Source organism: Onychostruthus taczanowskii, unplaced genomic scaffold (genome assembly GCF_017590055.1).
Source record: "Onychostruthus taczanowskii isolate IOZ18803 unplaced genomic scaffold, ASM1759005v1 scaffold6, whole genome shotgun sequence".
Classification (NCBI taxonomy): Eukaryota; Metazoa; Chordata; class Aves; order Passeriformes; family Passeridae; genus Onychostruthus; species Onychostruthus taczanowskii.
In genome coordinates this window covers 1-120,763 of record NW_024503679.1, presented here as the reverse complement: position 1 = coordinate 120,763, position 120,763 = coordinate 1, and the positions used below count along the sequence as shown (strand labels likewise).

General features: G+C 54.6%; 11 protein-coding genes across 21 annotated transcripts in view; 6 read left to right on the top strand and 5 right to left on the bottom strand.

The window, feature by feature from the left end:
- Nucleotides 1–10,896, top strand: part of CSK (C-terminal Src kinase) — a 12,306-nt gene extending 1,410 nt beyond the window's left edge. Inside the window, exons 1-13 of one of the 2 annotated variants that reach the window (XM_041418948.1) lie at nt 1–86; nt 4,534–4,610; nt 4,810–4,923; nt 5,383–5,495; nt 6,117–6,336; nt 6,603–6,696; nt 6,771–6,836; nt 6,974–7,073; nt 7,203–7,293; nt 8,580–8,653; nt 8,748–8,943; nt 9,783–9,869; nt 9,966–10,896. In XM_041418948.1, coding sequence (XP_041274882.1) covers nt 4,596–4,610; nt 4,810–4,923; nt 5,383–5,495; nt 6,117–6,336; nt 6,603–6,696; nt 6,771–6,836; nt 6,974–7,073; nt 7,203–7,293; nt 8,580–8,653; nt 8,748–8,943; nt 9,783–9,869; nt 9,966–10,148 — 1,353 coding nt within the window. In that variant the 5' untranslated portion in view covers nt 1–86; nt 4,534–4,595 and the 3' untranslated portion in view covers nt 10,149–10,896. The remainder of the gene's footprint in view (nt 87–4,533; nt 4,611–4,809; nt 4,924–5,382; nt 5,496–6,116; nt 6,337–6,602; nt 6,697–6,770; nt 6,837–6,973; nt 7,074–7,202; nt 7,294–8,579; nt 8,654–8,747; nt 8,944–9,782; nt 9,870–9,965) is intronic. The other variant, XM_041418949.1, reaches the window with a different exon arrangement.
- A 7,962-nt stretch (nt 10,897–18,858) lies between these two features.
- On the top strand, nt 18,859–21,142 carry CPLX3 (complexin 3). The gene is made up of 3 exons (XM_041418838.1): nt 18,859–19,019; nt 19,364–19,451; nt 20,671–21,142. Exons 1-3 carry the CDS (start codon nt 18,859–18,861, stop codon nt 20,893–20,895), a joined length of 474 nt encoding a protein of 157 aa, XP_041274772.1. The 3' UTR covers nt 20,896–21,142.
- Nucleotides 21,143–25,788: 4,646 nt separating this feature from the next.
- Nucleotides 25,789–29,856, bottom strand: ULK3 (unc-51 like kinase 3). Of its 3 annotated transcripts, XM_041418959.1 has the most exons (15): nt 29,632–29,855; nt 29,215–29,355; nt 28,916–29,036; nt 28,708–28,812; nt 28,314–28,630; nt 28,089–28,244; nt 27,910–28,015; nt 27,756–27,796; nt 27,565–27,667; nt 27,385–27,449; nt 27,189–27,267; nt 27,065–27,105; nt 26,936–26,983; nt 26,807–26,861; nt 25,789–26,666 (listed from the first exon to the last, which is right to left on the bottom strand). In XM_041418959.1, the coding sequence occupies exons 1-15, from the start codon at nt 29,848–29,850 to the stop codon at nt 26,650–26,652; spliced, it is 1,614 nt and encodes a 537-aa protein (XP_041274893.1). In that variant the 5' UTR covers nt 29,851–29,855; the 3' UTR covers nt 25,789–26,649. The 3 variants fall into 3 exon arrangements, 2 of the variants coding, with proteins under 2 accessions (XP_041274893.1, XP_041274894.1); XR_005953731.1 differs by having other exon boundaries at nt 26,583–26,666; nt 27,065–27,267; nt 28,089–28,396; nt 28,487–28,630; nt 29,632–29,856; XM_041418960.1 differs by lacking the exon at nt 25,789–26,666 and having other exon boundaries at nt 26,724–26,861; nt 27,065–27,267; nt 28,089–28,396; nt 28,487–28,630; nt 29,632–29,856.
- Nucleotides 29,857–29,996: 140 nt separating this feature from the next.
- On the bottom strand, nt 29,997–42,865 carry SCAMP2 (secretory carrier membrane protein 2). Its single transcript, XM_041418624.1, has 9 exons — nt 42,711–42,865; nt 37,822–37,902; nt 37,232–37,321; nt 36,391–36,508; nt 35,610–35,738; nt 35,027–35,186; nt 34,416–34,517; nt 32,386–32,503; nt 29,997–31,368 (listed from the first exon to the last, which is right to left on the bottom strand). Exons 1-9 carry the CDS (start codon nt 42,765–42,767, stop codon nt 31,222–31,224), a joined length of 1,002 nt encoding a protein of 333 aa, XP_041274558.1. The 5' UTR covers nt 42,768–42,865; the 3' UTR covers nt 29,997–31,221.
- Nucleotides 42,627–46,192, top strand: MPI (mannose phosphate isomerase). 2 transcript variants are annotated; one of them, XM_041418623.1, is made up of 8 exons: nt 42,627–42,746; nt 43,257–43,384; nt 43,669–43,869; nt 43,949–44,090; nt 44,539–44,721; nt 44,813–44,986; nt 45,089–45,297; nt 45,659–46,192. In XM_041418623.1, exons 3-8 carry the CDS (start codon nt 43,675–43,677, stop codon nt 45,875–45,877), a joined length of 1,122 nt encoding a protein of 373 aa, XP_041274557.1. In that variant the 5' UTR covers nt 42,627–42,746; nt 43,257–43,384; nt 43,669–43,674; the 3' UTR covers nt 45,878–46,192. The 2 variants fall into 2 exon arrangements, with proteins under 2 accessions (XP_041274557.1, XP_041274556.1); XM_041418622.1 differs by lacking the exon at nt 42,627–42,746 and adding an exon at nt 42,911–42,954.
- A 138-nt stretch (nt 46,193–46,330) lies between these two features.
- FAM219B (family with sequence similarity 219 member B) lies at nt 46,331–50,135 on the bottom strand. Its single transcript, XM_041418625.1, has 6 exons — nt 50,039–50,135; nt 48,341–48,443; nt 48,000–48,084; nt 47,614–47,691; nt 47,295–47,343; nt 46,331–47,142 (listed from the first exon to the last, which is right to left on the bottom strand). Exons 1-6 carry the CDS (start codon nt 50,126–50,128, stop codon nt 46,984–46,986), a joined length of 564 nt encoding a protein of 187 aa, XP_041274559.1. The 5' UTR covers nt 50,129–50,135; the 3' UTR covers nt 46,331–46,983.
- Nucleotides 50,136–50,880: 745 nt separating this feature from the next.
- Nucleotides 50,881–55,872, bottom strand: LOC121343606 (cytochrome c oxidase subunit 5A, mitochondrial). 2 transcript variants are annotated; one of them, XM_041418914.1, is made up of 5 exons: nt 55,599–55,872; nt 52,881–52,997; nt 52,020–52,141; nt 51,536–51,658; nt 50,881–51,036 (listed from the first exon to the last, which is right to left on the bottom strand). In XM_041418914.1, exons 1-4 carry the CDS (start codon nt 55,681–55,683, stop codon nt 51,545–51,547), a joined length of 438 nt encoding a protein of 145 aa, XP_041274848.1. In that variant the 5' UTR covers nt 55,684–55,872; the 3' UTR covers nt 50,881–51,036; nt 51,536–51,544. The 2 variants fall into 2 exon arrangements, with proteins under 2 accessions (XP_041274848.1, XP_041274849.1); XM_041418915.1 differs by lacking the exon at nt 55,599–55,872 and adding an exon at nt 54,452–54,584.
- Nucleotides 55,873–57,647: 1,775 nt separating this feature from the next.
- On the bottom strand, nt 57,648–59,153 carry RPP25 (ribonuclease P and MRP subunit p25). The gene has a single exon (XM_041418815.1). It carries the CDS (start codon nt 58,846–58,848, stop codon nt 58,225–58,227), a length of 624 nt encoding a protein of 207 aa, XP_041274749.1. The 5' UTR covers nt 58,849–59,153; the 3' UTR covers nt 57,648–58,224.
- A 5,701-nt stretch (nt 59,154–64,854) lies between these two features.
- Nucleotides 64,855–72,173, top strand: SCAMP5 (secretory carrier membrane protein 5). The gene is made up of 7 exons (XM_041418605.1): nt 64,855–64,973; nt 66,523–66,597; nt 66,891–67,019; nt 68,690–68,846; nt 69,497–69,598; nt 69,759–69,876; nt 69,985–72,173. Exons 2-7 carry the CDS (start codon nt 66,591–66,593, stop codon nt 70,177–70,179), a joined length of 708 nt encoding a protein of 235 aa, XP_041274539.1. The 5' UTR covers nt 64,855–64,973; nt 66,523–66,590; the 3' UTR covers nt 70,180–72,173.
- A 1,305-nt stretch (nt 72,174–73,478) lies between these two features.
- On the top strand, nt 73,479–87,597 carry PPCDC (phosphopantothenoylcysteine decarboxylase). 6 transcript variants are annotated; one of them, XM_041419034.1, is made up of 7 exons: nt 73,479–73,777; nt 74,097–74,165; nt 75,500–75,664; nt 79,721–79,816; nt 82,065–82,193; nt 83,915–84,083; nt 86,995–87,597. In XM_041419034.1, exons 3-7 carry the CDS (start codon nt 75,512–75,514, stop codon nt 87,078–87,080), a joined length of 633 nt encoding a protein of 210 aa, XP_041274968.1. In that variant the 5' UTR covers nt 73,479–73,777; nt 74,097–74,165; nt 75,500–75,511; the 3' UTR covers nt 87,081–87,597. The 6 variants fall into 6 exon arrangements, with proteins under 6 accessions (XP_041274968.1, XP_041274964.1, XP_041274967.1 ...); XM_041419030.1 differs by having other exon boundaries at nt 74,097–74,169; XM_041419033.1 differs by having other exon boundaries at nt 73,479–73,787.
- Nucleotides 87,598–110,845: 23,248 nt separating this feature from the next.
- Nucleotides 110,846–119,699, top strand: CUNH15orf39 (chromosome unknown C15orf39 homolog; the record flags this gene model as incomplete). Its single annotated transcript, XM_041418954.1, has 2 exons — nt 110,846–110,960; nt 118,252–119,699. A coding segment is annotated over exon 2 (1,401 nt), but the record flags the coding sequence as incomplete, so codon positions are not given.
- Between the last annotated feature and the right edge of the window lie 1,064 nt (nt 119,700–120,763).

The following is a 120,763-nucleotide window of genomic DNA, read 5'->3' as shown; positions in this document are numbered from 1 at the left end:
CCCCCCGCCGGCCCAGCCGAGCCCGGAGGTCCCGGCGGCGCCGCATGGAGCAGCCGGCGGCGGGCTGAGCCCCTGCCCGGAGGGAGGTGAGTGACGGCGGCGCCGGGCGCGGGCAGCCCGCGGGGCGCGGACAATGGGCGGGGGGCGCGGGTCCGGCCCCGCCTGACCCCCGGTGACCCCGGCACGGCCGCTCCCGCCCCGCCGCAGCCCCCGGGGACCGCGCTCCCCCTTCCCGTCCCGCGGGGAGGCGGAGAGCGACCCCCGGCGCAGCGAGGGGATGCTGCGGGGGTCCCGAGCCCGCGGGGGTACCACCTCCCCGTGCCGTGCATCCCCATCCCGTACAAAGGCCCGCGGGAACGGGAGCCGCGGGGACAGCCCGGGCACCCGGCTGCTCGGAGGGGCATTGTTGGGCTGAGTGTTTTAAAATTTGGGGCTTTTTTTTTTGTTGTTGTTTTTTGTTAGGGGTTTGGTTTTTTGGGTTTTTTTGGGTTTTTTTTTTTTGGGCAATAAGGCGGCGGCGGGTTATTTATAGCCGCGGCTGTTGCTCGTTGGTTCAGCGAGAGCGAAAGGGGTTGTGCCGTCGGGCGGAAAAAAAAAATCCCCCCGAAAAATCAAAAAGTTTAAAAAAAAAAAAAAATAGAGGCAAATCGGAGGTGCGAGGGCTGGGGAGCGGGAGGAGGATGAGGATGGCAGCCTTCCTCCCGGGACAGGGGTTTGTTCCACGAAGGAGCACGGCCCCATCCTGGCAAGGCAGGGAGTGTCCGGAGAGGTCCCCGGAGGGATGCGGGAGGTTTTGGGAGCATCCCCGTCCTCCCTCGTGGGAGTGATGGAGCCGTGGGGTAACCCCTGCAAAGGCAGGGAGTTTTGGGGTGCCTCTTTGCCCTTTGACCTCTGCCTGCCTCCAGCTTTTCAGTTTGGAGTGGGCGTTTGCCAATAAAACCCTTCCGTGCCCCACTCCACATCCTGTCCCCGTCCCCAGGTGACAGCAGCTGGGAATGGCACACTGGGGTGGTTTCTGGTGGAAGGTCGCCCTGCTCCTTTTTTGTAGGGTTTTTGTAGGGTGAAGAAGGACCAGGAAACCCTCCTTGCAATGTGGGGCCGGGAGCAGCTTCTCTCCAGGCCTCCACCTGTCCCCCAGGTGCCTCCAGCTCTCTGACCAGCAGCATCTTCTCTTTCTCTTCTAAAAGAATTTTAAAACCCCTGAAAAAGAAGCTCCTTCCCCCCTTTTTTGCAGCAGGGCACCCGGCCGGGGCTGGTTTGGGGGAGCAGCTCCGAAACGCTGCGAGCAGGCGGGCGAGATGAAGGAAGAACATTTTTCTTTCGATTAGCGTAATCGTAGGTGTTCGTTGTAATAACAGCAGATAACATCTTTCAGAGCAGGGAGGATGTTGTCTGCTTTGGGGTAGGTTTGGGATTTTTTTTTTCTTTGGTTGTTTTTTGAAGTTTAAAGGACTTCATTGGGAGGTGGATGCGCGAAAGAGGGTGGGTGTGGGTGGTGCCCACACACCTGTACCCGCTGGGAATGAAGCTTCTGTGCCATCAACAACCAAACTTCATTTCAACAGGGTCATCCTGGAGCTGGGCAGGTGCTGCTCTCCCCTGCTTGGTTTTGAAATTGAGATGCAGCATCCTTCACCCTGCCCACCCCGTGGTGGTGGTGCTCCTGTGGAGGTCCCAAACTCCTCTCCCAGCCCTCCCGTGGGTCTGGCACGACTGGATTTTATTTTGATTCATGAGAGGAACACTGTCTCCAGCTCACTTCCCAGTGCCCTTTGGATTCTCAGAGGTGTTGGCTGTACCTGCCCTGCCCAGCTCCTGGCTGCCAGGCCGGCCTTCCCACAGGGAAATGCAGGAGCAGGGCCGTGGGGATGGAGCTGGAGGGTGAGATCCATCCCTGGAGCTCCTGCACCCAGGATGCTCCGCCGGGCAAAAAGAGGAGCTGGGATTTGGTTCACCTGAGCACATCCTGAGCCCCAATTCGGGAGTGAGAAGCTTGCAGAAGGAACAAACCCTGGCCTGGCAGGGCTGGGAACAGCCAAACCCAGCACCGGGCTCTGCCCAATCAGCCCGGCTGCTCCCTGGCTAATTTTTAAAATGATTATTAATTTCTTTCATGTGCTGCCGCACATCCTCCTGGAGGAGAGAAGGGGCGATGCCCGTGTTTTCCCGGCAGGCACAGGATGCTGCTTTGAAGCTGTGGATCCACTCGGGCAGCATCTCCAGGTCCTTCTCCCAGCCCAGCATCCCCAGGGATGTGCGGGGCGGGCGGAAGCGGCCACGGGGCCGGGGCTGGCCCGGGTGACGCGCGGCAGGAACCGCTGGCTGTCACATGAGGCCTTCGGGGGGCTGCTTTGGCAGCTGCCCCGTGTGGTTTCCTCCTCCTCCTCTTCCTCGGAAAGTCTCGGCTTTGAGGCAGAAATTAGGTACCGATTAAAAAGAAAATGAGGCTCAGAGGAGGAAGGCCTGTGTCGGGCTGAGGGGCAGCTCCTGCTGTTGGAACCACCTCCCTCTTTAAAAGTGAAAGGCAGATTTATTGTGTGTATTTATAACAATGCCACAGTCCTGTGCCATGAATATCCACGATCCGGGAAGATAAAAAAGCCTGGGCTGGCTGCAGCGTGTTCTTGGTGGGGTTTGCTCAGGCAGTTTCCTCTTTAGCAGGGGAAAAAAAATTCTCTTTATGAAGGCAGGCTATGAATTTTGTATCCTCGCTGCATTTATCAAATATAAATGCTGGTGACATCCGTGAGCTGAAAGCCCAAACAAGCGGCCTTCGGGACTGGCAGGATTCAGCTCCTGCACGGGGTGGGAAACGTGGGGTGAACCTTTGGGCATCCCTTCACTGGCTCCAGGGTTTTCCAGCTGGTCATACCTCGGGTGAAACCTCCATCCTGCTGATTTTTGGCTGTTTGGAAATAAGGCCTGGCCGGTGGGAAGCGCTGACTCAGGGCTTTGGGCTCTCCTTGAGCAACAGCCTGTGCTCGGCGTCCCCACGGGACGCTGGATGGGGAACAGGGCTGAGAGCCCCAGCCATGGGAAATCCCCCTTAAACCTCCTTCCAGGCTTCAGCTAAATCCCTCTGTGGCCTAGAGAGTGGAGTTCATTCCCTGGTTTTTGGGTGCTGCGTTTCTGACCGGTGGGATCCAGACCCCTGGCTGAAATTTGGTGTAAATCCAAAATTTAAGCAAAAATCAGCTTGGAACAGCAGGGGGTTGGAGCTGGGAATGTTCTGGGGGGCTGTGTTCCCAGCTGTGGATCCCAGCTGGTGCTCCCCAGCCAGAACTGCTGGGCTGTGCCCTCCCCAGATCCTGGCACTCCTGGCAGTGTCCCCAAGGTGCCACCAGGCTGGGTTTGGGTGCCATCTCCAGCTTTCCCTGGGCTGGCTGGCAAAGAAACCCACCCAACACCATGGTGATGGAAACCCCTCAGGTGGCCAGGCTCTGTTTTTGGGGTGAACACCCCAGCCTGGATTTCTGCCAAAAGCAGAGGGCCGTGTGCCGTGTCCCCGCGCTGGGGGAAGGTGACAGAGGTGCTGGGGGCAGCGTGACGCCTTTTCCGGAAGGCTGCGGGCACGTGGTGGAAACAGGGCCACGTTCTCACCCTGCTCTTCCTCCCGCAGCTCTGCCCCTTATCTCCTTCCTCCTCCCGTCCTCGGCCTTGCCCCTGGTTTCACTTCCTCCTTCCCAAAATACCCCCAGCCCTGGCTGACACCACGGCAGGGCTGCTGGCGGTGACCCCGAGGAGGGGCTGAGTTCAGCCATGTCTGGGTGGGTTGTGGGGCTTGCTCTGCCTGTGTCCCCCTCTGTGCCCCCCAGCCCGGCACGACCCCTGTGCCCCAGCCCAAGAAAGCCTGGTTTGATTGTGGGGCCGGTGACTTCATCCCGTGCCGGGGGCTGGAGCGGCGGGAATAAAGCCGGGTTTGTTCCCCTGCCTCCCACACACCCATCCCAGAGCACAGCACCCCCGGGCAGCACATCCCCCTGGGCTTCAGGAGCTGCACGTTCCAGAGTCCCAGTGGTTTTCATGCTGCAGGGAGCCGTTTTGGTTTATTTCTTTTGGATCCCAGGCCTGGGAAGCTCTCAAGGCTGGATGTTTCCGCGTGTGGGTCACCAGGGAGAGCAGGGCTCTGGCTGTGTAGCCTGGGAGAGGAGTGGGATGGACCTTCTGGAGGTCATCTCTGTTCCCTTCCTTCTCTGGGCATCTCCACGCTGTGCTGGACTTTTCCTTGGTGCAGATGCTGCACTCAAAACTCAGTTCTTAAGCAGCTGTATCCGTGCAAATGCCTCCTGATCCGGGTGAGCAGCTGCTCCCACCCTGACTGCAGGGACTGAGCAGGCCTGGAGCTCCCAGTTCCACCTCGATTTGGGGTTATTTTGGATGCAGGACCTGTTTTTGGAGGGAGGAGAGATGCTCACCTGTCCTGAGAGCATCCTTTGGGGGCTGCTGCATCCTCCTCGTTCCTGCCGTGGCCCGTTCTCAGCCGTGCCTCGTTCCCACCGTGCCCTGTTCTCAGCCATCCTTTCCCCCTTGCAGGTCTCATGGTACCAAGTGACGTGTCCCCCCTGTGAGAGTCGCTGCCCCAACCTCCTGAGAAGATGTCAGGGATGCAGGTATGCTCTGGGTGAGGAGAGGCGGGCATGGAGCCATCCACAGGTGGCCCCAGCGCTCGGGAGGGACGTGGGGACACGTGGTTTAAACAGACCCCCTTTGGGTTCCCATCTGCAAGGGGGGGTCCCCGAGGGTCAGGGGGTGGCGGGGGTGGGTGACACGCTCAGGCAGGGCTCTGATGGCACCCCCTGCTCCTGCCAGGCCGTGTGGCCGTCCGGTACAGAATGTATCGCCAAGTACAACTTCCACGGTACCGCCGAGCAGGACCTGCCCTTCAGCAAAGGAGACGTGCTCACCATCGTCGCTGTCACCAAGGTAAGGTGTCCCCTTCCCGTGTCCCTGCACCCTGTGACACGTGCCAGTGGCAGCCCCCGGTCCTGCCAGTCCCGCTGGGCGTGAATCGGGCCGGGAGCTCGGTTAATTAATTCATGGCCTCGTTAGTTAAGGTTTCTCCAAAAGGCGAGCGCCTCTCGGGAGATGGAGGAGGGATGGGAGAGGCAGCGGTGCTGGACTCCTCTCCAGGGAAGGAAAAGAGGGGCTCTGGATTTGGGGGTCTCTGGGATGCCTGACAGGTTGGGAGGGGATCACAGTGAGCCCTGTGGGGCCACCAGCACTGGGGGTTTGGTGGTCCCGGCACTGACCCTGATGCCCGGCTCATCCCATCCTTCCTGCAGCCAGCAAGGGGGAACCGGGGTGCTTGGGGAACCCCCAAAGGGCTCCTCGGGAGGGATGCAGGGGCCAGGGGCTCATTGTGACATCCTGCTGTCCCCACAGGATCCCAACTGGTACAAGGCGAAGAACAAGGTGGGCAGGGAGGGCATCATTCCTGCTAACTACGTCCAGAAGCGGGAAGGGGTCAAAGCTGGCATCAAGCTCAGCCTCATGCCGTGAGTATCCAGCCAGGGCTCTGGGACCAGGGCAGGCAGCTGGGGCTGGAGCATCCCCATGGCCACAGCTGTGTCCCAGCAGAAGGGACATTCCACAGAGGGCACAAGGGGCAGCAGTGTGGATTTGGGATTGGGATTTGCTGCTGGGGAGAGCTCTGGGTGTTTTGGGAGCTGCCTGCATGGCTGGAAAGGTGATTAGATGGTTGGGTTGTGATTTAAATTGATTTTTTTTACCCAAGGCTGGGGTTAGGGTTAAGCTAACCTAGGGTTAGGTAAAGGCTGCTGGGAGGAAGAGGGAAGGCTGGAATGGGCCCTGTACAGGAGGGATGGGAGACAGAGGGTTTTGGTGTTCCTGCTGTGTCCCAGAGCTGCCAGTGACTCCCAGGCTGGGGGAGGAACCTCCTGGGAGCGTGCAGAGGGGCAGAACCCCAGCTGGGGCCAGGAGGAGGGGAGCAGGACTCCGTGGAAGGAGCTGTGTCAGGGGTGGGTGTGGACAGCCAGGAGCAGCACCGGGACAGCAGGAACACCGTCCCCACGCAGGCAGGGCCAAAAGGTGCTGCACATCAAACACAGCCCCGCAGGGGCGAGGGCAGCCTGAGCTCACCCTCCGTGGTCCTGCAGGTGGTTCCACGGGAAGATCACGCGGGAGCAGGCGGAGCGGCTGCTGTACCCCCCCGAGACGGGGCTGTTCCTGGTGCGGGAGAGCACCAACTACCCCGGCGACTACACGCTGTGCGTCAGCTGCGAGGGCAAGGTGGAGCACTACCGCATCATCTACTCCTCCAGCAAGCTCAGCATCGACGAGGAGGTCTACTTCGAGAACCTCATGCAGCTGGTGGAGGTGAGGCCGCCGCTGGCATCCCCTGTGGGGACGTACGGGGACATCAGAGCTTCTGGGACCTGGAGCCTGGGGGCGGTGGGTGCTCCTCCTTCTCTGCTGGTGCCCTGGGGTGGGGATGCTGGGGACAGAGGGAGGAGGAGGAGGAGGGACAAGGCCTGTCCGTGGCCTCGTGCTGCCACCTGGTGGGACCTGAGAGCCTGGCACCGCCGGGGTGTCACCCCCGCCCCGTGCCAAGGTGTCACCCTCCCCACGCCGTGTCCCCCCAGCATTACACCACGGACGCAGACGGGCTCTGCACCCGCCTCATCAAACCCAAGCTGATGGAGGGCACGGTGGCAGCGCAGGACGAGTTCTCCCGCAGTGAGTGGCCGTGCCCCCTCCCCTGCCCCTGGCACCCCCCAGCACCCCCTCACTGCCCCTTGTCCCCCGTGCAGGCGGCTGGGCCCTCAACATGAAGGACCTCAAGTTGCTACAGATCATTGGCAAAGGGGAATTCGGAGGTGAGCTCGCTGTCCCCAGCGCGTGGTGGCCCTGAATGGTGGGGGGCTCCTCTGTAGCCCCCCCCGGGGTGCTGTGGGGCTGCAGGAGGCTGGGATGCTTCCCAGTGCCTCCTGTGCCCGTCTCTCCTGGCCTGCAGACGTGATGCTGGGGGATTACCGGGGGAACAAAGTCGCCGTGAAGTGCATTAAAAACGACGCCACAGCGCAGGCCTTCCTGGCAGAGGCGTCCGTCATGACGTGAGTGTCACCTCACTGGGGGGACAGCGTGAGGGAGGGGGCACTTCTGTCCCTGTCAGCAGGGGTGGGTGGTCCCTGATACCCCTCTTGTCCCCAAACCCCTGCCCTGAGCCCTCCTGTGGCACGCAGGCAGCTCCGACACAGCAACCTGGTGCAGCTGCTGGGGGTGATTGTGGAGGAGAAGAGTGGCCTTTACATCGTCACCGAGTACATGGCCAAGGTGAGACCCCCCCCACCCGGCCACCTGCCCTCCCCCTCTGTCCCCTTGTCCCCCCCACGCTCCTGGGGCTTCACCCTGGCACGGCTGGGTCATGCCAGCTTGGACTGCATCTTGCTGGGGCCACAGAGGTGGCTGCAGGTGGCAGTGTCCCGTGTCCCATCGCTGGCTCCCAGGGGGTTGGCATCCCCAGATCTGCCCCTTGCGGGAGGGACATCATCCTTGTGTTCTGTCCTTCGTTTAAAAGACATCTCCCCTGGGTCCTTCCCCATCCTAAAGGGGACATCATCCCTGGTCCTGCCCCATCTTAAAGAGACATTCTCCTTGGGTCCTGTCCCATAAGGGAGGGACGGGACATCATCCTTGTGTTCTGTCCTTCGTTTAAAGGACATCTCCCCTGGGTCCTGCCCCATCCTAAAAGGGACATCATCCGTGGTCCTGCCCCATCTTAAAGGGACATTCTCCTTGGGTCCTGAACCATAAGGGAGGGAAATCTTCCCTGGTCCTGCTCCATGAGGGATATGATCCTTGTGTCCTGCCCCATGAGGGAGGGAAATCTTCCCTGGGTCTTGCCCCATCCTAAAGGGACATCTTCCCTGGATTCTGCCCCTTAAGGGAGGGACATTCTGCCTGGGTCCTACACCATCTTAAAGAGACATCCTCCTTGGGTCCTGTTCCATAAGGGAGGGAAATCTTCCCTGGGTCTTGCCCCATCCTAAAGGGACATCTTCCCTGGATTGTGCCCCATAAGGGAGGGACATTCTGCCTGGGTCCTACACCATCTTAAAGGGACATCCTCTTTGGGTCCTGTTTCGTAAGGGAGGGAAATCTTCCCTGGTCCTGCCCCATGAGGGAGGGACATCATTCTTGGGTCCTGCCCCATCCTAAAGGGACATCATCCCTGGGTCCTGCCCCATGAGGGAGGGACATCATCACCAGGTCCTTCCCCACAAGAGAGGGACATCCTCCTTGAGTCCTGTCCCATGAGGGAGGGACATCATCCCTGGGTCCTGCCCCATGTTAAAGGGACATCATCCTCAGATCCTGCTCCATGAGGGAGGGACATCATCACCAGGTCCTTCCCCACAAGAGAGGGACATCCTCCTTGAGTCCTGTCCCATGAGGGAGGGACATCATCCCTGGGTCCTGCCCCATCTTAAAGGGACATCTCCCCTGGTCCTGCCCCACAAGGGAGGGGTATCATCCCCTGGTCCTGCGCCACAAGGGAGGGGCAGCAGGTGGGCTGCTGGCCCTGCTGACCCCACCTCTCTGTCCATCCCTGCCTCCAGGGCAGCCTAGTAGACTACCTGCGGTCGCGCGGGCGGTCGGTGCTCGGGGCAGACTGTCTGCTCAAGTTCTCCTTGTAAGTACCAGGCAAGGCCATGCCCACCCCCTGACCCGCCCCACCCGTGCTTTGGGACTGCCCTGCCAAGCCCCTTGTGCCTCCCCCTTCCCAGAGATGTCTGTGAAGCCATGGAGTACCTGGAAGCCAACAACTTCGTGCACCGGGACCTGGCGGCGAGGAACGTGCTGGTCTCGGAGGACAACATCGCCAAGGTCAGCGATTTCGGGCTCACCAAGGAAGCCTCCTCCACACAGGACACAGGCAAGCTGCCTGTCAAGTGGACAGCACCAGAAGCACTTAGAGAAAAGGTGGGTGAGCAGAGCAGAGGGGGGCCTTGGGTATGGTGGAAGCTGTGGGAAGGGGGAACATCCCGGGCTGTCCCAGGGATGGTGTTTGAGTGCCACTGTCTGACCCCAAAAGCGCCTGCCCTGAGGGTGGGGAAGATCCCTTGCCACCCTTGGTCCTGTGATGTGTGCTGGGATAGCAGGCCAAAGCCTGTCTCCACAAATGAAAAACATTCCACCAGGTAATTGGAAGGAAGCAGTAAATGCAGATTGAATTAAAGAAGTATAGTTGCACCGTGAGGTCTGAGTTTTAAATATGCTGTGAAAGGGAGTAACATCTTTTATTATATAATTAAATTTGACACAATAGGTCATGTACATAAAGCCAAGGATCTCTAATTTTTGAGGCTCAGAAGATGCCTTGGGAAGGTGAGGAGCCCACTGTTCCCATGCATCCACCAGAATCCAGAGATTATTTGGGGATGATCCCACGAATGTGCCTGATCGAGCTTTTTGAGTATCTTTTGGGATTAGCCAAGCATCCACTGGCACACCAACCAAATAGGTGCAAAATGGTTTTTTGGGGGCCGTGTTGGACAAACATACAGTATCTAAACCTGAAGCATTAGCTAAAGTCACCCAAATATTTGTTTTAGGTTGGCAAATCTGCATGGCTAAAAGCAAGCAAAGCAAGAAAGCATAAGCATAATTTCTGATTGAGCTCTGTGTTTTTCTTAAACTATTATCTAACAAAAGAATTGTCCAACACTACTGATTCCCACACCCAAAGTCCACAATCTTCTGTGGAGCTGTAGATCCCACACCCCTGCCTGAGCCTGCTCACAGGGCTTCTCTCCTTGCAGAAATTCTCCACCAAGTCGGACGTGTGGAGCTTCGGGATCCTCCTCTGGGAAATCTACTCCTTCGGGCGAGTGCCTTATCCGAGAATTGTGAGTGATGAGCACCCCCAGGGGCTGGATTTTGGGGGGGAGCTGAGCCCAGATTTTTGGGGAGAGCCCCTCGCTGACGTGCCCAATGTCCCGCAGCCCCTGAAGGACGTGGTGCCCCGCGTGGAGAAGGGCTATAAGATGGATGCTCCGGACGGTTGTCCGGCCGTCGTCTACGAGGTGATGAAGAAGTGCTGGACGCTGGACCCCGGCCACCGGCCTTCCTTCCACCAGCTCCGGGAACAGCTAGTGCATATCAAAGAGAAGGAGCTCTACCTGTGAGGGGGGGCTCTGCCACCCCATGGCCGCAGGGGACCCACTCTGGGGGGGAGCGGGGTGTGCTCAGCCCCCTGCCCCACCACGGCACCAGGAGGGAGCCCCGGGGGTGTGGTGCCCCCCCAATTCCCCCGGTTGCTTCCAAACTTCCAAATGTGTCAGTTTTGTTTTTTTATTTTCCAGGTTTGGGGTTGTTTTTTTGTTTCGTTTTTGTCTCCCACGCTCTTTTTTTTTTATTTTTGTGGGGTTTTTTGTTGTTTTCTCAGTTTTAGGGGGGGGCGTTTATTGTTTTGGGTTTGTTTTTTTGTTTTTTTTCTTTGTCGTTGTTTTTTTATTATTTCGAGCAAGGCCCAGCTGAGAGCATTGGGCGTTTTACTAAAGTACGAATCTTATTTTTTAATGTAATTAAAAGAAGAAAAAAAAAAAGGAAAAAAAAAAAGAGAGAAGAAGGTTGTTAAAAGGAGAATAATAATAAATAAACCAATGAAACGGACACATGAAAAGGAAACCCCCAGCGACAGAAGTGATGGTTGACGGGGAGACGCTGGACTCGCCGCCCGGTCGGGAGAGCGCGGCCGCGTCCCCGCCAGACGCTTTTTTTTTTGGGTTGTTTTGCTTTAAACTCGTTGCAATGTTTGCATGCTGTCTCCAGAGGCCTTTTTTTCCAGTCCTGTCCAGTGCTTTATTCTCATGTAATGCTACCGACTGTGAGATTAAAAACTGTAATAAAAAACCATTCCATACGGACGCGGCACACCCCGCCTCGGCCCCCCTCTGTTGCCAGCAGCAGGGGAAAAAGTAGGGGTGAAGCCCCCATCTCCTCCCCAAATAGGTGGGGATGAGCAGCTTGGGCAGCACTTGGCTGCATCCCGCCCCTGAGATCTGTGACAGGGAGGAAGCGGTGCCAAAGCTCCCCTTTGGACCAGGCTTTGCTTTCCGATGCTCTGAGCAGGCAGGGGATGCAGCCTGGGGCCGATTCCTGAACCTCGCTCCTTCCCTGCGTGTCCCAGCTGTGCAGTGAGACCCCGAGGTCCCGGGCCCCGTCCCCAGAGCTGTCCCCGTGGAATCCCAGGAGGGAGCGGGGTGGAGGTGTTGTCTGGCAGGTTTAGAATAGTTCCGCTCGCTCATCCGCAGGGAATTATTCAGCGTTAAACGCCGCGCGGAGCACCGGCTCTGCCGGCTGCCGGCTTGGCAAACCCCGGGCGGAGCTCTCCGCCTGCTTTGGGCCGGGATTGAGACCGAGATTCCTCCTGGAGCGGAGTTAAAGGAGAAAAAAGGGAGCGGTGGGACACGGGCACAGCTCAGGGATGTGGGATGGAGCGTGCAGAGGGGACGTGTGCTGCTGACCCCCTTCCCTGAGACCTCGGGGTGTCGGGATGGGATGGGGGTGAGGGATGTGATGTAGCTCCGTGGGGTTTCCTCTCCCCTGGACTGACCCCTCTCCTCCTGTCCACGTCCCCCCCGTTCCTGCCAGTGCTCCAGCAGGGCCCAGCGGGATAAGCAGCTTTACTTTTTGGGCTTATGAAGATTAAAGTCATTTACAGGCAAAGCCGGCAAGAAACGGCTTTGGGAATGGCGAGAAATACCCAGAACCTTCACGTGATGGAGACTGCAGGGAGGGCTCTGCTCCTGTCCCCCACTGTGTCCCCTCCTGTCCCCTTGCCCTGGGTTACTGCCAGCTGTCAAAAAAGGGGAGAAGACTCACCCCAAAGTTATTGAGATCTTCGATTATTTCAGTTTTTGATTTTCCCCCAAATGGCACCACACTTCTCATTTTTGAGGCTGTGCCTGGTCTCAGGAGTGGTGTTTGGTGCCTCAGCATCCTCCGGGATGTAGTTGAAGGATGCTGAGAGAGCTGCTGGAAGAAATCGTGTTCTTCACTACAAACCAGGGAATTTAACCCTGATTTGCCAGGGTCCTGCCCCTCCTGCCAGCACCGTGCCTCAGTTTCCCCCCACAAGAGAGGGTTGCTCCTGCTGCTGGATCTCTCTCGCTCTGGGCCTGGAGCTGCTCATCCTGGATCCCTCCAGGGATTTTGGGGCTCTGTCCATCAGCAGCAGCGTGGGCAGAGGGGACAGGCTGAGTGGCACCCCGGGGCTCTGAGTGCTGGCTCACATCATGTCCCCTTCTTCCTCCTGCTCCTCCTCCTCCTCCCTCGGGCAAAGAGACGGGCGCTGGGCCCAGTTGTGTCAGCTCCCATCCTGCCTCAGATTCCCGGCGTGAATCATCGGCGGGCAGGGCGTTATTCCCATGGCACACGGGGACCTCTCCCGCCGTGCCAGGAGGGAACACGGCAGAGGGAACAGGAACACGGCGTCTAAAAAAGCTCTGGAAAATCCAGCTTTCCGTCCTGCTGCCTCTCCTCTCCACACGGCTCAGCGGGATCCCAGCTCGGGCTGGAGCTTGGGATCCAGCTGGGTCGGGACAGGGCTGGGGAGAGCTGGGGTTTGGCGTGTGGAAAGGGCCATCTCCAAAGTCACACATCCTTTGCTTTTGTGTCCCTACCCATCCCCTGCACCCCACACGGACTCCTGAGCCAAATGGTCCTTTCCAGCCCCGGCCCTGGCTCCCCCCGCTCCCTGCAGATCCTTCTCTTCCTCCTTAGGGTTCCTTCCACCAGCTTTGGCTCTTCCCGTGTCCCACACCCTGCCTGCCTTCTCCCCGTTACCCACAGAGCTGCAGAGAGCCTTCCTCGCCCTAAACACCCAAAAATCCCTCCAAAGGATTCCAGAATTCCAGCTGCAGCCCTTGCTCCTCATTTGCCGGGGTGGCAAAGCAGAGGGGGTGCCATGAGCCCCCCACCAGCGGCTCGGTTCTCTCAGTGCTGCTTGGGGCTAATTACCAGCTCTAATTACGGCCCTTCCGCTCCATCCTCGGAGCACGGGCTTTCCAACCCCTGGCATCCCTCGCTGGCATCTGTGCGCTGCCTCCTCCCCCTCCGCGATCGACTTTATCACAAGGACTATTTTTAGCGCCATGTACAAAGCCATTCCCATCACCGTTCCGCGCCGTTCACCTCTTTCTCCCTCTCTCTCTCTCTCTCTCTCTCTCTCTCGCTCTCTTTTTTTAGTTGTTTTTGTATTTTTATTTTTTTTTCTTCTGGGCACTCCAGGAAATGAAGGCAAGGCTGGGAAGATCCCCCGTGGGAATGCTGCGTGTGCGCGGCCGTGTGTGCGCTGGGGCTGCCGAGTGCCTTTGCTCGGGGCTCGCTCTCCACCAGCGGCGCGGAGCAGCACATGCTCGCCCCATGTGCCTGTTTACATGCTCTGTATGTCTGTCCGGCCGCATTTGTGTCATGGCTCGGGTGCAGACACCGCCGTGGGAGCCCCCCCGCCGCCCCCAGCACCTCCCTCTTCTTCCTCACCTCGCACAGCCCCCCTCCTCCCGGCGGGAATGGCAGCCGCTTCTCTGCTGGGAGCTGCTTCCCCTCCTCCTCTGCCAGAGCACTCAGGGCACCCCAAAACCTCCCTGTCCCCTGGGGAGGGGCTCTGTGTCCCGTGGGACAGGACAGTTCCCACCCCAAAACCCCCATCCCTGGGAGTGGATGTTCTGGATGACAGAAGCATTCCCACCACAAATCTCTGTCCCTCAGGATGGATGTTCTGCATGACAGAACCATTCCCATCCCAATGCCAATCCTTCAGGATGGATGTTTTGGATGACAGGACCATTCCCACTCTAAACCCCCATCCCTTGGGACCAGGGCTCTGTGTCCTGTGTGATCATTCCTACCCCAAAACTCCCATCTTTTGGGACAGGGGCTCTTTGTCTTCTATGACCATTCCCACCCCAAATCCCCCCTCCCTAGGGACGGATGACCTGGATGACAGGACCATTCCCAACCCAATCCCAATCCTTGGGGATGGATGTCCTGGGTGACAGGACCATTCCCACCCCAAACCTCCCAAACCCCACCAAAGTGAGTCTGGGCAGCCCCGTGCTCAATGACATGAAGATGAGAATAGGGAATTCCGAGGGAATTGGGGGGACACCCCAGCAGCATTCCCACTCCTGGCTTCCCTTCCCAGCACCTCTCAGGGGCTCCCGGAGGTCTCCCAGGAAACCTCAAGGTGAGGAGGGGTGCACTGGGATTTTTTCATCCTGGGGAGATGATGTCAGGTTTTGGGAACTCAGAGGTTTGGTTCTATAGGAATGGGGGGCTTTCCATGGGAATGCCTCTCTAGGTCAGGGAAATCTTTGTTTTCACTTCCACGACAAGCTGAGCTGCAGTCCCTCTTCCTCAGCCAAGGCAAATTCCAGCTTTATGGAGTTCTGTTTGAGTAAATGCCAGAAATAATTTAATTTGGTAATTTACCACACCCTTATCCTAAAGTTTCTTTATTCCCTCTGTCAGTGACACGGCAGCACTTCGATCCCTCTAAAGCGTCTCCCAGTGGGGATCCACTGAAGGGATGTTTTTCTCAAGACCTTCAGGACATTTTCCCTCAGACTCCTGTGAGCTGGAGGTCCCTAACAGCAGAGGGACTCTGGATTGATGTCCCGGTGCCTCACCGCAGTGCCCGAGGGGCACAGCAGGGTGTCCCTGTCCCCATCCCAGGTGGCAAGAGCGAAGGTGACTCTGCCCTGCGCCCGGGGTCAGAGCGCGGCGGTTCCTGAGGTGGCCGTGCCTGTCCCCATCAGCAGAAGTGACAATCAGCTGCCAAGTGCCGGCGTGACATCCCCGGCAGCAGCAGCAGCAGCAGCAGCAGCAGCAGCAGCAGCAGCAGCAGCAGCAGCAGCAGCGGGCTGCCTGCTGGCTTTGGAAACGCCTTCTCATTTCCCTCCCGTCGAGGCGCTGGCGCGCACCCACGCGGCTTTCCAGGATTCCCTCACCTATTACTGCGGGGTCTCCAAAGGTTAAAAATGCTCCCTGCATTTCAGGCTGACGAGGATCAAGCCTTCTGCTGGCCTTATTGCCATGGCCCTGCGGGTCGAGGTCACCGAGCCTTCCCCTCCCCTCTACAATCCACGGGACCGGCCGCTCCCGGGCCATTCGGGGACCTCGGGAGCTTCCTCAGGAACCCGGGTTGTGGTAACTGTGCCTTTGCAGCCAGTTACCTGGAAAGAAGAGCTGGAATGATCCCTCTCAGCATGGCAGAGGGAGCTGCTTGCTTCCAATTTAAATCAGGTGTCAACGCTGAGAGAGGATCCTCTTAACTTCCACCGTCTTGTCTGAGGCTGCGGCGGGGGGACGTCTCATCTCCCTGCCGCCTAATCCGTGGAGATGTGTGATATAGCATAAGCTAATATAATAGGTCATGCAAGGATTTACATCTCATTACGGCAGGTTAGAGTCCTGGCAGGAAGGATGACTCATCCTCACTTGAATATATTTCAGGGATGAGGAACGGTTCAGCTGCCCGAGGAAAGGCAAATGGGGAAATCAACCACCTCGAAGCATCATTTCCCAGCTCGCTGCACCCTCTGATTGGCCTCCCGGCTCTGCCTCCAGGTGGGACACCGGCCTCTCCAGGAAAAGCTGAGGGGATGGGAGAGCTGCAAAACCTCTCTGGAGGTCTTTGCCTTTTGCTCCATCCCTGTAAAGCCAGGGCTGCAAGAGGCTGCAGAGCCCGAGCTGGTGAGCGAGCATCCCGCCAGGAGGGGCGGGATCCGAGGCGCTGCCCGGCTTGTTTTCACCTAGCTGCCTTGGCCCAGCGGTTCTGCTCGTCAGGAGCTGTTTGCTCTTAGTTCCTCAGACAGGGAGGCTCCGTGGGAGCTGACCCATCTAACCCAGCTGGAAAAAATCGGTCCTGACTTCCAGTCTCTTATTGTTAATGGATGCTCGCAGCGAAATCCAGAGTGAGCGGAGCTCCCAGGACCAGCCGCATCCAAAATCTGCTCTGAGCCCACACGAGGCTCGGGCCAGCACCCAAGGACACAAGCAGGGGTGCTGGTCCTTCTCCCTGCCCCTCTTTTCAGCCAGACTGACAGCCAGAACGTGGCCACGCTGCTGGCAATGGGACATCTGCAGGGTGCCCGGGGCTCCCAGCACATTTCTCAGCAAGGCTGTGCCAGCTCATTGTGGGTTAAAATTAATTTTCCATGGGTTCTCCATGGGAAAGCGCTTAGGAGAGCCTGCAGATCGGTGTGAAAAGCGAAAATCATCACTTCAAAAAGCTGTTGAGGCTCCTGGGCTGCCAGCTCCGGGTGAGCAGCAGAAGCAGGGGCACCTGCGTGGTGGGGGATGCTGTGGGTGATCTGGATTTGTGCCAAACGGAGGGAGCTCCCTCGTCCCAGCCCCACTTTGCACATTTGGATGGACACAAGGGAACTGCTGGCATCAGTCAGGGGGCTCTGCTCTGCCAGGAGAGCCCTCACCAGGACAAATCCCCTGTTGTCACCTCCAAGAGCGTGTCCCAATCCCTAAGAGCAGCACACTGCCAAGCTGCTGGCCAGATTATTGTCCTAGAAAAATGTGTTATTTTTTAGCCTATTTTTCTCTTAAGACATAATTTTACCTTGGGTGGGGGGATGGGAGGAGATGGGCCGAGCCCCCCTCCCTCTGTCACTTTGTTCTGTCGCTTCACAGCTGTTCCATCATTTTAATCTGCAGAGATTGTCTTTATATTTCGGAAATGAAATGATTTCCCGCAAGCCGGGATTGGGGTTTGGATTCACGCTCATTTTTCAGGAGCAGAGAAGAAAAAAGGGAGAAATGTCTGTTAAAGCCAGGCTGGCCATCTGGAAGGGAGGTGCGTTGCTGATGCCATTAATTGCTCACTCCCCAAGGCCTGGAATGCGGCTGCAGTCAAAGGGAAGAGCAGGAGTGGGAGTGGGGCTGGAGAGAGCCAGGGAATGATGCAATGCAATCAATGTTCTCCTAATTTAGGTGATCAATGAACGCCTTCATGCCTGTGTTCTGGGGGCTGAGAGCAGCTCCAGTATTAATTAATATAATAAAATCACGGGATTACACAATCCCAGAATGGCTGGAGTCAGAAGAGATCTTAAAGCTCTTCCAAGCTCCAACGCCTGCCATGGGCACCTTCCACTATCCCAGGTTGCTCCAAGCCCTGTCCAGCCTGGCCTTGGGCACTTCCAGAGATGGGAATACTTCCAGGGATATCGTTAATAGGATAAAGAGGAGGGAACTTTTGGGCACCAGCCCTTGGATGGATGAGCAAACAACAGCTGTGACTGCTGCTGGTACATATGGCTTGTTCCGAGTGTCAAGCCTGGCTTTTCCTCCTGCCAGACCCCAAGGATGGGGAATGGAGTGGGAGAAAGGGCGCTGGGGTGGGTTTGCTCCTCGGTGGGATGGAGCAGCCGGGAATCACGGGGGGAAGGGTGTTCGAGGGGCTCCCCACGGCCTCCACCGTGGCTCCATCCACCCCGGTGTCCCCGGGGAGCTCCGGGGCTCCTTCTCCTTCCCGCGGGGGTGCCGTCACTCGCGGTGCCCCGGGGCGGGTCGGGACGGCGGCGGCTCCTCCCGGCGGAGGGCGGCGGGGCCGGGGGAGGCGGCGGGGCCGGGCGGGAGGCGGTGCCGCCGCCGCCGTGCAGGGGCACACACACCGGAGCTGTGCGAGCCCCGGTGCTGCAGCGCCCGCTCCGCTCCGCTCCCGGCCGGGACCGCTCCGCCATGGGCGGCCGGGCGGCGCGGCCCCGCTGACCCCGCACACCCCGGCAGCAGCTCCGGCATCCCGGTGCTCCGGCATCCCGGCATCCCGGTGTTCCGGCATCCCGGTGTTCCTGCATACCGGCATCCCGGTGTTCCAGCATACCGGCATCTCCGCTCCGCTGACCCCGGCGTTCCTGGAGCTCCCGACTCCCCCGTCCCGGGAACTCACCTCGCGGGAACTCTGCTCCGCTGAGCCCGGCTCCTCCATCTCAGTACTCCGGCATCCCGGGAACTCCGTACTCCACTGGCCCGGGAACTCCGCTGCTCTGACCGCTGGTCCCGGCTCCTCGGGAATTCGGTACTCTGTCATCCCCGGAATTCATCTCCGCTGACCCCATCTCCTCCATAACCCCGTGCCCCAGCTCTACGGGAACCCATCTCCCCGTCCCTGGCTCCTCCACCGCCCGGTACTCACCACCCCGGGCACTCAGCTCTCCGTCATCCCGGGAATTCATCCCCGCTGAGCCCCTCTCCTCCGTGACCCACAGCTCCGTGACACCACAGCTCCGCGGGGACTCAGCTATGCTGACCCCGGCTTCCCATCACTCTCTATTCCGCCTCCCGGGAAATTCAGCTCTGCTGATTCCGGCTCCTCGGGAGTTCGATACCGTGTGAGCTCGGCTCTGCTGATCCCGCATCCTCCATAACCCCGAATCCCCGCTCCCCACGAACCCGGCTCCGCTGACCGCGGCTCCTCCCCGGGAGCTCGTCTCCCCTGTCCCCACCTCTCCTAACCCGGTGCCCCCGCTCCCCAGGTGCCCAGCGCGGCTCGTCCCGGCTCTTCCACCGCCCGGTGCCCAGTTCCCCGGACGCTCAGCGCTCCAGCTGCCCCGGAGCTCATCCCGCTGACCCCAGCTGCTCCCTAACCAGGCGCTCCGGCTCTCCAGGAGCTCCCATCCGCAGCATCCCGCTGATTCCCTAGCCCGGCACCCCAGCACCGACCATTTCTCGGTTCCCTGGCTCTCCAGCTCACCCTTAGCCCCGTCCCTCTGGGGGTCTCCCTCTTCCACCCTCCATCCTCCCCGGAGCCCCCCGGTGACCCCGGCTGTCCCGGCTGTAGAGCCTCGCTGCCCCCCGGCCCCCGGGCCCCCCGGAGCCATGGCGTTCATGGTGAAGAGCATGGTGGGGGGGCAGCTGAAGAACCTCACGGGCGGCCTGGGCGGCGAGGAGAAGAGCGAGGGCGAGAAGTCTCCGGCCGAGGCGCAGGGCATGACCCGCGAGGAGTATGAGGAGTACCAGCGGCAGCTGGTGGAGGAGAAGTGAGTGCGGGCGGCACCGGCACCGGCGCCGGCACCGGCACGGGCTGAGCCCCGGGTCCCTGCGGGAAGGGGGTGCTCCCGCTGCCTCCCGTGCATGGGAGATGGGGGGAGCCGGCGCTGGGGACAGCAGGACCGTGAGGGGGTTTGATGAGCCCCCTAATCCCTTAATCCGCTTCCTCGCCCGGGAGATGGGATTGTTTTCTCCTTCCAGGCTGCTCTGGGGGGAGGAAATTGTGGGAAAGCGGGGCTTTTCAGAGAAAATGGGGGGTGCCGAGGTTGGGGGGAAACGCAAATTCTGGGATGGGCGGCACGGGACGTTGGTAAGTGCCCCGTGTGCTTCACAGGATGGAGAGAGATGCCCAGTTTGCCCAGCGCAAGGCGGAGAGAGCCACGGTCAGGTCCCACTTCCGAGACAAGTACAGGCTCCCCAAGGTACGGCTGCACTGGGACGGGCCACAAGGGGAGCCAGGCTCCAGATGGAGCTCTGGAGTGAGGGGAAGGGACAAGGACCCCCTTGGCTGCCTGGGCTTTGAGTCTCAAAACCCAAATGCAAATAAAATCCCCTCAAAACCGTCCTTCTCCCCAAACTTTGGCCGCTTTCCTTTCCCTCGAGCACCACAGCCCACCAGCCCGAGACAGTGGGACTCCCAGCCTTGCTCGATCACCTTCTCCCTCGCTTTTGTCCCCTAAATCCAGCTGGGTGAGGGAAAACCACCTTCACCCCAGACTCCCTGGAGCCGGGAGTGCAGCCAGGGTTGCACCTTGGAGCTCAGCTCCTCTCCCCGGATTATTTGGTGAACGTCTCCCACCTAAACTCCGATTTTGGAATTTCCGCACGATGAACCATTCACTGAAAACAATTTAATCAAGGCGTAATTCAGCCTTTCTTGGAATTGTCACAAGCTCCTCTGCCTCCAAACCCACCCGTTATTCAGGGAGAGTTGTTCAGTGGTGAATACCCCAAATTGGAGCCGGGCTAATATTAGTTCCAAAGGGTCAGTTGAGCCAAGCGAAATTGCTCTGATTGTTTGGCGTTGTTCAGTCAGCCTGGATTCACCCCCCCTGCTTCCCACCCCCATTTACATCCAGGAAATAAACAGCTAGAGAATTTGTTTTACCCCCTGCCAAAAGCCAGAAAAAAGCAGAAAAAAAGAAGAGATGGAGATTTTTTTATTCTCCAAGGGAAACTGGGATTTGTTTGGATCTGGCCCCACCATCCTTTCACTGCCTTCTTGTGCTTGAGATGTCCCTTCTCATCTTTTGACAAGTTTCTTCTGCTCATTACTGATCCCACTTGGCAGCCGGGCTGCCTCATCCCGAGTCTCCCCGTGGCTCCCGGCTCGGAGCTGATCCCGCCCGCCGCTGGGAGCAGTCGTTAAGCATAAGCCAAGCTTAATTAGGTGCCTAACCCCCCGCAACGCGAGCTGGAAACCAGTCTGTGCTGGTGCTGCGCGTGGGTTTCCATCCCGCCTCTCGCCGTGGGTGCCCAGGCTCCCCTCAGGCTGCATCAACATCCCACCCTCACCCCCAGGGACCTTCCCACATGGTCCTTTACGTGGGAAGACAGCCCAAAGCCCCTCCTGCGATGCTTCCAGAAGCCCCCTTCCCGCTGTGCCATCCCCGCTCCTGACTCTCTCCCGGCCCCTTCCAGAACGAAACAGATGACAACCAGATCCAGCTGGTGGGAGGGGACGTGGAGCTGCCCAAGGAGCTGGCCAAGATGATCGAGCAGGACAACGAGGAGGAGGAGGAGAAGAACTCGGTGATCGGCCAGCTCAGCAACATCCAGAACCTGGACCTTGATTCCTTGAAGGACAAAGCCTCGGCCACGCTAGAGGACCTGAAGCAATCTGCGGAGAAGTGCTCCGTGATGTGAGGGGCTGAGCAGGGAGGGGACGCAGCGCAGGCTCTGGCGGGGGCTGCTGCCTGCAGCGGGGACCCCAGCGACCTTGTCACCCTTGCCGTGTGTCACTCGGGTCCTCCTGAGCCACGTGACCCCTCGAGTCCCTGACCCAGATGTCCCTGATGTGTGGCTTTCGTTTCGTTCTCCGGGCTGAGGTTAGAGCCAAGAGCCAGCATGTGCCCCCCGTACCCCAAAGCCTCCCCCCGTGCCCGGGCAGGGGTGTCCGCAGCCACAGCCGGGGAGGTTGCAGGGAAGGACAGTGACCTCGGGGTGTGAGTGACCTCGGGGTGTGAGTCACTTGGAGCGGTGGCCACACGCTGCGGCTCTGCCTCCACGTTTCCACTCAGCCTCCTGGAAATGACCGGGAGGCTCCGATTTGCCTCGCAAGGACGAGGCAGGGTGTGGAACACGCCCCTCCCCGCGTCCCGTCCCCATCACCCGAGAAACTCCATCCCATCCCTGCCAGGAACACCAAGCCCCGTGCCCTTGAGGGCCCCTCTGAAGGAGGCAGCCGGGAAGGACCTGCTATCCGATCCCTGTGGGAAGGGGGGTGCTGAAGCCTGAACTGACACCAGAGAGGAACAAAAGCCCTCCCTGGTGCTGAGCTGAGCCCGCAGCAGCCCTTCCCCGGAGCAGTGGCGTCCCTCTCCTGGGATGGGATGCTGTCCTTGTTCCTTCCAGGAGAAGAACAAAGCCATGAGGGAACGCCTCCCCGTCCTCCCGCCCGTCGTGCTGTAGTCGTGCCGTGCTCGGTTGAGTGTCCCTCACCTCCTGTGCTGTCCCCGTGCCATGGTACTGTTATAACCGGTGGAATAAATACCAGGAGATGTCTATGCATTTTCTTTTCTCCTCGAGCTCTGTTTTCCTGGGCGAATTTTTCTATTTTCCTGGTTTTGGGGGAAAAAATTTCCTATTTTCCTGGCAGCAGAATCCCAAAGAAAGCACCTGTCTCTCCTAGTTGTGCTCACCTTTGGGACCAAAGGGATGCTACAAGCAGCTCGTTGGCAGCAGTCAGGTTTAAAGCAAACCAAATTCCCATTTTTCTGCATGTTTTTTTGCTATTTTAATACAAAACCTTCAGAACACTCAGTCTCAGGGGCACTGCAGGATGCCCAGTGCACTGCTCCAAGCAAGGACACTCTGCAGGGATGAGCCTGAGCTCGTGCAGGTGTGACTCCCAGCCCTGGTGGCATCCCGGCAGGCAGGGGGCTCCTGTGGCGAGGCTTCCTGGAAAAACTTGGCATGGGCAGGGAATTTATCGCTCCAAATCCCGTGGGAGCTGATTAGCTGCAGTTTGGTTTTGCAAGGAAGGATGGATCATCCAGGAAAACACAGGAGAGGGTGCTGGGAAACGGATCTTGTTGTTGTTATTATTATTATTATTATTATTATTATTATTATTATTATTATTATTGGTGCTGGATCAAGCCATGGCTAGCGCTGCTGCACGAAGAGATTCCTTTTGCCCCCAGCCCCCTGATCAGCCTGTGCCAGGGCCAGGTAGCTCTGGAAACCTCCTGATGTCCGTTCCTGAGAGGACAGACAGACAGACAGAGGCAGCTGAGGCATGGACACACATCCTCCCAGCCCTCCAGTCCCCGGGACCAGGGGACTCCAGCAGCTCCAGGGATGTGAGCTGCCATCAGATCCCGAACCCAGCCCCACAGAGCGCTGGGAGCCGGGGAGCAGCGAGAGGGGAGATCGGCAGGAGCAGCTTTGGCTCTGCGAGGAGATCGTACCTGACGAGGATCAGCCCCAGCTGATCTCATCCCCACCAGGAAAGGGATAGCAGGGAGCAGGCACGGCCCCAGCCGAGCCCTCGCTGTTTAAATCCCAGGCACCACCAACGCTCATCCCAAGGGAGAGAGCGGGATCCCAACCGGAGGGGAGCCACGGGCTGGGATGGAGCGAGGAGAAGTCGGGATGGAGGGATGGGAGGCTGGGATGGAGGAAGGAGAGGCTTGAATGGGTGGAGGATGGGCTGGGATGGAGGAAGGAGAGGCTGGGATGGGGGCAGCAGGGGCAGGCAGCCCCTCCTGCCTTTTCCCTGCCCACCAAGGATGCACCAACGCTCATCCCACGGGAGAGCAGGATCCCAGCGGGAGCAGGGGGCCACGGGGCCGGGGATGGAGCCCCGCGGTTCATCCCCCCACAGCCAGCCAGGACCCCCTCCCGCACCTTTTCCTGCCCTTCTCCTTGCCCTGCCCCCCGTGCCCGACCCCTGGGCTGCGCTCGGCGCTCTCCCGGCCCACGTGAGCCCCGCAAAGGCCGCGTGAAGATCAGCGGGTTTATTTTAGGAGGCACCATGACCCCCAGGCATGTGAAAAGCCAGGCAGCCCCCGCTCCCCCCGCCCGCCTCTCGCGACGTGTTAAGCCTCAGCACAGCGTTCCCGGCAAAGCCGAGCATCGGCAGCTCCGAGGATGCTCCTCCGGGGATGCGCCCCTGCTGCCATGGCTGGGTCACAGCCTGAGCGGGGAGGAGGGGCTGGGATGGAGAGAGGAGAGGCTGGAAAGGAGGCAGGAGGGGCTGGGATGGAGAGAGGAAAGGCTGGGATGGAGGCAGGACAGGCTGGGATGGAGGCAGGAGAGGCTGGGATGGAGGCAGGAGAGGCTGGGATGGAGGCAGGACAGGCTGGGATGGAGGCAGGACAGGCTGGGATGGAGAGAGGAGAGGCTGGGATGGAGGGATGACTCTGGGATTGGGAGATGAGGAGCTGGGATGCAGGGAGGAGAGGCTGGGATAAGGGCAGCAGGGGCAGGCAGCCCCTCCTGCCTTTTCCCTGCCCACCAAGGGATGCATCCCAGCTTCCAGCAGTTCCTGCTGCCGTATCCTGAGCATCCCTGCAGCTTCCATGCCATACAACTGCTCCAGGCATCAACACACATACAAAAATCTTAAAGCAAAGAATAAGTGTGGATTAAAGCAGAAAATGTCTTTTTTTTTCTCTCTCTTTTACAGGTTTTATATAATTTCCTCACCTATGGTGTTGGGATTGGGATGGGTTTGTCCAAGCAAGCTCTTGCTGGTTGCTGGAAGATGCTGGCAGTAAGGAACTTTGTCAATAAAATAAAATAAAATAACTTTTATTGATTGAATAACATAAATTTTATTGACAAAACTCCTGCCCTCCTGCACCAGCCCATTCCTCAGCCAGCTGCAGGATCTTCCTCCTTCCCAGTGGTGAATGTGGGATGAGTGAGTGATTTCCCAAAGGATAAAGCATTAAATGAGAAATTGTTAAAGTGCTGAAACAAATGAGCTGCCACTGAAGGCTGGGGAATCTCCCTTCTCCTTTTTGCAGGCAATTAAACTTCCCTGAGAGTGGCTGTGGGAAGGGATGGCCCATCCATCCACCCACTGCTGGTCCAACAACCAGGATTAATCCAGATTAGAGGGCTGGGAAAGCCCAAGGCTGGCTCCACACACCGACCCAGCTCCCCCCAGCCCACGGTGTGCCTGACCTCACGTCACCCCACGCGCTGGCACCGCCACGGTGACAGCCCAGCTGCCACTCCCCACCTCTCCGGGTGACAACCCGGCCCCAAGAGCCTCCCTGTGAGTGTTGGGAGAGCCCTTTGGAAGGGCTGGGTGGTGGCATGGATGGGACTGGAGAGGAACAGCTCCTCCCTGAGCAGCTGAGTGACAGAGGCCACGCTGCCGGGCCAGGCACCGCCTGCTGTGTGCAACCCTCCTGCGGGAAACCCAGGACTCTTGGACAACTGATCAATATGATTAAGTAGAATCCATTTATAGTTTATCTTATGTATTTATTTATGCATTTTAACTCTACTGTACACGCTGATCGCACATTTCTTATTGGTGTCTTTGTTTGTCCACGTGTTCTGCATGCACTTCTCAGAATACATCATTGGCCACACTCCAGGTGGCTCACAGCTCTCTGTCACCTCTTTCTTGTGGTCTCGGAATTCAGTTCCTTTTCTTCTTTCTTATTTTAGCACCGTTCATTTCTTAGTAACCTTGATGAATTCTAGAGGGCCCCGAGAAAATCCCGATGAGAGCCGTTACAAGCGAAATAACCGGCGCACCGCCACCGCTCAGACACGCCTTCCCTCGGTGACACCTGGGCAGCCAAAAACGCCGGTGCAGGTGACACCGACACCCAGCCCGACTCCAGCAGCCCCAGGGGAGCACCCAGAGCCTCGTGCTGCTCCGAGGGCTGGGGCTGGGCGCGCTGGCGGCCGAGCGTGAAGGCGGATGCGATTATCCGCGCGCTCGCCGTGGGCCGGGGGAGAACACGGGCTGGGAAAGCACTTTAAAGCCTCAGGATATCATCTCTGCTCTGAGTGATAACAATAAAGAGTAAAAAGATATAGAAGTGCCTTGTCGCATCTGCTCGGGAAGCTCCGCGCTGGTTTGAGCACGGAGCAGCCGGCACTGCGGTGGGATGTGGGGGGAAGGCTGTCTTGGGAAGAGGGCATGGCTCAGAATATCTGTGGGACACCCCAAAAATCCTCCTGTCGTTCACTTCAGCCCTTCTGCCTTCCCTCATGGCCCAGCCCGGCCCTTCCTCACCCGCCACAAAAATCTGTTGGAGAAAACAGGATTTTACGTAACGGCTCGTGTTGTTCTGCTCCGTGTTTTCCACACACACACAAAAAAATAGAAAGATGGGAAGTGAAAACAAGGTCAAACCTTGCTTTGGCTGCCTCGTGTCCCTGGGGAGCACAGGAAGGGAGCGCTGCTGGAGCAGAGGAGGGGACACCCCAGCTCTGCTCCTGGGGGAACAGGGACCAGGGTCCCCAGCCCACCTCGATGGCTCCAGGACCCCAGGCAGCTTCTGGGTCCTGGGCTTGCCTGGGGACCCCTCTTAGGCTTAAATCACAAACCTGAGCGTAGAGGAGGTGGAGAAATCAAAATTAAAGTTTATTAAAGACAATAAATTACATTCCCTTGAGATACAGTAGATTTTGAGACAAGTACCTTGTTTCGCAATACAGGCAACATCAGCACCCCGTAACAATGACTCCTGGGAACATGATTTGGATGTTGGGGGTGCCAGGGCCCTGAGGAGTGGAGCAGGGCAGGCAGGACGCTGAGAGTGTCCCCCTGAAGGTGACTGACTGCTGCTCGTGCCCGACAGCACGGTCCCTGCTGAGCACTGCTCACGGTTGTGACACTGACGAGGCAGCCAGTACCCGCCAGGCTCCAGGTTCAGGAAGGAAAAGCCTCATTCCCAGTGCTCCAGCAAGGAGAGGCAGGGAGGTATGGCTGGGCTGGGCCAGTGCAGCAGCTGCTGGATGGAGGCTGGACGAGCAGCAGTGGATGCAGAGGTAGATGCTGGGCGAGGAAGGCACAGCGGAGCATCCCTGCCCACCCTCAGCTCCCGGCTGGATTTGTGGGCCATGTGGGCTCCCCTAGAATTTGGGAGGTGGAAGAACCACCCAGCCAAAAAAGCAGGGGGGATGTCCTGCCAGAGCCCAGTGCCAGGATAAAAATACCCTTCCCGTGGAGCCAGCGGAGGGAATTAGAGTGGAATAACCCGCCCGCTGTGGCACAGGAGGCTGCAGCAGCAGACGGTCGAGGCAGGGCTGGCAGGGAAATGAGCCAGCGCCTGGGAGAGGGGCAGATGGCCCTGCCGAGCCCCCGGGGCTGCGAGCCCGAGGGTGACCCCCCCAGGTGGGGAGGACAGAAGCCAAAGGCTCGCCGTGGCGCCGGTGTGTCCTGGCAGGGCAGCGAGCAGCGTCCCGCGGGGCAGCTCCAGGGAGTCACTGCAAGGTACAGGCTGTGCCGGGGCACACAGCCACTCACCGCACTGTCCCCACCGCTGCCACCCCCGTGCTGGGGGAGATGGCGCTGGCTGGGGGTGGGATCGGCCTCGGGCTGGGGGAATATTCCCCAGTCCCCGGGGCAAAGGCGACTCACCGCTCCGGACCGACTCTGCCAGCGCCTCTTTGCCCATGGATTGTGCCTCCCGCATCTGCCGAGGGAGAGGGGTCTTTTCCAGCCTTCATCCTCCCCCAGCACGCTCCAGAGCCCCCCCAGTCACCATACCTTGATCTGATCCTTCAGGTACTCGGCTCGGGCCATCAGGGTCTGGATCTGGTGGGGAGAGAGAGAGGACACAGTCCCTCTGGGGCCAGGCCAGCGGGGACAGCCGCGTGTCCCAGGGCTGGCACTCACCTCGGCGTGGAGCAGCTCCCGCCGCCGCCCCGCCGGCTCCGCTGCAGGGGAAACGTGCCACGGCATGAGGGACGGGAGCAGGAGCCATCCTTGCCCCAAACGCCCGGCCTCAGTCCCAACTCACCGGCCAGGAGCAGCAGCAGCTCCCCCAGGCTCTGCTGGTACAGCTCCAGGGCGTCACTGTCATCCCTGCCTTCCTCCTCCTGCAAGAGGCCCTGGGGGCTGGCTGTGGCTGGTGGGGTCCAGCAGCCCCCTCCCCACCAGGTCTGCATATTGCCCTTCCCTCGAGGAGTGAGGGGACCCCCAAGGCCACCCCTCACCTTGGCGATGGCAGCTGAAGCCACTTCCAGCGCCGCGCAGAGCCGAGGTTTGTCCTTGGCCATCTCTGCAAGGGGACATGGCTATGGGGATTGCCCAAAACCTTCACCCTTCAGCCCAAAACCCCACCATGGCCCCTCTGCCAGCTCTGACACCGGGGATGGGCAAAAACTGCTCACTACCTTTAAGGAGCTCTCTGGCCGGGTTTCCCTTCTCCAGGAGGTTCTTGTTGCTGGAGGTGACCAGCACCTTCAGCTCCTCTGCTCGGGAGATGTACTGCCTTACCTGTGCACATTTTGGGGGTGAGGAGACCCCCGACAGGGGGTGCAGGGCATGGGGGTGCTGCCCCCCCCCCCCAGGGGTTTTGGCTCACCTTGGCCCGGATGGCTTCTTTGCGCCGCACGTCGCTCTCGTCTAAGGGGGAGAACAACCAAACACAGGGGTGGGTGGGCTAAAAACCGACCTCCCCCGGGGTGCTGCCCCTCCAGAAATACACCCAGGCCCCCCACAACCCCCGGGGGACTCACAGTGCAGTGCCGGCACAAAATACTCCAGGGCTTTGCGGTAGAGGGAGAAGGCGGCACCGGCATCTCCCTCCTGATCCTTCCTCACCGCCTCCACCACCAGGTCAGTCTGGGGGACACAGGGGGGGTCTCAGGGCTTGGAACGCGCCCCTTGGCAGGCAGCAGCCCCCAGCCCCGCTCACCGCCTTGCCCAGGCTCTCGGGGCCAGGGACGTGCTCCATGTCCACGAAGGGGTGCCCAAAGAAGCACTCGAAGGAGATGCGCTTCTGAGGGTCCCTCTCCAGCAGCCGTGCCAAGAGATCCCGGCATTCCTGAGAGAGCTGGGGCCGGCTGGGAAGCTGGGGAGGGAAGGGGCTGAGCCCACTGAGGGCTGTGAGACCCCCCCCCAGAGCTCCACCCCACAGTACCTCCACAGCCCGGTCGCTGCGGATCTTCTCCTCCAGCTCGGCGAAGGAGCGGGAAGCGAAGGGCGGCTTCCCAAAAAGCGCTTCTGCAGGGGGGAAAGGAGCGGTGGGGGGAGATGGAGAGGGGGAAACCAGCCCTGAGCAGAGCCCCCCGGGGCAATAAAAGCCAAACCCACCATAAAGGATGACCCCCACCGACCAGAGGTCCGCGCGGGCGTCGTAGTGCTGCCGACACACCATCTCGGGGGCCATGTAGAGCGGGGAGCCGCGCAGCACGTGCTTCTCGTCCCACGGGGACATGTACTGAGCAAAGCCGAAATCTGCCGGACAGAGAGCTCGTGGGGGCGCAGGGAAAAGGGATTTTCTCCCTGCCAGCCCCTGCCAGGGCTGCCCTGACCTGCCAGCTTCAGCTGGGGGTTCTCCGGGGTGCTCAGGAGGATGTTCTGCGGCTTCAGGTCCAGGTGGGAGATGTTGCGGTCGTGGAGGAATTTCAGGGCGCAGGCTGGGCGGGTGGATGGGCACGTGATAGCACAGCCCTGCACCCCAAAACCCTGGGGAAGGGTCCCCACCAGAGCCAGGGTGGGAGCCAGGCGGGGTGTCCTCACCGAGCTGCTGCAGGAAGACGCGTGCCACCTTCTCGGGGAGCATCCGGCGCGTCCGGATGAAGCGGGAAAGGTCCCCCCCGGCGCAGAACTCCATGATCAGGTAGATGTGGTCACTGTCCCACTGCGAGGCAACAAGACCCTGCTGTGCCACGCCAGCCACTCCCACCCACACAGGTTCACCTGGACCAGTTTGCCCAGTTGCTGGCACCAAGCCCCACGGATACACCCGTGGGAAGCAGGGATGGATCCAAGCCAGAGCTGTTCTGGCTCAGAGGCCCCCCGGGAAGCCCCCAGCCCACCTGGAAGTCCTTGAGCTCCACAATGTTGGGATGGCGGATGGTCTTGAGGATCTCGATCTCTGTCAGCAGGTTCTCCACCGATGCCCGGTTCAGGCTCCTCTTGTTGACACACTTGATGGCCACCACCTCACGCGTGTCCCTCTGCCGAGGAGGGGGGACACCGCTGGAGCCCCCACCCAAACAGCCACGGCGGGTGGGGAGGGAAGGAACCCCTGCAAGGGGGCGGCAGGTGCCAGGCGAGGGCTAGGGGGGTGGTACCCCATGCAGAGGACTGGAAAACGGGGATGGTACCCCATGAGGAGGACTGGAAAACGGGGGTGGTACCCCATGCGGAGGACTGGAAAACGGGGGTCCCACGGGAGTGGGGGGGCAAACTGGGGAGCAAAAAGGCGACCCCCGCGGCGGGCTCGGCCCTACCTTCCTGTAGGCCTTGTAGACGGTGGCGTAGGTGCCCGAGCCGAGGGGCTCGGTGAGGATGAACTCGTCGAGGCGCGGCGGGGCCCAGCCGGCCCCGGCCATGGCCCCTCCGGACCCCCGGTCCCGGCGCTCGGGGCCCGGGAGCCGCTTCCGCCTTCCCGGCGCGCCACGGCCCCGGCCACGCCCACACAGCCCACTGGCCACGCCCCCGACAGCCATCACCACGCCCACACAGGTTTCATCCCGAAGCAAGCCACGCCCCCTGTCCCACCCCCACACTGACCACGCCCCCAAACAGTCAATCATCGCATCGGGCCACGCCCCCATGATGGCCACGCCCCCTCCGCCGGCACGCGCACCGTATCTGGACCACATGAACAATTTTTTATTAATAATTTTTTAAACATTAAAAGATCAGACGCGGGGAAAAAAAAATCCAATAATACAGGAGGAAAATGATGTAAAAATACCGATTTCTGTATCCCAGCGCCCCCCGCCGCCCCTCACCGGCACAGGAGCGGGGTCTGACACAAGCCCACCCCGGCAAAGGGGCACCACAAAGACAAACCTGCACGAAACCCCCCGGCACCCAAAGCACGGGGCTGAGGGAGGGAGAGGTGGGAACCTGCCCCCATCCACCCCTGCGCCTCACCCGCCTCCCAAGGGACGTCCCATCTTGGGATGCAGCTGAACACACATGGAAACAGTTCCTTCCCAGCTAAAAAAAACTCAACTAGCGAGGAGGAAGGCAGGGAGGAGCCTTCCCTGGAGAAAGATTCATTCAAGGTTAGCTGGAGAAGGGCGTCACAGGCACTGTGTGACCCGGCATCCTCAGCTGCCCCAAGCTGCAGCTGGGAGCCAAACCAAAATCCCTTTTCCCGTCCCTCTCCTGGTCTCAAGTCACTGAGAAGACTCGGTCTCCACTGATCCCTTCTCCCCCTCTCCGTGCCCGGGGCTGGCGCCTGCAGGATCCTCGTGGAAGTGAGGGATGTGCCCTGGAGGGACATGGGGAAAATACATTCCCCCCACACTTCCCCCTGCTCCCAGATTCTCCTTCGTGGCTCTCAGGAAGCCCAGCAGTTATGAGGTCAAAATACAGCATCGTGTGAGTGTAATAAACCAAAAGTACAGTTTCTGTTCTTAAAATTAACGACATCAACTACATGCACGTTACAAAACCCTCCCAAAACAGCAGATAATCAAATTCTTCATAGCAAAGGCCAAGAGAAGAGAGAGTAAAATCAAAAACCTGCTTCCCCTCATCTTCCTGCTACAGACAGAGTGAGGGGAGGAAGAGACAAACACCTGGAAGGTCCTGGAAAGAGGAATATTTGCCTCAGAGAATGTCTTCCCCCATCTCCCCACACCCTAAAACAAGACAGGGAAAACGAATCATCCAAACCGTAGCTCAGCTGAAGCCAAAAAAAACCTCTTCTCATCAGGAGTGTCGGCATCACAGAGCTCACATGGTACCCCCAAAAAAAGTGCATTTTCAGAAAAAAACAAACAAAAAAGAATGTTGGGGAGACGAGGGCAGAGGAAGCGAGAGGGAGGCGGCCCAGGAAGAAGGGCTGGATTTCCTGGGCAGGGCTAGTTGCCCCGGAAAGCACTGTGTGCAGCCGAGGAGGCCGCGCCGGCCGCTGCGTTCTGGAAGCTCCTGTTGGTGAGGATGCCTTGGGAAAACTCCTCCTGGGCCCTTTGGAAGCTGGCTCCCGTGCGCCGATACAGGGAATGCACCTGGGGACAGAGGGGAGGCAAAGAGGGAATGAAGTCAGCCTGTGGCATTGCTGCACACACCCGGCTCGTCCTCGGCTAAGCAGCTCCCTCCACAGCTGCAGAGCATGGGCTGCAGCCAGTGGCTCCAGGGCAGATTTCAGGAGAGCTTCATTTGCTGAAAAATGTGGAGCTCTCACCAAAATTGCTGGTTTCAGACCCAAAATTCCCCACACCGTGATGGCTCAGGCTTAACCCAGTATCTGCTGGAGGGCAGGACCTGAAGGTGCCAACAGCATCAGGTATTTCCTTCAAGATAAAGGCAGGAGAGCAGAAGGAAGTACCAAGAAAGAGGATCAGTCCAGCCTGTCCTTGCCTTCCCCCAAGCTCCACTTCTGCTGCTCCTGCAGAAATCCACCCCTGCTGTTGGCAGGCAGGAGGAGGGAGGAGGGTTGGCTTTAAGAACCAGGGGGAAGGCGCCTGCTGGGACCCCACCAGGCTCTGAAAGGCCCCAAACGCTGTGGGAGCAGTGACTGCAAATCCCTGGATGCCGAACAGAGCCATGGCCACCTCTGCTCTGTCAGCTCTGGGCAGGACAAGGGGCAATGGCAGGGCAGGGTTAGATGGGGTATGAGGAAAAAAATCCTCTGGGAGGGTGGGCAGGCCCTGGCACAGGGTGTCCAGAGAAGCTGTGGCTGCCCCTGGATCCCTGGAAATGTTCCAGGCCAGGTTGGACAGCGCTTGGAGCATTTTGGGATAGGGGAAAGTGCCCCTGCCCTTGGCAGGAGGTAAAATGAGCTCTAAGGTCCCTTCCCAAATAATTTCATGATTCTATGACTCCAAAGGGAGCCTACTTCCCACTTCAAGAGTGTCCAAGAAATTTGGCATCACTGCAGGAAGCACAAGCAAAAATACTTTAGTTAAAACCTCTTGACCCACCAGTGCCCCCATCCCATCATCATTCCCAGGTGGGTGAAGGGAGGCACCAAACCCAGGACCCCTGGGGGTAGCCTGAGCTCTGCTGGCCCCCGAGCCACTCACCTGCTTGAGGAGGAAGAGGGAGAGGACGGCGCAGAGCGTGAAGAACGCTGCCACCACCATCATGATCACCACCACGGCCACGTTCCCGTGCACCTCCGACAGCGCCGCGATCCAGCCGCTGCCAGGGACAGGAGAGGAGAGGGGCTGAGCATGGACAGCATTCCAGCACAGCTGGAGCACAGGAGGGAGCACACATGTGCTTCAGGGAAGGTTACAGGGCAGCACAAAACCAAGCAGCTGTGGAAACGGGAGCCTGGAGTTCATCCAGGCCCTTGGTTTGGGGATAGAGCTTCCATTAGCATTTTTAGAGGAGGATTGTGCTCATCCCACCCACATTCCAGCTCTGTGCCCTCCCCTCAGGCAGCAAAATCAATACCCTTGGTGCCAACAGTGACTTCCACGGGCACCTTCTCAAAATTCAGCCTAGTGGGGTAAAGATAGGCTGGAACAGCTGAATTGGAAGAGATCAGCTGGCAGGTCTGGAGCCTGGACCTGAGTGTCACCCTGACAGGGACGTAAGGGTCGGGAGCGGGAGGAAGAGGCAGGAATTGATGGAGGTGGTGAAACCCTGACACAGGCTGCCCAGAGCAGCAGTGGCTGCTCCATCCCTGGAAGTGTCCCAGGCCAGGCTGGACAGGGATTGGAGCTACCTGAGATAGTGGAAGGTGTCCCTGCCCATGGATGAGATGAGCCTTAAGGTCCCTTCCAACCCAAAGCATTCTGTGACTCAACCATTCTAAGCCTCAGACACTGGGAGTTGTTGAAGGGAAGGGGCAGGGAGAATTCACAGAGTTACCAGCACTTGGCTGTGGCTGAAAATACCAAGGCACCTCACTCAGAACACCTTCCTGGGTGCTGGAGAGAGGAACCTTTCCAAGTGCTCCACCAAGCACGCCGTGTGCCAGCAGGAAGGATGGGTCCCATCCCATGTGTGGCAGCGTCCTTGCGGCACAGGGAAGCAGCAAGGCACACCACGCACCACAGCCAAAAATACCCTCGCTGTCTGGCGGCAGGAAACGGAGCACAAAGCTGCAGGCAGCCTCTCCAGGCCAGACTAAAGCCTCTCCCCATCCCCCGTGACTCGGGGACAGCGCTGCCCACGGGCCCCTCTGCAGGCAGAGGGCAGAAATAGAGAGCGGCTCCCGCCTGCAGGCTCCCCTCGGGACAGGCACTGCTAACCTTCCCCTGCTCTCCCAGAACGGGAGCTGCAGCCGAGGCAGCAGGGCGAAAGGAAAGGCTGTGCTCTCCCTGCAGGGCACAGCTGCTGACACGAGGCTGCTGGACCCGCTCCAGAAGCCCAAGCTCACCCTTCTGGACAATGTCACCGAGAAAGGGCGAGGCTAAAAGCCTCCCTGCTTATCTCAGCCCACCAACCACACGCTTCAGAAACAGTCAGGAAGAGTTTGGGGACAGAGCTGGGGTGGCAGCAGCAGCATCAGGCTGAGCAGTACCCAGATTTCAGGTCAGAGATCCCTCAGCCCCACACAGCTGCCAGGGAAGGCTCTGGTTTGAACAAGGCAGATCTGGTTCACACCAGAGGAGTAAATATGGTCTGTACTGAGTGAGGGAGAAGGCAGCAGATGAGGCACAGAAGAGTTCTCACAGAATCACAGAACAGTTTGGGTTGGAAGGGACCTCAAAACTCATCACATTCCCCCCCCCTGCCATGGGCAGGGACAACTCCCACTATCCCAGGCTGCTCCAAGCCCTGTCCAGCCTGGCCTTGGACACTGCCAGGGATCCAGGGGCAGCCACAGCTGCTCTGGGCACCCTGTGAGGGAAGGATTCCTGCCCAATATCCAGTAATTCACATACTTCCCTTCTCATACTCCTTCACATACTGGGATTAGGATGGGAAGAGCAGTAGAGGGAGGCAGCTGGGACCTGCCAAGGCTGTGCATGAGCTGAGAGAGGCAAACCACAGCAGAAAGAACAGGCAGCTGTCAGAAGCAGGCCCCAAAGCTCCTGCCAGTCACAGCCCTGGTGAGAAAAGGAATGTGTGACACGGCAGGCAGTGAAGCCAAGCTTACCTGTCTCCCCAGCCAGGAATTCCAACAGCCTGGATGATGTAGATTGCTATTTGGCAGAAGAAGATGAAAAAGAAGACGAAGAAGCTGAAGGAGCTGTCAGACCTGCAGGAGAGATGGCAACACGAGTGAAACCTGTGATCCCTGCACCGAGTCCCTTCTCTGAGAGGAGAACAGCTTCAGTGAACTCCTTTCTCCAGGGAAGAGCTGCTGAGGAGAGGTGATGTGGGGAGGAATTTGGGCACCCAAATGTGCCCACTACAGATGCAGTGCTCTGCCCAGTGCAAGATGGGGTGAAGGCAGCTCCCTCAACAAACACAGTGTGCTCAACACCAACGTACCAAACAGTGTCTTAGGAATTAATAAAGTGAATAAAAAATGAATTAGAAGTGTCCTCTGTCTGCCTAGGCTTGGATTTCAGGAAGAAAAAGGATCACCATAATTAAGTTCTATCAGACAGATCTAATATGTTTAGTAACATAGTAGTTTGGGTTTATCTAATGATGCAAAGAGCTGGAAAAATCCTGCAGGCAAAACACGATGGGAACAGATAAACCCAAAGCTCCTCCCACTAAGAGATACATCCCTGTTACAGAAACAAACCCAGCACTTGCCTGAAAGCCTTGTAAATTGGTCGGTACCAACAGAGAAAGGCACAAGGGGTGAATAAAATTAACCACAGAATGGAGAGACCAAAGTCCACTCCTCTGCTGCCGTCCACTGTGAACCACGCCAGGCAAGCGAGCAGGTTTAGGAGCAGGGTGATGGAATGCACTGTTTGGGGTGGGAGAGAGAGAAAAACAACATCAGCAAGCTCTTGGGAACTCCAAAGCATCCCTAATGTCTCACTGAACACAGGCAAAGCTGCAGAAATGAAGGTGACTTTGGGCCATCTAATTTCCCTGCCTCCGTTGGAAGGGAAACAGAGCTTGACCTAAGTTCATCTGATCCTGATGCTCAGGGCCAGATCTTAAATAGTTGTTCAAACCTCCATTAAACAATTAACACTCTGTCATGAATGAGCTATTCCCAAAGCATAAACTCGGGGCTCTTCACATTTACCTTCATAAGAAAGGAGGGAAATGTGATTTTAGCCTTGTAGACAACACCAACGGCATTTACAGTGTGACAGAGCTCAGCTGTTCACACAGAACCTCCTCCAAAAGAATTCTGACTGCAGGTGAAGCCATTACTTACACATCCACAAGTAATAGAGCATCTTGCATATCCGCTGGTAGTCAGCTGGGATGTCTGCAGAGAAATCCTGATAGAAGCACGGCTTGATGGGACACTTCTTGGGGAGAGGAGGCCAGTTGTTCTGCCTCGCTGTGGGAGGGAGGAAGGAGCAGCTCTTCACTTGCTCTTCTCTCATTCAAAGACTAATTCCCACCCCAGAATTTCCAAGCAGCCATTCAGCTATTGTTTAATTCATGCATTAAACCTTGGCAGAGCCCAGGGGCTGGGCAGCTCCTACATCTGAGCAAGCAGCACAGCAGGAATGGGACAAACTGCTGGCACAGCAGCTGTGTGGAGGGGTTTTCCCTTGAGGAAGGCAGAATTCCCCTGCACTGGCCAAAGGGCCATCACAGCCATCATCACTCAGCCCTGCAAGCCCAGATTCAGCCACTTCAGACCAAGATTAGAGGGAAAAACACCGAGTTCCTGCAGTTAAAATTGTGTTGAGGCTGAGGAGAAGAGCTTTGCTGCTCTCAGTGAGAAGCCTCAGCGTGGCAGTGTCACCCACCAGCTCTGACATGGGCATAGATCCGTGTTTGAGAGCTTTTGGTAGTGAAATGCAGCTGCTTGAGGGCAGGGACCCACCAGAGCTGGCCTCCAGCACCCCACCTCTGAGCCACCTTCCCATCTTGGAAGCTGTGGGATGCCAGGCACTGTCCCAGAAGGGCTGCCACAGGGAGTTTTTCTGAAATCCTGTCAAACCAAGGGATCCAGGCTGCCCTGGGCAGGAGTCAGTACTCACGGTCGATGCTGGCTGCGTGGCTCTGCAGTTCCCTTTCCTTCTTCTCCAGCTCAGCTGCCTTCCTCTCTAGCTCTGCCTGCTGCTGGAGCAGCCCTGCCTGTGCTGCTGCAGCCACGGCCTGGGGAGGGACAGAGACATCAGAGAGGTCAGCCCTGCCCTGGCCTGGGCTGTGGTGGCACCACCGGGTGCCAGGCTGGGAAGGAAGCAGGACACAGGGTGACATGAAAGCTCAGCCTCAGATATCTTGATTCTACCACTGGAGGACAAAATCAAATTATCCTACAGGAAGACAGGACTGACAGGAGGAGCTTTTCTACAGCTTCTTCTACCTCACACTTCACCTCCCTGCTCTGAGCTCATCACTACAGAGTGGTGCCAGCAGGGCTCCTGGGCTTACCAGGACAATTCCCTTCCCAGCTGCCTACCACACCTCTTAAGGATCTCTTCTACCTGTTTTGTATTCTGAGAAATCATTCTTTCTCCCAGTTCTTTGGATGAGGTGGTGCTGGCAGCCGGGTACTTGCATTTATTCTCCTGGCACCGAGTGTGTCTGACCAGACACCAGAACTAAGCTAAAAGCATTAGCAGGATTCATTCCAGGATTTCCAGAGGGAAGCCAGAGCCAACAGGACACAAGGCAAAGCAAGGTCTGCCACCAGAGGGACAGGGAAAGAGATGTAAGAAGGACTGCACGTGTGTATCCCCTACAAAAACTCCAGCCTTGGAAATGCAAGTTGAAAAGACCACCAGCAGCTTCCCAGTCCCCAGCCCAGGGAATGCTGTGCTCCCAGAGGCCCTGGGAGCTGGAGGAGGCCAGGAGGGCAGCAGAGAGGGGCTGTACCTGTGGCGTGGGCTCCACGGATGTCTGCAGCACGGCCGGCTGCGAGTGGCCCGAGGGCGGTGCCGCCGGCGTCGTCCGCGCCGCATTCGTCTGCAGGAGACACGGGCCAGCGGGGAAAAACACAGCAGGAGAAACACAACGAGCTCTTGGTGAATTGTTTAAACCACAAACCTCGCCTTCCTGCCCTCCTTCTCCCACCTGGCTCATGGCAGCAGCCAGGGAATAAGGATGAGGCTCTCCCAGTCATCCCTCAGTGGCAGGGCCAGGGCAGCTCAGCTCAGCTCAGCTCCCAGCCCAGGCAGTGGCTGTGCCCTGCCACAAACCATCTTCCCCTCCACACTTCATGGGGCTTCCCTGCGAGCCAGCAGCCAGCTGGAGAGGAGCTGTTCCATGCCAGTGCAGAGCTCCAGCTGGGAGATCATTACTGCTCCAGTGCAGGAGCAATTTCCCTCTCCTGCATGCCGTGAGCCACATACATGGGGATATCAGCTGTGAAATCCTCTTTTTTTTAAGCTGTACCTATCAAGGGACCTTCTACACCAGTAAAAGCACCACCAGGTAGACAGAGCACAAGGACACGTGGCACGTACCCGCTGGGAGCTCTCAGAAAAGGGGTTGAATTCATCCAAGCCACTTTGGCTGGTGTTTGTGAGCTGTGTCACCGAGGGGTCCTGCAGGGAGAGAGCACAAGGAGAAATCAGCACTGGACATGGGGTATCACCACTGATAGAACTGAATTGTTCTGTTTGGAAAAGGCCTTTAAGAACAGCAGGTCCATCTTATCCATGCTGCCTGCTTTCCATCTGCTTGTTAGCTGGGAATTTCAGGGGGTGAAACATATCCTTGCCACAGGGAGATGGCCCTGGCTGGCATGGAATTCAAATATCCAAGGAGATGACTACCAGCAAGGCAAGACTTGTCAGCAGAAACAATCACCTGTTCAGCCAAGAGGGATGTCTGAACAGCCACCACAATGTGCTTTTTGGCACAGGAATACTTTGTGCAGGTTACTTCTGCTCACCTACGGCGAGTTATTCCAAATTTCCAGGGATTTGGATTCATCCACCCATGGTCAGGATGTTGCCGGGCCTCACAAAGCAAGCACGGAGCCACAGAAAATGAGGTTTTAGATACAGCTGATCCTGGCTGAGAGATGCTGGCAAGCTAAAATGCCAATGATTGCTCAGGATAAGTGAAACACTCAGGAAAATTGAGCTGGAGGTGTGACACCAATTATTTTAGGAGGTTTTAATGCTGCTGGCATAACAGCTCTCACTTCCACTCACAGCACCTCCCACTCATCTTTCAAACATCCTCTGATGTTTAAAAACAGGCTCTCTGCACCTCAGAACACCTCTCTCCCCTCACCTGCAGGGTTTTTACGCAGCTGTTTCTATCTCCTCTTTTCCACCTACTCCTCTGCATGCAGAGATTCCTCTTGGGCAGCCAGGTGCTGCCCTCTGGAGCACTCCTCTCCCCAGTTATCCCAGAAACAAGGCCCTTTTCGAACTCGGAAATCCTCCTGGCCTGGCAACCCAAAAGCTGGGCGTGGGTCAGAAAATTAAAAAGTGGCTTCTCCTCCTTCCCTCAGCACCTCGTGTGTCCAGAGCAGCCCTTCCAATTTGGTGCTCCATAGGGTGAGAAGGAACCGAGGCCGCCCTGGGGCGCGCGGGGCTGAGGGAACCGGAGCACGGAGGAAAATCCCTCTGGAGCCATTCCCGGGGCTCTAGCGCAGCCTTCTGCCGAGCAGGATCCACAGGGAGCAGTTAATGAGTAACTGCACGGCTCCTGCACGGCAGGCACTCCCCACCAACAGGTCTCACTCGTTTGTGAATCACCCCGGGCTGAGGCATGGCGCGTTCTCCGACGCTGCTCAGGGAAGTTCAACTCCTCAGTGAGGAAGGGCAGAAAAAAGTGGGAAGAAGCAGCAGGACTGCCATGCTGGAGATAAAAAGTGCTTTTATTTCACTCCTGACTCCTCTGGAAGCTTCAGCTGTGCAGAGATAAGGGCTGTCAGCACAAGTTTACATTTCCCCTCTGGCATGACAGCGCTGCCCATCAGCACAAACCCTTTAGTCCCGAGCACACCAGCCCCAGCTGGACTAAAGTCCAGCAGAAAACAACTGCACAAGGAAGAGAAACTCCCTTCAAGGTGTGGGAAGTGGAAAGTGAAAGCTGCATAACCCTCTGAGAGTTTGGGTGGGCAGGCTGGGAATAGAAAAAAATGCTACAGTACCATAGTAAAACACACGTTTCACTTCCCTTGGCTCATCTGCACCCAAAAGAAAGCTGGAGGCTTTCCAAGGGCAGGGAGAGCAGCACCACAGCTTCAGCTGCACCACAGTTTCATTCCCAAGGTAGACAAGCTCTCATCTTACTGCACAGCTTTAAAAAAAAAAAATACTTAATTAGGCTGCAAGGCCAAGGCCCAGGCAGCTGGGCTGAACTTGCCTGCTATTGTGCAAGCCTGTCTAAAATAGGAACCCAAAGAGCAGGGAATTTGCAACAAAGCTGAAGCGTTTGGACACATGCCTGGGGAGGGCAGGAAGGAAAGCAGAGGGTGATGCCTGGGCAGCAGCTTCTGTGAGCCTGGAGCAGGCAGGGAGGGACGAGCGAGCACCAGGAATGCAGAGATCAGCGAGGGGTTGCCCACAAACTTTGTGTTTTACAGCTATTTTCTGCCAGCTAGGCAGCAAAAGGCAGCTGACCCTCTCAAAACAAGCCTTAGAAAGGACCAGGAGACAGGGATTTAATTCAGAAGCTCTTGGAGCCACAACAAGGGTGTCCAGCCACAAAGCTCGTGCTCACAGATCAATAAGTGGCTCGACCTGCAGGGTGCCATGAGCAGATCCCATTTGCTGCCCTTCCAACCATCACTTCCTCAAGTGCCAGGGATGTGTGATGTTGTTTTCCATGGCTTCAGATGCCCCCAGCACAGAATAACTGCACATCTGGACCAAACTGCACTGCCAGGAACATTAAAACTACTTTCTAATGCAGCTTTAATGCAAACCTTTCAGCTGTCATGCTGCTGAAAGGTTTGGATACAACAGGTTTGTGCAAGGAATTCTATATTTTCTTTTCTTTCTGTTCCCACAGATTAAAGAAACTAAATGAGAGGCCTCTTCAGATGAGATCAAGGAAAAAGAGCTCAACCTAGAATCACCTGGAACTTAACACAGTTGTCAAAATATCACAGTATTGCCCCAGATATAACCAGTCCTGCAGACTGAGGGTGCTGCCACTGCCTGGAAGATGCACTGAGAGAAATCTTGAGGATTTCATTATTGATATCTCTGGAAAGGATGGAAGTTTCCAGCTCTGTCTGAAGCTGAAATCAAAGTTTTGGAGGCAGCTGCCACTTCCAGCAGGTTACTAGATAAAGGAAGGAAGTTAATCATCTCTCATTAACTGGTTACAATAAGTAACAGAGCAGCCAGAGATATTTTTAACAGGATCAAAGCAGCTTATTTTACACAAAGCTTAAAGAACACCATGAACAAAGTCTCCTGAAAAGGCAGAAACCCTGGTCACATCAGGATTTGAGGAGGATGAAGCACTGAACTGGGAGCTCCAGCAAGGAGGGACAACCCTGGTGCTGTGGCAGGAGAGACCCACGGGCTGAAAGGGACAGGAGGCTGCTGCTGCTCCCAGAGCATGGCAGGGGGTGTCACTGGGACACTGTCACCCCAGCACAGAGCCAACACCCGGATCCAGCCCCTGGCAGGGAACAGGCTGTCCCACAGGCTGGGATTCCCTTTCAAACCCGACCAAGGAGGCTTCGAGGCTCCAGGAAGCAGCAGTCAAAAATTCCTCTCAACCAGCTGCTGGGGACTGGGGAATTTTTCTTGAAAAAAAAATAAAAGGTAAGACAAAAACTTGCAGCCCCGAGAGGAGGGCACAGAACCTTCCACAAGGATCAGATGAGCTGCAAAGAGCTGTCACGGGGGAATCCATGGTGGGACATGTGTTGATCCTTGTTAAGTGAACCTGACAGGGGAGTTACTGCCTGGAAATCACCTTCAGCCTTTTTTTATTTGAACAGTGAATAAAGAGTGAGCACGGCCCTGTTCTGCCAGATACCACGACAGCTTTAACGTGCACAAAGCAGCTGAAGGGAGATGATGAGAAAGATGGAGATGGACTTTTTGCAAGGGCCTGAAGTGACAGGACAACAGAGAATGGCTTCAAACTGACAGAGATAAGATTGGATATTAGGAGATTCTTCCCTGTGAGCGTGGGGAGGCCCTGGCACAGGGTGCCCAGAGCAGCTGTGGCTGCCCCTGGATCCCTAGAAGTGTCCCAGGCCAGGCTGGATGGGGCTTGGAGCACCCTGGGACAGTGGAAGGTGTCCCTGCCCCTGGCAGGAGGTGGGACTGGATCAGTTTTAACTTGCCTTCTAACCCAAACCCCTCAGTGATTCTAGGAATATTTACTTCCTCAAAGCCAAAGCAACAAATCCCATGTCTATGAACAGCAAAATATTCCATCCCCCAGAACGAATATTAGAGGAACACGATCGTCCCAACTCTTCCCATCCCCGAGAGTCATGAGACCATGATAAAATGAAAGTGGGGAAAAAGAGAAGGAATTTTTTCACTCTGATTCCTCAAAAGACTCAGCTTCATCAACAAACAACTTCTGTTTGGCTCAGCCCTGAAACCCAAGGTCAGGAAAACGCTCCTTCCCGTGGCTCACATCCCAGGCAAGCAGCGGAGGTGAGGCCGAGCTGCAGACGGGAGCCAAAGGCCAGACCCTGACTGTCACAGCACTGCACGGGGCTGTGCCAGCCCAGCTCCCTGCATCAATGACCCCGGCTTCCAGAGGTTAATCCCGGAGAGGAGAAACCCAGCGAGCACAGACCAAGTCCTAGTGACCTTAACAGGATTCCTCTGCTTTGAGCCACGAAATCCACAGCTTTGCCACGGGAACTCACTTCTAAGCGCTGAAGCGCCTTAAAAACAAACGCAGAGAGATGCAGCGGACAGCCAGCCCACCACGCAGCACGGCCGAGAGAGCTCCAGCGATGGATTGCTTTGAACAAGCCCTCAGGGCAGGCACTCCCTGCGGCGTGGGAGAGCCCCCCTGCCGGTGAGGAGCGGGGACGCAGCGCTCGGGACCCGGGGGTCGCAGCGCTCGGGGGTGAGCTGCGGAAGGGGTTCGGGACCGCCGGCCGTGGCCGCGCGGGGGGCTCGGGAAGGGGATACAGAGAGGGGAGCGGACGGGACCTGAGCGCGGGCAGACGGGGATGCGGGACCCCCGGGCTCGGGCAGGGGCCCGGGCCGCCCTCAGGGCCGGGGGTCGCGGCCGCCTCACGCCCCCGATCCCGCCCCCGGCCTCTGATTGGCCGAGGCGCGGAGGAGCGGCTCCGCCATTGGCCGGCGGCGCTTCACTCAGTGCCACGTCCCGGCGTGCGGGGCACGGGGGCCCGGCCGGGCCGGGCCGCGCCGGGGGGAGGCCGCCCGCGGCCCGCGCCCACCTGGAAGGGGTTGATGTCCACCGGGTCGGCGAACGGGTTGGTGTCGAAGCCCGACATGGGCGCGGTCCGCTCCTGCTCCGCTCCCGCCGCCGCCGCTCCTGGCGCTTCCGGGGCACCCGCGTGACCGGGAGCCGCGTGACGTCACGGCGGCGCGTACAGCTCGCGCGGGGTTAACCCGGTGGGCGTGACCGCGTGACGGGAGGGGGGCAGGTCCTGCCCGGCCGAGCCATGGCGGAGATCCGGGGTGAGCGGGGACGGGCGCCCACCGCCCGCCTGGGCATGGGGCTCTGCGCTGGGCCGCCGCGACCCCCCTCCGGGACCCCCGGGGCGACGGGGCGGAGGGCCCGTGACTCGTGCCCCCTGCCCGAGCGCCCCCAGATCGCCGTGTGATGGTTGAAAAATTCCCCACAGACAGTGTCCCCTCCCAAGGCCGTGGTCCTCTCCCTCGGTGACACGCTGTAACCCTGCCCCGGGGGCTCTTTGGTGTCCGGAAGGATTCGAGGGGTTCTTTCTGTGCCTCGCTAACACTTGGCTTGCCTCCCGCAGTGTTCCCCCTCTCCTGCGTGGTGCAGAACTATTCCTGGGGGAAGGTGGGCCTGGAGAGCGAGGTGGCCAAGCTGGTGGCCAGTGGTGACCCCCTGGTCCAGATCCAGCCTGACCAGCCCTACGCTGAGGTGAGTGCGTCTCTGTGTCCATTCTGTCCGTGTCTCCGTCCCATCCGTGTGTCCATCCGTGTGTCCATCCCACCCTGCGGCTGTGGCTGCCACCATCCAGGACGTGATGCTGACCCTCAGCTGTCCCCTGGGGGGTGCCCGGCTTGGAGGGAAGCCCGGCATGACTCAGCCCCCGAGGGAGCTGCCAGGGATCACCTCCGGGGCCAGGCAGCCTCTGGAAAAGCCCAAGTCATCCGTGCCGGCTGCCCGGCTCAGGGTGCCGCCTGTCTGTCGGTGTCTCGCAGCTGTGGATGGGCACACACCCCCGGGGCGATGCCCTCATCCGGGATAACCGCATCCCCCAAAAGACCCTGGGCCAGTGGATCGCCGACAACCCCGCCTGCCTGGGGGCCAAGGTGAAGGACGCCTTCCAGGGACGCCTGCCCTTCCTGTTCAAGGTGCTGTCGGTCAACACCGCCCTGTCCGTCCAGGCACACCCCAACAAGGTAGGGAGAGCCCGGCATGGGCAGTGCAGGCGGACCCCGTGTCCCTGGGGAGGTCAGCAGCTGCTTTTCCCTCTCTCAGGAGCTGGCAGCGAAGCTCCACGCCCAGTTCCCTGAGCACTATCCCGACGCCAACCACAAGCCCGAAATGGCCATTGCCCTCACCCCCTTCGAGGGCATGTGTGGCTTCCGGCCAGTGGAGGAGATTGTCTCCTTCCTCCAGAGTAAGGATGGAGGAGGGCACATGCTCAGACCCTGGAGTGGGGACGGTGGCCGTGCTCCCTTGGGATGGGGTTTGGGGTGGGGATGAGGGCCCTGCTCCCTTGGGATGGGGTTTGGGGTGGGGATGGTGGCTGTGCTCCCTTGGGATGGGGTTTGGGGCGGGGATGAGGGCCCTGCTCCCTTGGGATGGGGTTTGGGGCGGGGATGGTGCTCTCTTGGGATGGAGTTCAGGGTGGGGATGAGGGCCCTGCTCCCTGGAGTTAGGATTTGGGGTGTGGATGGGGGCTGTGGTCCCTTGGGATGGAGCTCAGGGTGAGGGCAGTGCTCCCCAGGGATGGGATTCGCTGTGGGGATGGTGGCTCTGCTCTCCTGGCATGGGGGTGCTGCTCCTGCCTGGGGCTGCTCTCCCCTGGCCTGGGGGACCGGCTCTGAGCGGGGCTGGCCCCGCAGATGTCCCCGAGCTTCGGGCACTGATCGGGGAGGTGGCAGCGGAGCAGCTGGAGCGCAGCGGCAGCGACGACCCCCGCGGGGTCTCGGCCGCGCTCCGCGTGTGCTTCACCCGCCTGATGAAGAGCGAGAAGAAGTTCTTCGTGGACCAGCTGAACATGCTGGTGAAGAGGATCTCCCAGGAAGGTGGGTGCTGGCTGTGACACCCCACACCAGCTCGGGGGGCTGTGTTTAGGGAGAGGCCCAGCCCCTCCCCACGTTGTCTGTCCCTGCGCAGCGGCGGAAGGGAAGGACACGTCGGGGAGCAACGGGGAGCTGCTGCTGCGGCTGCACTCCCAGTACCCGGGGGACATCGGCTGCTTCACCATTTATTTCCTGAACCTGGTGAGGCTGGAGCCGGGCGAGGCCATGTTCCTGGGAGCCAACGAGCCGCACGCCTACCTGCACGGAGGTGAGCTGCAGGGGGCTCTCCTAGCCCGGCCTCCTGCAGGGCCTGGCCGTGGGGACAGCAGGAGGGGCTGGGGTGGGCTCACGGCACTGCCCGTCCCCGCAGACTGCGTGGAGATCATGGCGTGCTCGGACAACACGGTGCGTGCCGGGCTCACCCCCAAGTTCATCGATGTGCTCACCTTGTGTGAGATGCTCAACTACACACCAGCACCCAGCAGCTCCAAGATCCTCCCTGCAGCACAGAGCCAGCTCGACCCCCACGTCTACCTCTATGACCCACCCGTGCCAGACTTCACCATCATGAGGATAGAGGTGAGAGGTGACAGCTCCGTGCTGGGGACACCGGGTGGGACACCCCAGTGCTGGCTGGAGCTCGCTCACCTTTGTAATCAGTGTCCTGGCAAGGAGGGAGGGGTGCTTGGACATAATGGGTGCTGGTCTCTTTATCCCTCCCCTGTTCCCTCTGCCTGGAGCTTGTTCACCTTCTCCAGCAGCTCTGGCTAGAGGGAGAACCAGGAAGAGGTCTTGGGTGTCCTCAGCCAAGCCCAGGTCCCTGGGCTTGGGCTGCTGCAGGCACAGCAAAGGGGTGGGAAATGGGGACAACCCCCTTCCAGCTCTCCAGAGAGGAGGAAAGCTGAGGGAGACTCCAGCGCAGTGACGTTTCCCTTGGCAGATCCCTGCCTCCATCAAGCTGTACCTCATCTCTGCCATGGACTCTGCCAGCATCTTGCTGGTGATCCAAGGGACGGCCGTGGGCACCTCCACAGCCGCAGCCTCCGAGATGTCCCTGCACCGCGGCTCCGTGCTCTTCGTCTCGGCCAACGAGAGCATCTCCCTCCACCTGTCCTCGCCCGACGGGATGCTGCTCTTCCGAGCCTGCTGCCTCCTCTGAGCAGGGCCTGGGACACTTCATCCACAACACTCCATGTTTGAGTAGATAGAAACTGTTGTGGGCAAAGTCTTCTCGCTTGAAAGTTCTCCCTCCAGCTATGAAATCCCCAAGCCAGCCCTGATGTATAGAAAGAGCAGTTCCGTGGATCGATTCCTTGGATGTGGTGCAGACCACAGGCTGCTCTCTCCTGCTTCTGGTGGGCTCTTCCCAAGCCTGGCTGATGGCAGCCAGTGTCCCCCTTCCCTGGCTGTAAAAGGGGGATGATGGAGGGGAGAGCCTCTGCTGCTGTGAATAAAGAGGTGACTTTGTCCCTGGAGAAGGGCAGCGTGGTGGAGGGAGCAGGAGGATGGAGGGGGACAGAGAGGCTGGGAGCAGCTCCAGCATCCCCCCAACTGTGACTGTGGCTGTGACCCACCCCCCTTGCTCCTCAGGCACAGGAAAGGAGTAAAATGTGACGAGGGAACAAAGGAGTCCTCCTCACAACACCAGCACCCCTTCTGAGTAATGAGATCCAGTTTATTGAGTGCTCCCTTTTACAAGTAAAATACAAAAACAATCAAACATGCCCCCCACCCAACCAGTTCATGTCTCTTGACATGAGATATTTAAATAAGGTTTCTGTGTAAGAAGCTGATTGTCCTCTATGTCACAGAGCAGGACCATGGTTTAAGGCAGCGTTTATGGTTTGCAGCAGGGAGGCTCTCCAGCCCCCCAAAGCCAAGCCCTGTGCAGAGCTGGCATGAGGGGCCTGGGCTGTGCCTCACCTGCATCAAAGCAGCGTTGAGGAGAATGGGAATAAGCCATTAGCTCCAACCCCAGACACTCCCAGATCCTTCCCTTTATACCCCTGTGGAGGTGCCAGGCCCTGCCTGTCCTCCCTTCCCACCCCAGCCAAGTGCCAGGTCCCATGCAGGCCACCGAAATGTCACTGTGCCGCCTCCCCCTGATATTGCTGAGTGTAAGGAGAAGTCTTTTGGAGTCAGCTGGTCTCTGCCATGAGCAGCATCGTTCAGTCCTTGTGTCACCATCCTGGTGTGGGACCCGGACATGCACCAGCCATCCCACGGGACAAAGAAAGTGCTGGATTTTCACCTGTTCTTGTGCAGCTACTGGATCACACAGGAGAGATTTTCTCCAAAACAACAGGGGCAAGAAGAGGAGGCAGCAGGTTTTGGGGGGATGAGATCCAGGTCCTCATCATCGGGGACCTCGTCGAGGTGGTACCCATCCTGCAGCAGCTGCCGGCTCAGGTCCTGGGTCACCTGCTGCAGGGGACAAAGCAGAGCTCTGCGGGATGGACACACATCCACACCCCCTGGGGTGATGCTTCCAGCCCCTAGCCAGAGCCTCGAGGGGTCAGGGGGACGAGAGAGCCCCTAGGGCCCCCACAGTGTCAGAGTCAAAGCCCTGCACTTGCCTCAGCGGAGGAGTATCCCGAGGAACACCTGGATCCTGGCTCCCCGTCACTGAGGGGAAAAAGAAACAGAGCTGGCCAGGAAATGGGGATTTTAGGGTGCAGATAAGGGGAATTTGGGGGAAAAAAAGGAGCTGGCAGTGCAACCCAAAGGGGTATCTCAAATCTGGGCCAGCAGGAGCGTTTTGCTGCCCTGAGGTGCCCAGTGCCATCAGGGTCGCTCTACAAGGGACAAAGAAAATCAATCTCCCCCAAAAGCCATCTGGGAGCACCCTCACCCTCAAAATCGTGGGATATTTACCCAAAACCCTGGGATATTCACCTGTCTGAGTCAAGGGAGACCAGGGTTTCATCAGCTGTCTGGCTGAGTGCCGTGTAGCCCTTGTTGAACTTCACAGACCTGCCAGGAAACACAGTGCAGATGTTTTATGTGCAAACACATCCCTGGAGCTGACAGGCTGAGGAGCCAGGGCAGGAATCACACTCCTTCCCACCCAGCTGAACCCTAGGATACCCAAATAAATCCATACCACCAAATCATCCCCAAAACAAAGAGAAAAGCAGTATATTTTATTATACTGGGTGTTCCTGGCCAAACAGAGCCAGCAGAATAAGGTCCCAAACTTTTTATTTTTAATCTTCTGAGTGTCCCAGTCTCCCGAAGAAAAGTGAAAAGCACATTTTGAAAACAAGAAGAGAGGATCAGACCTTTTAGGAGTTGGTTTCAGGGCAGTGGGTGCCCCCAGCAGCCCCTGCCTTCGCAGCGCTGCCTTTGCCAGCTCCCGCTGCCTCTCTGCAAGCCAAGCACAGGGACAGAGAGAAAAATCCCCAAGTGCTCCCAAAGGGTTTCTTCTTTTGGGAAATGGGTAGTGCAGGTGAGTGTGGGTGCAGTGCACTGCTTTCCCAAATGCATCTCTATGGGTTTTTAATGGGGTTTTATAAAGGTTTTATCTCACCAAGGAATAAAAGGGATTTTGGTAACCCCAGCTCTGGGAGAGGGGTGGAAAGGACACCCAAAATCCCAGCAGAGTCCACCTAGCATCACTTACTCAGCTTGGCCTGAATGGAGGGAGGTTTGCTCATGATGTATGGACCTCTTTTCTCCACCACATCTGTCCCTTTGTTCAGCCTCTTCTTTTCAGCCCAAATCAGCTAAAAAAAAAAGAGTGGAAGAAGCATTTAGCACATCTACATGGGGATGAAGTAAAGCAGAGTCACCTCAGAGCATCCAATCCCTCCTGGAAAAAAAAAAAAAAAAAGTGGAAGAAGCATTTAGCACATCTCCATGGGGATGAAGTAAAGCAGAGTCACCTCAGAGCATCCAATCCCTCCTGGGAGCTGAAGGTCAGCAGGGAAATCTTTCCCCAGGGAAATCTGTCTCCAGGGACAGCTCGTCCTCCCCAGCCCAGGAGGAGGGAGAGGAAAAGGAATAAGCAGATCTGTTAGCAGATGAGAGGATTATTTGGGAATGGTGATGCTAATTAAAAGCACAGGTAGACTCCATCAGTTCCTGTGCAAGCCTGGCTGCAGTAATACTTGGAAAATGTGGTGGAGGAGATTTCCTGAGAGGTTAATCAAACACAAATGTAAGGATTGTATGTTTTAATTTGGGGGTTGAGCCTTCCAAGCTTCTGCTTTTATCCAGTTATAGTCAAGGAGAACCAACACTCCTAAGAGCAAGGGGGGAAAAAAAACCTTCACAAACACAAGAAGTAATGAAGAAAATAAAGGGAAAATCAGAGAAAGTTGGCACAGGAGGGACGTGGCATTAAAGGAACACGGCAGAGGACTGGGGATGGTGATTGGAGAGCACAGCCAGGATTAGCCTCAGTGTCTTAAACTGGAATTAGCAGGACAGAGCTGTATAGTGGGAATGACCAGGCAGGCAGTGCCGCCCCAGATCCCTCTGGATGTGCCATACCCCTTCCCAGGCAGCATAAGCTGTGCTGATACACCTCTGTGTGTGTGTGTACATATATATATTTATATTTATATTTACACGCTGTATACGGTACCGTGCCTCCCTGTCTGCAACTCTGAAAGATTAACTGGCCCACTGTATTGCTCCTGTAGTGCCCCATGGACATAGCCCAGCCCCATAACCCCTGTGCACGCACCCCACACTGCCCTACAGACACCCCCAGCCCCACACACCCACCCCACACTGCCCCATGCATATTCCCCTGCCCTGTCCCCCCTGTGCACACACCCCACACTGCCCTACAGACACCCCCAGCCCTATGCCCCCTGTTCATGTACCCCACACTGCCCCACTCTCTCCTCAGCCCCATAGCCCCATGCAGACATCCCACACAGCCCCATACCCACGATGTAGTTATCCCATGCAGATACCCCACACAGCCCCACAGCCCCATGCAGATATCCCACACACTCCATAGCCCCAGGCAGATATCCCATACAGCTCCATGCAGATATCCCATACAGCCCTATACCCGCCATGCAGATATCCCAGACAGCCCTATATCCCCCATGCAGATACCCCATACAGCTCTATACCCCCCATGCAGATATCCCACACAGCCCTATACCCGCCATGCAGATATCCCATACAGCCCTATACCCGCCATGCAGATATCCCACACAGCCCTATCCCCGCCATGCAGATATCCCATACAGCCCTATACCCGCCATGCAGATATCCCACACGGCCCCACGCACATACCTCACACAGCCCCACGCTCACCTCCCAGCCCCGCACCCCCAGCACGCCCGTACACCGCACGTACCCCCGGGCCCCGCCGGCCGGCGGCTCCGCTGGCAGCGGCACCGGGACCGGCACCGGGACCTGGCCCGGCTTCGCCGCCGCCCGTCGCCATGGCCGCCCTGGCCACGCCCCATGGCGCGCCCGCCAATTGCAGCGCGGGGCTGGCTGGGCTCAGCCAATGGGAGGCGGGAAAAGGGCGCGCCCCTCTGCCGCGCATGCGGGGTGGGGCCGGACAGCGGGACGGGATAGGAGAGCAGAGCGGGACGGGACGGGACTGCGGGATGGGAGACGGGACTGTGGGGCAGGACCATGGATGAAACAGCGGGATGAATGGAATGGGACTGTGGGACACAACAGCAGGGCATCCTGCCCTGCACGGCTCTTGCCCTGAGGCCACTGCGCAGAAACAAATTCCTGTTTTCCCAGAAAATTCCCCTCTTCTAGGAGGAAAATAACAGAATTAATGGTTCCCTTCTCCTCCCACCCACTTCTGTTGGATTGTTTTCTTTCACAAACCCTTGCCTGTGCCAGAGCTGAGTGGAAAACAGGGACATTATCTATCCCAGAACAGATCCCTTTCCCGTGAGGACACGACCCTTGCAAGCAGGAGCCCCCAGCCCGCGTCTGAGGCTTTGGACATTGTCCCAGGGAAATGCCTCCCCCCAAAGCTGTGCACACAGGAACCGTGCTCCCCACACAGCTCCTTCTCTTCCCCTCCCAGAGCCACGTGCTTGGGAAGGCTCTGGGCACGGGCTTTGCAGAGGAAGTAACAACTCAGAAGCTCCTACAAGCACATTTACGATTTGTTCCTTCTTCTTCCCTAAAAAGCCACAGGAAATAAGCACACAAAGCACTGGTACCACATCAGTTAACCAGTTTTTCCTTTATTAGGCCCAACTCCACGGCACTTCCATTGTGACTCAATAAAGGAAGAAGTTATGCCAGGTAAGATTTAAAGTTTGTCTCTCCAAGTGACGGTGTACAATCTGGTAGCATCAGGAGAACGCTTGAGTGATCCACCTGGCATAGAAAGTAACAGGGGAAAAATTAAAAAAAAGTCATTAAAGAAGCAGCCTAGAATCTGCACAAAGTTTCCATGAGGTCTCAAATGAGTTATTTCCATGCCTTTTACCTTCAAAGCCTTGTTTAACCATGCTCAGCTCAAAAATGTAGGTACTGCATTCCCAGCACAGCTGATTCAGGACCCCTGGCACCAAGACATTGTATCCCAGGGCAGGGAGGAGGAAAAGGACTTAAAATATCCAGAACCAAGCACTATTTGCAGCAGTCTGACACACAGTATCTCTATTCTAAGCACAATATTAAATAAAGAATATGACACTGGTCATCACCTGAGGAAAGTGAGTTAAGAGGCTTCACTTCCACGAGGATTTTTATTTAGGGCTTTATTTTAGTCTGGGATTAAGGCACACTAGGTCTTGCCTGTGCTGTCTTTGCCAGGGGGTTTGGTGTACACGAGTCCCATGCCAGGGGTCTGGGAAGCAACATCAAACCTTACCAACAAGGTTTATGCTTTGTCCAGGCCCAGTTCCTCTGGAGTGGAGATTCCAAGTTCACTCAAAGTTGGTCTAAGCTCCTGGATAACGTAAGGATAGATTTCCTTGTGGGGCCCTGCCTTGTCCTGAAAAAAAAACCGACAAAACACAAAGAATGGAGTTACTTCAAAACACTCATTTCCAAAGCACCCCACTTCAGCCCTCGCCTGTGGAGAGCAGAGCTGCTGGCCTCTAGGGCTGAAATAGGAGTCCTGGCTCCTCTCAGCTCCCTGGCCAGGCTGGATTCAGGTTTCAAGGGGCTGGTTTCAGGTGTTCCCCAAGAGAGCTTTCTGAGCTACTTCCCTCAGTCCCTCAAAAAGCCAGCAAGCTTCGTGCTCATCATGGAGCCACTGACTCTGGCAGCAGGGAAGTGTGGTTCCCCTTTGCAGCAGGGAAAACTGCCCTGCTGCCAGGCTCTGGCAATGGGAGCAGGGCAGTTCCACCCACCTTTACAACTTCTAGGATGCGGACAGCGCTGGCAAAGTCATTTAACCGTCTGCAGGCCCTCAGAGCCGCGTCGATGATCTTGGGCTCCGGGACCAGGTCGTAACCCACCAGTGTGTTGATGCCTGTGGACACAAGGAAACACCAAGGGCAGCTTGGGACCAGCTTGTCATGACCTCAAAAGGAACCCCTTGCTGTCTACTCCCTTCCTCTCTGACTGAAAAAACACCTCGTCAGCCAGGTGCTGCTGGAAGGATCCCTCTGGCTGCAATTATCTGCTTATGAAATCACATTTTTAGCCTTAAAAGATGAACTGTCCCAGTGTATTGCTCCTATACTGCCCCACACACCTACCCCACACTGCCCCACACCCCACACTGCCCCATGGACACACCCCAGTCCTATCCCCTCCATGCACACACCTCATACTGCCCTACAGACACTCCCAGCCCTATACCACCCCAAAAAAGGGCTAAGTTTAATGAAACTTGGCAACTCCACAGCAAACAACAGGAGACAGCCAGACAAAAAGTCTGCAGGGAGTAATGGCCAAGCCATTAGCCAAAGTGCAAAGAAAAATGAGCATAACAGAGCTCAAACACACTGTCCTTGGAGCAAATGCTACTCTCCCTTCCATCCAGGTGTTGGAATCATGGAATGGTTTGGGTTGGAAGGACCTCAGAGATCATCTAGGCCACCATTCTGTCATGGGCAGGGACACCTTCTGCTAGACCAGGTTACTCCAAGCCCTGATCTTGGACACTTCCAGGGATGGGGAGCCCACAACACGCCAACTGAAGTTGTCGTTTCTGGTCAGAAGACTTCTATTTACTCCAGGTTATACTTCCCTGCTGTCCAGCTTACCTTTCCTGAGCTCCCAGGCATCGATATCTGGCTTGTTGAAGTACGTCACCCAGCGAGCATCGAATTCCTCATCAGACTCTTGTGACCCGTGAGAGTAGCAGCGGGCAGGAAGCACAGCTGAACGCAGGAAAAAAGGAACAAACTTGGAGCAGAAGGAAGGTAACACTGCTTTAGTCCTGACCAAGAGGCCAGAAGCCATAAAATATAGATTTCCCTTGTTGTAGTCAGTCCTGGATGAGCCCTGGGTGGACGTAACTTATTAAACACTGTGGTTTATGTTGTAGCAAAGTGTCTACTTTTTTGTATATCACACTTCCAAAGTGTTCCCAGAGCACTGCTCAGAGCAGGGGCAAGACATACAAAAACCAACTCTGGACACCAGTCCTTAAGAGGTTTTTTGGCATTCCTTTTTCTGTAAAATACAGAATTCTCCCTCTTCCCACAGCCAAGTGAGACTGAGAAGCTTTAACATGCACATTCCTCACCAACAAAATTCCATGCAATTCCTACAGAAGGTCTCAAAAGCAAAGGGATGAGAGATATTCCTTCCAACAGAAGGGCTGGAGGAGGAAAAAAGTTATCACTGTGTCTATCCAAGAGAAAACTCCTGGATCTCAAGGTTGCAATTGCATTAATATTTGATAGCTAATCACAAAAAGCAGATTGTACACTAATGCACAAATCAGTCTGATAGGATCATTAATTGGTTTCTTCACTCAGCACTATCACAAATTGCTGTTTTTTTGGATGAACCTGTCTTTTTTTACCCCACACAGGCTGGAACAGTTTTCTAAGGGAACTAAACTGAAGGACCACAAGCCTGGTGCTTCCTTTCCCCACTGCTAATTTCACTCCACTAATATTTGCAGAGAGGTCACACACCAGATACGACCTTGGAGCTCAAAGCTCTGCTTCACAGAAGTCAAATTTAGCTCCTGACTTTTTCTTTCTTAACCCAGCATGAACCACTCACAGTGACCAACTACAGGGTTTTCTTTAAAAACAAAACCAAAAAAAACCAACACCACAAGTGGGTTGTATTTTTGCTGATATACTTCTCTTTGGTTTCATTAATGGCAGCCTAATTAGCAGGCAATTTGCTTTTTTAACAAAATTTAACCCGGTCCAACATTTCAGCAGCAATACTGGTTTATGCAAGGGAAGCATGAAAATAGCTTTATTTATTTTAGCTACAGAAAAGTAAACAACAGGCCAGGACAGAATTAAAATGCTCTTTCCTGTAGGGAAATTCCCCCTCCTTTCCCCAGCTCCAAAGCAGACCTTTGACCCTGCTCTCTGCAACAAATCACCTGCACAGCTGAGCTCAGAGCAAGAGCAGGGCTCTGGAAATGCTCCTGCTCCCAGGACACTGCTGAAAACCTTCCAGGTTTCAGCTAGTTGAAGGAAAATCCTCATTTTTCCTACCCAAAAAGAAAAAAATCCTACAGATAAACAGCAAACCTCAGCTGGAGAAAAGCCTAAATTAAAGCATTCAAATGCCATCTTTAAGTCAAAATCTGAAGTCTTTTCTCAACAAAGCCATTCTCTGGATGCAGGAGGCAGATACAGACCATGAGAATTAAAGCTCTGGCTTTCCAGGGTGTGTTTCCCAACTGCTGCTATGCTTCTTCTCCACATTCATGTTTACATCTGTACCTGGAGAGTCCCTCTGCCCCGAGTTCCAGCAGGGTCCCTCAAGGTCACTGTCACACACATGACGTGTGAGTGACAGCCAGCCTATCCAGGCAGAGATTCCCAACTCAAGGAAGAACCAAAGGGCAAGCACCTTTGATTTAAAGCGAACTCAACAGGCACTAAGCCTAAAATCACCTAATATGACACAAAAAACATGTCAGAGCTTCTCTGTGAGGGCCGAAATTGGGCGGTTTCTCCGCTAACGAGCGCAGAAGAAAAACACACGTGAAGAAAAACATTCATTTACTGAAAATCTAAGAACGAGGAGCCCAGGGATTACACAGGGGAGGTTTTGCAGCAACAGAACCCCCTGCAAAGGGGTGGCAGCAGTGTTCAGTGGGCTGTTTGAAACACAAGATCTTGGCAAAGAAGAACACAGAGCCTACCAAAAACGAGGCCCAGGAGCAGCCGGGGTTCGGCAGCTCAAAGGAACAGCGAGCAAAGATTTTAGTGGATTTAAAATAACAAAAGACCAAGGGTGTTGAGCAGCATCTAAGAAATCCTCTGCTTAGTATTTAAAAAGACCCAGCGACAAGCTCCCTAAGGCAGTTGCTTAACTCACACGTGCCGCAGCAGAGGCACACACAAGTCTCCGAGCATTATGAGTGTCTGTTAATTAGGTATTAATTGCGATGCAGAAGTTAATTAGGTATTAATTGCGATGCACAGGCAGTGCATTCTCTGCAGCCTCCGTTTTCCAGCCCTTGCCACCCTGGCCACCATCACAGCACGCTGCCTGCGGCTGGTCCTCCTACTCTCTCTATTAACTGGGGCGTTAATATTATAAATAAAATTAATTGGGGTGTTAATTAGGAGGGGGAGGGCTGGCGCGGAGCTGCGGCGGACTCGGCGCCCCGGTGCTGCGGAGGTCACCGCCGCCCTCCATCAATGTCACCTTGGCGGGGGGCGCAGGGAGATCGCCGCCGCCCCCGCTGCAGCCCGCGGGCGGTGCCCGGTGCCCGCTGAGGCGGTGCCCGGGCGCGAACCGCGCCGCGACGGACGGAGACGAGTGCGGCCGCTCACCTGCTGGGCCGGCGGGCCGGCGGACGGCGGCGCGGAGGCCGGAGACGGCGCAGCGGCGGAGGAGAGAGGCGCTGGCGGCCAGCATGGCGGCGGGCTGTGAAGGGGGGAGACGGCACCGGGAACCGGGGGCGCGCCGCTGGCTCCCGCACCGCACCGGGAGGGAGGGACGGAGATGAGGGCCGGGGGGCGCCGCTGAGGCGGGTACGGCGGCGCGGCGGGGACGGAGCGGGAGCGTGAGAGGGCGGGAGGCCTCGGGGACGGTCTGGGGGCGCGGCGGGGCGGGGCCGCCGCCATCTTGGGGCGGGGCCGGCCGCCATTTTGTGCGTGAGGTGCGCGGCCGTGCCGGTCCTTGCGGTCGCCGGGGCGCTTTTCGGGAGTGTTTGGGCTCGTTTTTGAGGGGTTCGGGGTGCTGCTGCCCCCATGTAGCCGACCCCGCGCAGCCCCAGTGCAGCCTCCCCGTTCCTGTCAATGGACACCCGCCGCACTCGGTCCCTGTGAGGGGAATGGGCTCAGCTGCCGGCTCCCCAGTTCTCTCGGAGTGTCCCTGTCCCCGCGCCGTGCGCTGCTGCCCTCAGCCACCATCGCACCGGCCCGGGCACCGGATCGCCCCAAAACTCGTCCCTGGTGCTGTGCCTCAGCAGTGCCGCACAAAACTACAAAACCATCGTGATTATTCCACTCACCATATCCCCCCATATCATCATCCTGTTTTAAATACTTTTTTTAATTTTTTTTTTTTTACAGTCATTTTTTATTATTTTCCCATGCAGGAAGCCATCAGTCCCCAGCCAACAAAGCAAGCAAGGAGGGTAAAATCCCCAGTGCTGCCTCTGTGATTGGAAACTACCTGCCTATGAAATCCATTAAAAAGATCTTGCAAATTAACAAAATAAGGAGAAATAAGTGGTTTTTATTCTTATTTCCTTGCTCAGAGAAATGTGAGGTGGCAGCAGTGGAAGTGAAGGGCTGTCAGTGTTTAACTGTGTGGCTCTCACAGTCTTCAGACTCTGATCAGGGTGTTTACAGAGGAATTTATTAATTACAGGTTTATTGATTATTTTTATTAGTGATTTTAATGCATTTGGGGTAGGTGCCTGTACCTGCTGTTCCTGTGTGGGGTGGAGGGTTGATCCTGAATGGGGTCTGCACTGGAGAAAGGAAGTGGGAAGAGCTGGATGGGACAGAGCCCAAAGCTTTACCATCCCCAAACGCACCAAAAAATGATCACAAACATAAGAAAACCGTTGGAAATTAATGTCTGAGTGAAGGGAATCAATCTGCAGTAGGACAGATAAGCACGAGCCTCTGGCCCGAGGAGCAGCTGCCTGCTGAGGGAGATAACAAGGTCACTGCTTCACAAAACAGACCCTGCTTCCTCCTCCTCCTCCTCCTCTCCTTTCATTCCCGCTCCCAGCCAAGCAAGCCCTTGACAAAGAGAGAACACTGACTGTCCCTGTAGAGCGGGAGTGAGGCAGGGAGATAAGGCAGCTGCAGCCAGAGAATCCCTTACACGTGGATTTTGGGAAGGGTTTGCTCCTTAATACTGATTAATTCATCCTGCAGTGCTGCTGGGTGCTGGGCAGAGGGAACCAGGTGGAGCAGGGCTTGGCATCCCATAACCCATCCCCCAAATGTCCCCTGTCCCCACTGGAACTGGGGCTTTGCCAGGTGCTGCTGTGCCAGCACAGCAGACCCCAAGCCCCTTCTTCTGAGGTACAGAGTTTGGCTGGGATCCCCTTGTTGTGAGCTGGCAGCAGCCTTCACTGTGCTGATCCACGCCACGGCCAGCTGCCAGGATGATCCCCCCATTTTCCCATAGACATATCTCAAGTATTTCTAAAGAGCTTTTATTTTCCAATCATTTCTCTTTCCCCCCTGGAAGTAGCAGGGATTTTGCTCTGAAGCACTCTGCAGCCAAGGCACGACCCCAAAACCTCCTCATGCTGTGCTGGGCACTGCATCCAGCCACAATAACCCCCTGCCCAACGCTTCCATTGCCCCCAGCTCCCCACACCGTGATTTCCCCCCACTCCAGACCAGAGTATCTGATGCGAGTTGTTTTATTTCCTTGTGCTGTGCCACAGGCAGGCAGCACAGTGCAGTGCTTGGCTCTGAGGGTGCAGGAAGGGAGCACCCCCCTGTGCTTGTTTGGGTGTTTTTTTTGGGATGAATCATGGCCTCACAGGATGCTGAGCCTGGTATTATTAACTCCAACAGCTCCTCGGCAGCGGGTTTCATAATGAAGGTTTTATTCCAACAAGCTTGGGGCAAACCCATCTCTCCTGGTGGATGAGGCGTTGCAGTGGGGAGCGCTGGTGGTGGTCCAGGCACCCCTCGGCTGCTCTGGCTCCCTGGGAGTCGCTGCAGAATGTGGCTGCTGGTCACGGTGTCCCTGGGTGGCTGAATTAGAGGTCACCAGCTCCCCCCCCACATGCTCACCTGCTTCAATCCATAACAAAGCCATGGTGGGTTTAACCCTCACACCAAACCTGGGGACCCCCATCCACAGGGGTCATGGAGCAGCAAGTGGGGACAGGTCAGGGGGAGCGTGCAGCCCCCCAGTGACCCCGGAATGAGTGGATATTCCTGCCTCGATACCTGGCTGGTGGGGTGGGAGGCACTGGGGTCAGTGGTCCTGCTGGCCAGCGGTGGTCCCCGTGCCCCTGGGGCTGTCAGACACCTGTACCTGCATCTTCTTGGGCAGCAGCTCCTCGCAGGGAGGCGGCAGCGGCCGCTTCAGCCCCTTGGTGGAGGATGCCAATGTGTCTTCTCCCACCTCATGCCGGGGCTCGGGGGGCTGGTATCCCGCCTGGTTGGGATCCAGGGGGTCCCGGGAGAGCAGGATGCAGATGGAGGGGACGTTCTTGTGGACAGTCAGGTTCTGTGCGGGACCGTCGGGCGGCGGGTCCTGGTTCTCCCAGACCTCCAGCACGGTTTTGTAGCGTACCTTGGTGACCTGGTGGAGCCCTCCCAGCTTGCGCTTCATGATCTCCACGCAGGTGATGGTCTTGGTGACCGCCCTGCCGCAGCCGCTGAACACGATCTGCCGCCTGCCCTTCAGCTCCATCTGGGCCATGGCGAAGTTCATCAGGTTCCTGATCTTGCTGCCCTCCTTCACCTTCATCTCCACCACGTCCGGGGGCAGGTCTGGGAAGGGTAACGGCATCTCCTCCTCCGAGGTCCTCACCTTTCGGAAGTTCTCCATCCTGGACTGGGCAAGGGGCTTGGCTCTCCCTCCTTCGGCAGCCATGCTTCACCTCTTCCCGGTGGATCCACACAGGCTCCTAGCCCCCCGCAACCATAGCAGGGCTGACCTCGCTGCCCTCCAGCCCAGCCCTGCGTGCTGCAACCACCAGCCCCTTCTCCTCGGCTCTCCGGGGGCTGGCAGTGGGCTCGGTGGCAGTGCCAGAGGCTGTCTCCTGTGGGAGACAGGGCTGCAGGGTCCCCTGGGTGCTCCCAGTTGCTCCCAGCAGGGATAACAGCTGGCTCCAGCTCTCGGTGATGCTTGGGCTCCTCCGCTCCCACTGCAGCACTCGCTTCTGCTGCTCTTTGCTTCATTCTGGACTTCAGCAGCCCCCAGAGCTGTTCTGTGTAATTAGCAGATCCTCCCCTTCTCCCTCCCCTTCCTCCCCTCCTCCTCCTCCTCCCCTGCTCAGCCGCCCATCCCAGCACCCAGCTCCTGCCTTCATCCCTGCCAGGCAAAGGGGAGGGCAGGGAGCCCAGGACTCTGTCCCGGAACAGAGAAGGGAAGGAGGGGAGGGTGGAAGGCAGAGGGAGAAGCTCACTCTTGCCTTCATAATGTTCCCAAAGTCCTGCCCCCTTAAAGAGAACCTGGTCCCTTCTCTCGGCGCTCGCTCCTCTCAAGGACACCCTCTGCTAACCGCAAATGTCACCCTGCCTGCCTGCCCTGCAGCATTCCCAGAGGGATGCGGAATCCCAGCCACGCTGTGCCCAGGGATGGCACAAAGATGCAGCAGGTACTTCGGGAAGTACTTTAGAGTCTGAGCTCGACCCTTTTTAGCCATGAGAGAAGCCACTGGAACACACAGCCAGGAGAAAGCCTTGGCAGATGGCATCACAGGCGAGCGTGCATCGAGTGTGCCAGGGCTCTGCTCCCCCCAGCACCCCGCAGCCTCAGCCCCGGCTCTGCCGGCAGGAAAACCTCTCAAATCCCAAAGCTCCGGGGAGCAGATGCCGTGGCAGAGCTGGTTTTCACGGGCAATTTCTCTCCCTCTCCCTTGCCCCTCCTCCTTCCCCATCCCTCTCCCCGCTGCTCTCCCAGTCCCTGTCCCTCATTCACCTCCCAATGTGGAGCTGCCCACTGTGGGCTCACCATTACATGCACTGGCAACAAATCCCAGAAAATCCCTGTTGCAGGCCAGGAGATGTCCCCTTCCTGCCCCCAATCCCTTCCCAGAGCAGAGGAGACGTCCCTGCCCCAGGCTGGCCCTCTGCCCGCCCCTGTCACCTGCCTGTCCCCTCCCGCCCCGCTGGCCGGGGGATCATTGCACAGTGGAAAGACATGTGAGTATTGACTTGCAGTCAAATCTTATCGGCCTCTGGAGGCCCCTGGATTGGTTTCACTCCTAGCAGGGCTTGAAAAAAAAAAAATCCCGTGTCCATGGAGGTGAAGGCAGGATGTGGCTGTCACCTCCTGTCTAGGGAGGTTCCCACATCCCTGTGGCCCCCAAAGCAGCTTTTTGTGGATACCACTGCCTAAATGGGGTGGATTTTGGACACCCCCTGATCCAAACACTGGATTGGGGTATGGGTGGGTCTGTGGAATGGGATGGGATGGGATGGGATGGGGTCCTCCATCCACAAGCAGTGTGCTGGAACAGCCCTGTAGATGCAGATCATTGTTTCCCAATCCATCTAACCCTCCCTGAGGCTCCTTGGGCACAGAGAGGGAAACTGAGGCAGGGCAGGCAATGGTCCCAGGCTCACCCCCAGCACCAGATCCAGGCTTTGAGCAATGCCAAGTCCCTTCTGGTGCTCTGCAGTAGTGAGCAAACCTATTCCCTGTGCTTCCACTGTGGATCCCTCACTGGTATGAGACAAAACAATGGCATTTCTCCATCTTTCCATTTGACAACAATTCATGGAATCCGTGCAGAAGGCACTTGGTTCCTTCCTTGGGCAGGCAGGGATGAATTAAACCCCACAGGGAAATTCCTGCCTTCAAAATGTGCTAAACCCCTGAGGAAATAATGGGGAAGGATTTTAGTGACTGAGAAATCCCTCAGGATCGTTACCCAGGTAGCCTGGGAGCATTATGTGGACATGGAGGGCTGACAGCGCCAGGGCTCTGGGCAAGCCACATGAATCCCTGGTGCTGCCTGAACCATCCAGCCCTTCTTTCCTGGCCCAGAATCAGCTCCTGCCTCCCGTGGCCCATTTTCCATGGCATCATGGCGCTTCCCCACCATTAGATGATGGAAGCAGCAGCAGCTTCTCCCCCCTCCATCTCTAATTGCTGCTTAATGAACTCTGCCTATCACAGCCTCCAAAATGGAGGCGAGAGAGGTGCAATCACAGAAAGGCTTCCAGAGGCTGCATTCCCCTCAAGGCCAAGGCTGTGCTGGGAGCAGGGAGGGCATTAATGACAGGGGCTTATTTTCCCTCTGCAGCACTTAAAATGTAAATGAAATTCATTATTAGCAACTCCGTTGCTAATTACCATCTGAAGCTATTCATTAGCCTGTCAGCTTATTTGTTGGAGGACAACAGAGTGGATGGAGTAACCAAGCCAAGGAAAAGCTGAAATGAGCTCAGTGGGGTGGGAGAGGAAAAGCAGGGATGGGGGGACAAAGGCACAGACAGCTCCAGCCACAGGGAGTCAGGGAAACAAAAGCTGGAAAAGAGAATGGGGAGTCCTTTAAAATTGAGAAGAAGCAAATGGGAAAGGCAGGAGGGATGAAAAAATAAGAGTAAAGGAATTACACACTGAGTATTGTCCGTCTGTCCTTCTTGAGCAGCCACTCTGGTTACAGTGGGACCCACACCCAGGGAGTGGCTTCTGCTTCCCCTTTCCCATTACAGTTTCTCTCTGAGCATTCCAGTGCCAGAGGATTTCCATATCCCCGTGGGACCCTCTTGCCTGGTCCCAACCCTGCAGGAGGTGTGAGCTTGGAAGAGCTGCCTGGGAGAGCAGCCAAGAGGAGAGCTGGTGGTGGCAAGAATGGAAAGGTCTGCTGGACACAGCATGGAGCCCAGACAAACCTGGAAAAGTGGGAAAAAAACCCAGAAACATATTCCTAACAGAGATCAGAGCAGCTGGAGGGGAGCAGTAACCTGAGCCCCTGTCCTCCACCTGCCCTCTCCATATTTTCTTTCATGCAAGGTGGCCCTGCTTGGGAGCAGGACGGAAAGTGGGAGCATCCGATACAAGGAAAGTCTCGGTGCCCTCGCCCATCTCTGCGTCACATCGGCACGGCTCAGGTCTCAGCCTCTCATCACATTGCACTGGGCAGCGGGCTGATGCCAGGGTGGATTGTAACCCTGGCAAAAGGGGTGCAGAGGGACCTCCAGGATGCCACAGCTGCAGGGATCCCCTGTCCCCATCCCAGTCAGGGTCTGGAGCTGCTGCTTCCCAGGAGCAGCGCCCTGAGGATGCAGCTCAGGGTGCAGGGGCTGTGCCAAGATGCCAGAGGAACCCTTGGAGCATCCTGGGGTGGCACCAGCTCTCTGCTGAGTTCTTATCCCTACCGTAAGCAGAAAATTACAGAGCTCAAGATAATCCTCGTTTTGAATAGCCCGACAGTAAAAGAAAAGGGAAAAATCCCTTTCCTAAGACAAATCCCTTTGCAGAGCTCCAGCATGATAAGCAGAGGGATGCTGTAAGGACTCTGAGGGCATTAATAAACCTGAATGTTCCTCACCAACCCCACTTGGGACCCCAACCCCCCTGCCCATGGCCCAGGAGCTCTTTTTAAGCTCAGCCCAGGGGTCTCAGTTCTAGTCTCAGCTATGTCAGAACTGGCCTCTGGGTCAGCTGCAGCTGGTCTGGACTCCACTGACAGACTGACCCTAAACTGGACCTGTGGATTGATTTCCTTGTTTTTGAACCTGTTTTCTTGCTGGGAATTTGCTGCTTGATCCAGACTTTTCTTTGGCCCTGCCCTTCCTCCCCAGCCTGCCCTCCTTGGGGAGTGTGTGATGGGCAGGGAGGCTCTTCCCCCTGTTATCCCTTGGCTCTCCAAGCACTCCCTGTATTGATTCCTCAATATCCCTGAAAACCTGCAGGCACACAGGAATGTGGTAGTGTTGAGGGCAAGGATAAGCTCTGTACATGACCATTCCCAAAGCCTCAGCGGGATGGGAAGCTGCTGAGGCAGCAGAGATGCAGGTGGGCAGGAAATTCAGGTGAGAGAAAGCTTGGAGAGAAAGAAATAAGGGACAAGGATTCAGCCCCAAATCTCCAGTGTGCTCAGTGCCCACAGGCAGAGCCAGAGCAGCTCTCCAAGGCGCTGAGCATCCCAGTGCTTGGCAGGAGTGGGAATCCATGACCCCATCCCTGACCCCCCTTTCCTTCCCTGCTGCTGGGCAGGGCGTGGAGCTGGATGTGCAGGGGTTCCTGCTCTCTGAGGGGAGCAGCTCAGGGTCCGAGACCCAGAAAGGGCTCAGAGTGGACAGCTGGGCCCCCTGCTATGGGGTCATCTGTGGCACACTGTTTTTCCTGCTTCCCTCTACTTTACCATCTGTGAAGCAGGCATTTTCCCTGATTCTGCCAGGTTTCCTTCCTTGCATCCCCACAGCAACGCTGTTCCCCTGCCGAAGGGGTTTGGCCACCAGGGCTCACTGGTGTAAAGAGATTTTGCTGCTTCCTTGCCCAGCTGTTCTCATCTTCCCGTAGTGGGATGTTGTCCTTGCTGCCCCTTCGTGACCCTTGAGGCTGGACCCCGGGAAGGGAGGATGATTTAGTTGTCAAATAATGTAATTTTCACAACACTTCACTGATATTCTCACAAGCACTAAGGCAGGAGGTCCAAGTGGTGTGCACAGAACTTTGAGTGCTGACACTGAGAACAAGGGACACAGCCTTGTTCAGACATGGAGCTCTCAGGCTGATTTGGGATTTATATCCCTTTTAGGAGTTTTGAACCCTGTCTGTGAATCAGTCCAGTCCCTTCCCCTGCCCTCCACATCCCAATCTTGGCACCGCTGGCAAAAGCAATTAACATGTCCTCTGCCCTTCATGCAAGCAATTAATTACTGCTCCCAGAATGAAGCACATCAGGGTATGGACATGGAGTACCCCAAACTCGGCCCTGCTGGTGGGGACTTGCTGGTTTCCCATTGCCTCCTGGATAGAGGGAGTCTGTGTGCCCTGCCAGGAGCTGTCCCCAAGAGCCCCTGCCCTTCTGAGGGTGGTCTTCTACCCACATAGTGCTTGCCATGCCCTGGGTAGGCGTAGCTGCACCCAGAATTCCCCACAGAATCCCCATTTCTATAAAGCCCCCCAAGGTCCATAGAGCACTCCCAGCCCTATAGAGCACTCCCATTCCTGTAAAGCTCCCCAAGCCACATAGGGCACTCCCAGCTCCATGGAGCCCCCAGCCCTATAGAGCCCACAGCCCTATAAAAACCCCCAAGCTCCATAGAGCACTCCCAGTCCCATGGAGCCCCCAGCCCTACAAAGCCCACCAAGTCCCATAGAGCACTCCCATCCCCATGAAGTCCCCAGCCCTGTAAAATCCGCTAAGCACCATAGAGCACTCCCAGCTCCACAGAGCCTCCAGCCCTGTGGAGCCCCCCAAGCCCCATAGAGTATCCCAGCCCCATGGAGCCCCCCAAACTCCATAGAACACTCACAGCCCCATGGAGCCCCCAGCCCTATAAAGGTCTCCAAGCCCCATAGAGCACTCCCAGCCCCATGGAGCCCCCCAAACCCCAGAGAACACTCCAGCCCCATGGAGTCCCCAGCCCTATAAAAGGTCCCCAAACCCCATAGAGCACTCCCAGCCCCATGGAACCCCCCAAACTCCATAGAACACTCCAGCCCCATGGAGTCCCCAGCCTTATAAAAGGTCCCCAAACCCCATAGAGCACTCCCATCCCCATGGAGCCCCCCAAACCCCATAGAGCACTCCCATCCCCATGGAACCCCCAGTCCTATAGAGCCCCCCATAAAGGCCCCGCCCTCTACCATCGACCCCGCCCCTTCCCCTCGCCCCGCCCCTCCATCCGGCGGCATCAGGACCCTGGACAGCGGCGGGCGCTCTCGCGAGATCCCCGCGCCGCCCATAGCCCGGGTGGCGGCGGCGCCGCAGTCTCGCGAGAGCGCGGTCGCTGCGGCAGGAGCAGCACCGGGCGGGCGGGCGGCCGCCGCCACCCGCCGGGGACCGGAGGGGACGGGACGGGTCACGCCACGTGGTGAGTACCGGGTGTGTGAAGGGGGAAACGCCTCGGCCGGAGGGCGCTGGATGCTCCCCCCGAGGGCGCTGACTGCTCTTTGCACCGATCTCCCGCTCTGCGCCCCGCTTGCGGGGGGGGGATGCGCGGCGTGGGGACGGCCGCGGTGACCCTGCACACGCGTGGGTGCAGCGGGCACCGAGCGGGGGCCGGGCCGCCCTTCTCCCCGATCCAGGCCGCTGCTGGGAGGCTGCGCCGGCTTTGAGGTGGGGATGCGTGGGGCACGCAGCCCTTCACGCGTGGAAACGCACGGGCAGCGCTGCCGAGCCCTGCCTGCCCTCCCCGAACGCACCCCGCGCACCAGAGGGGTTTCTTCTCGGTGCCATCACCTCCGTGATCCCCCGTCCTTTTTCCATCCACTCCACCATATTGCTAATTTTGCAAAAAAACAAAAACCCCACCCGAATTTATCGCTGTCCCGGAGCCTTCGCCCCGCGGTGGCGCGGCTGCGGGGCCGGGGGCCCGGGCCGTGCGTCCCCGCTCCCGGCACACGTGGGCAGGGGCGGCCGGGCGGACGTCACCGCGCCCGAGGAGCTCGTATTTATAGCACTGGCGGGATGGAAGCATCCGGGGGCTGCCGGCGGATGTCGGGCACGGCGAGCCCTGGGGGGTGCGAAAAGACCCCAGGAGAGAGCCCCCCAAATCCCCCCGGGAGCCCCAGGCACCAGCCGCCGGGACCCCGTGTCCTGGGAAATGTGTTGGCCGCTGCCAGCTCTGCCTGGAGAGCTGGGAAAGGGCAAAACCTGCAGGCAGGTGGGGATACGCCATCTTCACGCTTCTCTTTAAAACCTCAGGTATTAATTTTTGGCTTTAATTCGCCGTAATTTTTACATCTGGCACAGAGCTGAGCATGGAATGGTCAGGGAAGGTCCTGGGATGCCGAGCTCCCCCCCTTTCCCACCTGCATGCTCTGGAATGAGGTGCCAAATGACATGAGTAATTGCTAAGCCAGGCACTCAAGTGACTCATTAGTGACAATCGCCACTGATTTATTTTTTTTTTTTCCAGCTGAATTCTCTGCTCTGATTTTCTGCTCCCTTTTTGGCCTTGTTTTTGGCTTGGGCTGGCAGAGATGGCAGCTACGAGGCAGCCAGGTAGTCAGTCCCCTGTGCTGGAATTCAGCAAAAAATAACAAGAATACATTTTTTTAAAGAATTATTTTGGGGCCAGGTCATGAACTTGAGGGTTTCAAACTGCCCACAACCACCTCCTTTCCCTGCTGCCCTACCTGGCCCTCTCCTGGATGTAGGTCAGTTGGGAGTGGGAGGCCCCACATCACTGGATCCTCTCGTAATCTTCTGCCTTAACTGGTGCATAAGCCTGAGCCAGAGGAGCCAGGATTTATCACACTGCCAGCCAGGTGCCAGCCTGGATGTGTGATAGTCCAGAGTGTCACAGAATTGAAGCCAACTGCTGTCCTTGAGTTGTTTGGGAACGAGGGGAAGGTGAAGGCTTTTGCAGGCGTCCCTGACCACTTCAATCAACCTTTTTTTCTCTCGTTCTCCTCCAGCTTTGCTGAAGCTCCCACGTTTTCCCAATATTTTTCCCAAGGAGCAGAGAGGCTGAGTGTGTGCCAGCATGGCAGGTATGGGGGGCTCTGGAGATCATCGTGGGCTCTACTGGCCAAAATGTCACCTTGTTAGTCACCAGTGGGGTGGTGGGTGTCCATGGCTGCAGGATCCATGAATCCACAGGTGTGGCCAGTGAGGGCTGAATTTGAACCTTTTGGGTGGGTTGGTGGTGGTTTCCATGGGAAATCCTTTACTCTTTTGTAGAAAACACCTGTGTATTTGTCAATTTTTGGGGTTGTTTAGGAAGCCTTTTGGTTTTTGTTCAGCTCTGGGCAGTGCCTGACAGCAGTGAAACTTTCCCTTGCAGAAAAGGTGAACAACTTCCCTCCCCTGCCCAAGTTCATCCCCCTGAAGCCATGTTTCTACCAGGACTTCGATGCCGAGATCCCGCCACAGCACCGGACCATGGCCAAGCGGCTTTACTACCTCTGGATGCGTGAGTGGCTGCGTGGGATTGGCTCCAGTGGGATTTGTTTGCCTCTCCAAAGGCTGCTCCTCTGGGAGCTGCCAGCTGAAAGGGCAGGGCAAGGTCAGGGGAAGCCCTTCTCCCCCTCCAGGCCTTGGTGTCTCCTGTAAAAACTCAGGAATGAGAGGTGGGCTGCAGCATCCCATGGATCCCAGCCCTTCCAGCCTCAAGGATGGAGCTGTGGAGCTGGCTCAGTGTCCCAGAGTCACTGGTGGTGCTGTTGACATCCTGCTGTAAGGAGGAGACGGCTCAGACTGGAGGGTTGGTGTGCCTGCTCCCCAAAACGTGGAGCTTGAGGCTTCCTGGAGCTTGCCTGTTCCTCTTGCATGCCTCTGTGTGCCGTGCTGTGCTAACAGAGCTGTCACCAGCTTCCAGCCCTTCCAACTATCCTGGATCTCTCTTCTTCACCAAATGTGGGCAGGGAACAGAGCCAGGGACAGGTCACACCCCAGCATAGGTGGAAAAGTGCACAACCCTCGACAAGCTGGCACCAGCGTTTCATTTCTTTCTAGAACTCAGTTCCCTTATCAGGCATTTCCTCTGAACTTTGGAAGCATCAGTGCTCAGGGAGTGCCCTGTGCTTTGGGGGCAGGTTAGGAAGAGCTGAGCCTACACCACAGAGGTTGTGTGTTCCTGCTTTGGGCATGGCACCAGGCTGGCATCCCTGGGACTGTGTCCCATCAGGGAGGTGACCCTGGGGTAGCTTCATCATGTCAGGATGGTTCACTTGTTTAAGGCATGGGAGGAAAAAAGCTGTGCTTCCCTGGGGAAGCTCTCTTGGGGGTGTTCAGTTCCCTCCCCATCCCAACCAGGATGTTCTTCCTCTTAATGTAACAGGGATTGGTCCTTGCTCCTCAGCACCAGCACCAGCTCTTAGAGCCAGCTGATGCCCTGTGGGTTTTGCCTCTGGAGCTCCTCTCTGGGTCATTTTCTCCCCACCAGCCCCTCAGACACCCAGCACAGAGTGGCTGGAAGGTCCCTTCGTGTCCTTTAGGGCAGCTGAGCTCCTTCCCTTGCCAGCTGCTGCTCTCAGGCAGGCGGCGGTGGGAGGGCTTTCGCTCTCGTCGAAATAATGAATCATTCTCCGAACCCGGAGGCGTCAGAATGCAGCTGAGCCTTCTCTGCTTTGTCCTGTGTCTGCTGAGCTGGGACTCATAGTCGGAGCCCTTGTGTGGCCTGATCCCAAGCAGGGGTGGGCGAGGGAAATGTGTCACCCCCTGAACCGGCGAGGCGGGGTCAGGAGTTCAGGATTTTGGCTCTCACTGGTGTTCCTCGCAAGCTCCTGCACAAGCTCCTTCAGCAAAGATGTACCTGGAGCAAGCAAAAAACTTCACCAGTTTTCTTCTGTTAGTGGAAATGTGTTCTGGCTCGATAGGAGCAACTCCTGTCAATCTTCAGAGCCCAGGAACTGCTTAGGGAATTACAACTCTGAGCGATACATTGATTTTCCTCCTGTTACACTCAGCTGTGGCCTGACCCCTTTCGGCCCAGCCAGCCCGGGAATGTGCTTCCAGCTTAATTTAAGGAAAGTCCAGCTAGGACAAGACTCTGAGGCCACGTCCCTGGGGTCGGGGTCCTTGGTGTCTCAGTGCCACCCTTGCGTCCGTGCTACTCTGCTCTGTGTGTGTGTGTGTTTGCAGTGAACAGCATCACCTTGGCGGTGAATCTCGTGGGCTGCCTCGCGTGGCTCATTGGAGGCGGCGGAGCTGTAAATTTTGGACTGGCAATTCTCTGGCTCATTCTCTTTACGCCCTGCTCCTATGTCTGCTGGTTTAGACCTATTTACAAAGCTTTCAAGTAAGTGGTCGCACCTGAGCCTGGCTTCTTTCTGCCTGGTTTTCCTTCCTAAATGGTCAGTGTTTAGCTTGGGGCATTGCCTGACTAACTGGGGGAATTCCTTTCTGTGCAGCCCTTTAGCTTTACTTTCTAACCTTCAAAAGCAGAGTGTTTGGGATTTCCTGGGGGCCAAACCTCCCCTCAGGTGATGTAAGGACACTTTCCTTGTGCCTCTGTGCAGCGGTGGGGGACAGTGGTGAGGATGCAGCTGGGGTGCCACTTTCCCTCTCATCCCTGAGGCATCTCTTATATTTTTCCACAAATCCTCGAGGTGTTTGTATGGATTACCCATGGTGCTGAGGTCAGTCCCTAAAGCTAGAAATAGGGGTGTGTTTATTCCCCATGTGGGGTGGTGTGAGCTGAGAGCTGTGTCCCAACATAGATGTCCTCAAGCCCAGCTGACTGAGCCATAGGGAGGGTCTGGTGCCCCATGGCTTTCCCAGGTGTCCCTTGACCACCTTCAGCCTCTTGTAGTTTCTCCTTTGCCTTTAATTTTGCTTTTCATCACCCTCCTGCTAAACCATGGCCAGGTCTGATTTGTCGGAGCATCTCCCTTCCCTTGGAGTGCAGCGGGGATGGAGGTGCAGGAGTGACTGAACCTTCTCTTGCAGGACAGACAGTTCCTTCAGCTTCATGGCCTTCTTCTTCACCTTCATGGCCCAGCTGGTGATCAGCATTATCCAGGCTGTGGGGATCCCTGGATGGGGGGTCTGGTAAGGAAAATGCTACTGTGTTGGGTACAAGGGTGGTCACTGTGGTGTTTTAGTATCCTTACTTGTTCTCTCCTTGGGGAAGATAGTTTGAGGAGCTGGGAGGGCTGCTGGCAGTTTGGGAGATCTGGTGAACGAACCAGTTGTTTCCATCTCCTTGCAGTGGCTGGATTGCAGCGATTTCCTTCTTTGGGACCAATGTGGGCTCAGCTGTGGTGATGCTGATCCCCACCGTGCTCTTCACAGCCATGGCAGTCTTCTCCTTCATTGCTCTCACCATGGTACGGCAGCAAAACCAGGGGTTCCGCGTGGCTTTGGGTGGCCCTCCTGCCACCGCGGGAGCTCCGTGCCGGCCGCAGGCGCTCAGCCCCTCTGGATTTTCCCTGCAGGTGCACAAGTTCTACCGGGGCAGCGGCGGGAGCTTCAGCAAAGCGCAGGAGGAGTGGACCACGGGGGCCTGGAAGAACCCCCACGTGCAGCAGGCGGCCCAGAGCGCGGCCATGGGGGCGGCGCAGGGCGCCATGATGCAGCACGAGACGCAGTACTCGGCCACCCCCAACTACACCTACTCCAACGAGATGTGAGCAGCAGCGGGACTCTGTCCTCGGGAGGAAGAGCTGGGGGGGAAAAAGGGAGGAGGAAGCCTGAGCCGAGTTTCTGCAGCTGTCTCAGAAAGTCAGAGTGTACCATAATGGTGGTTCTTTTCCCGTCTTTGTAACGAGATCCTTTGGGATTTTTTTCTTTCTTTCTTTTTTTTTTTTTTTTTGGTTGTTTTTCCTGTTTTTCTTGTCTTGAGCTCTTCTTTTCTCCTTTCTTTTTCATTCTGAAGAGGCCGTGAGTTGACCTGCAGGGCTCTTGTTGTGCGTGGTAGTCAGTGTCCGTTCACGTGTCTTCTTTTTCCCTGTGGAGTAGTGTACGGTGGTGGTTCTTTAATTACTGTGGTGATAAGTGTATGTTAGAACCTCATCAGCCAAAAGCCCCCCCATGCCCCCAAAAAGGGAAAGAGCAACCAGCACCCATCTTCCCTCTTGGAATAAGCCCCAAACCTTGGGTTTTTGACGTGTGTGAGTTTCCTCTTTCAGTTGGTAGTGTCCAGCCACTTGCCACTCTCTCAGCAAGGGCAAGCAATCCTGGGAATTCTCCTTTTTTCTTTTGCTTTTTAACTAGCAGGTGGCTGGCTGATTTAGGATTGAAAAAAAAAAAGACAAAAAAGGGAAAAAAATATAAGAAACCCTCAATCTTGCTGTTGATATGCTGGAAGCCAAGAGATTCCTAATCTACACCCTGGCTCAGGATCTACAACTTCTCTCAGTGTGTGGTGTTGTGAGTAGTTTACACTTCAGCGTGGAGGACCAGTGTGTGTGTGCACGTGTGTGTGTGTGTGTTGGGGAGCAAGGACAGGTTTTCCCTGTGGGATACAACCATCCCATTCCAGATTCTGCATCCTGAGTCTGTTTTTTTTTAAGGCTTCTGTTTTGAAAAGCAGCTGTAAAAGCGGCAGAGCATTCCTCAGAGGACATACGCTTGGGCAAGGCTGCGGGTCAAATCTTGCCACCCCATATCCCAGCACATCCAAGCAGTCTCCCTGCTCATGGAAATAGCCAGGCCAAGATTTGTCCCCGTTAGCTTTGGAGGTTTGTGCTAATTAAGTCTCTTAAGGAGACCTCCAGGCTGGAGGGAAGGACTTCTGCTCACTTGCGCTCCTGAAAAGCATGGTGAGGTGTGGCCCTGTGTTTTCCTGGTGCAGAAATCCCTGTCAGGCCCAAATCCCTACTCAATTTGGGGATGTTGAACATTAAATAATCATCCTGCACCCTAGCAGGAGGCAGCTGAGCTCAGACCAACACTTCTTGGGGAAGGTGACTGGCACACCCTGGAAAAGGTTATGAGTGGGAGCATAAATGGGATGGATGCTGCAGGGCAGGAGTAGGGAAAGCTACTTCTCTGAGATGCTTTTCAACTCTAAATGCACTTTAAATAAGCCAAATTTTTCTCCAAGTCCTCGAAAAGCAGCCCAAACAGAATCCAATGCAGCCCTTTGGCTCCAGTATCTCCTGCCTGGCACAGGGAAGGAGCTCAGTGTGCCACCAGCCAGGACTGTGCGAGTCCCCAGCCCCGTATCTGTCCCCTCCAGCCCTCCAGTGATGCTTGGATGTGACCCCCATCCCTGAGAATCACCCCAAAAAGGACCTTCTCTTCTCCAGCAAAGCACACCAAGACTAGTTTCCTTTTTAAGGGTGTCACTCCAGTCATTCTGCAATAGGCAGTTGTCTCTTGACCAGACTAAAATGCAGCTACTGATAAAATGCCTGTCTGTGTGTGTGTGTGTGTATATATTTATGTATAAAATGTCAGGAGAAAAGTAATCCTTTGCTAAGCCTATTATGTACTTAATCAGGTTTAAATATTGTGCAATCCATTTCTAGCTCGCCTAAAATTTACTCTGCCAAACCATGTGCTCTGTCATCTGTGTCTGAGAAATGATGGATTAAGTGACTTCACCTCTTGCATTGACAATAAGATGAATCAATAATAACTGTAACGAGCTGTAACTAACAGACATTGCTTCAGCACCTAACCCTCCTCTCCAATGTGTCTCCTGAGTGTGTGAGTGCTGAAATGTTGTTCCCGTGGCTCCAGCTAGGTGGGAAACTCGACCCCTTCTTCTCACCTTGGTTATTTGTAAGCTGTCCCTGCTCCAGGTGGGGCTGATATGGCTGTGATCAAAATGTGGTGCTCCTGAAGCCCACAGGGTGGGAGAGATGGGGTGTTCCTGCTGCTGGGCAAGAGGCCTCTCATAGAACACGCCTGGGCTTCTCCCGATGGGTCCCTGTGGCCTTCCACGTCCTGCAGTCAGCAGAGCACAGCTCTCTCTGCCTCTTGCTGTCCTTGCTGCTTGCTCATAGCCAGTAGCAGAGGGATGTCCAAATAACTGCTGCTTTTGAGCTGGACCTGCAAAGGGCTGGTCAGCACGGGCTGCCCCAGATCTGGCGTGCCCACATAAGCATGGAATGGTTTGGGTGGGAAGGGACCTTACAGCTCCTCCAGCAGGGACATTCCACTGTCCCAGGTTGCTCCAAGTCCCGTCCAGCCTGGCCCTGGGCACTGCCAGGGATCCAGGGGCAGCCACAGCTTCTCTGGAAAACCTGTGCCAGGGCACAATTCCTTCCCAGTATCCCACCTAAGCCTGCCCTCTGGCATGGGAAGCCATTCCCCCTCATCCTGTCTGTGCCTCAGACAATGAATACTCGGTCCTTTAATCCATTTTCCCATGCCAGCTCTGTGTGGCTGCCCTGAATCCCACAAGAAAGGTTTCACTCCTGGTGCCTAGCACTTTCCTAGGCTCAGCTATCACCCCTGCCACTTGAGGGGCCCTCAGACCCTCTCCTCGACCTCATTCCCCACGCTCCTTCTACGCCGAGTTTTTCTGGCTTTTGTTCCGTCCCAAAACCTTGCCACGAGCCAGAATCCCCGTTAAGACTGCTTCCTGAGCAGCCTAAAGCCACCCGCTTTCCCTTGGCGAGATCCCTCGCGTGGGCACGACTGGGGCACAGAGTGGCACAGAGCCCTGCCGGGTGGCAGCAGAGCCGCCATAACCCGGGACGGGGCCGTGAGGCGCCGCCATGACACCCCTTCCTCCCTCCGGCCGCTCACCCTGCCCGCACCAATCAGCGCCGCGGGCGGGAGCAGCGCGCACCAATCAGCGCCGCGGGCGGGAGCAGCGCGCACCAATCAGCGCCGTGCGTGTGCCAGTTCCTGGCACCCCCCACTTCCGTTGCGCCGTGCCGCTCCCTCACGGCCGCGCTGCCCTCACGGCCCCGCTCCCCTCACGGCCCCGCTCCCCTCGCGGCCCGGCTGCCCTCACGGCCCCGCTCCCGCACGGCCGCGCTCCCCTCAGGGCTCGGCTCCCCTCACGGCCCGGCTGCCCTCACGGCCCCGCTCCCCTCACGGCCGCGCTCCCCTCGCGGCCCCGCTGCCCTCACGGTGCTCCCGGCCCTGCCGGCGCTGTCCGGAGCGGTACCGGGCCGCTGTTTGTCACCTTCTGGGTGCCCCCGCGGCTTCTCGGTGCTCGAGTGCGGCCTTTTGGAGCCGTTTTCAGCACCGCTGCCGCATTAAAAGTCGATTTAATTAACCCCTCAAGGCCTGTAAATTGCATGTTTTCTAGTGGCTGCTTCCCCACTGGTGCGTTTGGGTAAGAGGACAGCGCGGCCCAGCACTTATTTTATCGTTCTATTACCTATATTATTATACATACAGCTTTTACTATAATCCTTTGCCCTTGTTTTATAATTTTTACCACTATTTTGCTATTTTTGCCGGTATTTTTACATTTGTACCGTTTCAAAGTTTTCACCTTTTTACCATTGTTTTACCGTATTTATCATTATTTTACCATTTTAATAATTGTTTTATAATTTTATCATTTGTATCCTTTTTATCATTACTTCATAAGCATTTTGAAAGATAACCTAACCTTAAAAATTTGTGTTTTAATACCCAGGCTTTAATTTCTGTATGCTTTGGTGGAATTAATTGTGGATGTTTTGGGAACATCCTAGAGATCCTTTAAGTAGGTAATAAGTTTAATTATTCATATATAATCATAATAATGATCTGATTTTAATTAGATATAGATAAACATGAAAAGCGTGGTGGTAGCATTCAAATCTCTCAAGCAATGTCCTGCTACATTTCCTCACCTCTTAATTACCCTTAATTGGTGGATGCTTTGGTGGAATTAATTGTGGACGTTTTGGGAACATCCTAAGGATACTTTAAGTAGATAATAATTTTAGCTATTTATAAATAATCATCATAATAATGCGATTTTAATTAGATTTGGATAAATATGTGAAGCGTGGTGGTGGTAGCATTAAAGTCTCTCAGCCAATGTCCTGCTTCATTTCCTCACCTCTTAATTACCCTTGCTAATCAGCAAAGCTGACATTGGGCTTTTAGTGGAAAGTGTCCCTGCCCATGGCAGGGGTGGGATTTGGTCACTTTGATTCCCTTCCAACCCAAACCATGCTGTGATCCTGTGAAATTCCTCTTTCCAACCTCCAAGTTGCTCCCAAAAATCAGGACAGCCTGCGTCCATCATCTTCTTTCCACCCAAAGTGATTCCTAACAGTTAGTTTGAGCAACAAGGACATCCCTAAAATGGAACAAACTTTACTGGTTGCAGTGTTTTTTCAAGAACTGAATTTGCTCTTTGCTGCTTAATCTTTAATTGATTATATTTGAGATACTTGTGTCAGTTTCCCCAGCAAAACATCAATTTCTGGTTTTTGTCAGTGTGGCAGCAGCAGCATAGGGAGGCCAGGAGGAAGCAGCAGACCTGAATTAGAGCTGCTAGGGAATTATTTGTGGTGTTGCTGTCAATATTTAGGGACACAGTGAGAAACAGGGTGGTTGTGCATGCAGTGAGGCCCCACGTTTTTAATTATTAAGACATCTCTGTGCATTTATTAAACACCAGAGAATACAGAGGGACAGCAGCTCAGCAGGGGTTTGTTTGCCTTTAGAGAACTTGGTGTAAAATTTTATCCCAAATTGATTTATCTGCCCTAAATCCTGGACCATGTTCAACATGTGGGAGTCTTAATTTTGGGAGGCATGAACTTTACCAGGGTGCTTTTGTGGCCTCTCTGCTCAAGTTTTAGGAGGAGGGAAATGTAATTAAACATTGAGCTGCCCTTAAAGTTCTTCTGGAGCTTGAAATCCTTGTGGGATGAGTGACATTTGGGGTCTGACCCAGAGTCATCCCATCTTTCTGGATGGCTCTGGGTCCTGCAGAGTGCAGCTCAGCAGCTCAGATCCTCCTCTGTTGGGAATGTGTTGGGGGTGCAGCTGTGCTTGGAGGCTCTGTTAGTGCACTGTCTTTGTTCTCCTGTGCCTGCACAGCTGGATTGGAGCATGGAGCCCATCTCCCTGCCAGAACCAGGCATTCCTGCAGGAAACAGCTCATCTGGGGCACAGGAAAAATTCCATGTGCTGGTGGGAGTGACTGGAAGCGTGGCTGCCCTCAAGCTGCCCCTGCTGGTGGCAGAATTGCTGAAAATCCCTGCGGTGAGTGAAGCTGTTGGTGGAGCTTTGTAAAGCTGGAGTTACCCTGGTGCTGAGGAGTGATCACATGGCTTCTGCTGAAGTGACAGGTTCCTCCTTGGGGGCCCCTTAGTTCAAAAATGTCTGTGAGGAGGATTCCACCTTGCCCTTCCATACTTGAAAAGATCTTTGCTTTGAGTATTTTTTTTTTTCCTGGAGTTTGTCCTTGGTCAGTCAGGTTATCAGATGTGGCTGCAGACAAATGAGAAGCCATTCCCCCTCATCCTCTGTGTGCCTCAGACAATGAATACTCGGGTCTTTTAATCTACTTTCCCCTGCCAATTCTGTGTGGCTGCCCTGAATCGTGTAAGAAAGGTTTTTGAAATCCTGTAAGAAAGGTTTCTGATGCTTCTGAAACTTCAAATCTCCAGGGTGTTGCAGTTTTCCATGGGTGGGATATGGCTTTTCCAAATGTGATCAGAAAGGGAAAACAGACCTTGTAAAACCAGAAATGGAGAACACAAGCTGCTATATGTGTTTGTTTAATATTTTTTTACTGTTTGTTGTCTGGAGTAACAGAGGTGCCCAGCAGGGGCCACTGGTGACTGATCAGGGAGGGAAATGTGCTCTTTTCTGCTGTAGGATAGTTAAATGTAGAAAACTTTCAGGTTTTTAGAAATGGAAGAAATATTTTGGAGCTGTGAAAGAAAAGAGTAGCAGGAGCAAGAGGGTGCACTGAAATCTGCAGATTTATTGATGAGATTGCTGCATGAATATCCTTTGGGAGGCTGTACCTTGTGGGTCCCTTGAGAAGAGGCAGAGGAGGTGCTGGTTTATCTGGCTGATGTTGCTGTCCAAGCTGGAAAGGGTCCTGGAGGAGAGGCATGTGTGGCAAAGTGAGGCCTCAGTTAATTTATGACTTGGCCTGATGTGATTTGCAAGGTCAAAGGTCCCAGCCTGAAATAAGGACAAAGAAAAATGACATCAGGGAATGGGATGATCAGCCCAGAACCAGAGATCTAATCCTCTCCCTCTTGGATTAGCTTGGCTATTGTCTGGTTTTCTTTTGCTCCTGGAGCTTGGGACATCCTTCTGTGCAGGTGACAGGCAGAATGCAAATGAATGGTAGGAATGTGGCTCAAGCCCTTTGCTTCTCTCTGAGTGTTTGTTTCATAATTAAAAGCTGCAGACAGCTGGACTCCAGCTCTCTGTGCAGCCCCAGAGGTCTGTGACATCCAGTGCAGACTTGATGGCCACTGCTTTTAGGGAAGAAAAAGCAAAAGTAAAACATCTGGGAGTTTATAAAAGCTTGTTTATCAAAGTTATTTACTGATTTCTGCTGTGATTTCAAGGCCTGCTGAGTCAGTGTAACTTTCCCATGGCGTTCATTGATCCTGCACCAGGCTGTTGCATCAGTTTTTTACTGCTGGAGCAGAACTTTACAAAGCAGGCAGGGCAGGACTAGAATATGGCTTTGATACCAGAGGAGATGTGGTTGCAGGCTTGCAGCCAGAGTGGTTAGCTTAAATTGATGTTGTGCCTGAAATGGTCTGTGGTGAACGACTTGGCAGAGTGATTTTGCTGCTCATTAAACTTTAACACCTCCTCGAGGGTGCCAGTGGATGTGACAGCTCACTGCCTTTTGCTTGACTTGTCCTTGACTTGTCCTGGAGGTGTCCAAGGCCAGGTTGCACAGGGCTTGGAGCACCCTGGGACAGTGGAAGGTGTCCCTGTCCATGGCAGGGGGTGGCACTGGAACACCTTTAATTTCCTTTCCAATCCAAACCATTCTGTGGTCCTAGGTTAAAGAAAGACAAGGACAGACTTTTTGGTGGGCAAAATGTTTTGCTCTTGAAGCTCCAGGATGTCACCTGGACTTCAGGTTGAAGTCACACCCTGTCATTTCATTGTGCAGCTGCCAGGCAGCCTCTGCCTCAGCTTGTAGGTGCCGTTTAACAGAGGAGCTCCTGTGCTCAGGCTGCCTGGAAAGGTTTTGCTGTCAGAACTGAGAAAGCCATTCAAAAATAACCACATGCACCTCCTTACCCTGAGCAGAAAGGGCTGTGCCACGAGAATCCTCTATCAGAGACCAGCAGTGTTGCCTGAACACAGGAGAGCAGTTTTGTGGTAAGGTTTGTTTTGGAGATTTGGTTTAAGCCAAAGACCTTTAACTAATCTAAACTGTCTCCAGTGAGGGAGTTTGAGTGTGGCCAAACTGCCTTTGCTGTTGAAGATATCCACATGCAAACAGAGGGTGTGCCAGGTAAATAGAAAGAATAAACCATGTAGGCTGAAGTAATCCTGAGAACACTGGCCTCTTCCCAGTGTAGCTGGAGGGACTTGAAGGACTTGCTGAGAACAAGGGAACCAGGAGCCCACCCCAGCAGAAAACCTTCATTAGGGACAATATTTAACTCACAAAACAACTTTCTTGGGGGATGGTGGGATTTCAGCCACCAGCACTCAGACTCCTTGAACATCCCTCTGGAATGTTCTGGCCTGGAATGGTTGAATGCAGTGCTCAACAGCCAGAGCTCTTCCCTCGTCTTGGGCTTATGCTTGGAAGAAATAAATACTTTTCTCAATAGCAGCACTTCAGAGAGCAGCCATCCTCCTTCACACTGCACAGTGGCCTTTAAACCCCCCAAATAAATAAATAAATTAAAAAATTTTCTTGCAGACTGAGGTTAACACCTCTCCCGAAGCCTGCGGGGCGGCGATTGCGCCTTTGTGGGTGTCGCTGCTTGGCTCGAGCAGCTTCCTGTGGGGTGAGGTTAGCATGGCAATAATACAGTTAGCTAATGCCTCTGAGTGTGATCTTCATGCTAAAAACACTGTGAACACTTGTCATTCCAGTCAGGGGTGTTGCAAGAAAAACAGACATTTAGAAGAGGCAGAAAAGCAAATGCACAGTACCAAAAATGTGTTGTGCAGCTCTATTACCCTGTCACTTTTCCTTGAGAAAATGGGGGAAATTACCAGTGGCCACAATATGCCGAGGCTGGCATTTTCCACTGCTCCCAGCTGTTATTCTAGTCTCAGGATGCAAGGAGCCAACACTGCCTTGTTCCCAGTGGAATAAATGGTGTTGGGAACAGGATTGTGCTCTGTCACATCAGTGCTGCTGTTGCAGAGGACTTCTTGGAGCTTCGAGGTTTCTAGCAATTGATTGTAGCAAGGAGTGCAAGCACCGAGTGTCTCATAAGTTTTCTACCTCAAGGCACTGCTTTCCAGCAGAAAGGAGCTGCTGTGGGGCTGATTTCTCCCCACCTCACTGTCAGACCAACAGAACCATGCAGTGGGTCTGGGAGTTGCTGGAAGGAGCAGGCAGTGGCCAATACCATGGAAAAGGGATATTTTTCACTGTAATCAGCAGCCTGAGGTTCATCTTCCTCATTACTAGTCTTCAGAGTGCTCCATCCATGTGTTTTGATGTTGACCAATTTAAGGAGCATCCTTGGGAGGAATTGCAGCTGGAAATTCAGCTCCGTGTCCCACGTGAGCAGTCAGGGCATGCAGAGCTGACACTGGCTGACCCTGGTATGTGGAGGACACCTCTGGTTCACTGCCTGTGGCAGGAGCTGCTGGCAACATTTATCAGAGCTGCAGGACACATAGAAAACAGGGAAAAGGCCCCTTTTCCACTTGGGAAGATTTCTGCAGGAGGAAATGAGAGGTTCACCTTAGCACCTTTTGTAAGTGAGTGTCAGATAAACACCTAAAGAATGGGATAGGCTTTCTCCAGCAGACACCAATAAATGAAGGTTGCAGTGGCTTTGCAGGTTTATCTGAGATTTCAGAGAGAACCCTCGTGTGTTCCCCCAGTCTCTCTCTGTGGAAGCCACTGGTTTGCTGCACAGAAACCCTGTGCTATGGACACAGCTGCACAGAGGTTTTCCCTTTTGCTTAGCAGGTGAGGACCTGCCTGTTTTAGGTGGGCATGAAATGAGTTTCTGGCTCCTGTGGATGCCTGTGGTGGCCTGGCCTTTCAGCTGTGAATAGGGGAGGCTCTCTGAGAAGCCACAAAAATCTTCAAAATTGTCCTCAAGTCTGACCAGTGGTCTTTTTCTTTCTGCTTAGCTCGAGGTGAAGGTGGTCACTACTGAGAGAGCAAAACATTTTTACAATGCCCAGGAGATTCCTGTGATCCTCTATGGTGATGAAGAGGAGTGGCAGGTGAGTTGTTCTTGCAAATAGAAGCATTCCTCTGAAGTTTTCTTGCAAGAAACCACACTTAGTTCTTTTCTAAACCTGAGCCAAGACCCACTCTTTGGTCTAGTAATACATGTTTGGTATGTGGCTTTTGAAGAACACGCTGTAAAGGAGGAGGAAGAGAGAGGCTGCCCTGATGCAGTGCAGGATTTTGTTCTGCAGCAGGCAGGGAGGGTAGCAGTGGTCTCTTTCCACCCTGGGCCCAGCTGCTCTGAGAGTAGTGTCAGGAAATGTCAAGACAGCCACTGCAGAGGCACGGTGAGCGAGTTTGGTGCTTGTCATGAGTCATACTTGTCACGCAGGCAGCAGCTTCGTTCTCCTTAGCTCAGCTGTCAGGGCTGTGAACATCTCTGCTCCCTGTGAAACGGCTTTTTCGCCTGACTGCAGTTTTACTGACACACTTTGAGAGTCCTTGAGTATGAAGAGGTTTGTTGTACAAGCATCAAGATTTATTTTTTCCATACATTTCATCCCTGCTTTGCAGTGCTGATCTGAGCACAAGGTGCTCTCTCCTTACCCCTATTCCTATTCACACGTGAGCATCACTTTTAAGTGGCAGACACACATTAGTGGCAATGGCCAGGAAATGTTCTGGCTGATCTCAGGGTTTGGTGGATACCTACTGGATCCCAGGGTGCTACAGCCTCAGGCACTTATTTCTGAGGAACCCTCTGTGGGGTGATAGAAGAGCTGCAGGTCAGGCTTTGAGGTCTGCTGGCACACTGGAGAGCAGGCACGGAGCCCTTGTGGTAGGAAATAATCACAGAATGGTTTGGGTTGGAAGGGACCTCAAAACTCATCCAGTGCCACCCCGTGCCATGGGCAGGGACACCATCCACTATCCCAGGTTGCTCCAAGCCCCATCCAACCTGGCCTGGAACATTTCCAGGGATGGGGCAGCTGCAGTTTCTCTGGGCAGCCTGTGCCAGGGCTTCAGCACCCGCACAAGGAACGATTTCTTCCAATATCCCATCTAACCTGCCCTCTGGAAGCTATTTCCCCTTGTCCTGTTGCTCCAGGCCCTTGTAAATAGCCTCCCTCCATCTTGCTGGCTCCTTCAGGCACTGGAAGGACACAATTGGGTCATCCCAAAGCCTTCTCTTCTTCAGGCTGAACACTGCCACTTGTCTCAGCCTTTCCTCATGGGAGAGGCGCTCCATCCCTCTGATCAGCTTGATGGCCTCCTCTGGGCTCACTGTGACAGCCTGCTCAGCATCTCTTTTTGAGATCCTTCACTCTGGCAATAAAACAACAAGAAAGACTAGAGGTGAGTGGAGGAGGTGGGAAAGGTGTTCAGGAAGCCCTGGCTTTTCGGATGCTGCCTTTTTGTTGTGGCTTCCCGTGACTCAGAGGAGGAGCAGTTTGTGGCCCTGACACAGCCCGTGCTGGCCTGTGGTTGGGTCTCCTCTGGGGAATAAGCACCTGATGCTGTTTGCTGCTTCTAGGACTCTTTCCGAGTTAACTGAGCTCTTAAGACCAGGGTTCTCTTGAGCAATTCAGAGCAAATAGAAATATTCATTCAAGAGTGTGTCAAGGAGAAGCTGTGGCTGCCCCATCCCTGGAAGTGTTCAGGGTGGGATGTGCCTTGGAGCAACCTGGTCAAGTGGAAGGTATCCCTGCCCATGGGACAAGGTGAACTTTAAGGCCCCTCCCAGCCCAAACCATTCTGCGATTCAAAGAGCTGAGAGAGGAGAGAAGTGCCAAACTGGATAAACCTCATCCGTCATGGAGAAAGCCAACACCACACTGTTCCCTGCAGTACTTAGGAGAGTTCCCTTTGCTGTTTTGAGTGAGCAGGGTTGTGCATCCTAATTAAAAGTGGCATTTCAGTTAGGGATCTGTACCTCGTGAGAAGCCAGTGGGCCGCTTCACTTCAATGTGAAGTGTGTAAATCACATGGGTTCCCCAGGAAATGTTCCCCTGGTTTGGGCCTGCCTGGCTCAGCTGGCTGAAGGACGGAGCTCTTAGAAACAATTACAAAGCTAAGGGATGCTGTGGGTGGGGACAGCTCTTTGCTGTGACTCGAAACCTGTGGTTGTCACATGTGTGAATTGTCTTGTGAGGAAAGGATTCCCCCATCCACTGATCCACTGCCATCCCTTAAATTCCATAAGCGTAATTCCATAGGAATTCCATCAGGAATTGTGATTCCTGGGGTGGGATTGATGAGGTGTGTGAGGGTTTGGTGCTGCCCACCTTGTGTCCCCCACAGCTGTGGAAGGGCCGCTCGGACCCCGTCCTGCACATTGAGCTCCGGCGCTGGGCTGACCTCATGGTGGTGGCACCTCTGGATGCCAACACGCTGGCAAAGGTCGCCAATGGCATCTGTGACAACCTGCTGGTGAGTACCCAGGCTCTGCCTGCCACTGCTGCCACCCCTCAGGACTGCCTGACCTTGCCTCCATGGAACCTTGGTGCTTCTGCAGCATCACCAACAGCGAGACTTGGACGTACTGCTCCCCCTTCATCTGCTTGTCTCTCTGTTCCCCAGCATGGTTCCACTGCTCCTTCTCTTTCCTTCCCTGAAATCCATTCCCACTCCTCAGCTCTCTGTCTCTCATCTCATTTCCCAATCCCTGCTTTGTCTTCCCTGCTGTTTCTGGAGGGTGCTACTTCTTTCTGCCTCCATCCTCTCTCTCTGTCACTCGTACACACAAGCACACACTCACTGCTTTTTGAGTTCCTCTGTTTTTTTCAATACAATCTGGAAAGACACCTGTGAGATCAGATAAAACTGTTTACTTCCTGCTACTTCACCACCTCCCTCACCTAACATAGCACAGACTTTCAAACATGCTTATGCCCACTTACCTCCCAGCCTCAGCTACAGAGGATTTTGCTTGTTCAGGCCTGTTTTTTGGTATTTAAAGGTCTCTTGAGGCTCTTCAGCCTAATCAGAAACTGTATTAAAAGGGAGTGTAGCTTCTTTGTTGGGTGCTGGGGACCTTCAGCACGGCTGAATGTTTTGTGGCCTGGTATTAACCACACAAAAGATTTCAGGAAGCTGTGGATCTGTGTGACCTACAGCCTTTTGGGTAAGAAATGCATATAAATGAACAAAATCCACCCAGAGCAGATCACTGAGGATCTGAGAGAAGGCAGAAAGAGCTGTGGGAGGCACAAGTAATGTCTTGTCCTTCTGGGTCCCTTGGGGGTGTGCTGAGGGAAGAGCTCAGGATGGATGTCAGGGATGTGTGGCTTCACAGGGTCCTGCCAATCTTTGAGAGCCTTGTGAAGGGAAGAGGCAGGTCCAGGAAAGGGAAGTGAGTGCTGGAGGTGCTGGTTGGCATTTCAGAGCAGATTGCATCAGATTTCCTTGTGCTGGGAAGGGTTCAAGTCACAGGATATAAAAAAGGATGGGCAGGGTTCCTGTAAGACTCTGTTATCAGAGCTGCTCCCTTGGAAGCTCCTTTGTTTGAAATGCTGCAAGGCCTGGGGAATCCAACGGACATTGCACTAAGAACAACCAGCATTATCTTTCCAAGGGGATGAGGTGATCCTTGGTTGTCTGGAAGTGCTGAGGAGTCAGATTTGATTGCCTGTAGCACACAGGAGCTGCCAGATGCCTTGTAACCTGCCAGCATCTCCTGCAGCAGCCCAGATGTGCTCGTGTTCTCCTCTGCTGTATCCTGGAAGCAGCACTGCTTCCCTTGCAGGGAGTTATGGATCCAGCTGGCATTTCGTGTCAGAAAGACTCATTGCCAACTTTCAGTGTTCAGCTTTGTTATCTGAAGTGTTGCCCCGGGGGTGTCTTTGTAGCCAGTATAATCTGTGGCCTCCTCTCAGCTTCTCTGTCTCCTGCAGTCTGTACACATCCTCTTCCAGCTTGGTTTGCTCCAGCCTGGGCTGCTGGCTGGAGCACGGTGGGATTTATCCTGTGGGTAGCCTCCCTCATCTTTCCTGCCTGTCAGAGATGAGCTTGGCTGGAACGTGCTACAAATTAATCTCAGCCCATTGGGTTAGTCCAGCTGTGCTGACAAAACAACAGCCAGGCTGGAAAGGTGCATCAAAGGGATGGGAAGGAGTGAGGAGATCCCAGCCCTGCCATGGCTTCTCCTGCAGACCTGCGTGATCCGCGCGTGGGACCTGAGCAAACCCCTGCTCTTCTGCCCAGCCATGAACACGGCCATGTGGGAGCATCCCATCACAGCTCGCCACGTGGAGCAGCTGAAGGCCTTTGGCTACATGGAGATCCCCTGTGTGGTGAAGAAACTGGTGTGTGGAGATGAAGGTCAGTCCTTTTCTGTGGCTCCTGCCCCTTTGCCCCCCTGTCCTGGAGAGATGTGCTGCCTCGTGCTGTGTGGCCACAGAGATGTTGAACTGCCACGGTTTGTACAAACAACCTGAAGCTTTGCCCTGCGTTATCCCTCTCATTAATTTTTAAATAGCCTTAAGAGCTTCCAGCTGAGCCTGATAGTGAACAGAAATGCTCATTCAGGAAGAGAGGAGATCAAAGAGAAGGAAGGTTCTGTGGCAAGCTTTACCAACCTGGGATTTGGGTGTCCTGACTTTGCCCTCTGCTGGGACTGGGGGCTGTTTTCATTGTGCCTCAGTTCCTCAGCTCCATCACTGGGATTAAATCTTATCCCTGAGTGCAGACAGTAAGAAAAGCCCTTTGCAGATGTGGCTGGGAGTGTAGCTGGACACACACTTAACATTTGTTGTTGTTGTTGTCTGGGTTACTATTTAGCTTCCCAAACAAGCTTTGATTTGGGGTTTTGACACCAGAATTCTGTGAAGTGAAAGAGGGGTGTGGAGGAAGTGCAGACTGAATACTTTTAGCTTACAGTGCTAAGAAATAATGGTCTCATTTGAGTTTTAGTAGCTGCTTTAAATGGAGGTGTTTTGACTTTTGGGGGAAGGGTTTTGATACAGACCACTTGGATGAATGGATTTGCTTTTTTATTAAAATTTCATTGGGCAAATCTCTGTAAAATACACCTTAGTTCCAGCCACAACCTGCAGTCCTGGTTCCAGCAGGATTTTAACCACCCTGTCAATCCAATAAACAGTCTGTGACAAAGACAGGCTGTTAAAATGTCCCTCGTGGTTAAATTCTAGGCCTGGCTTAGTTTTGGAATCCTTAGGTAGGTGCAATGTCTCCATTTTTTGAACTGAAAACTAAGAAATATTTACAGTCAGGTAAGTGTAGTCAAGTAACTCAGACATCAGTTGAAATATCCTAGATGATTAGCCTTCCACTGGGATTTTAGACATGATTACATCAAATTTCTTTATATCCAGCTCAGCTGTCTCAGCTGTGAGAGCAAACTCCTGAAAGAGCTTGGAGGAGAGGGATGCAGGGATGGCAGGAACAGCCTCATCTGACTGGACTCCACTTGTGCTCCTGAGTCAATTCCCAACAAGATCTTCCTGATGGCAAACCAGCACTTCTTCTGGCAGCCTGTAGGGAGATTATGGCAGGGCAATAATTGATTCAATCTCTCTGAAGACCCAAACTAGTCTCCACAACTGACTGCTTTTCACCCCTTCCCCTTTTCTCAGGCCTCTCACCCCACAGCCTCTTCCACGCTGATTTTGGTTTTGTGGCTTCCATCCACGCAGGGGTTTCCCTGGTTTCCACGCAAGCAGCACGTAACAAAGCTCACACATGTGGTGCAGGAGAGACTCAGTTTGCACCAGTTTTGTCTGTTGATGTTGTGGTTTGTTTTGCTCTAGGAGGTTTCTCTTCCTCACCCCCTGTGGTTGGGTCTTACCTGAAATGCACCAGATCCTTACTGCCCCCAAGTTGATGGATTTTTCTCCTTTACTAAAGGGTGGGTTTAGACAGAAAGTCCAGCTAAAAGAGTTAGAATACCAAAGTCAGTTTCTTGACTGGATAGTTTCCACACTGCCATTATCTGCTTTGTCCTTGACTGGATTTCTAGAGCCTAGCACACTGGCAGATTTCCACCTGTAGGCATGAGCTGTGCTGTAAGAGTTTGCTTTGCTAAACCTAAAAATCCAGCACTGAATTGCCAGAGGTGTTGGAGAAGGGGATGGTGGAGGAAGAAAGCAGGCCTTGGAAATGTTCTGGAAGGGTGTAGCTCTGCCAGAGCATGCAGAGGGGGTGTCTCTTGTCAGGTGCAACTCTTCTCCCTGAGCTTAAAAGTCCAAATCTCCCTGCAGCTTGTCCACAGGGTGCTCCAGACCTCCTGGGATTTACAGGTCTGAAAAAGAGGAAAATTATATTTCCCAGAACTAATTTCTTCTGAGTAGTAAGTTATGAGGTTAATTAGCCAGCAAGATAAAATACCAAGAGAGACTCCTTTTCAGTCTTCCAAGAGACAAATACCTGTGGGAGAAGCATCTTTCCTCAGCTCCAGGCAAATTAGAAGAGTGAGTGGCCTCAGTTGCCAGTGCTGAGTTGAGCACACAAAGTTAGACAAAGTGATTTCTCTTGTCAGGTGCAACTCTTCTCCCTGAGCTTAAAAGTCCAAATCTGCCTGCAGCTTGTCCACAGGGTGCTCCAGACCTCCTGGGATTTACAGGTCTGAAAAAGAGGAAAATTATATTTCCCAGAACTAATTTCTTCTGAGTAGTAAGTTATGAGGTTAATTAGCCAGCAAGATAAAATACCAAGAGAGACTCCTTTTCAGTCTTCCAAGAGACAAATACCTGTGGGAGAAGCATCTTTCCTCAGCTCCAGGCAAATTAGAAGAGTGAATGGCCTGAGTTCCCAGTGCTGAGTTGAGCACACAAGGTTAGACAAAGTGACTTAATCCTCTCAGGCTTTAAAATTCTGAACCTGAGTTTAAAACTGCTTCAAAGGAGAGCAGCAGCACAACATAGATCAGATGTTCATCTGGCAGATAACCAGGCCCAAAGGAGAAGCCTTTGCATTTTGTTCTGTCCAGCACTCAGCCTTCTCCAGGAGTTGCTCCCAGGATTCAGGCTGGTGGGAATCCACAACAACTTTCTCTAATGGAGGTCCTTTCCCTCAGGCAGAGTCATGGGAATGGTATGGATTTGTCAAGTCTTTTGTATAGGCAAAGATGTTTCAGAAAGATACTGAAATCACACAATTTTGAATTGAAATACACCCTGTAGAAAAGAGGTGAGATAAGGAATTTTGCTCCACACAGTTTCTTTAGGTTGCCCCACCCTGGATTTCACCATGTGGTTTTGCTCTTGCCCTGCAGGCCGAGGTGCCATGGCAGAAGTGTGGACCATCGTGGAAAGAATTAAAAGGATCCTTGAAGAACGGGATGTGCCAAGACAGAGCTGATGTTTTGGCATGTAAATAGTGGGTTTGTGCCTTCCTGATGGTTTGGAGATAAAGCCAGCAGGAAGCTGGGCTCCTGCTACCCATGGCATGCATACCTTTAGCTGCTCTCCAACAGAAGGAGCCAACGGTTGTCTTCCAGCTGGTGCCAAATGTGAAATGTGGTATTCACCACAGACTTTCAAAAACCAGAGCCAAGAATGTGCTGCTTTAGTGTGGAAAACCCTGTGGTATTTTGGGAGTAACTGTTCTGAGGCTGCTCAGCCCCCAGTGCTTCACACCTGCTCTGTTCTGGGCAGGCTGCAGAAGGTGTTTGAGCTCCTGTGGTTCTAGGGAGGAAAAGGCCCTGCAAATTCTGGTGCAGGGTAATTGCAGCCCCTTCTAGCAAGTGTCTCCTGGACCATTCCTGCTCTCCAAAGCTTGGTCCACAGCTGTGCTGGCTGCATGTTCCTCCCAGCAGGAGTCACTGTCCAAACAGATTTTCCCTCTGGGAACTTAATAAAAAAGAGTTTTTAATCCTGTCCCTGATGAGTTGCGTCTTGTAACTGCTTTGGCCAGTGTCTTTGCTAAGTTGTGTCTGCTTAGGGTTTTTTATCAGAGAAAAAAATGACTGAAAGGAGCTTTGCAGTCCTTTTGCTCTTTTGTAGCTGTTGTCTGGAGAGGGATGCAGGTATCAACCTCATTCCAAAATGCCTCCTGCCCATCTGGGTGGCCCAGTTGGGAAACAAGCAGGCCAGACCCTCATGGAAAACCGAGGCTGCATGTTTCCCATGGGGATGAAGTGAAACTTCACCTTTGGTGACCTTTTCAGCTTGAAAATTTACTGCCTGGCATGAATAAATTGGGAAATCCTGTGCCCTTGTGGGCCAGACCAGGCAGGGCTTCCCCAGTCCAGCCTTTCCTTGGGAACACAGTCTTGCTCCTGAGGGGACTGGGAGCTGTGGAACATACTGCTCTAGCAGAGCACTGTTGACCTACAGAGCACATTTTTGACTGAACCCAAACAAATTTGAGGCCTTGAGTACAGCATGTGCATCCTGCCTGTGAGGGAAACCTCCAGCCTGCTGTGCATGAGGGAAGAGGTCACTAGGTTAGGTTTGCTTAACTTACCCATCCCACACAAATAAAACCTCTGAACCTTCCCTGTTTTGTCTCTTCCACTGACAGAAAACCAGGGCGTCACACTTTCTGAGAAGGATCCTGGTGTGAGCAGAGCTTGTGGCTCACACAGAGGGCTGTAGTGGTGTTGTGGCTGTGACTTCTGCATTTTGCCAGGATTTGTGGAGTGACCTGCATCATTTGTTCAAGTTCTCAGCCTCTCAGAGGACCTTCCCTTAAGCTCACTGACAGTAGCAGAGATGTTTCTGTCTTCCATGAGTTTTGATGTGAATGGTGTTTCTTCTGCTCACAGGACAATGTGTGTTTTGGCTGCTACAACTGGCATTTGTCCTTGGGATCTGTCGTAGCTATCTCCTGTGCCTGGAGTTGTTTATCCCTCCTCCTGCTCCCTCACTTGGCAGCACAGAAAATCCAACAGAGATTCCTCTATCCCAGGACAAAATACCACGTTCCTGATAAGAGCCTTACTCTCTTCCAAGCCTGCTTTGCTGCCTTGAGCTGCTCCAGAAATGTTGAAAAGTGATCTTCTGCACAATTGCTGTGATTTTTTTCATTGGAAGCAGGTTGTGATAGCTTTCCAGGCTGGGATAAACCTGTGCCCAACCCACCTTTCCTTCAGGGCAAATAGAAGAAACAGTTAAGCTCCTTCTGGGAGGCAGGAGCAGCTTCCAGCCTGGCACAGGTACAAGTTCCCACACGTGGCCAGGGAGATGCAGCAGCCCGTGGGCAAGAGCTGTTCCCTGTGCAAAAGAAGCAGGAGTAGAGCTGGGAAAGCCCTGTCTGCTTGAAGAGGTGACTTTGGGACAGTGTTTTTCTAGGATGAGGCTTGGGGTGGTGATGAAGGACCTAGTTCCAAACCAGGGCTCTCTGCCAGCTTGGGCAATAGGCACTGCCAGGCTCTCCTTAGTCAATGAGGTCAGCAAGAGGTGTTGAGGGATGGATCCCTCAGGACATTCAGGCTTCCACCTCCATCCCTCACAGCTGTCTGTGTGTGACCCAGGTTCACAGGGCAGGCCTGAGACGCTTCCCATGAGCTTTTTCCTTTCCTTCAGCTCTTCTTTTTGAGCCACATGCTGATTTTTTGTTTCACTTTCCCATGAAACTCTCAGATGACTGAGGCAGCACTCCCATGAATCCTGCTGTGTTGCAATTTCATTCATCCTGCTTAAAACTGTTTCTCTCAGCATGGCTTGGGAGTGATAAAGAGCCAGGACAAAAGCTGAGCCAAGGCAGCAGCCCACCTCCTTTTCTGGGCTTGCATGTGCCTCTCAGCATCCCTGGCTCTGGCTGCTTGCCCCCATGATGGGATCCCTTTGCTGCTTGGATTTGGGGAGCACTGGAGGAGGATGGAGATGCACTGGTGCTGTTTTGGTCTGGCTTTGATCAGGAGTTGGCTTGACTTGGGATGGGAATTGCATCATCTCAGTGCCTGTCCCATCCCACTCCTCCAGCTTGGGAGCCTAGAGCAGGAAAAGAACATCTGAAAAAAGTGACAAAACTTCCCCATATGTAGACTTTGAGCAGTGGTGTCTCTGTGATGCACCTGGTGCAGTGGCTTTGCACCTCGGGGATTCTGAGTTGGCACTTGCCGCCCACTCCAGATCCCCGAAGCACGTGAGGTGGCAGGAAGTGGGTTTGTCCCCAACCATAGCCCAGGCAGGCACTGAGGGAGGCCAGGGGTTGCCACAGGGTGACAGATCAGCGGTGGCAAGTGAGAACAGGAGGTGTTGGTAGGTTTTTTCCTTTCCTTGCTCTGGTTCCCTTAAGCTCACTGACAGTAGCAGAGATGTTTCTGTCTTCCATGAGTTTTGATGTGAGTGGTGTTTCTTCTGCTCACAGGACAATGTGTGTTTTGGCTGCTACAACTGGCATTTGTCCTTGGGATCTGTCGTAGCTATCTCCTGTGCCTGGAGTTGTTTATCCCTCCTCCTGCTCCCTCACTTGGCAGCACAGAAAATCCAACAGAGATTCCTCTATCCCAGGACAAAATACCACGTTCCTGATAAGAGCCTTACTCTCTTCCAAGCCTGCTTTGCTGCCTTGAGCTGCTCCAGAAATGTTGAAAAGTGATCTTCTGCACAATTGCTGTGATTTTTTTCATTGGAAGCAGGTTGTGATAGCTTTCCAGGCTGGGATAAACCTGTGCCCAACCCACCTTTCCTTCAGGGCAAATAGAAGAAACAGTTAAGCTCCTTCTGGGAGGCAGGAGCAGCTTCCAGCCTGGCACAGGTACAAGTTCCCACACGTGGCCAGGGAGATGCAGCAGCCCGTGGGCAAAAGAAGCAGGAGTAGAGCTGGGAAAGCCCTGTCTGCTTGAAGAGGTGACTTTGGGACAGTGTTTTTCTAGGATGAGGCTTGGGGTGGTGATGAAGGACCTAGTTCCAAACCAGGGCTCTCTGCCAGCTTGGGCAATAGGCACTGCCAGGCTCTCCTTAGTCAATGAGGTCAGCAAGAGGTGTTGAGGGATGGATCCCTCAGGACATTCAGGCTTCCACCTCCATCCCTCACAGCTGTCTGTGTGTGACCCAGGTTCACAGGGCAGGCCTGAGACGCTTCCCATGAGCTTTTTCCTTTCCTTCAGCTCTTCTTTTTGAGCCACATGCTGATTTTTTGTTTCACTTTCCCATGAAACTCTCAGATGACTGAGGCAGCACTCCCATGAATCCTGCTGTGTTGCAATTTCATTCATCCTGCTTAAAACTGTTTCTCTCAGCATGGCTTGGGAGTGATAAAGAGCCGGGACAAAAGCTGAGCCAAGGCAGCAGCCCACCTCCTTTTCTGGGCTTGCATGTGCCTCTCAGCATCCCTGGCTCTGGCTGCTTGCCCCCCTCCCAAACTCGATGGGATCCCTTTGCTGCTTGGATTTTGGGAGCACTGGAGGAGGATGGAGATGCACTGGTGCTGTTTTGGTCTGGCTTTGATCAGGAGTTGGCTTGACTTGGGATGGGAATTGCATCATCTCAGTGCCTGTCCCATCCCACTCCTCCAGCTTGGGAGCCTAGAGCAGGAAAAGAACATCTGAAAAAAGTGACAAAACTTCCCCATATGTAGACTTTGAGCAGTGGTGTCTCTGTGATGCACCTGGTGCAGTGGCTTTGCACCTCGGGGATCCAGAGTTGCCACTTGCCGCCCACTCCAGATCCCCGAAGCACGTGAGGTGGCAGGAAGTGGGTTTGTCCCCAACCATAGCCCAGGCAGGCACTGAGGGAGGCCAGGGGTTGCCACAGGGTGACAGATCAGCGGTGGCAAGTGAGAACAGGAGGTGTTGGTAGGTTTTTTCCTTTCCTTGCTCTGGCGGGGTTCAAAACTACACAATTAGACATGAATCTTCCTCCTGTAAGAGGAGTGACAGTGGAAAAGGGAGATGATTCAAAGGGACAGTGGTGGTTCCAACCTCTGCCCTCATGTTTTGCTTTCCATGTGCTTGATTTTTTGTCTGGCCAGCCCTCCTGACTTGGGAGATGCTGGGAAGCAGCTGCATGACCCTGACTGGTGATAAGGTGGTTGCCAAAAGACCCAGCAGGGCTGGGCACAGACTCCTTGGCACCAGCAACACAGATAGCTTAACTTCGGTGGGGCAACCTCCCAATTAAAACTTGCAGGTGCAGGGTTCTTCCCCTGGCCACCTGCCTCCGTGGGTGCTTGAAAAATAGTTTCCAGGAGTAATTGAGCTTAATTAGAGCTTGAATTCCCTGGAGCTGGGATGCTCAGAGATGCACAGGGGACTGAAATAATCTGATGGGGCAGTTTCCCGCTTGGTCTCACCGTGGCTGAGGTTTTGTTCATGGCATCTCCTGTTGTCCTTTAGATGGAGATGGAGTTTTTTCTCTAGGAATACTGGCTTTGGTGTTGTACCTCACTTTTCTGACTCTCCAGGGAAAACGGCATAAAGGGGATGGAATGACCAAAAAGCCTTTGTGCTGTCCAGGGAGATGAGGAATAAAGGTCACTTTAGTCATCACAGTAAAGATAAAATGAATACACTCTTGACCAGAGGCTCCTGGGATCCTAAAGGGAAATGGGCTCTGCATGGAGACTCCTAAAATGAGGCTTAAAATCAGGCTCCAGCAAGTGTGATCGCCAAAACCCCTCAGTCTGAAATCAAGGAGTGCCTGGGTGCTCCCAATCCCCTGTCCCATGGCATTCAACCCCTGGCAGGTCATCGTTGGTCAATGCCAGCTGTGGGGGGAGAGCACCCCAGTGAGCCTTTGTCCCCCTGGTCCCACAGGAGTATCCAGAAAACTACCCCTCCCCCCCAATCCTTCTGCCAGCGCTGGGTGAGCGTGCCAGGAGAGGCAGTGCCAAAACAAGCTGGGGGAGGGCCAGCACAGCGATCAAAGCTTTCTAAAAGGGATTTATTCCTCCATGACCCCTTGGATGGCTGGAAGAGCCTTTCCCCAGGAGAGCTCTACCCCCAAGAGCAGCCTGAGCCCCCGGGCCTGGCTCTGCTCTGTCTTGCTTGATTTCCACGGGGTGCTTGGGTAGTTTATAGTTTTGGAGAAATATGATTCATGAACTCCAGCGTGATAAGGATGAGGGAGGAAAGAAAAGCCACGTCAACCTGAAGGAATGTGGCTGGTAGAGAGCCCAGCCTGTGGCTGGCAAAAGCCCTGGGAGAGAGAGGATCAGGGTAAAAAGGGACAAGATGAGAACATGTGCCTGAAAAAATAGCTGAAAGCTTCCCATCCCTGCTTCAGGGGCTCTTGCCCCTAAAATCTACTGCAGCTCTGAGGCCATGGGATGGCTCCAGATGAACTCCATGGACTTGGGTAGCCAGACTTCCTAACTGGGGATAATTGATGGCCCGAGCTGCTGTGTTTGCACAGGGCTGACTGTGCTCCCGAGGCTCCAACCACTGCTCTGCTTTCCTGAGGACCAGGAACAAGTGTGGGGTCTGGGAGCCATGCCAGCCACCCCAAAGCAAGCTCCTGTGTGAGTGGCAGGCAAGGGGAGCATTGTCCCTTTGTCCCCCTGCTCTGCTGGGCAGCACCGTGTGCCTGCTGGGCATGCCAAGATTTCCTTCATCAGTCAGAATGAGGGTGGCAGGGAAAGCCCTGACCTGGTTCTTGCTGCCCCCTATGCAAACACATCATGTTTGCCATCCTGGCAAACGCAGCTCCTTTATAAAGGCAGCAAAATTTGGCTGTGGTGAGAGACCACGGCCATTATCAGAAAGAATTCCAGCTCTGGGATGTGCCAAGGCACACACAGGCAGACCTCTGCCCCCTGTTCCCATCCAGAATATCCTTCCTGAGGGCGGGGAGCTCCTGCTCTTGCAGCATCCCCGGGGAGTCTGTATCCTGCATACCCTCGTGGTGAGTCTGCTCTGGGTGGATGTTATTTACAGCAGCATTTTTCATTGACAGCCAGTCGCTCTTGGTGCCGGGAAGAAGCTGCTGAGGTGCGGGCAGGGTGCAGCTGGAGCACCCAAATGCCTGCAGCCCGTGAACCCCGCCGGTTGCCTCAGCACAAAGTCAATATTGACCCTCGGTCAGCGCTTGCACGCAGCGACACTCCCGCTGCCAAAGCAGAACAAAACCCCGCGCGTCCCTGCAGCGCCGCCTCTGTGGGCCGGCTCTTTAAAAGTAATCATTAAATTGTTGGGTCTGCTGGGGCTTTGTTTGAAGTCAAATACCTGGGAAAAGCCATGGAGAGAGAGAGCTCCAGCTGCTTTGCTTCTTTCTCCTCACCCTTCTCTCGCTCCCCTGACCCAGCATCCATCCTCTCCCAGAGCACCCATCCAAGCTGGATCACTGCAGGGTAGGGACATCACTTCACATCCCTGTCACATCCCCAGGGCCTTGGAGGGCACTCTTGTGCCAGAGCCGGGACATGGGAACTGGCAGCACCCCAGGGAAATAAAAGCTGAAGTGCTTTGAAGGCTTGGCCTCCGAAGGGGGAGCGCAGAGGAACTAAAACCCAGTAGCGGAGGAACAGGCAGAGGGTGAAGGGGAAGTGAACGCAGCTGTGATTACTGAAAGCTCAGATGTGAAAGAGTGGGAGCACTATCTTTGGGGCTCTCACTTCCCTGTCTGTGCAGGTTTTCTTGGCTTTGGACTATTTTTAACCCCTTTCCTGTCTTTGCTCATAAATTCCACCCTGGGTTGGGTGAGGAGGTGAGTGCCACATGTGTGGAGGTGAGTGCCACATGCCACCAGATTTTGGAGTCTGGGGACTGCTGAGCATCTCTGCATGGTGGGGTTTGGGGGGTCACCCAGCATTCCTGGTCTGCTGAGTTTTGGGAACTGTTCCCTTCCAGGGATGCAGATACATCCAAGCTGCATCACCCCTCTCCATCCCCTTTCCATCCCATGGCATGTGGGCTGTATCTGCATATTTGTCCTCCAAATAAGGAGGAATTGTAGTCTTTTAAGCAGACTCACAAATATGTGGTCCCTGTCCCCAAATATTTTCTGCAGGGCTGTGCACCTGGTGGTGGGGCAGAGTGGGGTGTTTGGGTACATCAAGCACCTCAACAAAAGCCTTTTTAACATGGAACACCGTCACCAAGGGTTGAAAGAGCTCCTTAGTCTGGTGCCAAGCAAGGATTTTCTTTCTCAAAAACTAATAAATGATGCTTCCTCTAAATGGTCCTTATCCGTGCAGCCTCCATGCTTAGTTTTGAGTAACAAAATTCTGCAGGTGTGTGGATTTAAGCAATTTAACAGCACTAATTAAAACAGTGTACCCCCCCCCACCCCATCCCTGGAAAGAGTCAGCATAACTCAGCGGTGACCTCGGCTGGGCTGTGTGACTACTGTCCTCTGCGGGACCCCAAACCTGGGCTTAAAGTTAAGCCTGGGATTAGAGGCTGTGCTGAAGCCAGCAGGGTGAGTCCCTCGCTGTCCTGAATCAGCAGTGGCTGCACAGGGAAGCCCCAGAGCAGGGAGGGGGTCTGGCAGCTCGTGGGGTGCTGTGTGCTCCAAGGAGGGAGCTGGCCAAGGGTCCCTGAGCTGCAGGGGACATTAACCCCAGTGAAATTAACACCACACACCCATTGGGTTTAACCCACCTAAGCCTCTGTGCCCTGTCCTGTTGTGGAAGAAGCATCCTCATGCTCCCTCAGAATTCTCCCAGGGCTGTCTCCCTTCTTTTTAAAGCCTGTTTTTTCTCTTCCCTCTGCTCTTTTAATGCTGCTGGGTCGATTTACCCCTGTTTCCTCTATACCGGCCTTAAATTCCATACTTAACAGGTCAATGCAGGCAGTCCCGTTCCAGGGATGGGGAGGGAGGCAGCTCCTGCTCCGTGCTGAGGAGGGGATGCAGAAGTGTGAAAAACGGGACCACACTGCTGGTACTAAAAGTGATTTCAGCATTTATTGTAATAAAAAGAAAGGCCTAAAGCAAGGGGGGCCATGGACCGGTACTAAAAGTGATTTCAGCATTTATTGTAATAAAAAGAAAGGCCTAAAGCAAGGGGGCCCATGGACCCAGCAGGAGCGTTCCCCTGGAGGATGCCGCAGCGCCGCACTGCGTCTTCTTCAGCAGCGATGCCCTGATGTTCCAGGTGGGGCAGCACGGCTTCCCTGGGTCAGATGCCCCTTTTTATCCCATTTCTTGTCTCTTTCGATTGGTTTCTTTTTGGATCCTTTATTTGCATGAAGGTTTAAGGTGCTTGATTGGCCATTACAGTTCTGTCCAGGCTGGCTCGTTTCGCTTGGGGGTGGTGCACTTTACTTGGGTGTGTTATGGTAGGTTGAGTACCGTATTTCTTATAACTACCCTGTTAACCCCTTTTACAATATAGTAACCAAACTAACAGTACGAGCTTAACAATTATCAACTAGTTAACAACCGTTTCTAACCTGTTTTTAACAGAAGGAAACATCTGGGGACTTTCCCTCTATAATAAACCAACACAAGAAAGAAAGGATAAAATAATTAAGTGGGGGGAGAAGCAGAAGAAAAGTCATTCCCTGAAACCCAGCCCCTTTCATCCCGCGGGAGCTCGGCAGGGAGATCACAGCCGAAGCTGGGTCAGTTGTGCTGGAACATTTCCAGGCCTAGAGTGTTTAAATAGAAAGGTTATGCACCTGGGAGTTTCATTTCATCTCTTAATTGCTTGTTTGTTTGTTTACATGACTCGAGAGCTCTTTTCTCGTGTTTGCTTTGCTGGCTCACTCAGCTGCTGAAAACCCCGGCCGGCCAGTGCCGAGCATGGGGCTGTCCTTCAGCTCCAGCTCCTCTCCATGACCCCTTTCCCATCCCTCCGGTGCCAGTGGCCCTCCCGTGGCACCCAGGTGTGCCCGTGGGATGCTCCAGCTGAGGCTCCACCGTGCCAGCATCTCCTCTTCCCTTGTGGAAATCAGGAGATGGTGGGGATGGACCCCTCTGAGTCAGGATTTGAAGCTCTCCTTCTCCCGAGCATCCTGCCAGACCCAGCAGAGGATGAGATGCAAAACGCCACAGGTTTGGGTTTGGTTTTCCCCCGGTCTTGGTTCTCTGCTGGCCTCAGCCTGCACAAAATTTTGGAGGAAAATCAGCTTTCTCCTACTATGGCTCTGGAGAGAAATTTTAGAAATACCTGGAGAAGTGCAACAGCTTCTCTCTCACCCTCCTCTCTGGCTGTATATACATTTTATGCTAATTTTCTCTTGGTTTTATCTCGGTTTATGTTAATTTCCCCCTTTCCAGGCATGCCCAGACAAAGGGCACGAGGTGCCCCGGGGCTCTTTGGCGCAGCAGATCCTGATGGTCCCCTCCACCTCGTGCTTGGATGGGAGAACCTCTTTCCATCCCGCTCCCTGGAGCCAGTGGATCTTTATCTCAGCCTGGCATCCATCCCTGGAGGGGAGAGGGGAAGCTGCTCTCGTGGTTGAGCAGATAAGGAGCAGCCACCCAGATGGATCACTGGGATGACCTTGGGAGGAGCAGCCTCGGGGCGATGGGGAAGCCAAAGATAAAGGAGGGGATCGTGCCCAAGATGAGCTGGCACCACCACCCTTGAAATGAGGAAGGTGTTTCCAAAACAGGCGGGTTGGCCCCAAAACACCTCCCAGCTCCTAGCTCTCCTGGAGCTGATGTCAGTCCATCCCTGGAGGGGAGAGGGGAAGCTGCTCTCGTGGTTGGGCAGATAAGGAGCAGCCACCCAGATGGATCACTGGGATGACCTTGGGAGGAGCAGCCTCGGGGCGATGGGGAAGCCAAAGATAAAGGAGGGGATCGTGCCCAAGATGAGCTGGCACCACCACCCTTGAAATGAGGAAGGTGTTTCCAAAACAGGTGGGTTGGCCCCAAAACACCTCAGCGGCCACGTGTGTTTGGGAGGAGCTGATGGGCATCAGTGCAGGACTGCGAGGATTTGGGGCTTTCTTTCTCATGGGTTTTTGGGTTGCAAATGTGTTAACATCTGGGGGTTTTTTTTTTGTTGTTGTTTAGTTTTGGTTTTGTTTTGTTTTTTTTTCAAAATCAATCAATTTCCCAATCTTTGCTGGATGCAGAGGAATACACACTGCTAAGAGCTAAATCAGAGCCTCTGCTCCTCCTCCTCTCCTTCCTCTCTTTGAAGTCTGCATCAACACTGATAATTAAAACCATGTTTGGGAGACATTTATTGATTTATCCTCTGGAATTTATTTTTCCTCCTGGACTTTTGAATTGCTGTCATGGAGAAGGACTTCCCCATGTGCTGCTCACACATTTTTGTGAGTATATTATAGAGATTTTAGGGAAGGCACTGTGAAAAACGCCATTCACTTTTGTTAGAATTGTAGAAGTTCAATAGTAATGAAAATAGTAATAACAATTAGGGCAATAAGAGACAATGAAAAACAAAGAATTACAGTTGGTAATTCTGCATCTGGGTGCTTTGCATTCTGCCAAAAGGCACACCTTGCTAACAAAGGATTACCCCTAAAAAGCAATAGCCTGTTGCATATTCATATATCTCATGCATGATTCAAACATTCCTTTCAAACTAGGGGGTTTCTGCTTAATTTTAGCTTCCCCCCCCCATCTTGTAAATCAGCCTTCTTGGTTCCTCAAAGTCTGAGCTTTCCCGATAAGGAGGCAATAATTCTTCTCTTGGGATCTTGGTGTCTGTTGCTGTTATCTCTATCCAGATAGGATAATGCGAAGAATTTCTTGATTTTCTTTTCCATTCCTTGAGCTAGTTACAAAAAGTATCTTACATCACATAGTTTCTCTTTTAATATTATCATATAGCCTAAAAACTGTATTTACCACACTACTTGAAAGAGATTATTACAGCACTACTTAAAAGAGATTAATACAGCATAACTTTCCAACATAACACATCTAGTATTCATTTCAATATTTGCAAAGAGCCAATCATATAATATGCATTTTTCACAACCAACTTACAACCATCCCAGGTCGTGATGGTGTCTCCAGCTTTGAGGCTGTGAGAGCATCCTGTGCTGCTTCCCCAGTCTGTCCCCAATCCCTTGGAGTCAAATCCAGCAGGACACAGCAACCCAGCCCCAGGCCATCCACTGAGCCCCATGAGATGTTTGGGGCAGCAAGGAGATCAGGAAGCCCGGAAGCCTCCAAGCTGGTGCTGGCCTGAGGTGGTGGGATGAGAAGACCAAAGGCTGTGGAGGATTTTTCCCTTTTGCTGCAGGGTGTTGGGGAATGTGGTGGTGATGGGATTAACCAGCCAGGGCCATGGTGGGTAAGGGAGCCTTCTCCAAAAATTCATCATTGTTTGGGGCTGAAAAGTTCTGCTGGGACTAGAAGCGCAAGATGGAATTGTGAGCTGGGAATCACCTTCTGGAGAGCAGATGGGACCCCGCACTGAGCATAGTTCTTCTGCTGGTGCTGAGCTTTGATGGGAAGGTGCTGGGTTTTGGGGCTGTGGAGAACAGCGAAGGCTCATCCAGGATTTTCCTGGGCTGGGATTTATGTATGCCACTGGCCAGCTGATGAAAAGTCTGGAAAACCCAGGACCTGCCATGTCTTGCAGAGCCACTGGCTTAGCGTAGGCAAAGCCCAAGCCACTAATTACCTGCCTGAGGACAAAAAACTTGTGGATTTGTGTTTTCTTAGTGTCTAATTCAAGGAGATCCCCATCCAAGTGGCACCAAGAGTGCCCCAGGGAGATCTGGCGTCCTTCTGGAGAACATGCAAAGCAGGAAAAGCTTTGAAAGCCAAGAGAAGGAGGAGGAGATCCCTGGGTGTCACTGAGCATCTCCTCCAGGCCTGGCTGATGCAATGTGAACCCTTCCAAAGGCTGGGAAGCCCAGGGAAGTCCCCAGGAACTTTGGTGGCATCAAGGCCAGCTGCCAATTGGGGCTGGGGAGTCCCCAGCCCAGGGGCAGATGCTGAACTGGGGCCAAGCTGTGGTTCCCTGTGGGAAGGGCTGATCCAGCTGCTGTGGATCAGAAGGCATCAGATATCCCTGAGCGAGGGTCAGCCAGGAGGAAACCTCCTTCTAACAGGTTTCCATGATGAGGACATGAGGTTGGGATGGGGAAGAGCAAGGCAGGGGGTCATTTCAGCCCTAACCCTGAGCAGCCATTCCTCTCCTCTCCCTGGCATGGTAAAGCCATCCCTGAACTGGCAGTGTGGTTTATCCCAGCACCACTTCAATCCCAACCCTCTTTCCTGAGGGTTTCTACAATAAAAGCCCTGCTGAGGGAGCGGGGGTCAGCCCCAACGTTGGTGTCCCAGTAACAGAGGGATGGAAAAGGACAGATTGTACATCCAAGCAGTCATGTGGGGAATGTCCTGTCCCACACTGGGCTGGAGCAGGTCCTGCAGCTCCATCCAGGGATGCTGCAGCAAGCACAGCCAAGAGCCTCACTCATTTATTGTTATTTTATTTTCTTTTCTTTTGCAGGCACTGAAAATTGCTGCGTGGGAAGAGAGGTGTCTGAAGGTGATGAATGGCTTTGCTATGTTTGCCAAGGAGATGTTTTCCTTTGATGGGCACCAAAACACCTGGGCTTGCCCTTCCTGGCTGGAAGAGTGAAATTCCCTAAAACAGCTCACGAATACAGGCCAAATCAATAGTTTCAGTAGAAAAAGAGGAAGGCTGGAGGTGTCATTGCAGAGGAGGGGAGAGGCCAGGCTCAGCAATCTGAGGTAGGTGATGTCCATGTGCTGCTTCTGTCCCAGGCCAGGGGATTTTCCAATGACCTGGATGTGAGCAGGGCATACTCCATCCCTCCCACCAGTCCTGGCTTGAGGGAACTGGGTTAGATGAGCATCTCTGAGCCTGGAGGATGGGAACACACTGGAATTGAGGCTCCCAGGTCCCAGGGATGCAGCACCCCATCCTCAGCTCCTTGGTTTGCGAGTTGGAAGTCGGTGTTTTCCCGTAACAGGAAGATTGTGGTGTTGCCTCTGCTTCCTTGGAGGAGCAGCATGTGGGCTGTGAATCATGCCTTGCATAGCAGAAGGGAGATCTTCAGAGCTTGCTCCCTGCTCCTCTAAACATCCATCAATCCCTCCATCCCACCAAATCCAGATGCTCCCTGTCATCCCAAGCTCTCTGCCACTGCAGCTTTCTTTCCTGAGGGTGGGATCACAGGGATTTGGGGCTGTGGATGTTGGTGCACATTGTTTATCCTGGTTTATCTGCTCTGTTTGGGATGTATTTGTACTTTCTCATGGTACTTCTGAGGAGCAGAACTGAGACAGCTGTTGGGCTGCAAAAACTTCAATGAGCTGGCAGGGATGGATCTCTTCAGAGAAACATTTTTAAGCAGGGAAAAAAAAAAAAAGGACATATTTATAATATTTATTTATTTATTAATAGCTTTCTTTTTGTTTTTTTTTTAAACTACTTAGCTGGTTCTTCAAGGCATTCCAGCCCCAGCAGCATCCCGTGGTGAGAAGTTCCCTGGGTGAACACGCAGCCTTAGCTCACCTCTGCCAGGGCAGGGACCTGGCACTGGAGCATCACCAGTAATTTTCCACCCATCTCCACGCTGTGGAAATACACCCAGGCATGGAAAAAGCCTAGAAGGGAATAAAGAAGACACTTGGCCAGTAGAGCTTGGCTGACTCCCAGCTCAAGGAATGGCTTCAGGTTCATCCCGAGCTCCCCAGTGCTTGGCAGGCTCGGCTGTCTCAACTCCTACAAATTGGACAGGTCAGCAGCATTCCTGCCAAACCCTGCTGCAACAGCTCCCTGCGCCCACGGGTTAGCTGCAAGACAAAAAGGGGGGAAAGTGGCCTTTTTGTGGGGTTTGGTTGGGATTTTTTCCTCCTTACCGCAGAGAAAAGGAGAAGGAAACACTTGGCACGGAGGGCGGAGCGGAGCGAGGGGGAGGTTGGGGACAGCGGGGATGTGGCAGTGGGAGGCGAGGGGGCCCTTTATAAAGCTCTAATTACTCCAGCCAAAACCCACATTAGCCTGATGAGTGAAGAGAGGTTTTTACGAGGGCAATAAGATGTCCCAGCCTGCCGGGGCGGTGATTGCCAGCCCGTGGCCTCGGGCTCTCCGAGGAGCCGCTGGTGCTCCTGCTGCAATTCGACTCCAGCTCGGCAAGAGGGTCCGGCCGTTTCCCAACCTCGCGGTGCTAATCCCTCTTACCTCAGCGGTGCAGCAATAACCCCCGGAGCCACCACCACCTCCCGCTGCCGGCGGCTGCAGAGCACACCATGTTCCCAGACAAGGCTCCTCACACCCTGCACAGCCCCGGCAAACAAGGGCGGCTTCCCAAATCCCAGGAGCATCCTTCCCCCTGCAGTTTTCCTTGGAAAACAACCTCGAAGAGTCACTGTTCCCAGCCCACTTCCTTGAAAACTCAGGTTGCTGTGAAAACGGTGGTGAAACAGGCTGGGAAGGGGGCACCAAGGGCACAGTGACCAAGGTTTGTGATATCCTCATGAGTCCAGAGAAGATAAGTGGGTGACTCACTGCCTCTTGTGCAAAACCCAGCACCATCCAATGCATCCAGCATGTCCAAAGATGTTTCTCCATAGGATTTCTCCTGACAGGGGAGGATGAGGGCGGCTTCAAAAAAGCAATTCCTGGAAGAGGAAGCCACCCAGGACACCAAGACCATTGCCAGCTCATTCTGCTGGGTGTAATAGCTCACTGAGGTCTGATGTTTTCCTGGGATCCTCTGCTTCAGCCGAGGGTTGTGGAGGAAGGAAACCCATCAGCGAGGTGTTGCTGCCACATCCAAGGGACAGGGTAGCAGTCAGTTCCTGGGGACAGGCTGGCCAAGGGTTGGCCAAGCTGCAGGGTCAGGACTGGCAGGCCTGAGCAGGAGGGGGTTATTTGGTAGAGGTGGTCATGAAGGAAACAAGATATCCCCTTTCCCAAGGTGGCTGAAGGGAGCTGAAGAAACCAGGATTTAGCCCCTGGGAAGAATGAGTCAGTCACAGGGGTGACCACAAGGATCTGTTATCACAAGGATCTGTTATCGGTGGAAAATTTGTCTCATGAGGGCATCAAAGCAGCTCCTTGTGTTGCCTCAACAGAGACACAAAACTTGTAAGCTTTGTGTGGTGCTTTATTGAGGGCCTGGGAGTCTGGGGACCGCAGTCCCCAATCAGAGCTCCAACGCCACTGATACATTGATCTCCTTGTATATGATATGTACATTGATCTCCTTGTATATGATATGTACATTGATCTCCTTGTATATGATAGTACATCGATCTCCTTGTATATGATATGTGTACGTGCAGTCCATTACAGATTCTCTAAGCAACGACCCCCAGCAATTCCCCTTTCTTAGCAACTCGCTCCTCGTGATACTCATGATACATTCCTTAAGCTACAAACAAGACTATAAATCAGGTATTTATCATTATTTCCAGAACATTGTATACAAATCAGCATTCTTGCTTCCCTCCCCTGATTAAACATTCGTTACGGTTGCTTGAATTCTATGGTTACATTCTATGGTTACACACTCCAAAAGTTACAACACACTTCAAACAGTTATAAATTTCTATCTTACCTACACATTATATTTTACAAATTTTCTACATTTATTTATTTTCTAACACTTGTGTGCCAAAAGGAAGGAGGAAGGGGAGGAAAAGAGGACAAAGATCCTCAGTGCCAGGCAAGGAGAGTTCTGTAGCCCCCAGCCCTCTGGGATGGTGCAGGAGAGGATTCAAAGCCTTGTGTCCTTCAATTTGAGAACTTCTTCAGCCCATCCTGGCAGCCCAGGGGAAGGTCTCACTCTGACAGCACCACAGAGCCAGAGCTGGGCCCAGCGTGTGTTACTCACCTTGAAACTATGTGAGTAAACAGAGAAGGCTCCTCTTCCTGCTCCCACCTCAGCAATTAGGCTGCAGACTGGAGCAGAGGAGCCTGAATCCACCCTGGCAGATCATGGGGATGCTCTGCTCTCTCCTCTGCTGAATCCTCAGGCCAAGCCACCCAGGAGAGGAGGACGGTGAAGCTCCAGTTGGCCTCCTGGACCATCCCCTCCTATATGGAGCTTCTTGGAGATGTCTCACCAGGAGGAAAACACCCCTTTCCCATCACTTCTGGTGTTTTTATATGGGAATAAATCACAAGGGACCCCATTTTCTTCATGGTGGGAAAACCCATTCTTTATTCACATAACTCCTTTTTATACAGTTTTACAGACCTCGTGTGTGACTCCAATGGATTAGTAGCTTTCTTGCCAATTATTGGTTAGTAACAAGTTGTTGTTCTGTATTGATTAGTCACTCAAACCCCCGGGGTGTACGTGCAGAAAAAGTTGTTTGTGAGAGATAGTTTTCATTTTTCTATCTAATGGTATAAAAACAATTTATACAGGTGCCAGTTGTTTTTTTGCCTAGAAATAGATTGTTATGCTAACAAACTGCTCACAACAGGATTGCTTTCACATGGGAACTTGCGAAGTGCCTTAGAAGAAATGACAGGCTAGCCAGAGCAGGCCTGATTTTATGAAGTCCTTCTTTGTGATTTTTCTACCTTACTGCAACATTTTTATAACCTGTATCACCATTTTTTGTTGCTGAGCAGCAGTGACACTCATGGCTCGCTGTAACATGGAGGAAGTGGAGCCAGCTGGAAAGAACTCAGTTGAGAGACTCAGCACCAGTGGGGAAGAAGAAGAGGTGATCCTACAGGAAAGGGAACCCCTGCTGGCACAGCAAAAGCCTCTGAGCTCCAGGGATTTCGTGGCCACCACTGTAGCCAGGAATCCCATTAGATCCTGATACCTTCCACTTTGGTCCTTGGGGTTCCCAGAGAGGCTTGGCTCTTCTCTGTGGAAAACCTTCATCCATCTTGGTGTCCTCCTCCCCACCAGTGCCTAGAGGAAGAGGAGAGACCACCATGGACCATCCCCTGGAGGGAAGAGAGCAGCTTACAGAGCAGCACTGGAGCCAGCCCAGGCCCAGGGAGTATTGCAGAAAACTGAAGCATTACCAGGATTGACAGTGGTTTCTGCAGGCAGGAGAGGGAATAAAATGGTCAAATTCCTCTCAATTCCATGCCTGTCCTCCCACACAGAGTAAAGGAATGCGGGAGATACTGCAGCAATGCCATGCAAACACCCTGGAGAGGTGAACCTCCTCCTGACCCCAGCTAGGAGAGAACAAAAACTGTTTTAAAGATTTTTGGAGCATCTTGATGCATCCGTGGGAGGCTTGTGGACACTGGATGTGTGGGAAGCAGCTAATGGGTTGATAGCCTGCAGGAACACCAAAGACATGGACATCAGAGATAACTGGTGGAGACAGATTCCAGAGATGTTACAGAGACCTGTAGCCATTCCCACACTAGGAATCATGTAGAAATAAATTAATTAACTAAGAGCTTTAGGTACAGGCAGCAGCATCTGTGCTGGCACAGACACAGGGATTCTCTTTGGGAGTGAGGCCACAGATGGGAGGAGAAGGAGAAGAGAGTCCATGTGTTGCAGAGGTTCAAACTGGGTGACCTCAACAAAGGGAGGGGAAAAAAAACCAGGTAAGAAACAGCAGCTTCCTCAGGCTGATCCCTTGCAAGGCTTACTCAGAGTTACATCATGGTGCTTATTAGGATGCAGATCCCTGAGAGCCATGGCTCCAGAGCCTCTGGAAGGATCCTCAGGGACGTGGGGCCCCCGGCCAGCAGCCAGGGCAGTAGGGATGGCACCCCAGTCCCAGCTGTGCCACTGAGGCCAGCTTCCCAAACATGGGCGCTGCTTCTGTCCCCACAGAGAGACTCGGCTTTGTTTTGGAGCCCAGGGAGGTGAGGGGTGTTTGGGCACGGGGCTGCCTCCTCTCTGTGCTCCTCCCGGTGTTCTGTGGCTGGGACTGCACAGCTGCTACTGGCCAGAGCTGGGGGCAGCTCGCCAGCTTCCCTGAGTCAGCTGTGACCGCACCAAGGCTTTTCCAAGACCACAGGGCTATTCCTCACCACACTGCACTGAGCAAGGTGGTTTCCCTGCCCTGGCTGCTCTCTTCCTCTGAACCAGGAATGCTGGGATGTCCCTGGAGGTGCCCAGGGAACAAACCCAGGTAGGGGGCTGCTGCCCCTGGAAGGGCAGGATGCGGAGGTGGGGTTCACAGGGGAATCCCAGCCCAGGAATCTCTACTCCTGGGTGTGAGATTCCTGCTGAAGGTCTTCTCTCATGCCCCAGGATGCTTGTGAGAAACTGTGCCGTGGGACTAGTCTGGATGTTCCATGGGTATCCATCCTTTGGTTTGGGGGTGTTTCCTTCTTGCAGGCAGGGAGCAGGTGAGCCACCCCAGCACCTGCATCCTGCCTGCTGAGAGAGCAGGGAGCATGTCAGGAGCATCCCCAGTGCTGCCACTGTGCCAGGACTTCCCACAGAGGAGCATCCAAACGTGCCAAGCTTAGCAAGTCCAGCCAGGAATTTGGCGCTGGAGCTGTGGACTCCAGGCCAATGTCCCCATGCACAAGAGACTCTCCCCAGCTTTGGATGGGTTCCACCAGCCTGCAGGCTGCTCCAAGGAGCTTCTCCCTCCCTGCATCCTCCCCCAGGGTTTTGCAGGATTTCACATCCCGTACTGGGAAACAAAAGCAAAAAGAAACACCACGGCTTTTTTATAATGAAGCGCGGGAACGGCGTGTGAATGCCCGGGCAGTAATTCAAGTGGGAACATGGAGCTGGAAAGCTTTCAGCTCCCAAACTCAACCCGAGCTCAGCACTTGGCTTTGTGCTGCTCATTCATCCACAGGGTTATTTTTGGATTCCTCCTCCTGGGAGAACAGGATTAGTTTTGTTTTCAGTGTTCCTTGGAGAGCAGCTTGCTGAGGGAATGACTTAGCAGAGAAAAACCCTCTTGGCTGGTGGGGTCTGCTTGATTCCTTGATTCTGGGTGGGAATGTGATGATCTTTCATGTCCCTTGGGGATTTATCCCCACTCTGCTCTGCTGGGGCTTGGATATCTCATTACCTATGGATAATTGTCTAGCGGTAATGAGGTACCTGCATCTCTGGGTTGCTGGGCCTTGTCTTTATTGCTTTCCTGGGGCAGCAAGCAGAGCAGGTTGGGATTTTTATTTATTTACCAAGAACTCTAAGCCCTGGCAGGATCCAAATCAAAGTTTTGAAGAAGATAAAGCTGGAAAAATGTTGGATGAGCAACCAGACTTGCCCACACCATATTTTCTGAGTCATAGAATGGTTTGGGTTGTAAGGGACTCCAAAAATCATCCAGTTCCAGACATAATTTTCTCCTAGTTCAACCTAAAAGGGGATCTTAGGAAAGAGGAAGAAAGAATAGAAGGAGAATATCTCTCATAGAAGGAGATCCAGAGCAAAGAGGGGTGGGAGAAGCTGTAAAGACCCACCCCAAAAAATTCTCAGACCATGTGATCTGATTTCCAGGACAGAGAGAGACGAGGGAGTGGGCATTTCAGAGGATGTTTGGGTCTCCTTCTCTCTCTGCCAGCAGTCACTTGGAGGCTTGGAAGGAGCTGGCAGCTTCCAAGGCTTTAACTCCTTCTTGGCTCCAGAAGAAATGAGTGGGATGAGGAAACCTGGATCCTTCTCTTCACAATAAGTGTGCTTTAAATTTAACCACAATGGCAGCTGTTGGGAGCCCTCCCTATAACCCTCCTTAATCTTCCCCCCACCACTCCATCTCTTCCCTGTTTTCCTCTGTCCCTCTCCTGCAGCGGGCTGTGCATTGGGACTGTCTGTACAGCTCTCTTATTCCAATTAGCTCACTAATTAGAGCCTCATCAGGGGTGCTGCTACCACCAAGGATGTCTCCAAGGCAAGAGCTGCTAACAAGGCTGGGAAGTCCCTGGCAGGAGCCCTAGGGATGGTGGGGTGGGATAAAGCTCCCTCTTGTCCTCTTGGACAGAGAACAGGTGCTGGTGTCCCAAATTTCATGCAGTGGGATGGAATTTGGGAATTTTTTGGGGGACCGAGGGGATTTGCCTTCATTCCATTCATGGGACATGTTACAGCTGTAGAGGAGGACCCCATCCATCTCCCACTCCCCTCCAAATGGCTCCTGAGCCAAAGAAACCATCTCTGTTTTGGCTCTGTTGGATGATTTGGGGGATTGCCAGATGATGTGAGGCATGGAGAGGGGTTCTCTGTTCCCTAGGAGCAAACCCAAGGGCTGCTGTGTTTAGAACCAGGGAAGCTGCAGGGTTTGTGGCAGCAGGTGACCTTTAAGTGCCACCTCTCCCTGTCACCAGGGGATCAGTTGTGTAGCTCATCTCTACCAAACCTAAAGCATGACTTAATGGGGAAGCAAATCAAAGGGAAGAGGGGAAAAAAAGGGAAAAGGAATGAAGGTAGATGTTCCTGGACAGATGTGCCACAGGAAGAGGCGATGGATAGGCCTGTGAGCTGGGAACCACCCACCTTTCTCCATCACTCCAGCCCCTGGCCAGTATCACTCTGGGTTCTGCCCTCCTAGAGGGGATTAAACCCTACTGGGGGCTTAATTAGAACCTGGACAAACTGGGGAGCAAAAGCTGGGACAAGAACCAACCCTTTTTGGGGTATGGGAGAAGTGGTGTGGCTGGGCAGCAGCAGTGAACTCCAGGTGCTGCCTGGATGCCTGTAATCCTACCTGGAGCCCCCACATCCCTGTGTCTGCCAGGGTGAACCCCAGGAGGGGTGTCCCACAGGGACATGGAATTTGGAGACCCTGCAGGCAGTGACAATGTGAATCCAGCAGGTTTCCTGGGGGAGCAACAGCCCAGCAAACAACAGATTGAACAGAGATGCTGAGAAGCCTCAGAAAGAGAATTGAAAACCACACAGACAAAATTTGACTGAATCAGTCAAATCCTCACCTCGCTGGGCTCACAGCAACCCTGTGGGGATGCTGGGGCTGCTCCCATCACTGGGTGCCAAACAGAGGATGCTGATGGCTGGAGGGGCAAAAAGGGTGGGAATGGCCATGCCCTGAGTGGGAATCACCACCTACCTTACCCCCAAAGACACACTCCCAAGTCTTTAAAAATGAATATAAAAATAAAACAATTAAAGTTAAATAACGAGGGGTGTTTTTTTAAGTTGGTGTCTCCTGTTTCAGCAGGTTTGATGCCTCGGCAAGGAGCAGCTCAGATCATCTGAGTTGCTAAGGCAGCGATGAACCACACGGGAAACTGAGAGAAGGAAATTCACAGGAGAAAGAACAAAACAGCAGGTATTTGCTGAGACAGCAGGTAGAAACTCCCCTTTCTGCACCAGAGAAATGCAAGATTGAGAAAATGTTGTTGAAATTTAGCTTTCAGAGTCCAGCTGGATACCTGGCAGCAGGGATGTGGCCAAACCAGGATGAGGAAAGGTGTTTCTTGAGTAAAGTTATGTAAATGTATGAGCCAAGTCAAGTTAAAAGGGATTATCTGCCATTTTGTGGGAATTGTGATTCTGTTCAGTCAGGTCAAAATTAACACTGATAGTTTTAATGCCCATCATTCTAAATAACAACTTGTATTATCCGCCCATTTGTTTGTTTTAATATATATTAACTATTCTGTGTTGCACACTAATATGTAACAGCTCATAATTGAATGTCATAACTATTCTCTAATTGCATTACCATTTGACAAAGAGAATATTAATAGCAGCACCTGCACTCACCTGATCGATGAGCTCCAGACAAAGCAGTGGTGTGTAAACTTTGGAGCCAAGGGACTGGGAATTCCATGCCTGCTCCTCCCAGATCCTTGCTTTCTTGGCTGCTGCCACAAAACTGCTATAAATTAAACCTGTAAGTGGAAAATAATGCTTGTGAGGCCAAGGAGAGGAGACTTTAAACCCTGCTTTCTCGGTCTTTGTTCTACGAAGTAATGAAAAAGGGAAATTATTTCTTTTTCATTTGGAAATCCTTATTTCTCACTGCCTGAGGGAGCTGAGCCTCTGCCACTGCTTCACTCCAGGGCCTTGGGCAACGCACTTAATCTCCCAGGATCTGTGTCACTGGGTTAATCATATTTACGTGCCTTTTATGAGGGTTAATGATTAGTCTGGGAATGTTTGCATGGACTTTTCCAGACGCGACTCCTTAGATAAACGCTCCGTGTTAATGCTTGGGGCTGGCAGGGGTTAAATGCAGGAGGAGGGGCTCTGCTTTGGGGCGGAGAGTGACCGTGAGGGGGCTCAGAAGCCATCCCCAGGCCACCCCAGGCTGCCAGCGGATCCCTGACTCTGCAGACCAGATGGGGAAGTGATTTTTTGTGGACACAAGGAGTTGTATCCTGCCAGAGCCGGATCTCCGGCCACATCCCGGTGAGCTCAGCCTGGGGAAGGCTCCTCCGTGCTCTGCAACGGGGGAGCTCCTGTTTCACAGGAATCCCCACAGTGTATGGGCTGCAGTGGGGGATCCTCTTCACGGGGACTGCCTGTGTCACGGAAATTCGGAAATAAAACTCCTTAACACCGCTGGAGTTCTAAGAAGCACATGTTATTTTTCACGCGGATACAGGGCGGGTGGCTCCGCCTGAGGTGCACTCATGGCTCAAGATGATACACGCCTTTATTAAGCAGCGCCAATTCATCACAAAATGTTACATATTAAGGTCTTTGCTGTGGGGGTGAGCTGTGCGCGTGTTTTTGAACAATTTGTTACTCAGGCGGCCGTGGAGCCCCTAAACTGGATTGGGCGGCACGGAGTTTTTACCGAGCCCTCGATGTTCCACAGCCACACCACCTGCCGTGAGCCGTGACTTCGCCGGCAACGCCTGCACCGGGGGTCCCCTCGATGGGGGTCCTCCCTTATGGGGGTGCCTGTAATTGGGGGCACCTCCCTAATGAGCACTGCCTGTAAGTGGGGGGGTCCTTCAGGGGTTCCCTCCCTATTGGGGACTGCTTGAAAGGAGAGTGCCATTAAAGTCGCTCCTCCCTAATGCGGTCGCCCCTAAATAGGAGGGTAGTTCCTAATGGGGACTGCCTGAAATGGTGGCCCCTTCACTGGGGCCTCCGAAAAATGGGGGTCCCCTAAATGAGGCACCGTAAAATGAGGACTGCCCTTAATAACGCTCCCCCCACCACCGTGGGCTCCCCATGCGGCGCCTCCTCTGTAACGGGGGGCTCGCTGCAACGGGGATCCCTCCGTACAGCGGCTCCCCGGCTACGGGTGTCCCCCCATGCAGCGCGGGGCAGGTCCCCGTCCCGAGAGTCCCCGCTGCCAGCTCAGGGGCAGACCCCGACCAGTTCAGCGCGCACGTGTCTGGGCCGTCCTCTGCTGTCCCGTCCCGTCCCCTCCCCTCCTCCGGCCGGCCCACACGCACACCCAGTGCTCCTCCTTCTCCACCTCCTCCTCCTCCTCCCACTTCCTCCGCACAAGGCGGGCTGCCGGCCGAGGAGGGCAGCGGCCCCCCCGTTCCCCGTCCGCAGCGAGCCCCCGGCCGAGCCCGTAGCGATGCGCCGGGGCGGGCACCGCGCCGCAGCCGCAGGTGAGTGCGGGCCCGGAGGGATGCGCGTCCCCCGGAGCCGCGGCGGAGCGGAGGGATGCGGGGGCAGCGGGGCGGCTGCGGATCCCGGGATTTTACCCATTTATGGACACTTTGGATCATGCGGCCGAGATTCGCAGCGTGAGTGCGCTCCAGCTCCTGCGAGAGGTTTCTCGTGGGGGTCGCCGCAGCGTTGCCCGCACTGATGCGGCGGCCGCGGCTGTGCCGAGGGGACAGAAGGACGGCCACGGCCACCCAGCCCTGCCGCATCCACACCTCGTGTCCTGGCAAGGGCCTGCGAGCAGCGAGGGGCTCCCGGCCGTGACCGTGCCCAACCTCGGATGGGAGCGGCATCGATGGGCCGGGATGGGATCCGTGCCTTTTGGAGGGGTTTTAATCCCCCCGGTAGAAGGGGACGCGGTCACCCCTTCTGGTGACTGCTGATAGCTCCGTGAAGTTTTGGGGATTTTTTTAAATACAAGCGAGTATTTCTTGGGGGAGAGAGGTGGATTCAAGTTTAATCTCAGAGCAGCCGTGGCTCGGTGCGTGCATTCCAGAGGGATACTGCCTTGAAAAGCAGCTGGCTTGGTCCACGGCAAGGATCCGGCTGGGCTTTTGCCCGCCTGGGAGAAGCCGGGGAGCTGCAAACTTGGTGGAAAAGGGACAAGCAGCGGAATGAGGGAGCTGGGACGGCTGAGGCCTCTTGTTTGTTCCCGCAAATGCCCGAAGTTTGGGGGAGCGGTGCCGGTGAGCTCCTCCGAACCCGCCGGCCATGGGAGCCGTGAGCTCCTCGGCAGGATCCCAAAGTCGCCGAGGTTGTGAAACCGGGATTGCAGCCGGCCGGGGGAATCCGCCTCCTTCCCGCTGGAGTCCGGGGAGAGCCCGGGAACCCCCCGTGCCGCAGCGCCTCGGGGGGCTGGGCTTGCTGGCTGCCAGCGGCTTTGGGAGCTTTTATGGCTCGATGGCTGCGGGTTGGCCGGGAGCTGGCGGCTGGTTTTGGCATCACGCGGCGATGGAGGAGGCGGGAGACTGCGGGGAGAGGCTCCCGCTCCGGGCACCGCATCCCGGGCAGGAAATGCCGGGGAGCCCGCGTGCCCCGCTGATAACACGGCCGGGCGCATTGCTGGCAGCTGTCGGGGCAAAAAGAGAAGGCCGAGGTGTTCCCCACGGCCTTGGCAGGCCGAGGAGGAGCGGGAGCCCTCCCGTGTCCTTTGGACACCCGGAACGCGGCAGCCGAGGCTCCCGCGGGAGCTTATCAGGGAGGTTTCGCTGCTGGCGGCGCGGGTTCCCCCTGCGCTTGGTTTTACTTTGACTCCCTCCCGGCCGAACGGCCCCGAGTGGGAAAAAGCCCTGAGGAGAGGGAAGGGGGGAAAAAGGAAAGAATATTACAAAAGAGGAATAACGGGTTGTGTTTATTCCACCCGCTGCTTTTCCCAGCTGTAGGGTCTCGGAATTACTGGCTGCGTGTGTTGGGCTTCTTGCAAGCATCCCCCCAGCGCTGATTCCCACGTGTCCCTCTCCTGGCCCGCTGGCTGGGACAGTCCCAGAGGGAAAAGGCTGATGGTGACAGCAAAAGCAGAGCAGTTTTCCTGGCCAGGCGCAGGTGTGAGGATGGCACTGGTTGGACAAGAGTCCCTGTGGATTTCATGGAGAGAGGGAGCCCCTCTCCCGAATTTCGTTAATGAGCTCAGCCCTATCAGACAATCCCTGTGCCTGTCTCCGGCCCTGCAGTGGGATCACTCGTCCTGCTCTGCAGCCCTCCAGCCAGAATTTAACTCGGAGCTGGGTGAAACAAGGCGACTGCATCGTGCCCGGGTGGCGTCACCCGATCCCGTGGTGACAGCGGGGCCCGTGTCACAATATCCCCACGGTGGGGAGTTGCAGATCCCCGGGGCTTCAGGGAAGGGGAAGCAGCTGTGGGGAAACTTCAGGCCTCACAAGATCCTGGATTTCTGTCCCAGCTTGTCACCCCTAACATTGTCCCAGCTGGGAAGGGGTCCCATGCCTACATGGCCCTCCCAAGCAGCATCTCCCAGGGAGATGGACTTAAACACCACCCTCCCAAGAGATCCCTTTTAGAAGGAAAAAAACCCATGCACGGGTTTTCTTCAAGCTTGCTTCCATTTGAAGGGAGCCGTTTTCCCTGGATCTAAGTGCTGGCAAATTGAATTGGTACTGCACATCTTGGGAATAGCCCCAAGCACTTATCCTGAGGATAAAACTATTGGAAATGGTGTGTGGGGGAGCTGCTTCCAAGGGAACAAGCAGGGAGGGAAGCTCCCGTGGGGGTTTCCAGGGAATTCCAGGGAAACAGTGTCCTTCCTGGGAAGAGATCAATTGTTGAAGCTTGCATGAGAAACCCACCAGGAAGGCTCAGGGAGGGCTGCAGCCTCAGCTGTGCTGTTTTGGGGTGAGCAGGGAAGCTCTGGTCCCCTCCCAACAAAGCTGCAGCAGCACCAGTGGCTCGCTCCCTTATCTCCCCCACAAGTCTCTCTCCATATCTGCTCTGCTTCCCCTGCTGTTGATGTGGCTGTTATCTTATCTGCACGTGCTCTTCCTCCATTTCCTCCTTGGCTTCTCTGCTAACGCTGCCGCAAAACGAGAAAAACCACCCAAAAATGGAGGAGATCCTACTGCAGGGAGTCCATCCCTGGGCTTGGGGTCATTCAAAGATAGCCTGCAGATATTCATCCCCTCTGATGGGCCATAATTGGCCTCTCAACTGCACCTACAAACAGTTGAGTCACAAGCAAACAGATACACTCAGGTGTCCTGTGATCCACAGAGTTACATCATCCAGAGTAAAACTCCCTAACCCAGGGGAGTTACCTGGGCGTTCCCACCGAGCCTGAGCATTATGTTAACCCCTGGAACTTTGTGTTTCCTGCACTTCCCTCACCCCAGGGAGATCATCACCGTGGAATTGAGACCTCCCAGTCTTGTTGGAAGATCCATGGGTGCTGGGATCTTTCTACTCTTACCCTTTTCTTCCCTTTCTTTTCCATAGGCATTTTTGAATTTTTTTTTGCTTTTATATTGCTTTACTACAGTATATAATAGCCAAAACACTGCAACCAAATTATTCTAAAATAAACCCCATATTTGTGTATATATATGTATTTATAAACACCATTTATTCAGCATCGTTTCACTCTAATCCCCCCAAGGGATCAATTAACAAGAACCTGGGTTGCCCTCACGTCGCAGCCGAGACTGACACATGACACCACACTTGAGGTTCATGTGGCAGCAGGAATTTTTTTTTAATTGCAGTTCCCTTTATGTATTTTCAGAAAGTCCACACGGTTGGTCTTGGCTGAATTTAGTTACCACCCAGCCTACTGTCCAGTGGCTGTCTGCATCCCTGACTGCCTAGACTGGTTCCCCAAGGGCCCAGACTGCTTGAGTTGGAATTGGGGTTATCTTTAACTGTGAGGCCTGCAGGCCTGTTGTTAGCCACCACAGTTCCCCCTTTCTGTTTTTAAATGCAAAGGCAATGTTTGTCATCTTCTGCAGGGCCCTTTGCAGACAGGATGACAAACACTGCACAATGTCCAAAATAATTGACACAAATAATAAGCCTAGGTCGGGTGAGTCTCTGCATCCAACTCCAACTCAAGTCTAGCCTTACCAGTTGTTGTGTATTCCACATACCATCAAAAAGGATTTTTTAAGCATGTCCAAGAGCCATCAAGCACAGCTTCTCAGGGTGGTATGCTGCACACTATTCACATTCATAACCCAGTTATACAGACAAAGAAAATAGCATTTAACTTGCTTACAAACTGTTAACTTTAAAACTATCATGCCTCTGCTTTTGATATGTCCCCAGTGGGTTAGACTTACAGGGACAGTTCACTTTCAGGTGACCTTGTTGCCTACAGCCATAACATCGGTGTGTTAACAGCAGCTGCTAAAGAATCTGTCTTGGGTTGCAATGCAAGATGTCACCAAAAGTATATATTCTATTGCCATCTTAACCCCATTAAAACCAGGTGGGGCAGGGTTCTTTATCTCTTCCATGACCTATCCTCCCTTGGGGAGATATCTCCTGTTAATGGGCCATTGAGTGTCCCTGCAGGGCTGATAAAATTCCATCATCGTATTGTGAGATGCTCCACCCAGGGGGAGGAGCCAAGCATTCCTGCCTGGGTAGAATCTGACATATGAAACGCCACAGCAGCTTTTGCCCACTGAATTCCCAGAGGAAGACCAGACCCTTCTACGTTACCACTGGACCTTCACGGGAAAATTCACCCTTCTACAGGATCCCTGCTCCAGCAGAACCATACCTGTCACTGCAGGTGGAGTGCAGCGACCACTTAATTTAATTGGACTGCTACCAACACCCTGACCCACAGGGTGTCAGGTCATATTCTGACTCTATCAGTGTTTTGGTTTTTTGGGCTTTTTTTTGTACTACTACATTTTATTTTAATATTCCTATTAAATTGTAGGGGTTTTTTTAAAATTTATACATACCAGTAAAGAACTGTTATACCTATTCTCATATCTTTGCCTGAGAGCCCCTTAAATTCCACACTGTAAGTCAGAGGGATGGAGTTTACATTTTCCATTCCGAGGGAGGCTCCTGCCTTCATTAGCAGACACCTGTCTTTCAAACCAAGACAGAATCAGTTAACAAAGCAATACTATCTGATTTAGTCCTAACTTCAGCACATCATAAATTAGTTTATTTCAGGATGGATTTTCTTTTGGTAACAAATCTATAGCCCTTTTGCAGTCCTCATTTGCATTATCCCATGTCACTTTTCAATTATTGATTTCTTGCATCATTATTTATTATTTGCTTTTCCATGGCATCTTGTGTCCTCTCTATGAATTGCGTGGTTCCGTGGGGCTCCGTTTGATCATGGAATACCTCTTGAGTCGGTATGAGCCCCATAAGCTGAGAAATCCTAGCTCCAAAGCGTGGATCTTGCTGCGGTACCTCTAAATTGTGCTTGCTTTTGATCCTTTGCAGATCGCTGCCAGGTGAACTCGAACATCATATACTGAAGTGGGGTACAGAGCAGCTTTGCTATCTGTTTGATATCAGAAGGTGCCGTCTCCTTGGCAGTAAGAAGCAGTAACATCCTTGCTACTGCCGGAGACCACAGTGCAGTTTTGGCGGCTGGCTGGTGCAGTTCAGAGAGGACCTGCCATTTGGGGGAAACATCTCAGCACTGGGAAAGCTCCGATCGTCCCGCCCATAGGCTTTGAGCCACCTGATGACAGTGGAGGCATGGACACAGAGATCTTTTCCGTGCCTTTGAGATCCCCATCTGCAATGGCAATCACTTTTACCTGCCTCCAGAAGCTGACCAGATTGTAGTTGGAGATTGGTAGTGCGCTGGAAGTGTTCCCTTGCAGGTCAGCAAGAGTGTGATAGCTTGGGTTCCCCCTGTTAGGATGTTGTGAGTTTAATAATGAAAAGCGTTCCTTGGGCTTCCCAAGCCCTGGCTGTGCATGCAGCAGGGTACCACGTCCTGCAGTCCCAGGCACTGGCAAGCTCCCTTCCAGCACTGGGCACTGCTTGACTTCTGGGCTCTGCCCGCGCCGTTGGTGGGTGTGCCAAGCCGTGCTGAGCTGCCCGCCCAGCTGCGCGCAGGGGCGTGCCGAGCCCGTTAGCAGCGGTGCGAAGCACAGCGATGGCTCCGGTGGCCGCGATGTGGGCGGGCTCAGTGCTGTGCAAACGCCTCCATTGCTGGCGGGGTACAGTGGACAGGGGGCTCTGGTAATGGCTGCTCCCCTGTCGATTTCTTGCCCGACCTCTCTGCCCGCACGCCTGAGGTGGCATTCACTCCTGCCCGGATTCCCCCTGCTGTCCATGCTTACGGGAAATCCAGTGCGTGTGCCCACAGCGCCTCAGCTGCGGCTTTTGCCCTCCACTCGACTTTTATCTGTTTTAAAGTGTCCAGTACCAAACGCCAGGTCATTTAAAAGTCTTTAGTTGTTTTGTCACCTCATGAGGTAGAGTCAAATATCGGATCGCCAGCCTGCTCCCTTGTTTGTACATGAAAAGCAGCATCCATGGTTGTGCCCAGTCCAGGCCTCTTACACCATGACAGCAAGGCTTGTAGAGCCTGTTCACAATATTTTATCCCAGTTTGCATAAAAAGAGGGTCCACACCTGTAAAACAGCCTTTTCCTCCAATGAGACTTGAGTCTCCGTGTTCCCAGTGGACACTTCTTCTATTTGCAATGGTCTGGACTCTCTGCAGCTCTGTGCACTCCTGGCAGCTCACCTGGCTGCCTCTCCACTAGGCTCCATCTCCCCGCTCTCTGCAGGGCAAGCTGCTGCCAATCACGTTGGGTTCACCACCTCTTACAGTCAAGATGGACACACGACACAACACTCAAGGTTCACGTGGCAACAGCAAATTTTTTTTGCATGCAGATCCCTTTTGTAAGAGACAGCCCAAAGTTTCCCTCATTTGTGTCACGCCCGTTGCAAGGACAGAGACTAAGATCTGAAGATCCTGACTGGAGTTCTGGCCTGGTTGAGGTGGATGCTCGCCAAGTGATTGTTCACAGGTGTGCTTGCTGTGCCACCACGGTACACTGCTTCGGGCAGGGACTGGTCCATAGTGACTTGCTCTGTACTCTTACACCTGCTTCATGGAGCAGCAGGTCTCATCACAATAGCTCATGAATTTCTGCACCTCTTGGCCATATGTCACTCGCTTTATACGAAGACTATAAATAAGTAACTTTCTGAGTTAATTTTGGTGATCTCTGACGGAATGAAGACTAATCTGTTGGCTGGACCACGAGGACTTCATCTCTCCGTTGGTAGCTATACCCCCTTTTCTCTCTCTCTCCTTTACTTTGCTTTCTTACATCTGTCTCTCTTCTCTGTCACATAATTGTTGTTGGCACTCAATAAAAGTGCCGTGCTGCCATTGAAAGTCCCCTGCTGTGTGTTTTTGCACTCTGAGTGTTTTGCACTAAAACAAACCATCAGGACCCCTGCTTGTACTAGCAGGTCGTGACATCTCTATATAGCTTCAGAAATCCCGCGTGGTTGGTCCTGATTGGCTGAAATTAGTTACCGCCCGGCTTACTGGCCAATGGCTGCCTGCATGCCTAACGGCCAAGACTGGTTCCCCAACGGCCTGGACTGGTCAAGTTATAATTAGGGTTATCTGTAACTGTCAGGCCTCCAGGCCAGCTGCTAGCCACCACACCCTCACCTCATGCGGTGGCTTGTAACCCTGTGTCACCCTGTGCCATCACAGGCTGCTGCTATGGGGACTTGATTTGCTCATGGCTCATTCTCTCTCTTTTCCAGGTAGGCCAGCTCACCTCTCCTGTGGGGACACGGGCACCAAGGTGTAAATGGCCTCCAAACGGTGCTCGCGGTCTGCAGGGCCCGTGATTTTCAAGAAGCTGCCTCGTCTGGAGCCCGCCCCCAGCTTCCTGCCCGGCAAAATCCCAGGCACATCCAGCCCCGTGCCCCACCCTGGCTCTGAAAACCATTTCAGCTACAAGGGCTCCTACTTTGCCTGCCCGCTGCAGAGCCCCAAGGGCCCTGAGCAGCCCCTGGCTGGCTGGAGCCCCACGCCCACCTACCTGCACTACAGCCCCGGTGCCCTGGGCCAGCCTGTGCCAGCTGAGGGGCCACTGCTGGGCTTCCTGCTGTACCCAGCAGAGAGCCTGGGCACCAGGCTGCAGCCCCCGGACACCCAGAAGAGCAAGGACAGCCTGAGCCAGGAGCAGCTTATGGCCAGAAAGAAGCTGGACAGTCCCAGGTGTCCCTTGCCGGTGAAGAAGCCAGTAGTGGTGAAGAAGGCAGCTCCTGTAGCAGTCCCCAAGCCGGTGTATGGAGCCCCTGCTTCCTTCCTGGCTCCCAGGATGGCTCTGCTACTGGGAACACAAACAGAGAGCCTGCAGCAACGACCAGGGGAGGCAAACTGGGCCCTACCCCCTGCCACCCACCCTCTGCACCCCAGCGAGCCCCACAAGAGCAGTACTGGTGCCAACCAGAGCCTTCTGCCACTGCCCTCCAGCCTGGCCCTGCCTTCCACAGAGCAGATGAGCTCCCCAGCCACCTTACCCCACTACTGCATCACCTTTGATAAGTATGGGCCGCCACCCCCCAGCACCCCGTTCCTGGAAGCAAGTTGTCCCTCTGCCCAGAGCCAGAAGAAGGTGCCAGAGGTGCCCAGCCTCTGCCTGGACCCCTGGCCCAAGCTCCAGCCACCTGATACCAGCCCAGTGATCCAGGAGAGGTCAGCAATGTGCTTCCCACCCCCCCCATACCCGCTGTCACCCCACAGATCTGGTCCCCTCTACCACCCCCCGGCTCCCGCTGTGGGGGAGCCCAGTGCCCTGCCCAGCTTTGGCTACGTGGGAAGCAGGGAGCCCTTTCCCAGCACCTACCTCAAGTCCCAGGAGCCCAGGAGTTACTTTCCCAGCCCCTTGGAGCCCTACGTGCCGAGGACAGCGGGTGCCAGGCTGGGGGCAGCGCTGAGGGATGCTGAGCCCCCCAGGGATGCCGAGCTGCCCAGGAACAGCGGGTACCCGGGCTCTGCCGTCAGCCCGGGCGATGCATCCGTGTTCCACGGCTCCTTTCCCGGCACGGAGCCGGGCTGTGAGCAGCACAGGGCAGACAGTCCGCAGTGGCCAGCAGCACCGAGGCACAGCAGCGCCTTCCAGCCTGTCTGCACCCCAGAGAAGCTTCCTGGGGGCTGCGGTGGGCTCAGTGAGATGTTTTCTGAGACAGGAGGGGGCTGGCAGGCAAGCTCCCCAGGCAAGGGACACCTTTGTGTCCCTTGGGTGTTGGAGACAGGAATGGGACAAGCACACACCACGCTCATGCAGCAACAGCCAAGGTTTATTGTCTGAAAGGTCTTTTTCTAGGGGTTTCAAATCCACTCTCACACTAAGGAAATTGGCTAAAGATCTGAACTCTGCCCAGCCCATTGGGCAATGATAGCAGTGCATCCATGATCAGAGGGATTGGCTGAGATCCCCTGTGGTAGCTAGAGGTGGTCTATAGCTGCACAGGTAGTTTGGCAGAGCAGACACCAACTCAACCAGCCCAGCTCATTAGGCAGCAGCAGTAATCAAGTGCCCAGGTTTGAGAATGACAGGCTGGATTCAAGCTCAAACAAGGGGACCCCAGCCAATCCCTCTGAGCCGCCAAAGCACCTGTAGCATTGGCCAGTGAGCTGGGCAGAGTTAGACCTTTATCAGTCATGCCTGCAAGAGCAAGCAGGAAATTCAAAGCCCTGTGGAAGGGGGTGCACTTCAATAGATGTTGGTTGTTGCTGCATGAACTTTGGTGCGTGTATGTCACAATCGTGTCTGCACCATCAGCAGCAGTCCCTGTGTGAACTTAAATCAAACCTACCATTCGCAGGCTTGGGGACTTGTTTACTTCTCTCTTCTCCTGAGCTAGGCTGGCTGAGTTGGTGTCTGCTAGGCCAAATGATCTGTGCAGCTCTAGGCCAGCTGCAGCTGTCACAGCTGGCCCTTTCTGTTCTGAACCTGCACGGTGTTCTCTGTCATCCCTGTGCCAGGGCCCTTGGCAAACAGGATGACAGGACAGCGACACAGATGATTCTGCTCAGCTCAAGGAGCCGAGCATCTCTCAGCCAGCGATGTATCCCCTGTACCACTGAAGTTTGAACACTCATTCCCGGGAGCTGTCAGGGGGAATCACCAACAATGCAAGTTTTCAAATTGCCATGCTGCAGGTTTCTAACTGGGAGGTTACAAACTTATAACCTAAGTCTATGAACTGGAAACATTTTAACTTTAGAGCCGTGAGAAGGTAACATGGAAAAAATTTGTTCAGT

Coding starts and splice junctions, on each gene's coding strand:
- PPCDC (XM_041419032.1), top strand. CDS start 75,512: ATGGAGCCCATCTCCCTGCCAGAACCAGGCATTCCTGCAGGAAACAGC. Junction 82,194..83,914: donor GCATCTGTGACAACCTGCTG/GTGAGTACCCAG, acceptor CTTCTCCTGCAG/ACCTGCGTGATCCGCGCGTG. Junction 84,084..86,994: donor ACTGGTGTGTGGAGATGAAG/GTCAGTCCTTTT, acceptor CTTGCCCTGCAG/GCCGAGGTGCCATGGCAGAA.
- SCAMP2 (XM_041418624.1), bottom strand. CDS start 42,767: ATGTCGGGCTTCGACACCAACCCGTTCGCCGACCCGGTGGACATCAAC. Junction 36,509..37,231: donor CCGTGGAGCCCACGCCACAG/GTACAGCCCCTC, acceptor GTCCCTCCCCAG/GCCGTGGCTGCAGCAGCACA. Junction 31,369..32,385: donor CCCTCTTCCTCCTCAAGCAG/GTGAGTGGCTCG, acceptor CTCTGTCCCCAG/GTGCATTCCCTGTATCGGCG.
- MPI (XM_041418622.1), top strand. Junction 43,870..43,948: donor TCCAGGCACACCCCAACAAG/GTAGGGAGAGCC, acceptor TCCCTCTCTCAG/GAGCTGGCAGCGAAGCTCCA. Junction 44,722..44,812: donor GAAGAGGATCTCCCAGGAAG/GTGGGTGCTGGC, acceptor GTCCCTGCGCAG/CGGCGGAAGGGAAGGACACG.
- ULK3 (XM_041418959.1), bottom strand. CDS start 29,850: ATGGCTGTCGGGGGCGTGGCCAGTGGGCTGTGTGGGCGTGGCCGGGGC. Junction 28,813..28,915: donor CGTCTTCCTGCAGCAGCTCG/GTGAGGACACCC, acceptor CCACCCGCCCAG/CCTGCGCCCTGAAATTCCTC. Junction 28,245..28,313: donor GCAGCGACCGGGCTGTGGAG/GTACTGTGGGGT, acceptor TTCCCTCCCCAG/CTTCCCAGCCGGCCCCAGCT.
- LOC121343606 (XM_041418914.1), bottom strand. CDS start 55,683: ATGCTGGCCGCCAGCGCCTCTCTCCTCCGCCGCTGCGCCGTCTCCGGC. Junction 52,998..55,598: donor CCGGCCCGCCGGCCCAGCAG/GTGAGCGGCCGC, acceptor TCCTGCGTTCAG/CTGTGCTTCCTGCCCGCTGC. Junction 52,142..52,880: donor TGCCTGGGAGCTCAGGAAAG/GTAAGCTGGACA, acceptor TTGTGTCCACAG/GCATCAACACACTGGTGGGT.
- FAM219B (XM_041418625.1), bottom strand. CDS start 50,128: ATGGCGACGGGCGGCGGCGAAGCCGGGCCAGGTCCCGGTGCCGGTCCC. Junction 48,444..50,038: donor CCGGCCGGCGGGGCCCGGGG/GTACGTGCGGTG, acceptor TTTTTTTTTTAG/CTGATTTGGGCTGAAAAGAA. Junction 47,344..47,613: donor GTCTCCCTTGACTCAGACAG/GTGAATATCCCA, acceptor TTTTCCCCTCAG/TGACGGGGAGCCAGGATCCA.
- CPLX3 (XM_041418838.1), top strand. CDS start 18,859: ATGGCGTTCATGGTGAAGAGCATGGTGGGGGGGCAGCTGAAGAACCTC. Junction 19,020..19,363: donor CGGCAGCTGGTGGAGGAGAA/GTGAGTGCGGGC, acceptor TGTGCTTCACAG/GATGGAGAGAGATGCCCAGT. Junction 19,452..20,670: donor ACAAGTACAGGCTCCCCAAG/GTACGGCTGCAC, acceptor GGCCCCTTCCAG/AACGAAACAGATGACAACCA.
- SCAMP5 (XM_041418605.1), top strand. Junction 69,599..69,758: donor ATCCCTGGATGGGGGGTCTG/GTAAGGAAAATG, acceptor ATCTCCTTGCAG/TGGCTGGATTGCAGCGATTT. Junction 69,877..69,984: donor CCTTCATTGCTCTCACCATG/GTACGGCAGCAA, acceptor TTTTCCCTGCAG/GTGCACAAGTTCTACCGGGG.
- RPP25 (XM_041418815.1), bottom strand. CDS start 58,848: ATGGCTGCCGAAGGAGGGAGAGCCAAGCCCCTTGCCCAGTCCAGGATG.